The 142360-nt window shown below is 46.0% G+C and overlaps 9 protein-coding genes, 2 long non-coding RNA genes and 2 pseudogenes across 29 annotated transcripts; 8 read left to right on the top strand and 5 right to left on the bottom strand.

Annotated features, from left to right (window-relative positions):
• Positions 1 to 20935: 20935 nt before the first annotated feature.
• On the bottom strand, positions 20936 to 24625 carry LOC123145952 (uncharacterized). The gene is made up of 2 exons (XM_044565493.1): positions 23033 to 24625; positions 20936 to 22911 (listed from the first exon to the last, which is right to left on the bottom strand). The coding sequence occupies exons 1-2, from the start codon at positions 24214 to 24216 to the stop codon at positions 21471 to 21473; spliced, it is 2625 nt and encodes an 874-aa protein (XP_044421428.1). The 5' UTR covers positions 24217 to 24625; the 3' UTR covers positions 20936 to 21470.
• A 10331-nt stretch (positions 24626 to 34956) lies between these two features.
• On the top strand, positions 34957 to 42303 carry LOC123145948 (uncharacterized). Of its 6 annotated transcripts, none has more exons than XM_044565491.1 (4): positions 34957 to 35391; positions 40897 to 41026; positions 41174 to 41752; positions 41858 to 42303. In XM_044565491.1, exons 3-4 carry the CDS (start codon positions 41304 to 41306, stop codon positions 42039 to 42041), a joined length of 633 nt encoding a protein of 210 aa, XP_044421426.1. In that variant the 5' UTR covers positions 34957 to 35391; positions 40897 to 41026; positions 41174 to 41303; the 3' UTR covers positions 42042 to 42303. The 6 variants fall into 6 exon arrangements, with proteins under 6 accessions (XP_044421426.1, XP_044421421.1, XP_044421422.1 ...); XM_044565486.1 differs by having other exon boundaries at positions 40841 to 41026; XM_044565487.1 differs by having other exon boundaries at positions 40841 to 41046.
• LOC123142718 (uncharacterized) lies at positions 35610 to 41200 on the bottom strand (annotated as a pseudogene).
• Positions 42304 to 44406: 2103 nt separating the features above from the next.
• LOC123145950 (uncharacterized) lies at positions 44407 to 46783 on the bottom strand. Of its 2 annotated transcripts, XR_006472565.1 has the most exons (5): positions 46598 to 46783; positions 46441 to 46536; positions 46114 to 46334; positions 44958 to 45263; positions 44407 to 44849 (listed from the first exon to the last, which is right to left on the bottom strand). It is a non-coding gene; the product is annotated as an uncharacterized lncRNA (long non-coding RNA). The 2 variants fall into 2 exon arrangements; XR_006472564.1 differs by having other exon boundaries at positions 46441 to 46783.
• A 3348-nt stretch (positions 46784 to 50131) lies between these two features.
• Positions 50132 to 53101, top strand: LOC123145946 (uncharacterized). Its single transcript, XM_044565483.1, has 2 exons — positions 50132 to 51182; positions 51303 to 53101. The coding sequence occupies exons 1-2, from the start codon at positions 50143 to 50145 to the stop codon at positions 52795 to 52797; spliced, it is 2535 nt and encodes an 844-aa protein (XP_044421418.1). The 5' UTR covers positions 50132 to 50142; the 3' UTR covers positions 52798 to 53101.
• A 1922-nt stretch (positions 53102 to 55023) lies between these two features.
• On the top strand, positions 55024 to 58302 carry LOC123145944 (uncharacterized). Its single transcript, XM_044565480.1, has 2 exons — positions 55024 to 56321; positions 56474 to 58302. The coding sequence occupies exons 1-2, from the start codon at positions 55066 to 55068 to the stop codon at positions 57987 to 57989; spliced, it is 2772 nt and encodes a 923-aa protein (XP_044421415.1). The 5' UTR covers positions 55024 to 55065; the 3' UTR covers positions 57990 to 58302.
• Positions 58303 to 62353: 4051 nt separating this feature from the next.
• Positions 62354 to 66586, bottom strand: LOC123145951 (uncharacterized). Its single transcript, XR_006472566.1, has 2 exons — positions 66104 to 66586; positions 62354 to 62847 (listed from the first exon to the last, which is right to left on the bottom strand). It is a non-coding gene; the product is annotated as an uncharacterized lncRNA (long non-coding RNA).
• LOC778418 (uncharacterized) lies at positions 62848 to 65862 on the top strand. The gene is made up of 2 exons (XM_044565482.1): positions 62848 to 64119; positions 64220 to 65862. Exons 1-2 carry the CDS (start codon positions 62906 to 62908, stop codon positions 65673 to 65675), a joined length of 2670 nt encoding a protein of 889 aa, XP_044421417.1. The 5' UTR covers positions 62848 to 62905; the 3' UTR covers positions 65676 to 65862.
• An 8737-nt stretch (positions 66587 to 75323) lies between the features above and the next one.
• LOC123145945 (uncharacterized) lies at positions 75324 to 78981 on the top strand (annotated as a pseudogene).
• Positions 78982 to 81058: 2077 nt separating this feature from the next.
• LOC123145947 (F-box/LRR-repeat protein 14) lies at positions 81059 to 83885 on the top strand. 2 transcript variants are annotated; one of them, XM_044565484.1, is made up of 2 exons: positions 81059 to 81232; positions 81855 to 83885. In XM_044565484.1, the coding sequence occupies exon 2, from the start codon at positions 81903 to 81905 to the stop codon at positions 83352 to 83354; it is 1452 nt and encodes a 483-aa protein (XP_044421419.1). In that variant the 5' UTR covers positions 81059 to 81232; positions 81855 to 81902; the 3' UTR covers positions 83355 to 83885. The 2 variants fall into 2 exon arrangements, with proteins under 2 accessions (XP_044421419.1, XP_044421420.1); XM_044565485.1 differs by having other exon boundaries at positions 81071 to 81232; positions 81850 to 83885.
• Positions 83886 to 86129: 2244 nt separating this feature from the next.
• LOC123145943 (F-box/LRR-repeat protein 14) lies at positions 86130 to 92311 on the top strand. Of its 8 annotated transcripts, XR_006472557.1 has the most exons (4): positions 86130 to 86275; positions 86755 to 90651; positions 90732 to 90802; positions 91630 to 92311. XR_006472557.1 is itself a non-coding variant. In XM_044565479.1 (2 exons), the coding sequence occupies exon 2, from the start codon at positions 86803 to 86805 to the stop codon at positions 88264 to 88266; it is 1464 nt and encodes a 487-aa protein (XP_044421414.1). In that variant the 5' UTR covers positions 86130 to 86275; positions 86755 to 86802; the 3' UTR covers positions 88267 to 92311. The 8 variants fall into 8 exon arrangements, 1 of the variants encoding a protein (XP_044421414.1); XR_006472563.1 differs by lacking the exon at positions 90732 to 90802 and having other exon boundaries at positions 86755 to 89784; XR_006472559.1 differs by having other exon boundaries at positions 86755 to 89784; positions 89991 to 92311.
• Positions 92312 to 95428: 3117 nt separating this feature from the next.
• On the top strand, positions 95429 to 98267 carry LOC123145942 (F-box/LRR-repeat protein 14). The gene is made up of 2 exons (XM_044565478.1): positions 95429 to 95689; positions 96414 to 98267. Exon 2 carries the CDS (start codon positions 96462 to 96464, stop codon positions 97905 to 97907), a length of 1446 nt encoding a protein of 481 aa, XP_044421413.1. The 5' UTR covers positions 95429 to 95689; positions 96414 to 96461; the 3' UTR covers positions 97908 to 98267.
• Positions 98268 to 106049: 7782 nt separating this feature from the next.
• LOC123145941 (vacuolar fusion protein MON1 homolog) lies at positions 106050 to 113615 on the bottom strand. Of its 5 annotated transcripts, XR_006472556.1 has the most exons (17): positions 113198 to 113615; positions 112760 to 112839; positions 112589 to 112660; positions 112451 to 112490; positions 112159 to 112260; positions 111914 to 112035; positions 111687 to 111819; positions 110424 to 110515; positions 110267 to 110348; positions 110002 to 110066; positions 109596 to 109883; positions 109419 to 109510; positions 108936 to 109063; positions 107947 to 108011; positions 107728 to 107834; positions 107616 to 107647; positions 106050 to 106078 (listed from the first exon to the last, which is right to left on the bottom strand). XR_006472556.1 is itself a non-coding variant. In XM_044565475.1 (16 exons), the coding sequence occupies exons 1-15, from the start codon at positions 113540 to 113542 to the stop codon at positions 107617 to 107619; spliced, it is 1701 nt and encodes a 566-aa protein (XP_044421410.1). In that variant the 5' UTR covers positions 113543 to 113612; the 3' UTR covers positions 106050 to 107399; position 107616. The 5 variants fall into 5 exon arrangements, 4 of the variants coding, with proteins under 4 accessions (XP_044421410.1, XP_044421411.1, XP_044421409.1 ...); XM_044565475.1 differs by lacking the exon at positions 108936 to 109063 and having other exon boundaries at positions 106050 to 107399; positions 107743 to 107834; positions 113198 to 113612; XM_044565476.1 differs by lacking the exon at positions 108936 to 109063 and having other exon boundaries at positions 107743 to 107834; positions 113198 to 113612.
• Between the last annotated feature and the right edge of the window lie 28745 nt (positions 113616 to 142360).

Below are 142360 nucleotides of genomic sequence, written 5' to 3'. Positions count from 1 at the left end.
GCGGGAGATAAGGGTTTGTGATGGGTACTTGGTATGTTGACTTTTGCGTAGACCTCCCCGGCAACGGCGCCAGAAATCCTTCTTGCTACCTCTTGAGCACTGCGTTGGTTTTCCCTTGAAGAGGAAAGGGTGATGCAGCAAAGTAGCATAAGTATTTCCCTCAGTTTTTGAGAACCAAGGTATCAATCCAGTAGGAGGCTACGCACGAGTCCCTCGCACCTACACAAACAAATAAATCCTCGCAACCAACGCGATAAGGGGTTGTCAATCCCTACACGAACACTTACAAGAGTGAGATCTCATAGATATGATAGGATAATATTTTTGGTATTTTTATGATAAAGATGCAAAGTAAAATAAAAGCAACGGAAATAACTAAGTGTTGGAATATTAATATGATGGAAAATAGACCCGGGGGCCATAGGTTTCACTAGTGGCTTCTCTCAAGAGCATAAGTATTTTATGGTGGGTGAACAAATTACGTTGAGCAATTGACAGAATTGAGCATAGTTATGAGAATATCTAGGTATGGTCATGTATATAGGCATCACGTCCGAGACAAGTAGACCGACTCCTGCCTGCATCTACTACTATTACTCCACACATCGACCGCTATCCAGCATGCATCTAGAGTATTAAGTTCATAAGAACAGAGTAACGCTTTAAGCAAGATGACATGATGTAGAGGGATAAATTCATGCAATATGATAAAAACCCCATCTTGTTATCCTCGATGGGAACAATACAATACGTGCCTTGCTACCCCTACTGTCACTGGGAAAGGACACCGCAAGATTGAACCCAAAGCTAAGCACTTCTCCCATTGCAAGAAAGATCAATCTAGTAGGCCAAACCAAACTGATAATTCAAAGAGACTTGCAAAGATAACCAATCATACATAAAAGAATTCAGAAGATTCAAATATTGTTCATAGATAAACTTGATCATAAACCCACAATTCATCGGTCTCAACAAACACACCGCAAAAGAAGATTACATCGAATAGATCTCCACAAGAGAGGGGGAGAACATTGTATTGAGATCCAAAAAGAGAGAGGAAGCCATCTAGCTAATAACTATGGACCCGAAGGTCTGAGGTAAACTACTCACACTTCATCGGAGAGGCTATGGTGTTGATGTAGAAGCCCTCCGTGATGGATGCCCCCTCCGGCGGAGCTCCGGAACAGGCCCCAAGATGGGATCTCGTGGGTACAGAAGGTTGCGGCGGTGGAATTAGGTTTTTGGCTCCGTATCTAATCTTTGGGGGTACGTAGGTATATATAGGAGAAAGGAGTACGTCGGTGGAGCAACGTGGGGCCCACGAGGGTGGAGGGCGCGCCCAGGGGGGTAGGCGCGTCCCCTACCTCGTGGCTTCCTGGTAGCTTTCTTGACGTAGGGTCCAAGTCCTCTGGATCATGTTCGTTCCGAAAATCACGTTCCCGAAGGTTTCATTCCGTTTGGACTCCGTTTGATATTCTTTTTCTGCGAAACTCTGAAATAGGCAAAAAACAACAATTCTGGGTTGGGCCTCCGGTTAATAGGTTAGTCCCAAAAATAATATAAAAGTGGATAATAAAGCCCAATAATGTCCAAAACAGAAGATAATATAGCATGGAGCAATCAAAAATTATAGATACGTTGGAGACATATCAGTTGCATCATATACAACTCTTCTTCCAGAAATCCATTCAGGAATGCAGTTTTGAAATCCATTTGCCAAATTTCATAATCATAAAATGCAACAATTGCTAACATGATTCGGACAGGCTTAAGTATTGCTACGGGTGAGAAAGTCTCATCGTAGTCAATCCCTTGAACTTGTCGAAAACCTTTTGCAACAAGTCGAGCTTTGTAGACAGTAACATTACCGTCAGCGTCAGTCTTCTTCTTGAAGATCCATTTATTCTCAATGGCTTGCCGATCATCGGGCAAGTCAACCAAAGTCCACACTTTGTTCTCATACATGGATCCCATCTCAGGTTTCATGGCCTCAAGCCATTTTGCGGAATCTGGGCTCACCATCGCTTCTTCATAGTTTGTAGGTTCGCCTTGGTCAAGTAACATGACCTCCAGAATAGGATTACCGTACCACTCTGGTGCGGATCTTACTCTGGTTGACCTACGAGGTTCGGTAGTAACTTGATCTGAAGTTTCATGATCAACATCATTAGCTTCCTCACTAATTGGTGTAGGTGTCACAGGAACCGGTTTCTGTGATGAACTACTTTCCAATAAGGGAGTAAGTACAGTTACCTCATCAAGTTCTATTTCCCCCCAAACTTTAAGAAATGACAACTTTGGTTTCTTGCCAAACCACAGTTCATAAGGCATCGTCTCAACGGATTTCGATGGTGCCCTATTTAATGTGAATGCAGCCGTCTCTAAAGCATAACCTCAAAATGATAGCGGTAAATCAGTAAGAGACATCATAGATCGCACCATATCTAGTAAAGTACGATTACGACGTTCGGACACACCATTACGCTGTGGTGTTCCGGGTGGCATGAGTTGCGAAACTATTCCGCATTGTTTCAAATGTAGACCAAACTCGTAACTCAAATATTCTCCTCCACGATCAGATCGTAGAAACTTTATTTTCTTGTTACGATGATTTTCCACTTCACTCTGAAATTCTTTGAACTTTTCAAATGTTTCAGACTTATGTTTCATTAAGTAGATATACCCATATCTGGTCAAATCGTATGTGAAGGTGAGAAAATAACGATAGCCTCCGCGAGCCTCAATATTCATCGGACCACATACATCAGTATGTATGATTTCCAATAAATCTGTTGCTCGCTCCATTGTTCCAGAGAACGGCGTTTTAGCCATCTTGCCCATGAGGCATGGTTCGCAAGTACCAAGTGATTCATAATCAAGTGATTCTAGAAGTCCATCTGTATGGAGTTTCTTCATGCGCTTTACACCAATATGACCCAAACGGCAGTGCCACAAATAAGTTGCATTATCATTATCAACTCTGCATCTTTTGGCTTCAACATTATGAATATGTGTATCACTACTATCGAGATTCAACAAAAATAGACCACTCTTCAAGGGTGCATGACCATAAAAGATATTACTCATATAAATAGAACAACCATTATTCTCAGATTTAAATGAATAACCGTCTCGCATCAAACAAGATCCAGATATAATGTTCATGCTTAACGCTGGCACCAAATAACAATTATTCAGGTCTAAAACTAATCCCGAAGGTAGATGTAGACGTAGCGTGCCGACGGCGATCACATTGACTTTGGAACCATTTCCCACGCGCATCGTCACCTCGTCCTTAACCAGTCTTCGCTTAATCCGTAGTCCCTGTTTCCAGTTGCAAATATTAGCAACAGAACCAGTATCAAATACCCAGGTGCTACTGCGAGCTCTAGTAAGGTACACATCAATAACATGTATATCACATATACCTTTGTTCACCTTGCCATCCTTCTTATCCGCCAAATACTTGGGGCAGTTCCGCTTCCAGTGACCAGTCTGTTTGCAGTAGAAGCACTCAGTCTCAGACTTAGGTCTAGACTTAGGTTTCTTCTCTTGAGCAGCAACTTGTTTGCCGTTCTTCCTGAAGTTCCCCTTCTTCTTCCCTTTACCCTTTTTCTTGAAACTGGTGGTCTTGTTGACCATCAACACTTGATGCTCCTTTGTGATTTCTACCTCCGCAGCCTTTAGCATTGTGAAGAGCTCAGGAATTGTCTTATCCATCCCTTGGATATTATAGTTCATCACGAAGCTCTTGTAGCTTGGTGGCAGTGATTGAAGAATTCTGTCAATGACACTATCATCCGGAAGATTAACTCCCAGTTGAATCAAGTGATTGTTATACCCAGACATTTTGAGTATATGTTCACTGACAGAACTATTCTCCTCCATCTTGCAGCTGTAGAATTTATTGGAGACTTCATATCTCTCAATCCGGGCATTTTCTTGAAATATTAACTTCAACTCCTGGAACATCTCATATGCTCCATGACGTTCAAAACGTCGTTGAAGTCCCGGTTCTAAGCCGTAAAGCATGGCACACTGAACTATCGAGTAGTCATCAGCTTTGCTCTGCCAGACGTTCTTAACATCGTCAGTTCCATCTGCAGCAGGCCTGGCACCCAGCGGTGCTTCCAGGAAGTAATTCTTCTGTGCAGCAATGAGGATAATCCTCAAGTTACGGACCCAGTCCATGTAATTGCTACCATCATCTTTCAACTTTGCTTTCTCAGGAACGCATTAAAATTCAACGGAACAACAGCACGGGCCATCTATCTACAATCAACATAGACAAGCAAAATACTATCAGGTACTAAGTTCATGATAAATTTAAGTTCAATTAATCATATTACTTAAGAACTCCCACTTAGATAGACATCCCTCTAATCATCTAAGTGATCACGTGATCCATATCAACTAAACCATAACCGATCATCACGTGAGATGGAGTAGTTTTCAATGGTGAACATCACTATGTTGATCATATCTGCTATATGATTCACGCTCGACCTTTCGGTCTCAGTGTTCCGAGGCCATATCTGCATATGCTAGGCTCGTCAAGTTTAACCCGAGTATTCTGCGTGTGCCAAACTGTCTTACACCCATTGTAGATGAACATTGAGCTTATCACACCCGATCATCACGTGGTGTCTCGGCATGACGAACTTTGGCAACGGTGCATACTCAGGGAGAACACTTTTACCTTGAAATTTGGTGAGAGATCATCTTATAATGCTACCGTCAAACAAAGCAGAATAAGATGCATAAAGGATAAACATCACATGCAATCAATATAAGTGATATGATATGGCCATCATCATCTTGTTCCTTTGATCTCCATCTCCAAAGCACAGTCATGATCACCATCGTCACCGGTGCGACACCTTGATCTCCATCGTAGTATCGTTGTCGTCTCGCCAACTATTGCTTCTATGACTATCACTACCGCTTAGTGATAAAGTAAAGCAATTACAAGACAATTGCATTGCATACAATAAAGCGGCAACTGCCGGTTGCCGATAACTCCGTTACAAAATATGATCATCTCATACAATAAATATAGCATCATGCCTTGACCATATCACATCACAACATGTCATGCAAAAACAAGTTAGACGTCCTCTACTTTGTTGTTGCAAGTTTTACGTGGCTGCTACGGGCTGAGCAAGAACCATTCTTACCTACGCATCAAAACCACAACGATATTTCGTCAAGTTAGTGTTGTTTTAACCTTCACAAGGACCGGGCGTAGCCACACTCGGTTCAACTAAAGTTGGAGAAACTGACACCCGCCAGCCACCTGTGTGCAAAGCACGTCGGTAGAACTAGTCTTGCGTAAGCGTACGCGTAATGTCGGTCCGGGCCGCTTCATCCAACAATACCGCCGAACCAAAGTATGACATGCTGGTAAGCAGTATGACTTGTATCGCCCACAACTCACTTGTGTTCTACTTGTGCATATAACATCTACGCATAAACCTGGCTCGGATGCCACTGTTGGGGAAAATAGTAATTTCAAAAAATTTCCTACGCACACGCAAGATCATGGTGATGCATAGCAACAAGAGGGAGAGTGTTGTCTACGTACCCTCGTAAACCGTAAGAGGAAGCGTTATAACAACGCGGTTGATGTAGTCGTACTGAAAGAAATAGGCCCTAGAGGCAATAATAAAGTTATTATTTATTTCCTCATATCATGATAAATGTTTATTATTCATGCTAGAATTGAATTAACCGAAAACATAATACATGTGTGAATATATAGACAAACATACTGTCACTAGTATGCCTCTACTTGACTAGCTCGTTAATCGAAGATGGTTAAGTTTCCTAGCCATGGACATGAGTTGTCATTTAATTAACGGGATCACATTATTAGGAGAATAATGTGATTGACTTGACCCATTCCGTTAGCTTAGCACTTGATCGTTTAGTATGTTGCTATTGCTTTCTTCATGACTTATACATGTTCCTATGACTATGAGATTATGCAACTCCCGTTTACCGGAGGAACACTTTGCGTGCTACCAAATGTCATAACGTAACTGGGTGATTATAAAGGTGCTCTACAGGTGTCTCCGAAGGTACTTGTTGGGTTGCCGTATTTCGAGATTAGGATTTGTCACTCCGAATTGTCGGAGAGGTATCTCTGGGCCCACTCGGTAATGCACATCACTATAAGCCTTGCAAGCATTGTGACTAATGAGTTAGTTGCAAGATGATGTATTACGGAATGAGTAAAGAGACTTGCCGGTAACGATATTGAACTAGGTATTGAGATACCGACGATCGAATCTCGGGCAAGTAACATACCGTTGACAAAGGGAACAACGTATGTTGTTATGCGGTTTGACCGATAAAGATCTTCGTAGAATATGTAGGAGCCAATATGAGCATCCAGGTTCCGCTATTGGTTATTAACCGGAGACGTGTCTCGGTCATGTCTACATAGTTCTCGAACCCGTAGGGTCCGCACGCTTAAAGTTAGATGACGATCGGTATTATGAGTTTTCTGTTTTGATGTACCGAAGGTAGTTTGGAGTCCCGGATGTGATCACGCACATGACGAGGAGTCTCGAAATGGTCGAGACGTTAAGATTGATATATTGGACTGTTATATTCGGACACCGGATGAGTTCTGGGGGTTATCGGATAAATGCCGGAGAAATCGGGAGGTTACCGGAACCTCCCGGGGGGTTTTTGGGCCTCATGGGCCCAAGTGGTGGAAGAGGAGAGGTGGCTAGCTAGGGGCAGGAGGCTCCCCTAGCCCAAACCGAATTGGACTAGGGGGTCGGCCCCCCGCCCTTTCCTTCTTCTTCTCCTCCTCTTCCTTCCCCTCTCCTACTTGGACTAGGAAAGACGTGGGAATCCTACTTGGAGTAGGATTGCCCCCCTTGGGCACGCCTCCTCCCCTTGGCCGGCCCTCTCCTCCTCCCCCCTTTATATACGGAGGAGGGGGGCACCCCATAGACACAACAATTGATCTCTTGATCTCTTAGCCGTGTGCGGTGCCCCCCTCCACCATATTCCACCTTGATCATATCGTAGCGGTGCTTAGGCGAAGCCCTGCGTCGGTAGCATCATCATCACTGTCACCACGCCGTCGTGCTGACGGAACTCTCCCTCAAAGCTCGGCTGGATCGGAGTTCGAGGGACGTCATCGAGCTGAACGTGTGCTGAACTCGGAGGTGCCGTACGTTCGGTACTCGGATCGGTCGGATCGTGAAGACGTACGACTACATCAACCACGTTGTGCTAACGCTTCCGCTTTTGGTCTACGAGGGTACGTGGACACACTCTCCCCTCTCGTTGCTATGCATCACCATGATCCTGTGTGTGCGTAGGAATTTTTTTGAAATTACTACGTTCCCCAACAGTGGTATCCGAGCCTGGTTTTATGCGTAGATGTTTATGCACGAGTAGAACACAAGTGAGTTGTGGGCGATACAAGTCATACTGCTTACCAGCATGTCATACTTTGGATTGGCGGTATTGTTGGATGAAGCGGCCCGGACCGACATTACGCGTACGCTTACGCGAGACTGGTTCTACCGACGTACTTTGCACACAGGTGGCTGGCAGGTGTCAGTTTCTCCAACTTTAGTTGAACCGAGTGTGGCTACGCCCGGTCCTTGAGAAGGTTAAAACATCACTAACTTGACGAACTATCGTTGTGGTTTTGATGCGTAGGTAGGAACGGTTCTTGCTCAGCCCGTAGCGGCCACGTAAAACTTGCAACAACAAAGTAGACGACGTCTAACTTGTTTTTGCCGGGCATGTTGTGATGTGATATGGTCAAGGCATGATGCTATATTTTATTGTATGAGATGATCATGTTTTATAACCAAGTTATCGGCAACTGGCAGGAGCCATATGGTTGCCGCTTTATTGTATGCAATGCAATCGCCCTGTAATTGCTTTACTTTATCACTATGCGGTAGCGATAGTCGTAGAAGCAATAGTTGGCGAGACGACAACGATGCTACGATGGAGATCAAGGTGTCACGCCGGTGATGATGGTGATCATGACGGTGCTTCAGAGATGGAGATCACAAGCACAAGATGATGATGGCCATATCATATCACTTATATTGATTGCATGTGATGTTTATCCTTTATGCATCTTATTTTTCTTTGATTGACGGTAGCATTATAAGATGATCTCTCACTAAATTTCAAGATAAAAGTGTTCTCCCTGAGTATGCACCGACCCGAAGTTCGTCATGCCGAGACACCACGTGATGATCGGGTGTGATAAGCTCTACGTTCATCTACAACGGGTGCAAGCCAGTTTTTGCACACGCAGAATACTCGGGTTAAACATGACGAGCCTAGCATATCCAGATATGGCCTCAGAACACTGAGACCGAAAGGTCGAGCGTGAATCATATTGTAGATATGATCAACATAGTGATGTTCACCATTGAAAACTACTCCATTTCACGTGATGATCGGTTATGGTTTAGTTGACTTGGATCACGTGATCACTTAGATGATTAGAGGGATGTCTATCTAAGTCAGAGTTCTTAAGTAATATGGTTAATTGAACTTAAATTTATCATAAACTTAGTACCTGATAGTATTTTGCTTGTCTATGTTGATTGTAGATAGATGGCCCGTGCTGTTGTTCCGTTGAATTTTAATGCGTTCCTGAGAAAGCAAAGTTGAAAGATGATGGTAGCAATTACATGGACTGGGTCCGTAACTTGAGGATTATCCTCATTGCTGCACAGAAGAATTACTTCCTGGAAGCACCGCTGGGTGCCAGGCCTGCTGCAGATGGAACTGACGATGTTAAGAACGTCTGGCAGAGCAAAGCTGATGACTACTCGATAGTTCAGTGTGCCATGCTTTACGGCTTAGAACCGGGACTTCAACGACGTTTTGAACGTCATGGAGCATATGAGATGTTCCAGGAGTTGAAGTTAATATTTCAAGCAAATGCCCGGATTGAGAGATATGAAGTCTCCAATAAATTCTACAGCTGCAAGATGGAGGAGAATAGTTCTGTCAGTGAACATATACTCAAAATGTCTGGGTATAACAATCACTTGATTCAACTGGGAGTTAATCTTCCGGATGATAGTGTCATTGACAGAATTCTTCAATCACTGCCACCAAGCTACAAGAGCTTCGTGATGAACTATAATATCCAAGGGATGGATAAGACAATTCCTGAGCTCTTCACAATGCTAAAGGCTGCGGAGGTAGAAATCACAAAGGAGCATCAAGTGTTGATGGTCAACAAGACCACCAGTTTCAAGAAAAAGGGTAAAGGGAAGAAGAAGGGGAACTTCAGGAAGAACGGCAAACAAGTTGCTGCTCAAGAGAAGAAACCTAAGTCTAGACCTAAGTCTGAGACTGAGTGCTTCTACTGCAAACAGACTGGTCACTGGAAGCGGAACTGCCCCAAGTATTTGGCGGATAAGAAGGATGGCAAGGTGAACAAAGGTATATGTGATATACATGTTATTGATGTGTACCTTACTAGAGCTCGCAGTAGCACCTGGGTATTTGATACTGGTTCTGTTGCTAATATTTGCAACTCGAAACAGGGACTACGGATTAAGCGAAGACTGGCTAAGGACGAGGTGACGATGCGCGTGGGAAATGGTTCCAAAGTCGATGTGATCGCCGTCGGCACGCTACCTCTACATCTACCTTAGGGATTAGTTTTAGACCTAAATAATTGTTATTTGGTGCCAGCGTTAAGCATGAACATTATATCTGGATCTTGTTTGATGCGAGACGGTTATTCATTTAAATCTGAGAATAATGGTTGTTCTATTTATATGAGTAATATCTTTTATGGTCATGCACCCTTGAAGAGTGGTCTATTTTTGTTGAATCTCGAAAGTAGTGATACACATATTTATAATGTTGAAGCCAAAAGATACAGAGTTGATAATGATAGTGCAACTTATTTGTGGCACTGCCGTTTGGGTCATATTGGTGTAAAGCGCATGAAGAAACTCCATACTGATGGACTTTTGGAATCACTTGATTATGAATCACTTGTTACTTGCGAACCATGCCTCATGGGCAAGATGACTAAAACGCCGTTCTCCGGAACTATGGAGCGAGCAACTGATTTGTTGGAGATCATACATACTGATGTATGTGGTCCAATGAATGTTGAGGCTCGCGGTGGGTATCATTATTTTCTCACCTTCACAGATGATTTGAGCAGATATGGGTATATCTACTTAATGAAACATAAGTCTGAAACATTTGAAAAGTTCAAAGAATTTCAGAGTGAAGTGGAAAATCATCGTAACAAGAAAATAAAGTTTCTACGATCTGATTGTGGAGGAGAATATTTGAGTTACGAGTTTGGTCTACATTTTAAACAATGCGGAATAGTTTCACAACTCACGCCACCCGGAACACCACAGCGTAATGGTGTGTCCGAACGTCGTAATCGTACTTTACTAGATATGGTGCGATCTATGATGTCTCTTACTGATTTACCGCTATCGTTTTGGGGTTATGCTTTAGAGACGGCTGCATTCACGTTAAATAGGGCACCATCAAAATCCGTTGAGACGACGCCTTATGAACTGTGGTTTGGCAAGAAACCAAAGTTGTCATTTCTTAAAGTTTGGGGCTGCGATGCTTATGTGAAAAAGCTTCAACCTGATAAGCTCGAACCCAAATCGTAGAAATGTGTCTTCATAGGATACCCAAAGGAAACTGTTGGGTACACCTTCTATCACAGATCCGAAGGCAAGACATTCGTTGCCAAGAATGGATCCTTTCTATAGAAGGAGTTTCTCTCGAAAGAAGTGAGTGGGAGGAAAGTAGAACTTGATCAGGTAACTGTACCTGCTCCCTTATTGGAAAGTAGTTCATCACACAGAAACCGGTTCCTGTGACACCTACACCAATTAGTGAGGAAGCTAATGATATCGATCATGAAACTCCAGATCAAGTTACTACTGAACCTCGTAGGTCAACCAGAATAAGATCCGCACCAGAGTGGTACGGTAATCCTATTCTGGAGGTCATGTTACTTGACCAAGGTGAACCTACGAACTATGAAGAAGTGATGGTGAGCCCAGGTTCCGCAAAATAGCTTGAGGCCATGAAATCTGAGATGGGATCCATGTATGAGAACAAAGTGTGGACTTTGGTTGACTTGCCCGATGATCGGCAAGCCATTGAGAATAAATGGATCTTCAAGAAGAAGACTGACGCTGACGGTAATGTTCAGTCTATAAAGCTTGACTTGTTGCAAAAGGTTTTTGACAAGTTCAAGGGATTGACTACGATGAGGCTTTCTCACCCGTAGCGATGCTTAAGTCTGTCCGAATCATGTTAGCAATTGCTGCATTTTATGATTATGAAATTTGGCAAATGGATGTCAAAACTGCATTCCTGAATGGATTTCTGGAAGAAGAGTTGTATATGATGCAACCAGAAGGCTTTGTCGATCCAAAGGGAGCTAACAAAGTGTGCAAGCTCCAGCGATCCATTTATGGACTGGTGCAAGCCTCTCGGAGTTGGAATAAACGTTTTGATAGTGTGATCAAAGCATATGGTTTTATACAGACTTTTGGAGAAGCTTGTATTTACAAGAAAGTGAGTGGGAGCTCTGTAGCATTTCTGATATTATATGTGGATGACATATTACTGATTGGAAATGATATAGAATTTTTGGATAGCATAAAAGGATACTTGAATAAAAGTTTTTCAATGAAAGACCTCGGTGAAGCTGCTTACATATTAGGCATCAAGATCTATAGAGATAGATCAAGACGCTTGATAGGACTTTCACAAAGCACATACCTTGACAAAGTTTTGAAGAAGTTCAAAATGGATCAAGCAAAGAAAGGGTTCTTGCCTGTGTTACAAGGTGTGAAGTTGAGTCAGACTCAATGCCCGACCACTGCAGAAGATAGAGAGAAAATGAAAGATGTTCCCTATGCTTCAGCCATAGGCTCTATCATGTATGTAATGTTGTGTACCAGACCTGATGTGTGTCTTGCTATTAGCCTAACAGGGAGGTACCAAAGTAATCCAGGAGTGGATCACTGGACAGCGGTCAAGAACATCCTGAAATACCTGAAAAGGACTAAGGATATGTTTCTCGTTTATGGAGGTGACAAAGAGCTGGTCGTAAATGGTTACGTCAATGCAAGCTTTGACACTGATCTGTACGATTGTAAATCGCAAACCGGATACGTGTTTACATTGAACGGTGGAGCTGTCAGTTGGTGTAGTTCTAAACAAAGCGTCATGGCGGGATCTACGTGTGAAGCGGAGTGCATAGCTGCTTCGGAAGCAGCAAATGAAGGAGTCTGGATGAAGGAGTTCATATCCGATCTAGATTGATCTTTCTTGCAATGGGAGAAGTGCTTAGCTTTGGGTTCAATCTTGCGGTGTCCTTTCCCAGTGACAGTAGGGGCAGCAAGGCACGTATTGTATTGTTGCCATCGAGGATAACAAGATGGGGTTTTCATCATATTGCATGAATTTATCCCTCTACAATATGTCATCTTGCTTAAAGTGTTACTCTGTTCTTATGAACTTAATACTCTAGATGCATGCTGGATAGCGGTCGATGTGTGGAGTAATAGTAGTAGATGCAGGCAGGAGTCGGTTTACTTGTCTCGGACGTGATGCCTATATACATGATCATACCTAGATATTCTCATAACTATGCTCAATTCTGTCAATTGCTCAACAGTAATTTGTTCACCCACCGTAAAATACTTATGCTCCTGAGAGAAGCCACTAGTGATACCTATGGCCCCCGGGTCTATTTTCCATCATATTAATCTTCCAACACTTAGTTATTTCCGTTGCTTTTATTTTACTTTGCATCTTTATCATAAAAATACCAAAAATATTATCCTGTCATATCTATCAGATCTCACTCTCGTAAGTGACCGTGTAGGGATTGACAACCCCTTATCACGTTGGTTGCGAGGATTTATTTGTTTGTGTAGGTGCGAGGGACTCACACGTAGCCTCCTACTGGATTGATACCTTGGTTCTCAAAAACTGAGGGAAATACTTACGCTACTTTGCTGCATCACCCTTTCCTCTTCAAGGGAAAACCAACGTAGTGCTCAAGAGGTAGCAGCAACCAGAAGGTTTTGTCGATCCGAAGGGAGCTAACAAAGTGTGCAAGCTCTAGCGATCCATTTATGGACTGGTGCAAGCCTCTCGGAGTTGGAATAAACGTTTTGATAGTGTGATCAAAGCATATGGTTTTATACAGACTTTTGGAGAAGCCTGTATTTACAAGAAAGTGAGTGGGAGCTCTGTAGCATTTCTAATATTATATGTGGATGACATATTGTTGATTGGAAATGATATAGAATTTCTGGATAGCATAAAAGGATACTTGAATAAGAGTTTTTCAATGAAAGACCTCGGTGAAGCTGCTTACATATTGGGCATCAAGATCTATAGAGATAGATCAAGACGCTTAATTAGACTTTCACAAAGCACATACCTTGACAAAGTTTTGAAAAGGTTCAAAATGGATCAATCAAAGAAAGGGTTCTTGCCTGTGTTACAAGGTGTGAAGTTGAGTCAGACTCAATGCCCGACCACTGCAGAAGATAGAGAGAAAATGAAAAGTGTTCCCTATGCTTCAGCCATAGGCTCTATCATGTATGCAATGCTGTGTACCAGACCTGATGTGCGCCTTGCTATTAGTTTAGCAGGGAGGTACCAAAGTAATCCAGGAGTGGATCACTGGACAGCGATCAAGAACATCCTGAAGTACCTAAGGAGGACTAAGGATATGTTTCATGTTTATGGAGGTGACAAAGAGCTCGTCGTAAATGGTTACGTCGATGCAAGCTTTGACACTGATCCGGACAATTCTAAATCGCAAACCGGATACGTGTTTATATTGAACGGTGGAGCTGTCAGTTGGTGCAGTTCTAAACAAAGCGTCGTGGCGGGATCTACGTGTGAAGCGGAGTACATAGCTGCTTCGGAAGCAACAAATGAAGGAGTCTGGATGAAGGAGTTCATATCCGATCTAGGTGTCATACCTAGTGCATCGGGTCCAATGAAAATCTTTTGTGACAATACTGGTGCAATTGCCTTGGCAAAGGAATCCAGATTTCACAAGAGAACCAAGCACATCAAGAGACGCTTCAATTCCATCCGGGATCAAGTCCAGGTGGGAGACATAGAGATTTGCAAGATACATACGGATCTGAATGTTGCAGACCCGTTGACTAAGCCTCTTCCACGAGCAAAACATGATCAACACCAAGACTCCATGGGTGCTAGAATCATTACTATGTAATCTAGATTATTGACTCTAGTGCAAGTGGGAGACTGAAGGAAATATGCCCTAGAGGCAATAATAAAGTTATTATTTATTTCCTCATATCATGATAAATGTTTATTATTCTTGCTAGAATTGTATTAACCGGAAACATAATACATGTGTGAATACATAGACAAACATAGTGTCACTAGTATGCCTGTACTTGACTAGCTCGTTAATCAAAGATGGTTGAGTTTCCTAGCCATGGACATGAGTTGTCATTTGATTGCCGGGATCACATCATTAGGAGAATCATGTGATTGACTTGACCCATTCCGTTAGCTTAGCACTTGATCGTTTAGTTTACTGCTATTGCTTTCTCCATGACTTATACATGTTCCTGTGACTATGAGATTATGCAACTCCCGAATACCGGAAGAACACTTTGTGTGCTACCAAACATCACAACGTAACTGGGTGATTATAAAGGTGCTCTACAGGTGTCTCCGATGGTGTTTGTTGAGTTGGCATAGATCGAGATTAGGATTTGTCACTCCGATTGTCGGAGAGGTATCTCCGGGCCCTCTCGGTAATGCACATCACAATAAGCCTTGCACGCAATGTGACTAATGAGTTAGTTGCGGGATGATGCATTACGGAACGAGTAAAGAGACTTGCCGGTAACGAGATTGAGCTAGGTATTAAGATACCGACGATCGAATCTCAGGCAAGTAACATACCGATGACAAAGGGAACAACGTATGTTGTTATGCGGTTGACCGATAAAGATCTTCGTAGAATATGTAGGAACCAATATGGGCATCCAGGTTCCGCTATTGGTTATTAACCGTAGACATGTCTCGGTCATGTCTACATAGTTCTCGAACCCATAGGGTCCGCACGCTTAAAGTTCTATGACGATCGGTATTATGAGTTTTTGTGTTTTGATGTACCGAAGGTAGTTCGGAGTCCCGGATATGATCACGGACATGACAAGGAGTCTCGAAATGGTCGAGACGTAAAGATCGACATATTGGACGACTATGTTCAGACACCGGAAGTGTTTCGGGAGGTTTCAGACATATACCAGAGTAACGAGGGATTACCGGAACCCCCGAGGGAGTATAATGGGCCTATTGGGCCTTGGTGGAGAAGAGGAGGGGCGGCCAGGGCAGGCCGCGCGCCCCCTCCCCCTCTAGTCCGAATTGGACAAGGAGGGGGGGGGGCGGCGCCCCCTTTCCTGCCCCTCTCTCTCCTCCTCCCCCTTCTCCTACTCCTACTAGGAAAGGAGGAGTCCTACTCCCGGTGGGAGTAGGACTCCCCCCTTGGCGCGCCCTCCTCCTGGCCGACCGCCTCCCCCCTAGCTCCTTTATATACGGGGGCACCCCAAGACACAACAATTGATCATTGATCTCTTAGCCGTGTGTGGTGCCCCCCTCCACCATAATCCACCTCGGTCATATCGTAGCGGTGCTTAGGCGAAGCCCTGCGTCGGTAGCATCAACATCACCGTCACCATGCCGTCGTGCTGACGAAGCTCTTCCCGGAAGCTCTACTGGATCGTGAGTTCGCGGGACGTCACCGAGTTGAACGTGTGCTGAACGCGGAGGTGCCGTACGTTCGGTGCCGAGGATCGGTCGATCGTGAAGACGTACGATTACATTAACCGCGTTTATAACGCTTCCACTTACGGTCTACGAGGGTACGTAGACAACAGTCTCCCCTCTCGTTGCTATGCATCACCATGATCTTGCGTGTGCGTACGAATTTTTTTGAAATTACTACGTTCTCCAACAGTATGTAATCTATATTAAAATATTCAAAACATCTTATATTTGTGAACAAAGGAGATACTTATTACACTTATAACAAATATCTTACATATTATCATCAACAGGAAAGCATAGTAAATACATATTATCATCAACATGAAAATATCTTAATTATTACACTTATGAATGTAAAATGCTTTAGATATTTTAATATTGACTACATATAAACTGAAATGGATGTACATCCAATTCACAAAAAATATTCTACTACTTGTTCCGTTTCTTTTTAGTCTACATATAAAATTTGATCAAAGTCAAACTTTGTAAAGTTTGACTAAACTTATAAGAAAAAAGATCAACAATCACAGTATGAAATAAATTAGATGCATCATGGAATGAATTTTCATACCATATAGCTTTAGTATCATAGATATTGGTATTCTTTTATATAAATTTAGTCAAACTTTGTGTAGTTTGACTTTGACCAAATCTTATATACAGATTAAAAAGAAACAGAGGGAGTACTATTTATGAACATTATTTCTATAACTTAAGTTATTGTACATTATATATTTTTTGTGCGTGTTAGAGCAACTCCAACGGGGCGACCCATTTCGTCCGCTGGCATCCGTTTGAGTCGGCGCGGACACAAAAGGCGGCCCAACGCGCCGACCCAAACGGATGCGCGTCCGCTTTTCGTCCGCGGGTGACTCATTCCCGACCCATTTTTGAGCCGGATTTGCGTCTGCACGGACATGAGACGGACGCGCGCTCGCCTTCTCCTCCCCCGGGCCCGCTGGTCGGTGGCACATTGCCCCCCATCCGAGAGCAACCCTCGCCCGCCTCCTTCGTCGTCGACGCCGCCGCCCATTTTTTCTGGCAACTCTGCCAGCTGCCGGCGCCTCCACATCCGCCCACCAACGTCGCCAACTCCCACGTCGCCCGCCATCGCCGTCTTGCCGCCGGGGAGCCGACTACTTTCCAGCCCCGCTCCCCCACCACCACACAGCCGTGACCACGACCAAAAATCCGCATCGCCGCCCCAGCCAGATACTCACCGGTATGCTCGTCGGACGCCAGGCCACTCGTCGGACGCCGGCAGGGCAGCTAGCTGGTCCGTGCGCGCCGCGACTCCCTTCGCCGGCCGTCTCCTTCGTCGACGCCCGCAAGCTGTTCGATAGTTTGCCAAGGTACAAAATGGACTCTGCCGATGAGTTTTTTTCACAATTTCCTTTGCGACTCCGACGATTCGTCGTCCGATGACGAGGAGGAGATATTGGCTGTTGTGTTGGTCCATCATCACCTCAACAGCCAGCGGCCGTTGTTCCGTGGCTCCATTCCGGGCCACCTTCCGGCGTTGAATCGCAACCGAGAGAGCGGGCATTTCCTTCTTTGAAAGGACTACTTTGATACAACAAACCCGTTGTTCAAACATCAAAAATTCCGCCGCCGTTTCCATATGAGTAGGCATCGTTTCAACCGTATTAGAGAGGGGGTGGCCGGCTATAATGACTATTTCGAGTGCAAAGAGGATGCCGTTGGCAAGATTGGTTTCTCCTCTTATCAGAAATGCACTGCCGCCATCCGAATGCTTGCATACGGAGTGCCCGGTGATCTCATTGACGAATACGTCTGTATGAGCGAGTCTACATGCCTAGAGTCCCTGTATAAGTTCTGCAAGGCTGTTATTGCTGTGTTTGGCCCTGAGTACTTGAGAGAGGCGACTCCTGAAGATACAGCCCGTTTGTTGGCGATGAATGCTAGCAGGGGCTTCCCAGGGATGCTTGGCAGCATAGACTGCATGCACTGCGAGTGGAAGAACTGCCCTTCTGCTTGGCAAGGGCAATATAAGGGGCATGTCAGGGCTTGCACTGTCATACTAGAGGCCGTGGCGTCTCAAGATCTCCGGATCTGGCACTCTTTCTTTGGCATGGCTGGATCACACAATGATATCAACGTGCTTCAGCGGTCGCCGGTTTTTGCTAGGCTTGCCGAAGGCAACAGCCCACCGGTGAACTTTACTATCAACAGCCGCAACTACGACAAAGAATACTGCCTGTGTGATGGTATCTATCCTCAGTGGACCACTATTATCAAGACAATCCCCAACCCTGTCGGAGAGAAGACGAAAAGATTTGCCCAAGAGCAAGAGAGTGCTAGGAAGGATGTTGAGCGTGCCTTTGGTGTTTTTGCAATCTCGATGAGGCATCGTTCGGTATCCTGCTAATACCTGGAGCACGCAGAAACTGTGGGAGGTGATGACTGCTTGTGTGGTCATGCACGATATGATCGTAGAAGACGAGCGCCCGAAACGTATGTACGATCAAGGGTTTCAGTTTTAGGGTGAGAATGTTGTGCCTGAGCATGGAGGAGCGGCAACGTTTGAACAGTTCACCCAATTTCATCATGACATGCATGATTGGAAAATTCACGTGCAACTGTAAAATGATTTGGTTGAGCATACATGAGCTAATGTGGCAACCAATAAATGTATCTTCTTTTATTCGGCTTACAAAACTATGTGAGACATTTTTATTTTTATTCGGCTTGTAAAATCATGCTATTTTATTCGGTTCAAACTATGTTATTTCACTGTATCTTTAAATGCAAATTCATCAATGCAAAAATGAGCTATTTATTGAAATAGTGCGTGGCCGGCACATATGGGTCGACGCGTTGGGCGCGCTGCCGACCCATATCTAAGGCAGGCGGCCAACAGAAAAACGAACAAATAAACAGACGAAATCGCCGTCCATTTGGGTCGCCTAATTGGAGTTGCTCTTAATCAACGAATAAAGAGGTAATAACACCAGCGGTGCCTAAACTTGTTATCGATGTTCACTTTGGTGCTTAAACTTGAAAAATACACCGAACCGGTTCTATAACTTGGCGGTATAGTTCAAATACGGTTCAAATCACGTCCAGATACGTATGTTTGTTGACTAGACATGACACCGTGGCACGGGGCCCACTTGCAATGCCGAGACAGGCTGACATAGAAAGAGCGCGTCTAAATGACCATCGGGTCCCACCTATCAGTGCAGAACCGAAAAAAAATGGAACTCGGCTGGGATTTGAACAAAAGACCTGTGCGCTACGAAGGGCCTGCGCAAACCACTTCAGCAGTTGACTACTCCCTCCGTTCCTAAATATTTGTCTTTCTAGAGGTTTCAACAAGTGACTACATATGGAGCAAAATTAGTGAATCTACACTCTAAAATATGTCTATATACATCCGTATGTGGTAACCATTTCAAATCTCTAGAAAGACAAATATTTAGGAACGGAGGGAGTATTACGCATCACTAACCTGTATCTAGCTAATTAGACCGCAATCAGTGCGCCCAATTTTTCACATGCTGGTTATTTTTCGTTTTTAGAGAAAAAAATTCAAACTATATTAACAATATTAAATATATGGTTGACCCCTTGAAAAATGTTAATGAAATTGAAAATATTCAAAAATTAAAATAATACAAAATATAATATTTGTAAGGATTCACAAAATATAATAAAACAATTTCGCAATTTCTAAAAGTTATACATTTTTGAAATGTTAATCTCATTTTCAAAATCTTCATGTTTAAAAACATATCACGTGGTCCTTTTTTTAAACTATTAGTTCTTTTTCCTCTTGCACGTGACCCTTCGAGATGTGAGTTTCTTTTTTGTTTTTAGTAATTCTAAAACTTATGCGAATTATTGTATTAGTAATAAAAATAGAGCTAGAAATAATATGCATAAAATTTTTATTTTAAAAAATGTTAATGTTATTTTATAAAATAATTACGGAATAATAAAAATTCATGTAATTAAAATATTTTTATGTAGACAAATGTATGTATAGTTTGAAAATTGTTAATTTAAATTTAAGAATGTATAAAATCCTGGGGGAACACTAGGCCCTTGTTTATTTATCACACATATTTTAAAATTTATTTTTATTCGAAAATATATCTTTTTGAAAAATACATATACTTTATTAAAACACCTGAACACTTTTTACAACTAGTAATACATTTCCTAAAAGAATAATCACTTCATATACTATCTGAATATTTTGTAATTTCTACAATAAGAAAAACAACTTACATTTGGAAAATGGGTGCACTAACTGGAGCCCATCTAACTCCATGATTATGCCGGATATATAAAACCTATATAAAATGTTGCAGTGCGTGAAAGACAGCAAACATACATGGGCAATTGGTTGGCGAATGTCCTGTGTGGCGCACAGGTCGCCGGTTTGAAACTCAGCTTTACAACTATTTTTATTTATTTCAGTTGTGCACTGACAGATGGGACCCGATGGTCATTGAGACGCACACTCTTCATGTCAGTCTTTCCCGACACTACAAGTGGGCCCCGCGCCACGATACCATGTCTAGTCAGCAATACATACATATCTACACGTGATTTGAACTGTATTTGAACCATATTGCCAAGTTATAGAACCAGTTCGGCGTATTTTTCAAGTTCAGGCACCAAAGTGAACATCGATGGCAAGTTTAGGCACCACTAGTGTTATTACCTCACGAATAAAAAGGTTTGTTGCTCCGGTTGAGATTAATTAGTAAAAGAAGAACTACCCGCGTCCAGCTTGTCGACACGAGACAGAGCCGCGCGGGAGCCAGAAGCAGGAGCCAAGGCGCCGCTCCTTTTCTCCGGCGATCGTCGGCGAAGACCTTCCGCGCCTGGCCAGCGCAGCACGGCGCCTGGCCTTCCGCTTTCCGGTGTCCCTCGTGCGGAAGATCGCAAGGAGCGACCTAGCGCGGCTGGGTTCGGCTAAACCAGCTTGATTCGCGCAGCACCTGCATTCGCGCGCTCGAGCAGCTGCTTCCGATCGAGACGACCCACGCTCGAGGAATCCTCTCCATCCAAAATGGCGCCAGCTCCGATGCTAACGCGCGGCCTGCCCAGCTCAGTTGCGGGGATCGGGCGCCCTGCAGGTGTTCGGTGAATTGCCCCACCGGGGGCATTGCGGCGCTGGCGTCCGATGCTCAGGTGCTGGATTCAAGGTATGTTTTCTCTCGATCAATGATTGCTAATTATTAGGAATTGCACAATACGGTAGTTCAGACTGTACCTAATGACACAGTATGTTTCAGTAGTAATAACAAATGCTTCAGTTTCTGGAATACAAATGTAATTGTCACTCATGCACTTCCCGTTCAACTTCTTATGAGACAGAGTGCACACAGGGTCAGGAAAGCGTCACCTACCATGCGTACTCATCAGACTACGCAAACACACTTGCTCACTGAGTCTCCAATTGGATGCAGGTTCATCTGATTACATCAACTAGACTAGGAAACTAAAAACAGGGAGAGCTACCTAGAGCAGAGACATTGGACAGAGCTAAGCTGGTTACAGATCTAGAGACGGGGAGAAATAGGCAGATCATCAATCGCCCCGAATTTTGATCATGATAGTGGAGCTACACCACAAAGCACACTGATAATGAATCATACTATGATTCCCATGGCGGCTTCGGCATCACGCTTCTTACGGCGACGCTCAAGACATGTTGAAATCTTCATGTGGATTACAAAGTAGCCCAGCACGGCAATGATGAGTGCGACGACATACATGGACGTCTTCCACCCCCTGTTGGACCCGGCTGCATAGGCCCCTAGGAGAGCAAATAAATCCAGTCTGATCGTCCAGTTCATCACCCTCAGCGACCATTTCTCCCATTCTCCTTGCTGCTCCTTTCGCAGCCATTGAGGTAGCAACATGATGATGACAACGATGGAAGCCACAAAGGAGATGGAGTTGCTGTAGAAGAAGACGAGGTACCGGGGCCTCCTGTTGTCGTGCATCACCGGATTGCCTGCCTCGTACCCGCTGTCACTGCTCTGCCATGTTCCGCCAGGCGGTTTCAGGCCGGCCTGGTAGGCTACGCTCGCCACCAAGATGCCTAGCAGCATTAGGTACTTGCGCCTTGCATGCTTCTTCCTTTCTCCCTTTTGGTCCTTCTGTTTAATGGGTGCGGAGGGCGGATTTTTTTTGGAATTGCCATGTCTCTTCAGCAAAAATACTAGCAGCAGTCCGGCTGCAACAAGGAGGACCACGACTGCCAACACAATGATGTAGATGGATGTCTTGAGGTGTTGCGTGCTTCCGGTGGCGTAGGCTCCCATCAAACAAAGCAAGCCCACCGCTGTACAAACAGATAGCGCATTGCTTCGTATGGCTGGCCTGTACAGATTGGGGTTCACCAGGAGGATGATGAGGGCAATGGACAACATGAAGCTTATTGAGTTGCAGTAGAAGAAGGCATTGTAGCGGCGCGGGTAGTTGTCCAAGAGGACCGGGTCACCGGCGTGATGCCGCCCGAGCTTGTCGTCCTGCAGAAGGAAGCCGCCGGGAGGTGTGAGGCCGGCTTGGTAGGTGATGGTCGCTGCCAAGATTGCGAAGAGGAGCAACCGTTTGCGCCTCTTCTCCAGCAACAGATCTTCTCTAGCATCGTCTTTCTTGTCCTTGTGGTCCAGCGTGAAGAAGACAATATGGATCACGACATATATCAGGACAGCGCCTGCTAAAGCCATGGCGTAAATGGATTTGTTCACGTCCCGACAGCTCCCAGCTGCATACGCGCCTATGAGGCCAAACAGGACGAGTATCATGGCTGCCTCCAGCGCGTGGTGCTTGACCAGCTTCTCCTTCTGGACCAGGACGATGGCCACCAAGGAGGCCACAAACGCAACCGAGTTGCAGTAGTAGAAGGCCCTGTACCTTGCAAGGTTCGTTGTGAGGAGAATCGGGTCGCCGGCCATGTGCCCGTTGCTGTTATCCTGCCAAAGGCCACCTGGCGGGTCCAACCCCGCTGCGTAGGTGATGGCGGCGGCAAGAGTGGCCAGCAATAGAACAAGAGAGCGAGCCTTGTCCAGAGCCTCCCTAGCACTGCATTTTAGAGAAAGAAGAAACAGAGTTTAGTTTCAGAGAAAGAAGAAGCAGAGTTCAGTTGAAGAGAAAGGAGAAACAGAGTTCTGTTTCAGAGAATGAAAGAAACAGTGCTCTGTACCTGACATTATTCTCATCAGTGTCCTCATTTTCATCAGGACTGAAACAACGAGAAAATAATCTTGATGCTGAACTGCAGAAGCGATGGAGGAGGATGTATGCCACAACGGCGCCAACCAGGGAGAGCACGTAGACAGTGGTGTCGGTCTCCCTGCAGCTGCCTGCGGCGTATGCGCCGACGAGGCCGACCAGGGCGACGACGATGCACCCGTAGAGCATGCGAGACCGAGCCTTCTTCTTGTGGAGATTCTTGCCGTCGATGATGAGCAGCATGGTGATGAACAGGGACGCCACGAACGCCATGGTGTTGCAGAATAAGAACACCGTCAGGCGTATGTTGTGGTGGTCCTTCAGAATCGCGTCGCCCAGGTGGTGGCTGCCCCCGGTGCTGTCCCAGAAGCCACCCGGCGTGTTCACCCCGGCGACGTACGTGATGCTCACGGCGAAAATCGCAAGAAGCATCAGGACCTTGCAGAGCCTTTCTTCGGCTTTCTTCTCCCGGGCCTGTTTTTCTTTGGCCTCCACCTCGAGGTCAGAGTCAGGGACGGAGGAGTCGAGATTGGTGGCCGGCATCTTCCAGCACCTGTCCACCAACTTGAGAACGGTGACGTAGAGCAAGACGGCGGCCACCAGCACGGCGTAGTAGATGGTGGAGACCTTGTCCTGGCAGGTGCAGGTGCCGGCGCCGTACGCGCCCATGAGGCTGAGGAGGTCCAGCATCATGAAGAGCCGCAGGGGCACGACGACCCAGAGGGTGTCCTTCTCGTCCTTGTCGTGCCGGATGGCGAGGATGAGGATGAGGACGATGACCACGAGCGACGCGGCGAAGGCGGTGGCGTTGCAGTAGAAGAAGGCGAGGTAGCGGTGGTAGTAGGTGTAGCGGATGATGGGGTCGCCGGCGGGCTGGCCGTCGTGGGCCGCCTGCCAGACGCCTCCCGGCGGGTTGAACCCCGCGGCGTACGTGACGGTGACCACCAGGGTGGCCAGCAGCAGGAGGTACTTCCGCAGGCTGTACTCCCATCGCTGCGGAGGCCCAGGCTGGACGTCGTCGAGATCCGTTACCGGCGGCGGGGGCCCAGGCTGGACGTGGCCGGGATCCATTGCCGGCGGCGGGGGCCCAGGCTGGACGTGGCCGGGATCCATTGCCGGCGGCGGGGGCCCAGGCTGGACGTGGCCGGGATCCATTGCCGGCTACGGAGAAGCTTGCTGGGAGTGGCTGGGCTCCGTTGCCGGCTGCGGAGATGCTTGCTGGACGTGGCCCGGCTCCATTGCCGGCTGCAGGGACGCCGGCCACTCCACTTTCTCAAGTCTCAGCAGGTGTGGTTCCTCTTCTTGGCTACTGTGATCCAAAGATCAAATGGGACGACGAGAGATAAGAGGGAGCTGCGTGAATGTAGAACGAGTTGACTTGGCGGGTCGTCGCCGGGGGAAGGCGTCCTGCATATTCAAAGTCTGACAGTGCCAGTATTGTACACTTCTCTATTTGTTACAGCTAGTCCCACATGTGAAAACGGACGGAATCATGGAAGCAACCAAGTCTTCTCCGGTCAAATAAATTAATCAATTCTCGTTTTTAAGATAAACATTTGAAAACAGCATTGTTAGAACGAAAAATTGAAAAACATCATGAGGAGCACTCATTTCTTGGATGTCTTTATGTAGTTTTTCGTTGGAGAGAATTTTTTCGGTCTTGGCGAAATTATCTGCGCTTTTTACTGCTGTTTCCGCATGTGTTCGCATGTTATTTTTATAGGGTTCTTGACATATTTCGCTAGAGATTTTTACCCCAGTAGGATCTCATAATTTTCACTGATTCAGGAGGTGTTAGTACAGTTCCTTTGATGTCCTTACTCCTTAGCCATATTCGGATGAAGATATTTTCTCCATGGAAGTCGACGGTAAGGCAGTGCCTTGCTCGGCTTGGTTGGTTTGGACCAAATTATGGAATCGTGGCAGCCGGCGAGTATTTGTGGCAAAATGGCAAGCTTTATTCTAAAAAAAAATCTACTCTAAAATATAAGCCCTTTTAGATATTCCAGTATGGAGTACATACGGAGAAAATGAGTGAATCTATAGTCTACACTCTAAAATATGACTATATATATCTGTATGTAGTCTGTATTGAAGTATCTAAAATGACTTATTTTAGAAACGAGGGAGTAGTTGCTAAAAGACATAGGTGATGCATAAGGATGAACGGACGCATGTCATAGCTTTCATCGTTTTTTCATAGATAAAATGAGCTGGACTGCTGTCTCTGTGCTTCACGGCGTCGCATTCTATGAGTTGCACTTCCATTAACAAAGATTATTTCCATAGCTCATCACGGTAAACATACCTAGTACTCCCTCCGTCCTAAAATTCTTGTTTTAGATTTGTCTAAATATGAATGTATCAAGTCACGTTTTAGTATTAGATACATCCGTATCTAGACAAATCTAAGACAAGAATTTTGGGACGGAGGGAGTACTTATGAATGAATTGTAATGGGAGAGTAGTAGCTGTTAGGTACAAACAAAATAGTGGATTAACATGTTCTCAATGTTTGATTCCTGTGTTTTCATTACATTTAGCTGGTAATCAGTGTCAGTTCATTTTGTCAAGCTTTCATCTGAGCGAAATCACAGAACTCATGAGCAACATCTTTTTTTGACACAAGTTACCGATTGACCAATGGCGAAGCCACACTTGAGGTGCGTAGTCAATTGACTACACAACGTTTTGCAAAAATAACATACATCAAGTAGAAATCATGCCAAAAAAATCTTATGAATGCATACATCTGATTACACAACATTCAGTTGACCACACATATTTCGATTCCTAGCACCGCCACTGCGATTGACCGTAGTGGATTCGGCATTTTCATCTCCACTCCAACATCACCCAGTTGTGATGCGATGCCCTGATAGATCTGTGTGTTCTCTGAATCCTCAGCAAGTGTGTTTCCCATTCTTAATCATTGTGATGCAGAATGGCGAATGTCATGGCAGCGATTGGTGAAAAACCTAGAGTTGCGTGATTATATTGTGAAAAAGACTTGGCTCGGCGCGAGTCGTCGGGAGAAGCTGACGAGCCTCCAAAACATTGTGAGGGGTGCCGTAGTTGAATGCAGTTTTTTTTTATCTAGGAAAAAACCATTTGCATCCGACAGAGCCGGCTGTGACGTGATGCCTCGTCATGTTGAGTACGTCAGCGGAATTCGTCATGCAGTAGCGTCGGGTGGGAGCACCCTATGCAAACAATCCCCTCGACAGACCGATTCAATCTAAAAGAGCACAGTTTGGGCCTAGCTTTGTACGTGGTACGAAGGCCTGGTACGTGGACATTGGTAGAAATGGCCGCTTCTGGTCCAGCCCAACACAAGGAGGCGAACACACTGCTGCGATGTCTAGTGGGTCGAGTGAGAGCGAGCACACTGCCATCGCCTCCTCCCCTCCTAGCTCTAGCTAGACACCACCGGAATGTATCTGGTACACCGGTGCTTCCGGTGCAATGACGGTAGCGCATTTTAAAATGTTTGATCTTTTCCTAAAAAAACAGCACATTCAAACAACATCGGTCTATGTTCTCGTAAAATTTTAAATCAAAGTCCAAAGCATTGCCCAAGGTACAGAAATAACAAATTCAACACTAAATAGTAGTACATAACATAAGTTGGGCTTTAGATTTGGCTCATTTTCACATTGATGTCAAGATTTTCATTTTTGTATCTCATGCAGTATTTCGAATTTTGATATGAAATTTTGTGACAAGGCACGTTGATGTTGTGTCAAAGTGCAAGACTCTTTTTTCCAAGATATTTTGAAACATTTTAAGATGCGATACGTCGTCCAGTGCACCGGTAGTAGCACCACAAACACCAGTGCACCAGATACATTCCTAGAGACACCATAGCTTCAAAATGCTTCACTGTGGACTTAAGTACCTTTGTAATTTGTATATAAATATAAATATACCGATATAGTACTTTGACCTCAATAATAATTTTAGCTATTTCAGTTGTTCTCTCATAAATTCAGTTTTTTTACTCTCTTGCAGTAATGAGGTTCACTAATTATCATTTGTTTCCTTCTAATAAAGAGGTTATATACACTATAAGTGCTATGCTTAGGTTTCATTGGCACATACGTTTGAAATATGCACAAGTATGAAGGATGTGAGGATAAGTTTAATTTATAAATCATTTCCACTATAATTGTGTTTATTTTACTGTTAAAGTTGCTTTAGTTTGTTCACAAAAAAAGATACTTTAGTTATAGAAGTGCATCTAGGTCTTCCTAGCGGGTTTTGATGATCAATAGCGAACCAATTAAGATATTACTCACTTCGTCCCATAATATAAGATCACTTTGCAAGTTGTTTTAGTTTGCAAAACAGTCTTATATTACGAGATGGAGGGAGTAATGTGTTATTGAGTGTATGTAGGCATATAGTCCCTACAGTAATGGTTTTATAGCAAAATCAATTATGTAAGATATTAACTTATTTTATGTATGTTTGTCTGATGTAGAGAAGACTTTTTTTTGCGAGAATAATGTGGAGAAGTTCGGCCTAGCAAAGCTAGATTTAAATTAATCTGGAGACAAAGTAGAAGGGATAATTGGATCTTGAATATTAGTAAAAATACCCACGATCGATTGCTTAGGGGTATCACCCGCGTCGATGCTTCCATAAAGCAATGGTAGAAAGTTTGGTTGACGACCAAAAGGGATGGACGCATCCACGCTCCAGGAGCTATCCAACACCAAAGGAAGATGACACTACCCTGGCCCCCTTATATGTGCTGAGAGGGGGTGTTTCCTTTACCATGACCATGGCTGCTGAATTCGGAGAGTCTTCTCGCCAAAATTTTGGCTGAGGTTTTGATTGCCCATGTGTTGGTTAACATTGGCAAGAAAAGTAAACTAGAGTTGACTAAAGTGCATTGGCATGCCAACTAGGGCTACAGGAAAAGCTTGAGGCTTGGGAGTCGCTCAAGATTGACTCGTCGTTTTGCTCGACTCAAAAAGCAATGAGCTGAATTGGAGCACTTTATGTAGCTCGATCGAGAAACGATCTGATCTTGAGCGAACACTGGCTCTCACGATTTTAGCTCGATAGCTCGATATAATATATAGAGTTATACTAAATAATCCCGATATATATTAAAAGGAAATAGGATGATTCATTACCATATATATTGTGTACGAATTTTCTCCATTTCATCTACTAGCAAACATGGAAGTTTAATGAAGCGCGAGAAATTTAGGCCTCAATATGGTATGTGGTCAGTCGTGTGTTAAATATCCCGTTATATTTTGCTAAAATTTCAGAGCAGATGCACCTTCATTTTGTCTCTTGCTAGTTCATTCATGCTCTCTTGCTAATAATTATCTTCAATTGAGATAGAATAAGTCAAACTATCTTGAACTTTTCTTATATTATCATCGTTTTGATTGGAAGAATATGTTTTAGTTGTTTCTTATATTGTGTTGTGCCCTATCTTGTTCAAAATTGCCTCAAATTATATTTTTTATATCTTATTTAGCTTCAAACTGGCTCAAGATCGACTCAGTATCGTTATAAGCTGAGTAAGAGCCACTTTCTACAACTTGATCTCGAGCTTCACTTAGGCCTAGTTCTTTTGACCGATTCTTCCAGAATCTTGGAAATCGACCCTTCACCCAGCTTCTCCCAGAATCTTGAACCCATTCTTTTTTACAATCCTAGTTGTTTACATCCTAACTAGCTAGGATTGTAAAACAAATATGGGTAAAAGATTCTGAGAGAAGTTGGGGGGAGACCCGATTCTCAAGATTCTGGGAGAATCGGCCAAAAGAACCGGGCCTTAGTTTGAGCTTGCTTGGATTTAATAAGTTAAGCTATGTCTAGTCCAAGTCGCTCGAAATTGACTCTCTCGCAGCCCTAATGCCAACAAGTTGGCAACCATCTAAACAAAATCATTTTGGGCCATCATCAAAATTTGGGTAGGCTACACATTGGCCATAGTATCTATCGTTTCCTGCAATAATTGGTAGGGTTGCTTGGATCATAGTATGCGGCGGGAATGGAGTAGGCTCGAGGGCGGCAGAAAGAGGGTGCCACTTTTACTCAGCCGCGGCGAGAGTGGGGATATTTAGGCAGATTGGAGGGATTTTCAGTGGGGAGGATAAAATTTCCTCCTCTATTCGGTTTAGGGGATCGGCTAGGTGCGGCGTAAAGGAGAAAAACCGAATTTATCATCACTTACGGCCGGATAGAGGTTCTGTTAGAGTTGGCCTAAAGGTTCTAGCCATGACTTTGAGCATAAATGTCTCTATTCTCTCTTATTTTATCGGGTGAATTGGACCTATCCAATTAAACCAATCGTACAGCTGGTTATTAGTCTGATAAAAGCAGGTTATAAGTTGTCTGATGCCTAGTTGTTCTAAGAAAAAAAAAGGTTGCTCCAGTTGAGATTAATTAAATAGTGAAAAGTGAACTACCCGCCCAGTTTGCCGGTCTCCACGGATTGTTTTTGAATCTCACTGTCCACTCAAGCCAGAGCCAGGAGCCAAGGCGCCGCTCCTTCTCGACGGGAATCGCCGGGGACGGCCCGCCCCGACCTGCACCTGGCCAGCGCAGCACCGCGCCTGGCCTTCCGCTTCCCGGTGTGTTAAAACCGTGCCACTCCAATGCCTGACAGAGGGATTCCAAGAGTTAGTCAACTCCACGGCCAGGCCAGACGATCATGAGGAGGACAAATCAGCAGGCGAATGACGCGATGCAAGCCGGCGATTGGTCCAAATCAGCCAGCGCAACGAGACGGCCTTTATATACTAGCTAGTGGCGTGTGTGGTGGGTTATGCAATGTAATATGACTTGAACCGGAGTTGCTCTCCTGGACTCTCCTACCTAATCGATCCCCTTTTCCTCCTTCCCCTACCTGCTCTCGTCCTCCTCCTTCCTCTCTCGATCCAGGCCCGTTGCATCTGGTATCAGAGGTCGATGTCCATCGATCCTGCGACATGGAGACCGCCTACCCCAAGCCCCGCTACCAGACGAAGCAGGCAAGACAGACGGCGGAAATGGAGGAGCAGATCGCCGCGCTCGCAAAGGCCGTCAACGACGGGCGGATCGCCAACGAGGCGAGGTTGGATGCGATCCAGACGTCCTTGGAGCTGTGGCGCCCCGCCGTCACCCACATCCAGAAGTAGGTGGACGACCTGCGCGCGCAGGTGGGGCGCATCGCTCTCCACCCCGTACTGGCGGTGCCTCCGGATCCGATCCCGGAGGGCGACACGGTGGTGCGACCGGCGTCGAGCTCGAACCACGACGCCCCCGAGCACCACGGGCCGAGAGGCCACGGCAAGATCGACGACACCGGAGGGCCGGCATATGGAGTGGTCACCACCCATGTGCCTCCTCCGGTCAAGGGTACGTCCCTGACCGATTCCCCATCACAGCATCTGGTAGTTTCCGATCCGCACACACCACACATCAATTCCCATAGTTGGTCGCTGCCGAAGTTGGATTTTCCGTCGTTCGACGGCGATAATCCACAGTTCTGGAAAATGCGGTGTGAAAAGTACTTTTCGGTATATGGGGTTCAGTCTGAGCTGTGGGTCAGAGTAGCAACCCTGCATTTCACAGGCAATGCGGCGCGCTGGTTGCAATTGCATGAGACTCAGAGTGAATCCATGTCGTGGGATGAGCTGTGCGCGGCCCTGTGTGGGAAGTTTGGTCGGGAACAATATCAAACTCATCTTCGTCAGTTCCGTACTCTCCGTCAGACTAGCACTGTCCATAACTACATGTTACAATTCGAAAAGCTTATGCATCAGTTGTTAGCGCACAATCCTTCTTTCGATCCCATTTTTTCACCCACACAGTTCTTAGAAGGATTGCGGCATGAGATTCGTGCAAGTGTTGTTTTACACCCACCAAAAGACTTGGACTCCGCCTTCTCCTTGGCTTCCATGCAGGAGGAGCTCTTGGACGCGCTACCCCGGCGAGAGTATCGATGACAGGAAGCGCCTCTGCCATGAGCAGCCGCGCGGCCTTTACTGGCGGTGGGCGTGCCACCCGTTCGTGCGGCAGCCCCTGGAATTCCAGTCGTGGCTGAAGATCGGCGCGGTGTCGAGGCGGCAAATGCGCCTGAGCGACCACGAGCAGGGGATGACCGTGTCGCCGCGCTCCGAAATTACAGGCGAGCGCGAGGACTCTGCTTCAAGTGTGGGGAACGCTGGGGTCAAGGCCACCAGTGTGCTGCCACGGTCCAACTCCATGTGGTCGAGGAGCTGCTCGATCTCCTTCAAGCAGGCGATCAGCTGCAAGATCAACAGGCTGATGAGTCAGATGATGAGGTGCTCATGTCTATTTCAAAGCTAGCTACTACAGGACAAACAACGCCTCATACAGTGCGCTTGGTGGGCAAGATTGACTCTAAAGAAGTTTTAATCCTGGTGGACTCGGGCAGTTCTCACAGTTTCGTCAGTGAGGCAGTCGCAATGACAATGGCAGACAAAGTTCAGAAAACTGCGAGTTCGTCGGTGAAAATTGCTGATGGAGGAATACTGAAATGTGATAGTATGATTCCCCAATGCTTATGGCATACGCAAGAGCAAGAATTTGCAACTGACCTCCGAGTACTTCCTCTCGGCTATTATGATATGGTCGTCGGAATGGATTGGCTTCAGAGTTGTGGGCCTATGTGGGTTGACTGGGAGCATAAGCGACTCCAATTCCAGCATGATGGGCAGTGGATCGAGCTGGTCGGAGTTCAACCGGAGCTAGCTATTGTTCCGCAGATTTCAGCAGTGCAGTTGCAAGAAGTGGAGGATCAGCATGCAATAGCACACATGGTGCTCCTTTGCAGAGTCGAGACAGACCCCAAGTGTCAGGCATCAGAGGTGGAGCATCCAGAGATTGCAGCATTACTGGAAGAATTCGACATGGTATTCGCTAAACCAACTACACTGCCCAAACACAAACCGTGGGATTATAAAATTCAGTTATTGGAAGGTACGAAGCCGGTGAATATCAGGCCATACCGCTACACTCCGGAGCAGAAAACAGAGATTGAGAAGCAGGTCAAGGAGATGTTGAAACAAGGCCTGATTGTACCAAGCACCAGTCCATTCTCTTCTCCGGTGCTACTGGTCAAGAAGAAAGATCAAACTTGGCGATTTTGTGTGGACTTTTGTCATTTGAATGCCATCACAATCAAGCCAAACTTCCCTCTGCCGATTGTTGATGAGCTCCTGGACGAATTGGCAGGATACAAATGGTTCTCGAAGCTAGACCTACGTGCTGGGTATCATCAAATAAGATTAGTGGAACAAGATGAAGAAAAGACAGCCTTCACAACTCATCAGGGGCATTTTCAGTTCAGGGTGTTGCCGTATGGTGTCACCGGAGGCCCTAGCACATTTCAATCGATGGTGACGATTGTGTTGTCCCCTCTACTTCGCCACGGCGTCCTCGTCTTCATGGATGACATACTGGTGCACTCCGCGACACTAAGGAAACACATACAGCTGCTGCGCCAAGTGTTACAACTCTTGAGAGATAATGAACTAGTGGCAAAACGCTCCAAATGCTCGTTCGCACAAAAGCAAATCACCTACTTGGGCCACCAAATCAGTGAACAAGGAGTGGCCACTATGACGGAGCATGTTCAGACGGTGCAGGATTGGAAGCAGCCTGCAAATGTCAAAGAGCTACGGGGGTTCTTAGGACTGTCAGGCTATTACAGGAAGTTTGTCAGAAATTTTGGGTTGATCAGCCAACCGCTCACCGACCTGCTCAAAAAGAATTCAGTGTTCGTGTGGACTCCAACAGCCGAAGCGTCATTTCAGGCTCTCAAAAAAGCGTTGGTCACTGCGCCTGTTCTCGCGCTGCCAGATTTCTCGAAGCAATTCGTAGTGGAAACGGATGCCAGTGCAACAGGGATTGGCGCGGTGCTGATGCAGGCGGGACACCCTGTCGCTTACTTGAGCAAGAGCCTGGCTCCCCGCAACCTGGGACTGTCGGCATACGAGAAGGAGTGCTTGGCCCTGCTGCTAGCTGTCGATCATTGGCGACCGTATCTGCAACACTCGGAGTTTGTCATTAGGACGGACCAACGCAGTCTGCTCAACCTAACGGACCAGCGCCTCAATACACCTATTCAGCAGCGTGCCTTCACCAAGTTAGTCGGGCTTCGCTTCCAAATACAGTACAAGGCAGGGGTGACGAATCGAGCGGTTGATGCCCTCTCGAGACGAACGCATACAGAGACCCACGAACTGGCGGCCGTCACTCTTGCACGACCAGCTTGGATGGACGCGATTCGATCAAGTTACCAGCAAGACGCAGCGACTCAGCAACTGATGACCAGATTGGCTTTGGACAGTAAGAGTGATCCTGGCTTTGAATTGAGTGAAGGGGTCATAAAATTTCAGGGGCGCATCTGGATTGGCAAGGACACGGAAACTCAAACGGCCCTGATATCAGCACTTCATGACAGCGCAGCAGGGGGGCACTCTGGGTTTCATGCGACGTATCATCGAGTGCGACGGTTGTTTGCATGGAAAGGCCTGAAGGAGATGGTGTGTGCCTTCGTTAGAAAGTGCCAAATTTGCCAGCAAGCGAAGACAGAAAGGGTGGCTCTGGCTGGGCTATTACAACCCTTGCCAATTCCCAAACGGCCGTGGGCAGTGATTTCCTTGGACTTCATCGAAGGGTTGCCGCGATCAGGGGGCTACGATGTTATCCTAGTGGTCGTGGATAAATTCTCCAAATATGGCCACTTCTTAGCCATGAAGCACCCATACACAGCCCTCTCAGTGGCCACTACATTCATGCAAAACATCTTCGAGCTGCACGGGCTCCCAATGGCGATCATCTCTGACCGGGATCGAATCTTCACAAGTGCCTTGTGGCAAGAGCTCTTCAAGTTGGCTCAAACGCAACTCCGCATGAGCTCTTCCTACCATCCCCAGACTGACGGGCAAACGGAACGGGTCAATCAGTGTTTAGAGACGTATCTGCGTTGCTCGGTGCATGCCTGCCCCAGAAACTGGTTCAAGTGGTTATTCCTTGTTGAATATTGGTACAACACAACGTTCCATTCAGCCTTGGGAAGAACTCCATTTGAAGTGATCTATGGCACCATGCCGAGAGAGTTTGGAGTGAATCAAGTGGATGAGTGCACTATTCCAGATCTGGCATCATGGCTCAAGGAGAGAGAAGTTATGTTGGAACTACTCCAGCAACAGCTCAAACAAGCCCAGGACAGGATGAAAAAGCAAGCGGACAAGAAACGCACGGACCGCGAGTTCGTCGTGGGGGATGTTGTGTTCCTCAAACTGCAACCATTTATTCAGACCTCAGTGGCACAACGTCCATTCCAGAAGCTGGCATTCCGGTACTACGGGCCATACAAAGTTATGGAGCGAGTGGGAAAGGTTGCATACAAGCTGCAGTTGCCGTCAGAGAGCAAGATTCACCCAGTGGTTCATGTGTCACAGTTGAAGAAGGCAGTGGGCGACAACATTCTGGTCGAAGCTGAACTTCCCCCGGCTGCAGAAATCCTTCGCATGGAACAACTACCGACAACCATCCTTGCCGAGAAGACGATCAAGACAGCGCAGGGTGACAAAATGCAGGTGCTGGTGCGTTGGGGTGATTTACCAAATTCCATGGCCACTTGGGAGGAAGGTACGCAGTTCAGCAAGCGCTTTCCGTTTACACTGGCTTGGGGACAAGCCATGTCCCAAGAGGGGGAGAATGTTAGGACCGTGCCACTCCAATGCCTGACAGAGGGGTCCCAAGAGTTAGTCAACTCCACGGCCAGGCCAGACGACCATGAGGAGGACAAGTCAGCAGGCGAATGACGCGATGCAAGCCGGCGATTGGTCCAGATCAGCCAGTGCAACGAGACAGCCTTTATATACTAGCTAGTGACGTGTGTGGTGGGTTATGCAATGTAATATGACTTGAACCGGAGCTGCTATCCTGGACTCTCCTACCTAATCGATCCCCTTTTCCTCCTTCCCCTACCTGCTCTCTTCCTCCTCCTTCCTCTCTCGATCTAGGCCCGTTACACGGTGTCCCTCGTGCGGCAGATCGCAAGGAGATTCGGCCAAGCCACCTAGATTCGTGCAGGCGCAACACCTGCATTCGCGTGCTCGAGCAGCTGCTTCCGATCGAGGCGCCCCACGCTCGAGAATCCTCTCCAACTAAAATGGCGCCAGCCTCTGATCCTAGCGTACGCATCTATCGACTAACGGCGGCATGCACGACGGCGCACTGCTCAGCTCTATTGCCTTCATCCGCATGCGGGGATCAGGCGCCCTGCAGGTGTTCGGTAAATTTCCCCACTGGGAAGATTGTGCCGCTGGCGTCGGATTCAGGGTATGTTCCCTCTGTCAGTGATTATCATTTATTAGGATTAGGATAGTATGTTTCACTAGTAACAATTGCTTCAGTTTCCTAAATATGCACTTCCCATTCAAGTTCTTATGAGACACAGCATACAAATAGGATCGAAAAGAATCACTTATCATGCATAATCAGTGGATTAAGATACACAATGTCAGCATGATCCAATTGGGATGCAGCTTTATCCCATTACATCAACTAGACTAGGACTCTAAAAACAGGGACAGCTAGCTAGAGCATACCACTGAGTGCACCGGTAAAGAATCACACTCTCGTTTTTTCTTGGCTGCTCGGTGACAATCAGACCATATTGACAGCGTCATATGGATTGCAAAGTAGCCCAGAACGGCAAGTATGAGCATGCCGACATACACAGACGTCTTCCACCCCCTGCTGGAGCCGGCTGCATAGGCCACTAGGAGGGTGACCAAATCCAGTAGGATCGTCCAGTTCATCACCCTCAGCGACCATTTCCCCCAATCTTTGTCCTTCTCGTTTGGCAGCCAGTGCGGTAGCAGCATCATGATGACAACGATGGAAGCCATAAGGGAAATGGAGTTGCTGTAGAAGAAGACGAGGTACCGGGGCCTCCTGTTAACTTGCATCACAGGGTCGCCCGCCTCATACCCATTGCCACTGCTCTGCCATGCTCCGCCGGGCGGTTCCAGGCCAGCCTGGTAGGCTACGCTTGCCACCAAGATGCCTAGCAGCATCAGGTACTTGCGCCTCGCGTGTTTCTTACTTTCTTTTTCTTCTTCATCTTCCTGTTCACGGGATATTGATGTCGCAGTAGCTGTTGAATTACCATTTTTGTGTGGATCCGTCAGCAAAAATACTAGCAGCAGTACAGCCGCAACAAAGAGGACTGCACCGACCAACACGAAGATATAGATGGTTGTCCTGAGGTGTTGCGTGCTTCCGGCGGCGTAGGCCCCCGTCAAACAAAACAAGCCCACTGCCGTACAAACAGATAACGCATTGCTTCGTATGGCTGGCCTGTACAGATTGGGGTTCACCAGGAGGATGATGAGGGCGATGGACAACATGAAGCTCACCGAGTTGCAGTAGAAGAAGACCTTGTAGCGGAATGGGTAGTTGTAGAAGAGGACCGGGTCGCCAGCGTGGTGCCCGAGATTGTCATCCTGGAGAAGGACGCCACCGGGAGGGGTGAGGCCTGCTTGGTAGGTGATGGTCGCGGCCAAGATCGCAAAGAGGAGCAACCGTTTGCGCCTCTTCTCCAGCAACTGATCTGCACGGTCGTCTTGTCTGTCCTTCTGATCCAGTGTGAAGAAGACGACATGGATCACCACATAGACCAGGACGGCGCCTGCCAAAGCCATTGCGTAAATGGAGGTGTTGATGTCCCGGCAGCTCCCAGCTGCATAAGCGCCTATGAGGCCGAAAAGGTTGAGTATCATCGCTGCCTCAAGCACGTGGTGCTTGACCAGAATCTCCTTCTGCACCAGGACGATGGCCACCAAAGAGGCCACGAACGCAATGGAGTTGCAGTAGAAGAAGGCCTTATACCTCCTAGCGTTTGTGGTGAGGAGGATCGGGTCGCCGGCGATGTGCCCATCGCCGTTGTCCTGCCAAAAGCCGCCTGGCGGGTCCAGCCCTGCTGTGTAGGTGATGGTGGCGGCAAGAGTGGCGAGCAGTAGAACAAGAGAGCGAGCCTTCTCCAGAAGCTCCTTAGCACTGCATTCATGCATTGCAGAGAAAGAAAGAAACAGTTTAACTGCAAACAGAGGATGTGTATGTGCTGCGTTACCTGACATCATCATCAGGTCGTTTTGCTGGACTGAAACAAGAACACGAAATTTTTGGCGCTGGCGTATAGAAACCACCATAGAGTAGGATGTATGCCATTGCCAGAACGGCGCCGACCAGGCCGACCAATTTGGCGGTGGTGTCGGTCTTCCTGCAGCTGCCAGCGGTGTATGCACCAACGAGGCTGACAAGCGCGACGACGATGCACCCATAGAGCACGCGAGAGCGAGCCGTCTTCTCTCGGAGCTTCTTGCCGTCAATGATGAGCAGCATGGTGATGAGCAGGGACGCCAAGAACGCCGTGGTGTTGCAGAGCAGGAACACCGTCAGGCGCAGGCTGTGGTGATCCTTGAGGATTGCATCGCCTGGGCGGTAGGTGGTCCCAGTGCTGTCCCAGAAGCCACCCGGCGTGCTCAGCCCGGCGACGTCACCGCGAACGTCGCCAGGAGCATCAGGACCTTGCAGAGCCGTTCTTCGGCTTTGGGCTTCTTGAGGGGCATCGCGCCACCGGAGCTGGGGCACCAGCAATCCATCAACTTGAGAACCATGATGCAGACAAAGACGATGGCCACCAGCACCGCGGAGTAGATGATGGAGATCTTGTCCCGGCAGGTTCCTGCGCCGTAGGCACCCAGGAGGCTGAGGAGGTCCAGCACCATGAAGCCCCGCAGCGGCAGGACGACCCGGACGGCGTCCTTCTTCCCCTTGTCCTTGTCCTTGTCATGCCGGATGGCGAGGATGAGGATGAGGATGAGGACGATGACCACGAGCGAGGCGGCGAAGGCGGTGGCGTTGCAGTAGAAGAAGGCGAGGTAGCGGTGGTAGTTGGTTTGGCGGATGATAGGGTCGCCGGCGAGTTGGCCGTCGTGGGTGACCTGCCAGACGCCCCCCGGCGTGTTGCCGTACGTGACGGTGACCACCAGGGTGGCCAGCAGCAGGAGGTACTTCCGCAGGCTGTACTCCCATGGCTGCTGGCCCTGCCCGGGCGCCGTTGCCTGCTGGCCGGACTGATCCGTTGGCATTGCCGGCTGCACTGCAGGGGCGGCGGCGATTCCACTCTCTCAAATCTCAAGCTCTCAGCAAGTGTGGCTCTTTCTTAATACTGTGATGCAGAGATCATGTGGGAGTCGGACGATGGGAAAGAGAGGGAGCTGCGTGGTAGTAAGACGACTTGACTCGGCGCGTCGTCCGGAGGGAAGGTATTCAAAGCCTGACGGAGCGCCAGTATTTTACTGCCACTGCTCTATATTTTTACAGCAACTCGGGCGCGTGTAAACGACGGACTCGGGGTCCTGGGAGCAGCCAAGTCTTCTTCTAGCCGTGGCCGGGCTCCATTGCCGGCCTCACTGCAGCTGCATATTCTATCCTTTAAGACTGACATGGTGGAGTATTGTACTGCCCTCCCCGATGTGCAGGGAGTCAGATCGTCGGGGAAGGCCAGCAACAAGTCAACGAGCAAGTCTTTCTCCGGTCAAGTAAACTAGGGTACAGTAATTCTGTAACAAGTAAGCAATTCTAGTTCTTCCAAAACATCGTGAGGGAGCGCCCTAGTTGAACGCAGGTTTTTTATCCAAGAAAAAAAACAATTTGCATCTGACAGAGCCGGCTGTGACCGGAATTCGTCATGATAATGCGAGCAAATATCTCCTCGATCGACCACCCATCGATTTCAATCTAAAAGAACACACAGTTTGGGCCTATTGTGATATTTTATTATACGTTTTTTTAGCGGATTGATATTTTATACGTGGTACGAGGCCTGCTACTACGTGGACATTGGCAGAAATGGGCCCTGCTGGTCCGGCCCAACAGAAGCGGGTGTACGAGCCTTGATGTACAGTGGGTCGAGTGAGAGCGACCGAGCGAGCACCAAAAATGCTACACTTACGGGTAGCATTGCACGGTTTGCACCTACGGACTCTCTCCCCACCAATTTCTTTGCCCCCTGATTTTCACTGTGGGGTCCTCCTTATTCCAGCTTCCAACCAAATATTGACACACCTTCCCGTAACAACAACCCCGTATGAATTGAGCGTAAGTGTAGCACCGTTGGAGCGAGCACACTGCCGTCGCCTCCTCCGCCCCCTATAGACATTGGAGCTTCAAAATGCTTCACTCCGGAGTCCCGACTAAGGTACTTTTATATACCTTGTTTATAAATATACTGACATGGTACTTCAACCTCAAAAGATAATGCATTTCGCTAATTTCAACTGTTCTCTCGTAAATCCAGTTGTTTCTTTTAGCAGTCTCTTGCATTGTCGTAATGAGGTTCACTAATTATCATTTGTTTCCTTCTAAAGAGGTTATTTACTCCCTCCGTTTTTACTTACTTCGCATATTATAGATTTGTCTAAAGTCAAACTTTATATACTTTCAACAAGTTTGTAGAAAAATATATTAACATCTACACCACCAAATCAATACCCTTAGATTCATCATTGCATATATTTTCACATCATATAAATTTGTTAATATAAATGTTCATATTCTTTTCTACAAACTTGGTCGAATTTATAAAGTTTGACTTCAGTCAAATCTAATATGCGGAGTAAATAAAAACGGAGGGAGTACATTATAGGTGCTATCATTAGGTTTCATTGGCACATAAGTTTGACAGGTGCACAAGTTTGAAGTATGTTAGGATAAATTAATTTATAAATCATTTTCAGTGATTGTGTTTATTTCACAATTAAGTTTACTTTTGTTTGTTCACAAAAAAGAGTTACTTTAGTTATAAAAATCGAACCAATTAATATATTAATATGTTACTGAGTGTACATAGGCATATAGTCCCTACAATAACAGTTTAATAGCAAAAGTAATTAACATATTTTATATATGTTTGTCTAACGTAGAAAAGGCTTTTTTTTACGAGAATAATGTAGGGAAGTTTGACCTAGCAAAGCTAGATTTAAATTAATCTGGAAACGACGTACTCCCTCCGTAACCTAATATAAGAACGTTTAGAATACTAAAGTAGTGATCTAAACGCTCTTATATTAGTTTACAGAGGGAGTAGAAGAGATCATTGGACTTTCAATAGTAAAAATACCCAGTATTGATTGCTTAGGGGTATCACCCGGGCCGATGCTCCCATAAAGCAACCATAGAAAGCTGCTTGACGACGACAGAAAGAGATGGACGCCTCCAGGATCTTTCCAACCCCAGAGGAAGATGACACTACCCTGGGCCCCTTTTATGTGCTGAGCGGCAACATTTCCTATACGGTTCATGGCTGCTGATTGCACCAGTGTTTTTCTCAAGTGTTCAACATTCCAAGATAGTTCCTTCCCGTCAATTTCGCTTCATTGTCACGTTCATCATGGAGAGTGGTTTTTCAATTCCCGGTTGCCTACACCCTCAAATGAACAGTAAATTCCAAAAAAAGAAACTGAAACTTTGCGACATCAAATATGATCAAACTTTATAGATGCTTGCAAGATTTCATGCCTAAAAAACATTCGAGGAGCTCTACTAAAGAAAAAGATCTCAGTGCTCAAAGTGTTGAGCACTTACAATCACTGATTTTTGTTTCTCATGTGTACACCTATCTCTACATGATATTTCTTGATTAAAATTTGCAATCACCTAAAACGTTTGAGCATATTTGATGTCGCAATGTTTCATATTTTTCTGTTCATGCGGAGTGTAGGGACACCCAAGAGCTATCACACCTTTCTCTTCATCATGTGTGGATGTCTGCACCAGGCGGCACCTTTCTCTTCATCATGTGTGGATGTCTGCATCAGGCGGCACCTTTCTCTTCATCTATGTGTGGATGTCTGCATCGAGCAGGCACGAGACTTCTGGCTAGATTTCCTGGCCACGCCCATCTTTGGTAATGCCTAATCGCCTCTGGTAATGATTTATTAGGTGTCCTAACCTCTATAATCACTTGCATTAAGCCCTATTATTTGTGTCTAACACGCCCGTGGCTGCCGTATTATCACATACCGGCCACACTTGCACCAATGCTTTTCTGCAGTGTGACATCAGGGGCCACGATCGCCATTCTGCCGCATGTATAAATCCTGTGCGGGCGCGTGATTTCTTTCCCAAGGCTGAGCAGACACGCGCGACCAAGCTATAGGGTGATCGATCTACACGACCTGACGATGGGAGTGGTGATGGCGGCGCTCTGGGACATCCTGGCGAAGGCCGCCAATGTGGCGCAGATGTCCGGCCTGCACGCCGCCATGCTGGTCGCCGTGGGCATGAGCCTCTTGCGCATCCCGCAGAGCACGCGGGAGTGCGCCAAGCTCGAGCGGTGCAGCCGCAGGCTCCACGCGCTGCTGCAGTGGCCGACGGGCTGCGGGGCCGCGGTGCTGTGCTCGGAGATGGGAGGCCCCGTTCTAAAGTCGCTGGTCGACGCGGCCGGACTCGTCGCCTCCTACAAGAAGAGCACGCTCTGGCACCGCGTCCGGAGGGGCAAGGGCATGGCCGCCCAGCTCCGGGACATGCAGGACGTCGTCGACTCCTACTGCGGGCTCCTGCTCTACGTCAACGCGCATCTCCTGCTACAGCCGGCGACTCATCGTCCCCCGTCAGATGCTACTACGTACGGGTACGTGCATGAACTTGAGATACACATTGATTTAATTCCGACATTCTACAAAACTGATTTAATTATGCCTCTGATAGCATCATGCTAATTTAATTTGCAACGCAGGGTTAAGGAGGCGAATGAGAATGACCCATCACAGAGTCGAAGTGTGCTACAAGCAGTAACCAATAGCCCGGGAGTTAAAGAAACTCGTGGCACTCAAATGCCCAATGATGATGGCGAGGGGGGAACAGGCAGCCGGACAGACGACACCGGTCTAGCAGGACGTGAAAGAAGCGTGACTGCTTAATTAGTGATTTCCCATGAGTCCATGACCACAGGAGTAGACTGATCCCAACAGGCTAAAGTGAATTCTCAGTGCTTGCTTTTCCATTTGCTACGACAGTGAATAATGCACCGTCTGTAAATATGTGTATGTAAGCTTGGAAGATTTGTTTTTTTTAGAGCTTTCTTGGCGAGCTTTATTTATTAGCGATAACACTTACATAGTCTACTAGCTTGAAAGAACTAAATTCGGCGAGTCTACTTGCTAAAAGTTTGGCAGATTTTGATTGCCCATGAGTTGGTTAACATTGGCAAGAAAAGTAAACAAGAGTTGGCTCAGGTGCATTGCATGCCAACTATAGGGCTGCAAGAAAAATCCGAGGCTTGGGAGTCGCCTGGGATTGACTCGTCTTTTTGCTCGACTTGAAAAGAAATAAGCTGAATAGGAGCACTTTATGTAGATCAATCGAGAAATGAGATGATCTTGAGCGAACACTAGCTCGCTTGATTTTAGCTCGATTTAATATAGTTATATTGCATAATCCTGATATATATATATATATATATATATATATATATATATATATAATCAGGAAATATGATTCATTACCATATACATATTGTACGATTTTTCTCCATTTCATCTTTTCAGCCCCTCACCTACAAAACAGAAGCAGGTGTTCAATTCAAACATATATGCAGACATGCATACAGTAAGTACTACTAACAAAATAAGGCCCTTGGTAAGCTGAGATGTCAATCCATGCAAGAACTACAGCACACCAACCCGAGTATTGTTCGACAAAATATCATAACTTATAATTCAAAGATATGCGCGTGCTCTCAGTGGGCACCTCGCTGCTGCGATCAGTTACTTGAGATTGTGGAATCCGGCGCCGGCCCGGATGGAAATCTTGCTCGGCGTATAGCTCTAGTCTAGCTTGAAACCCATGTAGAGAGTAGAGTACAACAAGCACCAGGAGGGCCCCAAAAAAATTTAGAAACGAAAAAGGATCATGCATTAGAAAATTAATTAGGGCAGTGGATGAAATGGATGCCCTCAGCTCGCTAAAGTGCATTATTGGCATGCCAACTAGCTAGGGCAACCATGGAACAAGCGCCACTGTGTAGGATTAAATTCGATCAATCTGCTTGCAAATCGATCGAGTCACCTACGTATTCAAGGGAGTATTTAGCAAATAGCCAAATACTACGTACTATTCGGTACGTCTTGCATGTACAAACTGATCTGGTTTATTGAAGACTCGATGCACAGAAATTATGCCTGATTAAGCTCTTAATTAACTACTCCGTACGTAACTCTCTGGTGTATTCAAGAATCGATGAAAGGAATCACTCACCGTCCAAACAAAACTGAGTGGAAGTAGCAGCAGATCGGTGACTCGTCGTGCTTACCTGCAGCAGCAACAGCACCTTCTTCTGAAATTGGATGCTGACCAGGTGCGGCGGCAGCGCGCGCGTCCGATCGACCTGACAGAAATAAAATCCACCAACAACGTACGGCTCAGCCTGTGATTCCGCGGAGAGAATTTGAGGGGGGGCAGCGGCTGGGCCACGGAGAGAGACGCCGCGGAGGCGTCGAGGGCAGCGGAGAGAGGCATCGAGGCTAGCAGACGCCGAAGGTGCGTCCAGGATGGATCTCGGCTTGATCCGGTGACCCGGGGAGGAGGGCCACGCCGCCACGGACTCGGCTGTGCCGTCCACATCAGGGGCGTGCACGGTGATACGGCGCTGACTCAGCTGATCGTCGGTGTAGGGGAAGGAGGGAGATGACCGCTCCACCTCCTCTCCTCTGGCCAGGGAGGGACAAAAGGTTCGTTCTTTTTAGTCCCGCATCGGCTAGCGAGGTAGAGCAGGACCTGTTTATAACTCGCGAGCTGCTGCTACTATCGTTCCTTCCGGAACACCCGGTAAAGAAGCTTAGCATGGTATAAATGCAGGGTAGCTAATTTTTGACACCTTTTCTTACTACTCGAAATAGATGCAAGTTTGTTTAAGTACGTCCCAAGGTGGCCAGCCAGGCCGCTACAACAGTCAGCTACTCAATCAAAATTAATCGATTTGTGGAAATATTTCACAACTCATACGTTACGAAATCCAATAGCGAACTGCAGAGTTGTACACACAGACAAAAAAAAAACGTCTTAAGAAATCAGTGGCAACATGACATTGCAGAATTCAATAAAAACTTAGTACATGACCCTCCGAGCACACAACTAATAATGAACACCGCCCTGGGTGTCTAAATTACGTCTGTGCACTACTAGCACTGACATCATAAATTGAGTTCTTACCAAGACCTGGTAAGCTCAAGTTTTCATCAGGCAAATAACAGTATAACACATCGGCGAATTGTCCACAAGCAGCAGTTAACAATGTCGCGGGAATATGACGCAATCTCCAGATAGATATTTGTCCTCAACATTTACAATTTATAATTCTTCAAGGAAGAGAAATGTGCTGCCTGCTGCCTAAATACGGACTTACAGAGCATTGCATCTAGGGCTCGGTTCTCTCAGCTCTGAGGTCAGGCATAAAAGGTGCTAGTTTGCATATGTGATGAAGGTCATATATGTTAAAAGGACCAAAGTGGAAAGGTAACACAGAAAAGTTATCTGATTTTGAGGCACAATGGTAAAGAGCTACCAAACACAAACAAGAAGCAAACCATATCTCATATGCCTTTCAACCAGGAAGTGTCCGAAGACGGGGTCATCCATAACTGATAAATAGGAGTGGAAAATAATTTTTTTTTCCAATCCCTGGCCACTGTAGAAATTCCAATAATAGTACTCCATGTTCCACTTCCATCCTGCAGTTTTGAGATGGAATGAGAAATGTAAAATATGTTCTAACAAAGCAGGAATGGCATAAACACAAACAAATAGCACGCTTGAGCTTGAACAAGAGAAAAATGTACCACAAAGCAATAAACAAGTGGCTTCTCCAACTGCACCGAATGTGGCCATTATTGGTAATAGAAAAGCCATATAATAATCCAGCAAAAGCACTTTCCGGGATGACAAATATCGACCATAAGATAAAGATCACTGGCAGAAATAAGAAGTAGAAGCTTTACTGCAGGTCCAACCATTTTGGTTCTACCTTCGAGAAAAAGAGGATGCATAATATGAGTATTTCGACGCGTATTAATGTGCTTATTAACAGTGAAACTGCAGAATTAGTGCAGATATTCCAATTGCCATAAGAAGGCATAGCAGAACACCTGTTAGACGAAATTAAATGAAGTGAGGGGATACGATGCATATTTTAATATGTACAAGAATCAAACAAAGATGAAGTACCAACACAAATAGAAGTACTTCAGCACACAAGAACATTGCACTTCCAGATTTTACAATACATTGATCTGTATCATTCATCGCTGACTTTTCATTCACATATCAATATATAGGCGACATAATTGAACTGAAATATATCGAGAGACAATAAATCCACAAGGTGACATATGTACTGAAAACTGCATAGTTTCATTTCTAAAAAATCTCAATGAAAAGGTTCTACAAATAACTGAAGAGCTAAAATAGAATGGGGACTTCGAATGTTTAAGCTATAAAAGTCCAGTTCTAACTGGCCTTCGTGAGTCGGCTTCCGCAGGTACCTAAACTTTTTTTTGCTAACCATGGATCATCAGTGTATAATAGTATGTGCATTAGTACACTACCATAGAACCAGAATGCTCATTGAAAGAATAGAAACCTGTTGTAGACAATACAACTGCATTTACGAAGTGGAGCCGCCAAAATGAGCTATCACAAGCAGGTGTTCCACGGCTGCCTTCATATCAATTAAGTTGTCAAATGGATTGGAGCTAGCCTATTAGCTCATTAAATCTGGGCCTTCAGTGAGGTGTTGCAGTGATTTATACTGGAACGTTTTCGTAACAACGACCGAAGACTGAATGTTTCATCACCAGCAAGTACCAATTTCCCTTCACAGAGGCTAGCCCGTACGAACACTGGCAACTAATCCATTTCCATAGAGACATTCTAGCCTCTTTTCGTAACAAAACAGAGATACACAATAGCTTATTTGTCTCCGGTACCGGTACGCACCTCTTTGCCCAACCAGGGGGCCGTGGGTTCATCTTGCCGGTCTAATGCTCGGATTCCTGCTGTGATGTTTCCCGTCTGATCTCCCTGGCCCTTACCCCCGCGCAGATTTCAGCGTCCACTTTTACCGCCGGTGCTGCGACCTCGGCCGCAGCCGCCCGGTGTGTGTGTACACCAGATCCATTTGGGTTGTGCTCTCGTCAACTTCCTCAACGAATTGGAATCTGGATCCCGGCATATACGCACAGAAGAGCGGGGAGAAAATCAACGAATCGCAAAAAATATTAACCTGAAACTCCACCCCTAACCCACACAGATCAAGATGTTTACCTGCTGGCTGCATTAGAAACTCCAATGCGCCAGGAAATCAAGTCGCCCCACTGTGCACGAATTCTTCTCCGCAGGCAGTCGCTCACCCCTTCACCCCTGAGACGAAGTGGAATCATACATCAAGACCACCGTGCGCATAATAAATCTCCATACCAACCTGCGGTGGAAAGCAAACTTCATGGTCCACGGACAAACTTTCTGGAGAACGATCTGATCCACGGATCAGGAAGACTCAGCGACCGCCGTCCCTGTCGCCGGCACACACAACCGACGGAGGCCGCTTTCCTGGCCCACAGATCAGGTCCTGCCGCGTACGTATCTGACACGCCAACGCATTTTTTATCTCCCGTATTCCCACGAAAAACATCTCGGCTCAGATCCCTACGTGATTCTCTTTTACGATGGCATTTCTTGTATGAAATACTGCCTTCGCTTCGTTTTACTTCGCGTATTAGATTTGCATGAAATCAAATTTGCAAAGTTATACTCCCTCCGTTCCTTGATATGAGGTGTATAGATTTTTGAGAAAAAATCCAAAATATAAGGTATATTGTGTTGCACCACTCGTTTGGATATTTTTTTTAAGGATTTGATTACATTTCCCTATATTAGGCAAGTCCTCTATTTTCTCATGTCAATTAGTCAGGTGTAATCTCGCCCAAAACTTGTGAAATTTTCCCTTCATGTGCGTTTTTTAATTTCCGTGCCAAAAACTATACACCCTATATTTAGGAACGGAGGGAGTATTACATAATATCAACATCTACAATACCTAATAAATATGATGAAATTATATTTTATGATGGATCTAATGATGTCGTTGTTGTATTCTGAACGTTAATATTTTTTGGTATAAACTTTGGACAAACCTGGAAGGGGAGCCTTGGGCAGCGGTAAAGTTGTTGCCTTGTCACCATGAGGTCACGGGTTCAAGTCCTGCAAACAGCCTCTTGCAGAAATGCAGGAAAAGGCTGCGTACAATAGACTCGAAGTGGTCGGACCCATTTCCCATGAGTCCATGACCATAAGAATAGACTTATCCCAATAGGCTAAAGTGAATTCGCAGTGCTTGGTTTTTCATTTGTGCATTTCGTGTTCAAATTAGAACACACTTGCACTCCTCGATCTTCAATGTAATAAGTTGGGGCAAGTAGCTCATCTGGAAAACCTGGGCCCCCTCCAACGCAAAGATATTCCTCTGGCTTGCCTCCCTCACCCGCTGCTGGACCGCCGAGCACGGCACGACCTGCTGCACGACCCCGTCTGCATGCTATGTGGTCAGGACGATGAGACCCTTCACCACCTCCTTGTTCGATGCGTCTTCTCGTGCATTGCTTGGCACGACATCTTGGCTTGGTGCCGCACGCCAGCATCCCCCCCCCCCCCGACGGCACCACCGGCTTCTTTGAGTGGTGAACAACTACCAATGTCGCGACATGCCTACGCAAGGACATCAACTCCCTGGTTGTCCTCACCTCCTGGGCCATATGGAAGCATCGCAACGCCGTCCTCTTTGACAACGCATCACCCAACCTCCACACCCTCCTCGACGACATCAAGCAGGAGGCGAAATTATGGGCTAGAGCCGGCGCCAAAGGGCTCGATCGGATTATTCCTGTAACATAAACTTTTAATTAGCGAGGCTGAGCATCCTCATCCCCCCTGCTCACCCTGCGCGTCTTCCGTATTGCCAAATCCGGTGTATCCAGAGTGATACATTTGACATATGTTCAAGATGTCCACGGATTCGTTCTTCCGTATTGCCAACTACGTGAAGGAGCATGATCGATTCATCATGCAGAGAGGATTTGTACTAGAGATCTTGGTCACAGCACTAAACAGAAGGTGATTTCAGCATTGCGCATGATGGCGCCGATTTGGTTGGTGATCTCTTGGCAATGGGAGAGAGCACTTCCATCAAGTGTGTGGAGAAATTTGCAAAGATAGTGGTTGAAGTGTTCGAGCCAGAGCATTTGAGAGCACCCAATGCTTAGGAGACTCGGCGACATCAATGTGCTAATGGATTGTCACTTGGAAATGGGAGAAAGCACTTCCATCAAGTGTGTGGAGCAATTTGCAAAGATATTTTGGCATGCCTATTTTAGGATGCATGCCTGAATCTTGCAACGATACCAATGTGCTCCATCGATCACCATTCTTTGCATGGTTAGCCAATGGGAAGGACCAATGGTGGAATTTCCTCAATACTGGCCAATACTGGCCTGGAATGAATCCTCAATGGCGCAACAACGAGGAAACAATAGGGAAGGAGAGGTTGAGAGCAGAATCGGAACGATAGGCGGCAGAGGGGAAGGACCCCGACGAGAACGAAGGAGGCGATGGCTTTTTTTGGTTGTGTGCCGTGTGCTCACTCTCACTCGAGCAACGCTACACGCACGGGCTTTTTTTTACGGGATCAACGGACTAGCTTGATTGGCATGGTTTGATTGGATAGAATTATGCCGAGGGGCCCACCCCACTGAAAATGGGGGGGGGGGGGTTTAGTTTGGAATATGCCCGTAAAACCCAGTCCAGTCCGTGCGTTTAGAATTTTCGCTCTCACTCGACCCTCTATGCCACTAGACAGCACAACACGCACGCGGCCGGGACCAGAAGCAGCCATTTCTGCCGATGTCGACGTAGCGGGCCTCGTGCCACATGAAAACATCACAACAGGCCCAAACAATGTTGTTTTAGATTGAGAATCGATCGGTCCAGGACATTGTTTGCAGAGGGCGCTCACCCGACGCAATTTCATGACGAATTTCACTGACGTATGCAACATGAGCAAACATCACGTCACAGCTGGGGCTGATCTTTCCTAAGAGTCCACATCGACGGGAAGGTTTGGCACCTCGATGTCGGCTCTTCGCCACCTGGAGCTGTAGGTGGTTCCAAGGGTTGGGATGTTCGCCTCTGTCCGTTGCAAATACAGTAGTTTTTCCTAGTCCTGGTAGATAAAAAAAAAAACTGCATTTAACTACGGCGCCCCTCACGATGTTTTGGAAGAACTAAAACTGCTTCACTAGTTTACTTGACCGGAGGAAGACTTGCTCGTTGGCTTGTTGCTGCTTCCCTTCTCCGATGACCTGACTCTGATCACCTGGACATCGGGGAGAGCAAGCAGTACAATACTCCACTCTGTCAGACCTTAAAGATAGGATATGCAGGGTGCAGAGAGACTCGGCAGCTTCCTCCAGACAACGACTCACGCCAAGTTAAGTCTTTCCATAACATAATACTAGTAATCACTCTCCCTTCCTAACCTGTCGCTGCCATGACATTCGCCATTCTGCACCATCACAATAGCCAGAAAAGAAGAGGGAAATGCACTTGCCGAGTGTCCGGCGATGGCGCTCGGACTACATCGGCCAGCCGGCAACGCTGCAGCCCGGCGACGGCCAGAAGAAGACCTGGCTGCTTCCCTTCACCGACGACCCTGACTGCGCACGTTCACACGCGTCGGAGTTGCTGTTAAAAATAGAACAGTGGTAGTAAAATACTGGCGCTCCGTCAGGCTTTGAGTATGCAGGGCGCACAGGCTGGCACCTCCTCCCCCGACGACGCGCGCCGAGTCAAGTAAGTCGTCTTATTACCCCCACATGATCTCTGCATCACAGTATTAAGAAAGAGCAAGCTCACTTGTTGAGACTTGAGAGTTGAGAGATCGGAATGGCCGACGTCCCTCCAGTGCAGACGGCGATGCCAACGGATACAGAGGCAAACGCGCCGCTCGTGCAGCCATGGGAGTACAGCCTGCGGAAGTACCTCCTGCTGCTGGCCACCCTGGTGATCACCGTCACGTACGCCGCCGGCTTCAACCCGCCCGGAGGCGTCTGGCAGGTCATCCATGAGGGCAAACTCGCCGGCGATCCTATCATCCGCCAAATCCACTACCGCCGCTACCTCGCCTTCTTCTACTGCAACGCCGCGGCATTTGCCGCGTCCCTCGTGGTCATCGTCCTCATCCTCATCCTCGCCGTCCAGCACGACAAGGAGAAGGAGAAGAAGAAGAAGGACGCCGTCCAGGTCGTCCTGCCGCTGCGGGGCTTCATGATTCTGGACGTGCTCAGCCTCATGGGCGCCTACGGCGCCGGCACCTGCCGGGACAAGAGCTCCACTGTCTACTTCGCGGTGCTGGTGGCCGCCGTCTTCCTCTACATCGTCGTCGTCAAGTTGCTGGACTCGTGGCTTACCGGCAAGCACTCCGACTCGTCCGGCTCCAGCGTGGAGTCCCAGAACGAGATGGCCCTCAAGGAACTGAAAGAGAAAGATCAAGAACGGCTCCGCAAGATCCTGATGCTCCTGGCGACTTTCGCTGCGAGCATCACCTACGTCGCTGGGCTGAACGCTCCGGGTGGCTTCTGGGACAGCACCGGCGGCAACCACCGCCCGGGCGATGCAATTCTCAACGACCACCACAACCTGCGCATGAGGGTGTTTTTACACTGCAATACCACGGCGTTCGTGGCGTCCCTGCTCATCACCATGCTGCTCATTGTCGACAGCAAGAAGCTCCCTGCTCGATCTTTCGTGCTCTACGTGTGCATCGTCGTCGCGCTTGTCGGCCTCGTCGGCGCATATGCGGCTGGCAGCTGCAGGGACACTGGTACCACCGCCATAGTGGTCAGCCTGGCCGGCGCCGTGCTGGCATTGGCATGCATCCTACTCCGCACTTTACCGTCAGAATCCTTGTCTTGTTGTTCCTGTAGAACAAGAAAAACTGATGCAACTCAGCACAGGTACGAAACTGAACTGAAAATCCTCGTCTTCCTTTCCCCTGTTAGCAGATACACTGTTTCTTTCTTTCTCTGCAACTCAACTGAGCTCTGTTTCTTTTTCTCTGCAATGTATGAATGCAGTTCTAAGGAGCTTCTGGACAAAGCTCGCTCTCTTGTTCTACTCCTCGCGACTCTTGCCGCCACCATCACCTACACGGCAGGGTTGGACCCGCCAGGTGGCCTTTGGCAGGAAAACGGCGATGGGCACATGGCCGGCGACCCCATCCTCCTCACGACCAACGCTAGGAGGTACAAGGCCTTCTTCTACTGCAACTCGGTTGCGTTCGTGACCTCCTTGGTGGCCATCATCCTGGTCCAGGAGGAGAATCTGGTCAAGCACCACGTGCTAGAGGCAGCCATGATACTCGACCTATTTGGCCTCATTGGCGCGTATGCTGCCGGGAGCTGCCGGGACGTGAGCACCTCCATCTATGCCATGGCCTTGGCAGGTGCTGTCCTGGTCTATGTGGTGATCCATGTCGTCTTCTTCACGCTAGACTACAAGGTTACGGAAAACAACGACCAAAAAGATCGTTTGCTAGAGAAGAGGCGCAAACGGTTGCTCCTCTTCGCGATTTTGACCGCAACCATCACCTACCAAGCCGGCCTCACCCCTCCTGGCGGCTTCTTGCTCCAGGACGACGAGCTCGGGCACCGCGCTGGTGACCCGGTCCTCTTGTACAACTACCCAGGCCGCTACAACGCCTTTTTCTACTCCAACTCGGTGAGCTTTATGCTGTCCATCGCCCTCATCATCCTCCTGGTGAACCCTAATCTGTACAGGCCAGCCATACGGAGCAATGCGCTATCTGTTTGTACGGCTGTGGGGTTGTTTTGTTTGATGGGAGCCTACGCCGCGGGAAGCACGCAACACCTCAAGACATCCATCTACATCTTCGCGTTGGTGGTCGTGGTCCTCTTCGTTGCAGTCGTAGTGCTGCTAGTATTTTTACTGAAGGGGCCGAACATAAATAGCAACAATTCGGCGCCCAAAACAAAGGACGAAGAAGGGAAGGAAGATGGCAACAATTCGGCACCCAAAGAACAGGACGAGGAAGAAGGGAAGAAGGAAGAAAAAGGGAAGAAGGTAGAAGAAAGGAAGAAGCACGAGATGCGCAAGTACCTGATGCTGCTAGGCATTCTGGTGGCGAGCGTAGCATACCAGGCCGGCCTGAAACCGCCAGGTGGAGCATGGCAGAGCAGTGGCAACGGGTACGAAGCAGGCGACCCAGTGATGCGCAACAACAGGAGGCCCCGGTACCTCGCATTCTTCTACAGCAACTCCATTTCCTTCATGTCTTCCATAGTTGTCATCATCATTTTGCTATGGCAATGGCTGCAAAAGAAGGCGAAAGGAGAATGGGAGGAACAGTCGCTCAGGGTGATGAACTGGACGATCCGACTGGATTTGATTGCTCTCCTAGTAGCCTATGCAGCCGGCTCCAACAGGGGGTGGAAGACGTCTGTTTATGTCGCCATGCTCATCATTGCTGTGCTGGGCTACTTTGCAATCCATATGACGCTGGCACGTATTGTTTGTCAGCTTAAGAAATCCAAAGAGAGACCTGCAGTGTGAAGCCCCAAGGCATATCTGCAGCGTCGCTATAGTGCTATACTATGTGAGAGCGATTGCTCATCTGAGCTGTGACCTATTTTTCATCCTGTCTTTAGATCTCTAATCAGCTTACCCTAGCTAGCTCTGCTTCCTTGCCAAGGGCTTCACAAAAAGCTTCCCTCTTTTTAGATTCCTACTCTAGTTGATGTAATTGGATGAATAACCTGCGTCCACTCTGAGCATGCTTGCATTGTTTGTCGACTTACTGAGGAAGTGTGTGCATCTTAATCGAATGAATATGCATGACAGGTGACGTTTTCCTGACCCTATGTGCGCCTCTCTGTCTCATAAGAACTTGAATGGGGCGTGCATGAATTGCAATAACATTTGTATTCCGGAAACTGAATCATTTGTTACTACTTATGAAACATATGTCACTTGGTATAGTCAGAAGTTGTGTGCAATCCTGCTAGCTTTGTCTAGCTAGTATGTCACTAGGTATAGTCTGGAGTACTGTGGAATCCTGATAATTTATAATCACTGATCGAGAGGAAACATACCTTGAAGCAAGGGGGCCATCGGACGCCAGCGGCGTGATCTCCCTAGTGGGGCACTTCACCGAGCACCTGCAGGGCCCCCGATCCACGCATGCAGATGGCAACTGAGACGACCAAGCCGCCATTACCGTGGGTCGATAGATACGTACGCTAGCATAGCATCAGAGGCTGGAGCCATTCTGCTCGGAGAGGATTCCTCGAGCGTGGGTCGCCTCGATCCGAAGCAGTTGCTCGAGGCGTGAATGCAGGTGAGGCTCGAATCCAGCTGGTTTAGCATCAGTCGCTCCTTGCGATCTTCTGCACTATGGGCGGACTGCCCAGGTGCAGGTCGGGGCGGGCGGTCGCCGGCGATCCCCTGAGAGAAGGAGCGGCGCCTTGGCTCCTGGCTCGCCTCCCGCGCTGCTGCCGTCTCGTGGCATTCAGAAACAAACCGTGGAAACCGGCAACCTGGTCGGTAGTTTTTTTTTGTGTGTACTATAATAGGCGGGGTTCATCGAATTTGAAAGATCGTTCATCTAATATGAAAAAAATCATCGAATCTGAAAAAAGTTTATCGGTTTTTAAAAACACAAAATTCTTTTAAAAAATCATGCATTAAAAAAAGGAAAAACCGAATAAAACCATCTGTAAACTAAGCTTTTGCGAACCAGAAGAAAAGAAATAAGATTAAGGAGCGAATGAACTTAGCACACAAGAAGGGCGATGGTTTAGAGCTCAGAGACATAGAGAATGGGCCGACCCAGCTTGGAGTGCTGCAGGCGCCCGTTTGCAAAAGTTTCATAACATTATACTTTCACACGTTGTGTAAAAAAAAGACAGATATGTGTTTCAAAAATGGGCCGACTTTTTCTTGGTTGGGCCAGAATTTTGTCTTTTTTGTACAGCAACAAATCATAATATTTTCAACGACTCTTTACATGTTCATGCAGAATGCACATAAATTTTCATGAAATTTTTCGAATTTGTGTGAAACTTTTAAATATGATTTTCAATTTTTTGAAAAAAAGGGGTCCATGGAGCTCGGCCTCCAAAGATTCTCACTCGGTAGTTTGTCTTCTTTCTTCATCAATTAATTATCCAAACAGTTTTTTTAAGATAAGAACGGACTCTACATCGATCAGTGGCACAAAAATACAATGTACACTATTACTCCCTCCGTCTCAAAAATAAATGTCTCAACTTTATATTAACTTGACAAATTCTCTACCGCACAAAAAAAATTGTAATTTTTTGAATTTTTCTAGTATTTGTTTTGATTTTTTTTTTCATCAGCGCGGGTGCAGATGAGCTCGGACGCAGAGATGGATTTTTGACTAAAATGTGTCCATCTATATTATTCGAATTAAACAAAGTTAGAACGTTTTATATTTGTTTAGGTACGGAGTACATGAACAAAGAGAATCATGACCAGGCCGAAAAGCACCTGCCCAACCATATTCTACAGTAAGATATCCAAAAACGCAAACGCGTGCTCATCAGGATGTTTCCGATCTAAAAAGCTAGGCTTTATTTGACCGGAGAAGACTTGGTTGTTTTGCTTCACTTTCTCGGAGGAGCCTGACGCCCGTCCGTCCGCATGTGGAAATTGCTGTGCAGGGCGCAGAGACTGGGCACCTTCGTCCCGCCGAGTCAAGTCGTTTTAAAATGACGACGAAACCATCTCTCTCTTCTATAATAAACACAAGAGGAAGGGAATCACAGCTGTGGAGAGCAGGTGCAGCCGTCAGTGCCAATGGATCAGCCCGTGCAGCCATGGGAGTACAGCCTGCGGAAGTACCTGCTGCTGCTGGCCACCCTGGTGGTCACCGTCACGTACGCCGCCGGCTTCAACCCGCCGGGGGGAGTCTGGCAGAACGCCCTCGGCGGCCGACTCGCCGGCGACCCCATCATCCGCGACACCAACTACCACCGCTACCTCGCCTTTTTCTACTGCAACGCCACAGCCTTCGCCGCGTCGCTCGTGGTCATCGTCCTCATCCTCGTCCTCGCCATCCGCCACGACAAGAAGGGGAAGGACAGCCGCTGGGTCGTCGTGCCCCTGCGGCTCGTCATGGTGCTGGACCTGCTCAGCCTCATGGGCGCGTACGGCGCCGGCACCTGCCGGGACAAGATTTCAACCGTCTATTCCGCGGTGCTGGTGGCCATCGTCTTCCTCTACATCCTCGTTCTCAAGTCGATGGACTGCTGGGACAAGAACTCCGACCCCGGCGCCGGCTCCGGCCGCGGGATGCCTGTCGCCAATGGCAACACCGGCTCCGGCTCTGGCAGCGCGAGGCCCAATCCTGACTCTGGCACCGGCACGATTTCCACCTCCATCGCCGGCTCCGACGGCGGGATGCCCATCTCCAACGGCAACACCAGCTCTGGCGGCGTCATGTGCACTCCTGATCCCGACTCCGACGCCGGCACGATTCCACCCCCCATCCTCGGCTCTGACCCCACGGTCGGAGAAGACAAGGAGCGGCTCCGCCACCACAAGGCCCACAAAAAGCTGAAAGCCGAAGAACGGCTCCGCAAGGTCCTGATGCTCCTGGCTACGTTTGCGGTGAGCATCACGTACGTCGCCGGGCTGAGCACGCCGGGCGGCTTCTGGGACAGCACCCAGGGCAGCCACCACCCGGGTGACGCGGTTCTCAAGGACAACCATGGCCCGCGCCTGACGGTGTTCCTGCTCTGCAACACCACGGCATTCGTGGCGTCCCTGCTCATTACCATGCTGCTCATCATCGACGGCAAGAAGCTCCGCAAGAAGAAGACGGCTCGGTCTCGCATGCTCTACGGGTGCATCGTCGTTGCCCTGGTCGGTCTCGTTGCGGCGTACATCGCCGGCAGCTGCAGGGAGATCGATACCACCGCCTACGTGTTCAGCCTAGTTGGCGCCGTTCTGGCAATGGCACACATCATCCTACTCTATGGTATCTACGCTTCTTCTCGTTCCAGTCCAGTGCAACAAACTGGAGAAGTTCAGCAGACTGTTGATAATGTCAGGTAAGGATCACATACATAACATCTTCTTCCTTTCCTCTGTTTGCAACTGAAATCTCTGTTTCTTTCTCTGCTGCTGAAGTTTGTTTCCTCTGTTTGCAGTTTCACTGTTCACTCTGCAAACTGAACTAAACTCTGTTTCTTCTTCTCTGCAGTGGTAGGAAGGCTCTGGACAAGGCTCGCTCTCTTGTTCTACTGCTCGCTACTCTTGCCGCCGCCATCACCTACACAGCGGGGTTGGACCCGCCGGGTGGCCTTTGGCAGGACAATAGCAACGGGCACATGGCCGGTGACCCAATCCTTCTCACGACCAATGCTAGGCGATACAAGGCCTTCTTCTACTGCAACTCGGTTGCCTTTGTGGCCTCCTTGGTAGCCATCGTCCTAGTCCAGACAGATATTCTGGTCAGGCACCACGTGCTGGAGGCAGCCATGATACTCGATCTGTTTGGCCTCATCGGCGCCTATGCCGCCGGGAGCTGCCGGGATGTGAAAACCTCCATTTATGCCATAGCTTTGGCAGGCGCCGTCCTGGTCTATGTGGTGATCCATATTGTCTTCTTCACGCTGGACCACGAGGACAAAAAGGACGACGACAAGGCAAATCAGTTGTTGGAGAAGAGGCGCAAACGGTTGCTCCTCTTTGCGATCTTGGCCGCGACCATTACCTACCAAGCCGGCCTCACCCCTCCTGGCGGCTTCCTGCTCCAGGATGACAAGCTCGGACACCACGCTGGCGACCCGGTCCTCTTGTTCAACTACCCACTCCGTTACAAGGTCTTCTTCTACTGCAACTCGGTGAGCTTCATGCTGTCCATCTCCCTCACCATCCTCCTTGTGAACCACAATCTGTACAGGCCAGCCATACGAAGCAATGCGCTATTTGTTTGTATGGTCGTGGGCTTGTTGTGTTTGATGGTGGCCTACGCCGCCGGAAGCACCCAACACCTCAAGACATCCATCTACATCTTTCTGTTGGTCGGTGCGGCCCTTCTCGTTGCAGCCGGACTCCTGCTAGTATTTTTGCTGAAGAAAAATGACAGCGATTCAGCAGCGCAACACACTGAACAGAACCAAGAAATGAAGGAGTTAGAAGTGAGGAATGGGGATAAAGAGGAAAGAGAGGAGGCAGAAGAAAAGAATGGGGATAAAGAACTAAGGAAGAAGGAGGTAGAAGAAAATAAAGAAGAAAGGAAGAAGCACGAGAGGCGGAAGTACCTGATGCTGCTAGGCATCTTGGTGGCAAGCGTAGCCTACCAGGCCGGCCTGAAACCGCCCGGCGGAGCGTGGCAGAGCAGTGAGAATGGGTATGAGGCGGGCGACCCGGTGATGCATGATAACAGGAGACCCCGGTACCTCATCTTCTTCTACAGCAACTCCTTTTCCTTCATGGCTTCCATTGTTGTCATCATGATGTTGCTGCCGCACTGGCTGCCAAACAAGAATAAAGAAGAATGGGAAAAATGGTCGCTGAGGGTGATGAACTGGACGATCCTACTGGATTTGTTCACTCTCCTGGTGTCCTATGCAGCCGGCTCCAACAGGCAGTGGAAGACGTCGGTTTATGTCATCGCACTCATCTTTGCTGTGCTGGTCTACTTTGCAATCCATATGACGCTGTCATGTACTGTGTGTCGCCCCAAGAGCCCCCAAAGCAGCTCTGAAGTGTAGCTCTACTATGTGAGGGCGTCTGATCCGCGATCTATCTATTTCTCCGTCTCTAGATTTCTAGTCAGCTTAATTAGCTCTGTTCAATCTCTCTGCTCTAGATAGCTCTCTCTGTTTTTAGATTCCTAGTCTAGCTGATGTAATCTGATAAACCTGTATCCCGAGTGGAGGTTGGAGCAAGCTGACATTGTTTGTCGATTCACCGGGGAAGTGCGTGTACCTTAACCCAAATACGCATTGTAGGTGAAATTTCCTGGTCCTATGTGCAATCTCTGTCTCACAAAAACTTGAATGGGAAGTGCACGAATTGCAGTTCCAGTGTATTCAGGAAACTGAAGCATTTGTTGCTACTGAAACATGCCAGTATGTCACCAGGTGCGGTCTGAAGTAATGATTGTGTAATTCTAATAGGATCCACTGGTCTTGTCGAGAGGAAACATACCTTGAATCCGTGACCCGACTTCAGCGGCGCAGTCTCCCCTGTGGGGCAATTCGCCGAACAACTGCAGGGTGCAGGCACCTGAGCTGAGCTGGGCGGGGCCGCAGGCCACTGTCGTGTGTAACGTCGTCGTCCTGCATCAATACGAACTGATATCATCAGAGGTTGGCGCCTCGATCGGAATCAGTTGCTGGAGCCGACGAGCAGAGGGTGCGCGAGTGCAGGCGCTGTGATTCAGAAGAGTGCGCGAATCCTGCAGGTTTAGCCGAACCAGCCCCGCCTCAGTCGCTCCCTGCGATCTTCCACACGAGGGACACGGTAAAGCGGAAGGCCAAGAGCAGCACCGCGCTGCCCCGGTGCAGGTCGGGGCATGGGCTATCGCCGGCGATCGCCGGGGAAAAGGAACAGCCCCAAAGCCCCTGCCTCCCGCGCGGTTGCGTCTCGTGTGGACGAGCGGTAGGATGGGCTGAGCGAGCAGGCTCTGGGCTGGCTTAACCTGATCCATACGGTGCGGGTCATAACATGCGGCCCGTCCTGTCAGACCGGCGACCCAGAGGACATGCCGGGCTACATGACGGCTATCCGAGTTGAATGAAATGAACAAGTTTAATGTTTAAACTTTGTTTTGAATGAAATTCGGTAAATTTGTGTTTAATGTTTTTGAAAAAAGAACAACAGGAAATTAAAGAAGGAAAACAAGTATGAATTTAAAAATTGTTAAAGTAAAGAAAAAATCCGGAAGAAAATGAAATAAAGAAGAAAAGGTAAAAAAGAAAAAGAAAAAAGTTCGACAAATAAAATATTTTTTGTAAACAAATGTATAGAATTATTATGAATTTAAATAATTAATATAAAATAAATAGGATACACATTTTTATATTGGATAAACGTAATTATCCAAATTTGGATATTACAAATGAAATATGAAATAAATGAAATGAAAATCATCATAGAAACAAAAAATGAAAGAAGAGGTAAAATTAAAAGAAAAAACCGGCCGCTGAGCCGAGGAGGGCGTACTAGGCCCATCCCGATCAAGCCCAACGGCGAAAGAGAGAGAGCTTTTCGGCCAAACACGACCCAGAAGCCCATCAGGGCGGCGACGATAGGATATTTAGAGGTGTTCGGCAAGGTAGGCGGACAGAGCTATTTAAGCTGGTGCGGGCACCCCTCGCTAGGCGATGTGGGACTAAATTTGCAGTGCCGCTTCTGCCGTGGGCGCTGTGCGGACCCGTAGGCGCAACTGGGCCAATTCGGGCGAGCCCACGAAGGCGCCAGATGTCGCCGTTGCACTAATATAACATCTATTTCCAAGTGATAAACACGGCCTGACGTCGCCGTCGTACTGGGCCAGTTGGGCCGCCGTATCCCCTCCTGAGGCCTTTGCCATGGAGCTTAGGTGTCCTAGGGCATCTCGTGGTGTTGTAATCTAGCCGTCCTATGTTTTCTGTTGGCATCATAGTGGCATGCGTTTGTGTTGTCCGGTTATCTCGAATTCTACTTTGTAAGAGGGCTAGCTAACTTGGTTGTGGTGCTTTATATATAAAGCAGGGCAAAAGCCTGTTTAGAGATGAAATGGTGTGACTTAGGCTCTAAACTCCTGCATTCAATCCCCTCACAAATTATCATTTCCTGCATTCTCTTTCCCTCTCTATAGTTAGGGAGTTGTTCGCCCGAAAGTGCTTGGACTGTCCGGTCCAAAACATTTGCGAGTATTTTGATGATCCGTGTTGGAGATGCCCTGTATTTGTGGTGCGTTATATGAACTACTAGCTGACATGATCTGTTAAACCATCCCCTGTGCTGAGAGGTAAAAAAACTCACCTTAGTGGCCGCCAGTTTGTCCCACCTGCTCCACCGCACGCAAGTCCCCAACTGTGCCGCCACACCAAAAGGACATCAACACCACTCCTCAATGCGAGCACATATTTCCCCTCCTCATCGCCAGTGGCCGACGATACTCAGACTCCGACCTCTCTCATGTGCCAATATTGTCCAGGAATGAATCCTCATTGACGCAACAACGAGAAAACAACCGGGATGGAGAGGTTAAGAAGAATCGGAATGTAAGCGGCGGAGGAGAAGGATGCCGACCAGTGGGTGGGATTTAATTGCCACTCTTGTTTTTTTAGTAGAAGAACGCTCACTCACTTGACCCACTAGACTGCCCAGCACGCATGCTTTGCTTTTGTTGGGCCGGACAAGAAGCGACCATTTCTGTGGATGTCAACGTAGTGGGCCTCGTGGCATGTGAAGTACAACAACAGGGCCACGAAGCCCCCCGCCTATTGCCTATGCCAAGATACATGTGGATGCTGGTGTGCGAAAGGGGGTTGGAGGAACGGCTGCTACTGTGTGCAGAGACATGAATGGAATTTTTCTAGGTAGCAGGTCACTTGTAATTGGCGGGGTGGACGATGTAGTGGTCTTGGAGACTATTGCATGCATGGAGGCATTGGCTCTGGCAGAAGGTCTTCAACTCCATCGTTTTACCATTGCTACTGACGCCAAACAGGTGGTACGAGACATTCATAGCGGGAGCCGAGGAAGCAATGGAGCCATAATTAGCGAGATTAAGTTACAAGCGTCCTTATTTAATTGAAAATTTTCTTTTGAAAGTCGTGCTATCAATGTTGAAGCACATAGTCTAGCCCGGTTCTCACTTTTGTTAGGTTTGGGACATCATGCCTTGTTTGGCCAGTCTCATGAACCAAACTTTATTCCATACTCTGTGGTGTTTGACGAATAAAACCTGGTTTTACCCCTCAAAAGATCACAACAGGGCCAGACTGTGCGAATATCCATTTCCGAGCCCAGTCTCATCTGCACCTGCGCTGAAGAAAAAAAAAATACTATAAATATTTTAAAAATTCCAAGTTGTTTTTCATGGTAGAGATTTTGATGCGTGAGGCCCGCTCCAATTTTCAGATCATTTTGACATCTGAGCAACTCTTGGCAAGAAAAAAGAAATTTGGGGTTTATAAAAAAGTTTATTGTTCATGTAATGTTCTGACCCGATTTGTCTTTTTTGCATAGAGCAACTCAGAAACCTCACGCAATAAATTATCTACCATGCATCCGAATTATTTTCTGACTGTGTGCAGGTGAGTCTGCGCACACCGTGTTCTTTTCTAACCGGTTACAAGGACCGGTTAGAAATGCCCTTAGGTCCTAGTGCCACATGATAGTATGACAAGTGGGCCAAACCGTGTTCTTTTAGATTGATCGAGTGGTCGAGGAAGATTGTGTGCATAGGATGCTCAGTCCGACGCAATTTCATGACGAATTGCACTGACGTACTCACCATGACCACACACCACGTCACAGCCGGCTCTGTCGGATGCAAATGGTTTTTTTTCCTGGATATAAAACCTGGAGCATTCAACTGCGGCGCCCCTAGTTGACCGGAGGAAGACTTGCTCGTTGACCGGAGGAAGACTTGCTCGTTGGCTTGTTGCTTCTTCCCTTCCTCGACGACTCTGTCAGACTTTGATGATAGAACATGCAGCCCCCATAGGCTTCGGCAGCTTGTCCCGACGACTCGCGCCAAGTCTTTTTCATATACTACCTCCGTCTAGGTGAATAAGTCATTCACGTAGTTTTAGATCGACAATTTAACAATCTTAATATGTATTATATGTGATAAAAAATATATTTAGAAACTACATCCGTTTAGAAATCTAGTGATATATTTTTCATGACATATAACACATATTTAATTTCTCAAATCGATGACCTAGAACTACGCGAATGACTTGTTCACCGAGACGGAGGTAGTACTGTACTTCGTACTCCCTCCGTTCGAAAATACTTGTCCTCAGAATGGTTGTAAATAAATGTATCTATAACTAAAATAACTCTAGATACAACCATTTCAAGAACAAGTATTTCCGGACGGAGGAGTAGTATACAATCGCACCACTCTAGATTTTTCACCTGTCGCTGCCATGGCATTCGCCATTCTGCATCACAATGATTAAGAAAAAAAGACCTGGTTTGTATATATATATATATATACCTATAATAAGGAGAAAGGAGATGGAGGATCCAAAGAACACACGTACGGAGAAAATATCCAAGTAACACCTAGGACGGAAGGAAGGCTGTCGTAGTAGTAAAGACAACAGAAGAGAATCATGACCGGGCCGAACAGCATGTCTCCAAGTCCAACGATGATCTACACGAAGACGCGTGCTCCTCACGATGTTTCCGATCGGCTTCATCTTAAAAAGCAAGGCTAGAATAGCTTAGTTTATTGACCGGGGAAGACTTGGTTCCTTGCTTCACTTTCGTTCTCCGATGACCGCTGACGTACGTCGGTCCGCAGAGGCTCAGGCTAGGCACCTTCGTCCCGACGACGCCCACGCGCCGAGTCAAGTCGTCGTTATATAATCACCACGAAACCATTCGCCAGTCGGCAGTCTGCATCACAATAATTAGAGTAAGAACAGGAAGCGTACCACAGCCGTTGAGTGAGAGAATGGAGTGTGGTGGCGTCTCCGCCGTGCAGGTGCAGCCGGCAGTGCACATGGGTCAGCCCGGCCAGCCGGCAAAGCCGCCGGTGCAGCCATGGGAGTACAGCCTGCGGAAGTACCTCCTGCTGCTGGCCGCCCTGGTGGTCACCGTCACGTACGCCGCCGGCTTCAGCCCGCCGGGGGGCGTCTGGCAGGCCGCCCACGACGGCCAGCCCGCCGGCGACCCCATCATCCGCGGAACCCACTACCGCCGCTACCTCGCCTTCTTCTACTGCAACGCCACCGCCTTCGCCGCGTCGCTCGTGGTCATCGTCCTCATCCTCATCCTCGCCGTCCGCCACGACAAGAAGGGGAAGGACAGCCGCTGGGTCGTCGTGCCCCTGCGGCTGGTCATGGTGCTGGACCTGCTCAGCCTCATGGGCGCGTACGGCGCCGGCACCTGCCAGGACAAGATCTCCATCGTCTACTCCGCGGTGCTGGTGGCCGCCGTCTTCCTCTACGTCGCCGTTCTCAAGATGATGGACTGGTGGTGCCCAGACAACAAAACCGGCCCCGGTTGCGACGGCACAATGTCATCCGCCCCCAACAGCAACTCCAACTCCGGCGACGTGATGTCCACTCCTGATCCCGACTCCGACGCCGTCACGATTCCATCCCCCCTCCGCGACTCTGACCCCAATGTCAAAGAAGAAGAGGACCGCAAACGCGAGGCCCTGAAGAAGCTGAAAGCCAACGAACGGCTCCGCAAAGTCCTGATGCTCCTGGCGACGTTCGCGGTGAGCATCACGTACGTCGCCGGGCTGAGCATGCCGGGTGGCTTCTGGGACAGCACCGGGACCAGCTACCGCCCGGGCGATGCAATCCTCAAGGACCGCCACCGCCCGCGCCTGACGGCGTTCCTGCTCTGCAACACCACATCGTTCGTGGCGTCCCTGCTCATCATCATGCTGCTTATCATTGACGGCAAGAAGCTCCGCGACAAGAAGGCTCGGTCGCTCGTGCTCTACGGGTTCATCGTCGTCGCGCTGGTCAGCCTCGTCGGCGCTTACACCGCTGGCAGCTGCAGGGAGACAAAAACCACCATCTACGTGGTCTCCCTGACCGGCGGCATTCTGGCAATGGCATACATCCTGCTCTATGCTTTCTATACTTTAAAGTCTTCTCGTTCCAGTCCAACGCAACCAACGGATGCACTTCAGCAGACTACTGATAATGTCAGGTACTGTTTGCAACTGAACTGAACTCTGTTTCTTCATTCTCTGCCTCTGTTTCTTCATTCTTCGGGACTGAACTGAACTTTGTTTCTTCTTTCGCCGCAGTGCTAGAAAGGGTCTGGACAAGGCTCGCTCTCTTGTTCTACTGCTTGCCACTCTTGCCGCCACCATCACCTACACAGCGGGTTTGGACCCGCCAGGTGGCCTTTGGCAGGACAAGGGCGATGGGTACATCGCCGGCGACCCGATTCTAATCACAACCAACATTAGGAGGTACAGGGCCTTCTACTACTGCAACTCGGTTGCGTTCGTGGCGTCCTTGCTGGTCATCGTCCTGGTCCAGACGGAGAGGCTGATCAAGCACCACGTGCTGGAGGCAGCCATGATACTCGACCTGTTTGGCCTCATCGGTGCGTATGCCGCTGGGAGCTGTCGGAACGTGAATTCCTCCGTTTACGTCATGGCTTTGGCAGGCGCCGCCCTGATCTATGTGGTGATCCATATTGTCTTTTTCACGCTGGAGCTGGACCAGAAGGACAAGAAAGACGACGATCAAGAAGATGAGTTGCTGGAGAAGAGGCGCAAAAGGTTGCTCCTCTTCGCGATCTTGGCCGCAACCATCACCTATCAAGCCGGCCTCACCCCTCCTGGCGGGTTCCTTCTCCAGGATGACACGCTCGGGCACCATGCCGGTGACCCGATCCTCTTGCACAACTACCCAGTCCGCTACCATGCCTTCTTCTACTGCAACTCAGTGAGCTTCATGCTGTCCATCGCCCTCATCATCCTCCTGGTGAACCCCAATCTGTACAGGCCAGCCATACAAAGCAATGCACTATCCGTTTGCACGGCCGTGGGCTTGTTTTGTTTGATGGGGGCCTACGCCGCCGGAAGCACGCAACACCGCAAGACATCCATCTACATCTTCGTGTTGGTGGCTGTGGTCCTGCTCGTTGCAGCCGGACTGCTGCTGGTATTTTTGCTGAAGAGAAAGCTCAGCAATGCCGTAGTCTCACCACCCAGAGAACAGAACGAAGAAGAAAGGAAGGAGGTAGAAGAAAAGAATGAGGATGAAGAAGAAGCGAAGAAGCATGCGAGGCGCAAGTATCTGATGCTGCTAGGAATCTTGGTGGCGAGCGTAGCCTACCAGGCCGGCCTGGAACCGCCCGGCGGGGCGTGGCAGAACAACGACAACGGGTACGAGGCGGGCAACCCGGTGATGAACGACAACAGGAGGCCCCGGTACCTCACCTTCTTCTACAGCAACTCCGTTTCCTTTGTGGCTTCCATCGTTGTCATCATCATGTTGCTACCGCAATGGCTGCCAAAGAAGAAAGAAGGAGAATGGGAGAAATGGTCGCTGAGGGTGATGAACTGGATGATCCGACTGGATCTGTTTGCTCTCCTAGTGGCCTATGCAGCCGGCTCCAACAGGGGGTTGAAGACATCCCTTTATGTCGTCGCACTCATCTTTGCTGTGCTGGGCTACTTTGCAATCCATACGGTGCTGGCATGTACCGTTTGTCGCCATGAGAGGCGCCAAAGCAGCTCTGTAGTGTAGTTCTACTATGTAGTGTAGCTCTACTATGGCCCTCGTCTGAGCTCTGTACTGTAGATCTCTAATCAGCACGCCCTACTCTAGCTAGCTCTGTCCCTACGATCGAAAAGCTTCTCTGTTTTTAGATTCCTAGTCTAGTTGATGTAATCGGATAATCGGATTAACCTGAATCCCAATTGGAGCATGCTAACATTGTTTGTCGACTCACTGGGCCGGTCTTTCTGTATCTTAACCCAATGGATATGTATGGTAGGTGACATTTTCCTGACTGTATGTGTACTTTCTATCTCATAAGAACTTGAATGGGAAGTGCATGAACTGCAATTGCATTTGTATTCAGGAAAGTGAATCATTTGTTGCAACTGAAACATGCTTTAGAAGTATGGTGTAATCCTAATAGTAATCACTGGTCAGGTCGAGAGGAAACATACCCTGGATCCGTGACCCAACTCTTAACGGCGCAACCTCCCTAGCGTGGCAATTCACCGAACACCTGCAGGGCGCCCGACCCCGAATGCAGATGCAGTCAACTGAGCTGAGCTGAGCAGGCCGCCGTCGCGAGTAGCGTGGTTACTGTGGAGCATCCGAGCCTGGAGCCATTTTGGCTGGAGAGGATTCCACGGGCGTGGGTCGCCTCGATCGGAAGCAGTTGTTGGAGCCGACGAGTGGATGGTGCGCGAATGCAGGCGCTGAGTTCAGACGAGCGCGCGAATCCAGCTCCGAACCAGCCCCGCTCGGCCGCTCTGTCCCTACGATCTTCCACGCCAAGGACACACAGCCGCGCTGCCCGGGTCAGGTCGGGACGGGCCGTCGCCGGCGATCGCCGGGAAAGGAACAGCGCCTAAGGCCTCCTGCGCGGCTTTGTCTCGTGTGGCCGAGCGGTAGGATGGGCCAAGCGAGCAGACTCGGGTTGGCTTAACCGGATCGATACGGTGCGGGTACACGCGGCCGGTTGGTTTTCTATAAATAGTAAAAAAAAACTTGTTTCTGCCGTCAAATCAAATCATGTACATACATAGTTTAAAAAATATCATGTACATATATTTTGTATTTTTTTTAACACAGTACAGCCGCAAACGCTCATATATAATTATATATACACGCATACACTCATTCCTATTAACACACACATGCACAGCATACCCGTATGAGCACCTCTGGTAGACTGAGCCGACATAGCATCTTGAGATCTTACGAACTCACCACAGACGCCTCGCAATCGACAGGATCATTTCTTCCCACTGAACGAACATCGCCAGAAATAATGCAAGCACCAATATCAAGTTTAGAACTTGAACCCTGATGGGCTGAAAATACCACTGTCCTCCTAACTCAACCACATGTTGGTTCGCCTCTCTGTCCTATATTAATTAAAACTGAAATGGATGTATCTAGACGGATTTTAATACTGGATACACTCATTTTAACATCAATTAATATGGGACGGATGGAGTACCTTTTTGACAAAGATGACGACGCTCATGAACGCACACACGCACATCCTAGCTCTATGAGCAACTTCGAGAGACTGAACCGGCACAACATCTTGACATTGACGAAGTCGCCGCAGCCTTGGTAGTCGACGGGAACATCTCCTTCCACCGAACACACATTGCTGTTAAATTCAAAAAATGCAACCACCAATGCTAAGTTTAGGACTTGAACCTAGTGGGTTGGTTCCACCACAAGAAACCTAATCATCTGAGCTTCTCCTTGCGACGATCGTCTCCTTACAAAAACCCCTGGGGAAAATTGAGGAGAAATATATATACATCATGCCATGAAAAACTCTTACAAATCCAATGTGAAAATAAGGAGAAAATGCCATGAAAACTCACACAAGCCCAATGTGAAAATAAAGAGAAAATGACGTATGCAGTTCATGCTTGGTTTGATATTGCCTCATAAAAAACCTTACGTGAGAAATTATTAGGAAAAACTCACAAAGGAAAAGAGTGCAATACTAAAAATCTAATGATCTTAACAGGTTATAGTCTAGGAGACCCCCCCCCCCCACCCCCCCACCTCGAATTTTGCAAGTCACCAAGTCGCCTCACACTAGTTCCATTTACATATTTATGAAACTAAGAACCTGGTAAGCGATTGATAAATAAATCAGCAAGACTATAACATGACTTTGTTTGCAAAATATTTATTTTCCCATTCTTTTTGAGCTTTAGGCAACATTGCTGACCTTTGTTGATCATAACGCTCATTTAAGGAGTTTCAGAGTGATACATGGCTTTTCCCCATTATGTACACTCTCAGAGCACGATCAAGGTGGCGTCAAATGAAGTGCAAAGCAGCATACTTTGCCATATCTGTGATAGAAGGAGCTCTCTGAGCAGTTGTGTTTGTATTGCTAATCAGATTCCTGACAGCAAGTTAATTTTGACATCTATGGCCCTGATTAGGTAGTTTCTGCCATCAATGGCAAGCTCAACAAATTTCTTCTTGGATATGTCAGCCATACCCTGCATGAAGGTATCATGCACATTAATTTACTCTCATGTAAATTAATTGTGTGTAAAATAAGATGCTTGATTCAAATATAGAAGTGTAGGAAATCCTACACGACCCAAAATATGTCTTTCTACAAGAAGAGAATCACCATAACATGGCGTAAATCTTTATTTTGTAGAACACATAAAGGTAATCACCACCTAGTGGCATATACCTTATTATTATGGTTATTTTCATGCTAAAGTCTTTGTGCCTTCATTTTTTCTTTAATCACATGTAGGCAATCAATCCTAAGTAGTGTAGACCTTATTTTTATGGTACTTCTCACAATCTTGTGTTAACTAAAACACTTTGAAGGTAATTACTATATGGTGGTGCAGACCTCACAATTGTGAACAAAATTATACGTTGCGATAAATGCAATCCATAAGTTGTGTGCATTTTTTTCCTGAAAGTAGTCGTATCATTTTTCAAGCATAATCAACACGTAGCAATATAAATTGCGTAACATATGTTGACATAAAATGTGCAGACATCACATAGTAATATGGTACAAATTACTAACAACACATATGTACAAAAACTGAAAAAACTAGAAGCTAAGCAGGAAAGAAATATGGAAAAAAATGGCAATAGGCCAAAACTTGGCAGCCTACTACCGTGGCTCATGCCTCCTTTTTTTCTCTTTATGATTCTTTTTTGCTGCTCGTATAGAGCATCAGCAAGTGCCCAACCGCCCTTTTGGCTGAACATGGGTGGCTTTTCACCAGTCGAACTGCACGATCAGGTGAGGGGGGCGACATGACGGTTTCTGTCCCCATCGATTAACCGTCCCCAATCCTGATCCAAGCGGCGGCAACAACCACCTCTCAGACATCCACCGTCGTCACCTCAATGACAAGGGATAGAGAGCCACGGTGTTGCCGTCCTCGTCCTCTAAAGAAGAATCACCATGGAGCCTTGAATCCAAGACCTCCTGGGTTCTGACTCCCCCGGTCGGCGAGCAGCACCAGCCCTTGCCAGCACGATGAAGCGGTCACGACATGGCGACTGCAATGGGGCGGCAAAGCTGTTTCTCCATTGTTGAAGACATCCCCACATGCAATAACCGACATAGGGAGGCGCCATCCAGGGTCGACGCTTGACGAAGTAGTCGCGGAGTCCACCTCCTCATGCTCGGGAGTTAGAGATGACATGTCCAAGGATCTCGGTGGTACTGGTGCTGCGGGCTTGGCCTCCTCAGCATCATAGTCTGGTGGTGGAAACGACGACGAAGTTGGGCACATACCCCAACTGTGCAGCGGGCACGGTCACAATGAAGGAGGAGTTGCGAGTTCCGATTTGATGTTGACGTCCATCGTCTCGTTCATAGGCTCCATCACTTAATCTGTGTGAAGCATTGGAGCGGTTGGCCCTGCCAGAATCCTGGCCGGCAGTGGTGCTGCCACTAGGATGGTCGGTCCAGGCTAAGCACCGGAGAGTTTGGCATGGTGGCGCCCGTTGATTCCTCGGACACCATATCCTCAATGAAAGATACAACGACGCTCTCTGAAATGATGGAAACCATGCCGACAACCTCCGAATGACAAAGATCGTGTGCATTGCCGTGGTGGCAATGAAGCCCGCCAATACCACGACAACAACGTTCAATTAGGCGACTTCAACGACCATCTCCCAGAAGCAAATGAAGGAAGAATGCCATTAATCCTCTAGGCATTGTTGCCTGCCTTTTCTTTCTTCCCTTTGTTGTTGTTTTTCCAGCGTCTCTCGGTTTGAGACAAAGTGTTGTTAACGTGTTGTGGTGAAAACTGAATGAATGAATCAATCAAACCAACTGTTTTCCATCAATGATCATAGAATATAATTATTTAATTTTGTAATTAAAGGATAATCCTTCGTAAAGTGCCTCATGCGGTTTATCATATGGCAAGCGTCCCGACGCTCTCCACGTCCCACGAACCGACGAATCTCTTCATCGCATGTGTTCCCCTTGTATATATTCTATGATCATCGATGTAATACAACTGATTGGATTGTTTCATACAGTTTTCACAACAACACATTATCAGCACTTTGTCTCGAACTAAGAAAGAGAAATTGGCAGAACTCACCATCGAACTTGCTGGAAAAACAACAACAAAGGGAAGATAGATGCCCAGATGATTACTAGATTCTTCCTTCGTCTACTTCGGGAAGATGGTCATCGACATTGCCTGATTGCACGTCACCATCGTTGTATTGGCAAGCTTCATCACCACCACCGCAATGCAGGCGACCTTCGTCCGTTCAGAGGCCATCAACATGGTTTTCGTCATTTGTAAAGCGTCCCTGCAGCCTTCATTGAGGACATGGTGCCCGAGGAATGAGCGCTCACCACCATGTCAGACCTTCTGATGCTCAACCCGATACGGCCATGCTGGTGGCAACACCACTTCCAACATGGATTCTGGCAGGACCAGCCGCTCCAATGCTTCATAGGGACGAAGTGATGGAGCCCAGATGACACGATGGACATCGACGTCGCCGACATCGAGCCAAAACTCGTAGCTCCTTTACTGCGATGGCACCGACTGCACGACTAGGGCCCGTGTCCAACTCCACTACCATCTCCACCACAAGCCTACGGCGCCGAGGAGGAGGCTGAGCCCATGGCACTAGGACCATCGGAATCCCGGACATGCCGTCTCCAACTTCAGCACATGAGGAGGTGGACACCAGACTGATCAAGTGTTAGCCCCGGGCTGTTGTGCGTGGGACGCCTTCAACAATGGAGCAAGCAGCTCGGCTACCCCATCGTAGTTGCCACACCACGACTGCTTAATCGTGTCACACGTCGTGTAGGCGGTTGGCGACGGTCGTTAGCCAGGGGAGTGGAGGCTAGCGAGTCTTGGACTCATGAATGGGCACTTTGATGGAGTCTCACGCGGGACGCGCTCCCTGGTGGTTCTTCGGAGGAGGAGTAGGGCGAGCCAGTGCTCTTTGTCCCTCGTTGTTGGGGCGACGACGGCAGATGGCCGAGAGGTGGCCACTATCGTCCCTCGAACCGGGATTGGGAGCGGTTAGTCGATGGGGGTGAAAAAATTATCTCGCCACCTCCGTTATCCGATCGTGCGGTTGGGCTAAAGTTAGCCACACTTGGACAAAAGGCTGGTTGGGCACTAGCCCATGCTCTGTACGAGCATCCGATTTTTTTTTTATCAAAACAAAAATAAGGGTTGCCTGAGCCACGGTACTAGGCTACCTGTTTTAGACTATTGCTATTTTCGTATTTCTTTTCTAATTAGATTCTAGGTTTTTCAGTTTTTATAGCATATCACTGTGTGATGTCTGCACATTTTATATCAACATATGTATGGATGCAATTTTAGTTGCTATATGTTGATTATGCTTGAAAACATGATATGACTACTTTAAAAAAATTACACGCAACTTATGGATTGCATTTATCACAATGTATAACTTTGTTCACAAGTGCGAGGTCTACATCACCATGTAGTGATTATCTTCAAAAATGTTTAAAATTGACACAAGATTGTGCGAAGTAACATAAAAGTAAGGTCTACACTACTTAGAAGTGATTACCTACATGTGATTAATGCAAAAATGAATGCACGCAAATTATGGCATTAAGAGCATCTCCAATAGATGGTCCAAATTTTGGCGGTCCAAAACCGAAGATGTAAAATATGGACCGCCAAAAAATGCGTTTTGGAGCTTCAAAAAATGCTCAACTCCAACAGATGGTCCAAATCAGAGATGTAAAAGAGCAACTCCAACAAATGGTCCAAAACGAAGATGTAAAATCGCCTTGATCGTCTTCTTCAACCTCAGGAGGTCGGCCACCTTCGTCAAATCCGTCGCCATCAAGCTCTCCCCGACCTCCCCGAGCGCACCATCCTCCCCGTGATGAGCTCCTCTCCCACTCCCCCTATTTTCCCCCTTCGATCGGTGTCCTTTGCCACCGCTTCTGTGCTCGTCCATGGTCGCCATGGTCGGAGCCCGACCTCCCCTGTATGTGCTCCTTTGCCGGCCAGCAGCGACGGAGGCGGGCAGCAGCCGAGGCGAACACCACGAGCAGCAGCACAGGCACGCTGCACGGGCCAGCAGCGACGGCAGCTCGGCTGGACAGGGTTAGTGCGGGGCGGCGGGGGGGGGGGGGGGGGGGCGGGAGGCGGTGGCAACGGGGCGGGCCAGCAAGCAGCGGTGGGCGGCGGAGGCGGGCGGCGGCCTAAGGACCCGGCGGAGGCCTACATGGGCAGCCAGACCGCCGGAGGCGCCGATTCCCACTGCGGCTGCCTGCCGATTTGGCGGCACCCGGGCGGCTGCGAGACGGCTTCTGGCGAGGGAGGCGACGGGGGCGAGGGCGGCGGAGGGCGGCGCTGGCGATTTGGGGCGGTGGCGGCGACGGCGACGGGGATTTGGGCGGCGGCGGCGGCGGATTCCGGCCGATTGGTGTTCGGGCGGGCGGACGGGCGCGACTGTGAAATGAAATGAAGGGTGGTTGGGCGTTGGCGGGCGGTCGCCGAAGTTGGACCAGTTGTATCTCGTGATGTAAATTTGCACCGCGAGGTGTTGTATTTTACATCACCGGGAGGCCATGGTCTAATTTTTTTTACATATGGACCGTCTGTTGGAGCAGCGTTTTGTGCCCCAGACGGTCCAAAAGTTAGGTATTTTTACATTTGGACTGTCTATTGGAGATGCTCTAAGATAGCCATAAGAATAAGGTCTAGGCCACTTGGTGGTGATTACAAACGACCTCTATGTGTTCTACAAAACAAAAATCTATGTCATCTTACGCTGATTATCTTTTTGTGTGTGTGCAGAAAGTCACTTTTTGGGACGTTTAGGCTTTTTCTAGACCTTTATATTTGAATCAAGCATCTTATTTTACACACAATTAATTTACATGAGGGTAAATTAATGCACATGATATCTTCATGTAGGGTATGGTTGACATATCCTCAAGGAATTTGTTGAGTTTGCCATTGATGACAGAAACTATTTGACCTGGCCCATGGATGTCTAGATTAACATGGCGACCAATTTTTTTATCTGATCTGCACTATAACCACGCCTGCTCGGGGAGCTCCTGCTATCACATATATGGCAAAGTATGCTGCTTTGCACTTCATTTGACACTACCTTGATCCTGCTCTGAAAGAAGAAGACGTGATGGACGAAAGTCCTCTATCACTCTAGAACTTGTTAAAGGAGCGCTAGGATCAATAGAGGTCGGTGATGTTGTCCAAAGCGCAAAGAGATCGAGCACTTGTCCGCTTTGGGGATTTAGGTATGTTATAGCATACAGTTCTATTGTGCATCAAATCAACTATAAGTTGATATTCCGCAACAGTGTAGTTTCGGATGCAGATCTCATGAAAAGACGATCTCCGCTTTTCATCCTGATATGAGGATACTTGTTGAACAACATCATCATCGGAAATACAAGCATTTTGAGTTGGTATATGCACTTCTTCACGCGGAAAAGCACAGTCAAATTCTTGACAGGAATAATCTATCTTGTCCAATGGGAACGTTGCCATTGACTGAAGCGCATTTCAATTCTCAGAATACTCAAAAGTTTCATGGTTCTAAAAAGAACCATAGGAAGCCTAAAGAAAAGTGGATACATAATGAGAACCGGAATAACAATGGAGTTCAAAAGGGCAAGGATCATTTTAAGGAAAATGATCAGGGTAGCACCTCTCAAATTTGCTACAAGTGCGGTTGTACTACTCATCATGCAAGGAAGTGTACAACTCCTAAGCATTTGGTGACAAATATTTCCCATGTGAAGAATATTTCTCATATATGTTCCGAGCACCAATGATATTGGTTTCTTCTATTGAAAAAAACAAGAGAGAGCCATGGTATGTTAATACGATGTTGGATACTTATCAGATCCCCATAATGCTAGATCGCAAACTGGTTGTGTCTTCTTACATGGAGGTACAACCTTCTCTTGAAAGTCAACAAAGCAAACCTTAGTGGCTACCTCCACCAATCACTCTGAGATAATTGCTTTATACAAACCAACTCGGGAATGTGTACAACTTCGCACAATGATGAACTGTGTCCAAGGTTCAAATGGGATTGGTTCACGCTGCAATCGCCAGCTATTATCTATGAAGATAATCCTACTTATATTTTACAAATGCACACACTTTATATTAAAAGCTATATCACAAAGCATATTGCTCCTAAGCTGTTTTCTCCCCATGAATTGCAAAAGAATGGGGAAATAAATAGTTTGCTAACGAAGACACTGATTTATTTACCCAAGTCTTTACCAAGTTCTTTGTTTCATAAATATGTAAATGAAATTGGTATGATGTGACTTTGTGACTTCCAAAATTCAGGGGGGGAGGGGGGATCCTCTAACCTGTTAAGATCATCAATATTGCACTCTTTTCTTTTGTGAGTTTTTTCTAATGATTTCTCATGTAAAGTTTTTACGAGACAATATCAGTGCAAGCATGGACGACGTATGCATTTTCTCCTTATTTTCCCACTGGATTTTTAGAAGTTTTTCATGGCAATACCGTATATTCCTCCTTAATTTCTCCCACAAGGTTTTTAAAGATGATTCAAGTATGATCGGTCGCAAGGACAGTTAATGATTAGGGGGTGTTTAGGATTTGTTTAATCTTATAATTAAAGGATAATCCTTCCTTGTAAAGCGCCACGGTCCTAACGCTTTCCACGCCCCCATGATCGGATGCATCTTTTCATCACCTCTATTCCCCTTTATGATCATTGATGGAATGCAGTTGGTTGGATTGATTCATTTAGTTTCCACAACAAGTCTTCAAAAGAACAATTCAAAGTTGTAAAACGATTTGGCACTGTTTACCAAATAAAGTGGTGAAAACGCAAGAATCAAACACTAATAATTTGTTAATTCTCTGTTTTGCTTTCCCTAACAGCTACTACTCTCCCACTACAATTCATCCATGTGTCTATTAGCAGCTACTTGTACTTTTTTTATAGTGAGGCTTGGCCCAGCTCTATAATTTGGCAGTAAAGAACAAAGAAAAACATGCCACGGCCGAAAAAACACACATATACATCCAAAAATGTGTGCCCCTCACGATGTTTCCAAATGCTTTTCTTTTTTAAACTAGAATTGCTTTCCTAGTTTATGTGACCAAACAAGAGTTGATTGCTGCTTCCATTCTCCGACGACTGACTTCCGTCTATCGAACTTTGAATATGCAGAGCACCTTCCTCCCTCCTGACAACGACGCGCCAGGCAAGTCGTTTTATAACCACGCAGCTTACCTTGCTGACTCTTCTATGGCTGCCATTCTCCATTCTACAGCATCACAATAATTTAAGAGGAAGCACACCTGCTCTGAGAGTGCAGCCGTCAATGGCTCAGCCGGAGCAGAGCAAGCAGCCATGGGAGTACACCCTGCGGAAGTACCTCCTGCTGCTGGCCACCCTGGTGGTCAACGTGACGTACGCCGCGGGCTTCAACCCGCCGGGGGGCGTCTGGCAGGAGGACCCCCACAACGACGGCCAACGACTCGCTGGCGACCCCATCATCCGCGACATCCACTACCGCCGCTACCTCGCCTTCTTCTACTGCAACGCCACCGCCTTCGCCGCCTCACTCGTGGTCATCATGCTCATCCTCATCCTCGCCGTTCGGCACGACAAGGAGAAGGAGAAGGAGAAGAAGGACGCCGTTCAGGTCATCAAGCCGCTGCGGGCCTTCATGGTGCTGGACCTGCTCAGCCTCGTGGGTGCCTACGCCGCCGGAACCTGCCGGGATAGGACTTCCATCGTCTACACCGCGGTTCTGGTGGCCGCTGTCTTCGCCTACATCGTGGTTCTCAAGTTGCTGGACCGGTGTTTTCCAGAGAAGAACTCCGGCTCTAGCTCCAGCGTCGGCATGCCAACTCTGAAACTGACAACGGCGGCATGCCCAACTCTGAAACCAACAACGGCACCGTACCCGCCGCCAGCGTAATTCCCGCCGCTGACCCTGAATCTGACCGCAAGGTCGAAGAAAAGGAGTCCCGGAAGAGGCTGAAAACCGAAGAAAGGCTCTGCAAGGTCCTGATGCTTCTCGCGACGTTCGCCGTGAGCATCACATACGTCGCCGGACTGAGCACGCCTGGTGGCTTCTGGGACAGCACCGGGGGCAGCCACCGCCCAGGCGACGTGATTCTCAGGGACCACCACAGCACGCGCCTGACGGTGTTTTTACTCTTTAACACCACGGCGTTCGTGGCGTCCCTGCTAATCGCCGTGCTGCTCATCATCGACGGCAAGAAGCTCCGCGACAAGACGGCTCGGTTTCACGTGCTCTACGTGTGCATCTTCGTAGCGCTTGTCGGCCTCATTGGCGCATACGCCGCTGGCAGCTGCAGGAAGACCGACACCACCGCCTACGTGGTCAGCCTGGTTGGTGCTGTTCTGGCATACATCCTGCTCCACGGCTTCTACACTTGGTATTACTCCAATTCAGCCCTACAAACTGATGAAAATCAGCAGACTGGTGACAGGTACTGATGAAAAACAACACATACGACTGCAGTTACACTGCTTTCTTCTTTATTTCTCTGCAACTAAACTGAACTATGTTTCTTCTTTCTCTGCAATGTATTAATGCAGTGGTAGGGAGGCTCTGGACAAGGCTCGCTCTCTTGTTCTACTGCTCGCCACTCTTGCCGCCACCATCACCTACACAGCGGGGTTGGACCCGCCGGGTGGCGTTTGGCAGGACAACGGTGACGGGCACATGGCTGGTGACCCCATCCTCCTCGCGACAAACGCTAGGAGGTACAAGGCCTTCTACTACTGCAACTCGGTTGCGTTTGTGGCCTCATTGGTGGCCATCGTCTTGGTCCAGATGGAGAAGCTAGTCAAGCACCATGTGCTGGAGGCAGCCATGATACTTGACCTGTTTGGCCTCATCGGTGCATATGCCGCTGGGAGCTGCCAAAACGTGAACACCTCCATTTACGCCATGGCTTTGGCAGGGGCTGTCTTGATCTATGTGGTGATCCATGTTGTCTTCTTCACACTGGACCAGAACAACAACGACCAAGAAGATCAGTTGCTGGAGAAGAAGCGCAAACGGTTGCTCCTCTTCGCGATCTTGACCGTGACCATCACCTACCAAGCCGGCCTTACCCCTCCTGGTGGCTTCCTGCTCCAGGACGACAAGCTCGGCCACCATGCCGGTGACCCGGTCCTCTTGTACAACTACCCACGCCGCTACCATGCCTTCTTCTATTGCAACTCGGTGAGCTTCATGTTGTCCATCGCCCTCATCATCCTCCTGGTGAACCCCAATTTGTACAGGCCAGCAATACGAAGCAATGCGCTATCTGTTTGTACGGCGGTGGGTTTGCTTTGTTTGATGGGGGCGTATGCCGCCGGAAGCACGCAACACATCAAGACATCCATCTACATTTTCGTGTTGGTGGTCGTGGTCCTCCTCGTTGCAGCCGGACTGCTGCTAGTATTTTTGTTGAGGGAACTGACTGGACAGGGGGACGACGGAGGAGAAAACAAAAATGGCATCTCGGCAGCTGCTGAGCCATCCATACCCATTGAACAGGAGAAAGAAGAAGAAAAGGCAAAGAAGGAACAAGAAGAAAAAGCAAAGAAGAAAGAAGAAGAAAAGGTAAAGAAGGAAGAAGAAGAAGAAGAAAAAGCAAAGAAGGAAAAAAGGAAGAACCACGCGAGGCGCAAATACCTGATGCTGCTAGGTATCTTGGTGGCGAGCATAGCCTACCAGGCCGGCCTGGAACCACCCGGCGGAGCGTGGCAGAGCAGTGGGAACGGGTACGAGGCGAGTGACCCGGTGATGCACAACAACATGAGGCCCCGGTACCTTGTTTTCTTCTACAGCAACTCCATTTCCTTTGTGGCTTCCATCGTTGTCATCATCATGTTGCTGCCGCATTGGCTGCCAGACGAGAGGGAAGAAGAATGGAAGGAATGGTCGCTGAAGGTGATGAACCGGACGATCAGACTGGATCTGTTTGCTCTCCTGGTGGCCTATGCAGCCGGCTCCAACAGGGGGTGGAAGACGTCTGTGATTGTGGTCGTGCTCATCATTGCCGTGCTGAGCTACTTTGCAATCCATATGATACTATCATGTACCGTTTGTCAAGGTAAGAAGACCCGAGGCACATCTGCAAGCTTACAGCATGTTGCCATGACGCAACAGAGCGGCAACCAGAATCCTCCAGCACAGTGTGATTCATTATCAGTGTGATCAGTGGTGTAGCTCCACAAACGTGAGGGCAGTCCACAAAGTAATCCCAAATTCAGCGCGATTGGTCATCTACCTATTTCTCCCTGGCTCTAGATCTGTAATCAGCTTAGCTCTGTCCAATCTCCCTGCTCTCTCCCTGCTCTAGCTAGCTCGCCCTGTTTTTAGGTTCCTGGTCTAGTTGATGTAATCTGATGAATAAGCTGCATCCCAATTGGAGCATGCTGGCATTGTCTCTCGACTCACTGGGCGTGCGGGCGTGTGTCTTAATCCAATGAACATGCGTGGTAGGTGACGTTTTCCAGATCCTATATGCACTCTGACTCATAAGAACTTGAATGGGAAGTGCATGAATTGCAACTAACATTTGCATTCCGGATACTGAGCATTTTGTTACTACTGAAACATACTGTGTCACTAGGTACAATCTCAAGTATTGTGCAATCCTGACAATTAGTAATCACTGATCGAGAGGAAGCATACCTTGAACGCGGGGCCCGACCATCGGACGCCAGCAACTCGATCTCCCCAGCGGGGCAATTCACCGAACACCTGCAGGGCGCCCGATCCCCGCGTGCAGATGGAGGCAACCGAGCCGAGCAGGCCGCCGTCGTGAGTGCCCTCGTTGCCGTGGATCCATAGAGACGTGCGCTGGCGTCAGAGGTTGGCACGATTTTTGGTCGGAGAGGATTCCACGAGCGTCAGCCGCGTCCATCGGAAGCAGTTGCTCGAGGCGTGAATGCAGGTGCTGCGCGTATCCAGGTGGTTTAAGAGGTCGCTCCGCGCGATCTTCCGCAGGAGGGAGAATGGCCACGCGCAGCGCCGCGCTTCCCAGGTACAGGTCGGGGCGGGGCGAGGCGTCGCCGACGATCGCCGGAGAGAAGGAGCGGCGCCTTGGCTCCTGGCTCCCGCGCGGCTCTGTATCGTGAGGGGTGGACGGGCGGTAGTTGGGGTTTTCAAAAAACAAACCGTGCAAACCGGCTAGAGCAACAAACTTCCTGATTCCTAAGTTCAAAAAAGAAAAAATCTGACTTCATAGTTTTTCTTTCTTTTTTGAGGGGTCTGATTTCCTAGTTCAGAAAAGTGAGCTACAGGCGCGTTGGCAAACTTCAGAGAATTGTGAAAGGAGGAGGAGGAGCAGTGCTTAGAGACCACAATGGTGCTTTTCTGGCAGCAACCTGTCATTACTTCCTAAACATGTGAATCCGGAAGCTACAGAGGTCTTGGCTTGCAGACGTGCTTTGCATCTGGCTGCAGATATTAACGCAACAAGGGTTTCAGTGGCGTAGCTAGGGGGTGGCCAGGGTGGTCCATGGACCACCCTGGAATTTCCTATAGCTTGTATATAATGTAGTAAAAAAATATTTCTTTGAAAATAAATAAACTTATGTAAATATTTCTTTTTGATGGACCACCCTGGCTTATTGGGCTGGCTACGTCACTGCAAGGGTTCACTTGAAACTGGATGCTCAAGCATGGTGAATATGTTGCAACAATCAGCGAGGAATCTATCTGCTAATGGTCCTTGGATTGAGGAGGTTAAAGTTCTTCTTGGGTCCTTCGTCGAGTACAAAATCTCTTGGGTTCGTCGTTCTGCTAATATTGCCGCGCATAAATTAGCTAGAGTTGGTGTTGGTGATGAACTGTGTAAGGTGTGGTTGGGGGCCCTCCAGACTTCGTTCTTTCTGTAATCGCGGATGACATTCCGGTGTTTGAATTTTAAATAAATGCGGCAATATTTACCCTCAAAAAAAACTTCAGAGAATTGTTTTTTTTAAGGAAGGGAATTGTGGAAGATTAGATGTACCATACACTCCCTTCGTTTCAAATTTTTTGAACTTCTAGATTTGTTGTAAGTCAAACTTCCGCACATTTGACCAAGTCTATGTAAAAATATACCAACATCTATAACACCAAACGGGTTTCACTAGATTCATCGTAACATCAAAATTTAAAGTTTCAAAATATTCTTTAAAAAACACATGTACTACATTGGGATGTACAATACAAGTGTGAAAAAACTATTTCTATTTGCGTAGCTCACATCATAACGCATTTCATCATGAAAACTACACACTTGTAGCCAACATCCCTATGTACATGTGTATTTTTTTCAAAAAAAATGACACTCATGAGAAGAAGCCACCAAAATTCATGAAAAACTACACACTTGTAGCCAACATACCTGTTATGCCAAATCCTCCAAAGAGTCATCAAAATCATACACCGCTCAATTTCTTTCAAGGGATCTAATGGGTGAAGCAGTCAAATCTTTCAACAATGTGCGGCTAATCTGCTACCTAGGAGACACATCTAATGTATAAACTCAACATGTGGTGCTCCTATCAGATTTCCTATTATTCGCAAAAAAAAAAAAGAATCTTGATATCATTATTTTTTATCATGAGTGTTGAGATCTTAAAAGTGATCATGCTCGACACAAAAAATATATTTATTTCCGGCAAATAATAATAATAATTATACTGTGTTCTTTAAGTCAATAAATTCATAACATTTATCATGAACTTTTTATAAGGTCATTTATTCATATATTTTTCTCGAGAAGAGGCAATTTGTGCATAAACGAGGTTAATTATTAACATTAGGCCTGGTCGGTAGTGGGCCCCGGCCCTTCGGTCAAATATGGGCCGCATCATCGAGTCAGGCCCAAAGCCCAAACCAGCTTTGCTGCTGCTGCGCATTACTGCGAAGCCACGAAGGAGGCGAGGGTTTCGCCGTCGACCTCGCCGCGGTGGTTTCTCCGCCCAATCCACCCCCTCAATCACCGCCGTTTCCTCCCAGCTCTCCCATCCCCGGCCGCCGCCGCCCTTCCTGGGTAGTCGGATCCTCCGAGCCCGAGGTACGGATTTGGGTCCATTCCTTTCCCTTCTCGAGCGACCTTGGTCGAGCCAGCCGATGCGATGTCGATTCTTCCATCTGAACTTGGTCGATTCGGCTCTGTAATGTCCGCATGGCCTGGGTTTTGCACCTGGGTCGACTAAGGGAATTAGGCCGCTGTTGTCTATGGACCTGGAAGGCTGGAACCTCTGTGAAATGCTAGAGGAAATAGCTTGGTCTAGTCAGTAAAACCTGCTCTGGAGTGTGCAGAAATTGTTATATTCGTCTGATTTGTTGGGCTGTATTTCCATATACGAGTTCAGTTCAGAAGGGGAATGTTCAGATATCATGTGGGCTTATTGTTCAAATTGGTATATTTATAGATTATCCCCCCACCCAGCAGAAATTTATACAGTTAGGGTGTTATTTTAATTTGAAATTCTTTATATCACTTCTTTGTTCTACGGAATGGATGCAAATAGGATGCTGCTGCACTAATTTACCGTTTATTGTGAAGATAAGCACATAAAACCTTCGAAATGTATAAAAACCTTCAAAGTTTCATCACTGTTTCCTTCTATATTATTTCGTTACAGATGTTATCTGCTTATCTTGTACCCTGATCATAATTTTTTTTAGTCCAGTGCCTGCCGAGCCTTGAGGTTGCCCAAGTTGTGCAGCTGCGGTACTCGATGGAGGATCTCCCGGAGCCACTGCTTGCAGATATCATCAAGAGGATTACCGTGTCGAGTGATCTCAATTCTCTTTGCCTCGTGTCAAAGCAGTTGTGCGCTGTCGAGGCGGAGCATAGGGGTACTATCCGTGTTGGCTGTGGCGTTGACCCTACAACGGAAGCCTTGACATCACTGTTCTCCCGGTTCTCCAATTTATGGAAAGTGGAGATCAATTACTCTGGTTGGACGCCCAGTCATGGGGACCAGGTGAACAACCAAGGAATCCTTGTTCTATCGCATCATTGCCCCTTGCTGTCTGATCTCACCTTAAGCTTCTGTGCACACATTGATGATGCTGGTCTTAGTTATCTAGCTTACTGCAGAAAGTTGAGGTCCCTCGAGCTGAGCTTTGCACCAGCAATAACTTCAACTGGGATTTTCCGGGTGGCCGTTAGTTGCTGCTATCTCTCTGTTCTCCACCTTGTTGACTGTATAGCAATAGAGAGCGTGGAGTGGCTGGAGTACCTTGGGAGGTATGGATCATTAGGGGAACTTGTTCTAAAGGATTGTGATGGAATCAGTCAGTATGACCTCCTAAAGTTTGGTCCAGGATGGAGGAAGCTCCAAAGGTTTGAGTTTGAGATTAATGGAACTTACTGGCTGAGTGAGCGCCCTGATCCCTCATACGTGGTTGGCTACCCATCTAGCTATGACATTTGTTGTGATAATTTGAAGGATCTTAGGTTGGCTCATATTGTAACTAAGCCGGAAATTGGACTCCGTTTTCTCCTGGGGAAGTGCAAAGCATTGGAGACACTTTACCTGGAGTATGTTATTGGTCTAAATGAGGATGAAGTGATTTCACTATTCCAGAGGTGCTGCAACCTTAAAACCATCTCACTTCGGCTCATGCCTCTGCGCTGTGAAGATCATTGGTTTAGGACGGCATTGACTGATGACAGCCTAGAGGCCCTAGCTCTAAGCTGCCCTATGCTTCAGGTTGTTGAGCTCACTTTCACATTTTGTGAACCCTCTTATCCTACTGAAATAGGCTTCACACAGAAGGGTATTCTGACGCTTATCCAATCATGTCCGATTCGTGCTCTTGTGCTAAATGGTGCCAGCATATTTGATGATGAGGGGATGAAGGGCCTGTCATCCACACAGTTCCTGGAGAAGCTCGATCTCGTGGATTGCTGCTCTGTATCTGATGCTGGGATGTACCTCATTGCTCAGGCTCCTTGTTTGAGTCACCTCACACTCCGGAAATGTAGTAGCGTGACAGATGATGGGTTGGCTGCATTGGCACGTTCACAGAAGTTGGAGTCACTGACCGTTATAGGCTGCCGCCGGATCTCTCAGGAGGGTGTGCAGGGTGCTGCCAAATCAGTTTGCTACTCATCGGAGACTGAAAGCCACAACAGCCTAAAAGGAATGAACGTGTACAGGAAAATACGCCAGTCACCCTGAATTCAGTCTTTGGCTGTTAATTTGTGTTGCTATATGTTGGCAGAACTTCGAAACCACAACAGTATGAAAGTAACTCGGAGGACAGTTGCACCTGCCATTTCCTTCTGGCAAGTTCCAATTGGCTTCAGATGTTCTAGACTTGTTTTGGCAGTGTGAGATTCGTTTTAGAAATTTGCCAGAATTCGCGTGTATTATGGCTTGACAGTCATTTGTGCTGGTTCTGGTCTTTCGTGTGTTCGTTGTGCGGCATCTTCTCCATTGATTCTCCATGTGCAGCGCCTGAGCATATCATGTTGTTTTTCTAAGTACACCTCAGCTCAATCCTGGTATGATGCATTGTTCATCACGTCCACCAAGGAAGAGTTTTTTAATCCTTTTATTGTAGCTATCTGAAAGGTGTCCTTCATCTGTTTGAGATCTCCAAACATGGTACCCTTTTATTTTTATATTCTCGGTGTTCTAAATTCCAAAATAATTATCAGCTTCTTTTGGCTGCTTGTGCAATATTTAAGGTTCAGGCGTAATTGAGCACATTAAACCTGGAGATGAGATCTACTAACCGTTGTTTTAAAGCAGTTTATGCTACAGATAGGAATTTTCTGAACTTATCAACTCAACACATGTGCACACATGAAACAAATGCCCTTTTACTACACTGAACATTCATGGTAATATTCCGTCGTTACACTAAAGAAGGCAAGATCTATGTAAAATGGCAGAGAAAACATATACAGTACATTGTTGCATCTCAGCCAAGACGATGCTGCTGTCGACATCGATCTGTCATCGGATGGCTGAAACTGCTCAACGGGTCGCTATTTGAATTTCCTTTACAGCTAGCTTTCTGCTTTATTAGTGATGTAGTGGCTACAAGAGCCAAGACTTCAGGTTGCTAGATGCATCCGGTCTTGTACTGGGTTAAAACTCTAGAGGCCATGTTCCGGCTGGCCCTCTTATGCGTGTCTGAAAGCCGAAAAACCCCTAGCTAGAGTCACAATTTTCCTGTCCAAAAATCACTAGCGAACAGGTGTGAGATGGTCAGTTAACTCCGAACCTGACACATCAGGCGTTAAACAGAACCAGTGAGCTGCCGGCTAGGTGTGAATGGCCGTGCAGGGAAAGGTATACTGAAATGTATGAATATTTTTTTCTTAAATACATGCCGACTTTTTATATTGAATACATGTTGAACATTTTTGTATATAGGTTGAACATTTTTTGATACACATTGAACATTTTTTAAATACATGTTGAATATTTATCTGAATACGTGTTAAACATTTGTAAAATGCACATTGACCAGTTTTTTAAATAAATGTACAAAGTGATCATTTTGAAACCCGTTGAAACTTTTTCAACAATTTCATGAACAATTTTGGAAACGTGCAAACATTTGTTAAGTGTTAGAACATTTCTTTCCTAAATGGAAGGACCATTTTTATATGTTATGGACATTTTTCTAAAATTGTGAGCATATTTTTTTCATTTCATGTTTTTTTAAATTTTGTGAAACACATTTCTACATGTGCCAACATTTTTTGAATGTCATGAACACTACAAAGTGATCATTTTGGAACACCTGTTGAACATTTTTCAATTCAAAAATCTGTGACGTGTTAGAACATTTCTTTCTTAAATGGAAGGAACATTTTTATATGTTATGAATATTTTCTAAAATTGCGAGATTTTTTTTTCATTTCATGTTTTTTTATTTCATGAAACATATTTTTTAACGTGACAACATTTTTTGAATGTCATGAACACATTTTGAATGGTATGTATTTTCAAAAATTATTCCATTTTAAAACATTTTCATTACAAATTTTTAAACAAGTGAAAATTTGTAAACGACAAAACATTTTTTCTATGGTATGAAGAGTTTTTAAAATCACACAAAATTCTTTTAATGTGCGGTGATTTTATAAAAATCTAAGTAATTCATTTTTATAATATATATATATATATATAATATTTCAAAACATAAAAAGGTGAAATTAAATGGAAAAACCAAAATGGTCTGACCTGCAATAGTGTCATCTGAGGCTAGTCGTCCATCTATTTTGTTAGATGCGGGACATACAGGCTCCCAACAAATTGACTTACCGGCACACATTCCGATTACTAACTCCCCAATTGAATATGGGCCTCATCATCAAGTCAGGTCAAGCTCAAGCTAGCGTTGTTGCTGCTACGAATTACTCACGCCGCAAGGAAGGCGAGGGTTTTGTTGTCGACCACTTGACCTCGACGCGGAGGTTTCCCCAACCATTCCTTCCAACCCTTGGTCATCGTCGTTGACGCCCAACCTTCGGGGCGGCGCCTCCTCTCCTGGTTCGTTAGCTCCTCCGAGGTACGGGTTTGGGTCTATTACCTTTCCTTCTCGAGCAACATTGGTTGAGCCAGCCGTCGCGATGTCGATTCTTCCACTTGAGCTTTGTCGATTCTTAAAAGTTAAAATAAGGCAACAACAAATTCACTTAGGCACACATTCCGATCACACGTACTACATGTGATGCTTCTCTTTCCTTGTTCATTAGAGTAGGTTAGTTTTTTTAGTCCAAAAATAAAAAAAATTGGGGGAAAACAGTTTGTCTTTTTTTTAGGGGGAGGGGAAAAATAGTTTGTCTTTTAAGAACACGAGATTCAGTTAGTTTGGGTCGAATATGGGCCGCATCATCAAGTCGGGCCGAAGCCCAAGCCACCTTCGTTGCTGCTGCGTACGAGTACTACTAATCCATTCGAGCTCCTACTGCTGAAAAAAACAAATCCATCCGAGCTCCCGAAGCCAGCCGACGCTCTCGCCGCGAGGGTTTTGCCGTCGACCTCGCCGCCCAATCCTCCCCCCTTGGTCACCGTCGTTCCCGCCCAGCTTCCCCCCTTCCGGCTGGCGCCGCCCTTCCTGGTTCGTCGGCTCCTCCGAGGTACGGATTTGGGTCCGTTCCCTTCCCTTCTCAAGCAACATTGGTTGAGCCAGCCGCGGCGATGTCGATTCTTGCACCATGTACCTAGATCTGTTGATGCACTTGGCCCACTATGTAATAACTGAAATTCCAGAGGAAATGTCCTGGTTTAATTCTAGTAAAACATGTTCTTTAGTGCCTAGAATTTGTCCTTCCAGATCCGAGTTCAGTTCAGCAGGTGGATGTTTAATTGGTATATTTGTACACTGTGATTAGGGCTTTTACATTAGGTGATTGCTCCAAGATAAGCATGTAATTAAGTGACTGTTCCCCTAAAAAATGTAATTAAGTGACTGTTCCAAGATTAGCACATAAATCTTTCAACAGATATAAAAATGTTCAATGTTTCACTGATGTTTCCTTTTACATTAGTTCTTGAGGACAGCTATTATTTGGTTATCTTGTTATGTTCCATTCTGATAATAGAATCTTTACTGCAGCGCCTGCCGGGTCTTGAGACTGCCCAAGTTGTGCAGCTGAGATAGTGAATGGAGGATCTCCCAGAGCCACTGCTTGCAGAGATCGTCAAGAGGATTACCAAGACAAGTGATCTTAATTCTCTTTCCCTCGTGTCGAAGCAGCTCTGCACCGTTGAGGCGGAGCACAGGGATGCTATCCGTGTTGGCTGTGGACTCAACCCTTCTACAGAAGCCTTGGTATCGTTGTTCTCCCGGTTCCCCAATTTGGCGAAAGTAGAGATAAACTATTCCGGATGGTGGCCCAGTAACGGGAACCAGTTGAACAACCAAGGCCTCTGTGTTCTATCATCTCACTGCCCCTCACTGTCCGATCTTTCTTTAAGCTTCTGCTCTTACATTGGTGACTCTGGTCTTGGTTATCTAGCTGATTGCAAAAAATTGAGTTCGCTCAGGCTGAACTGTGCACCAGCAGTAACTTCTACTGGGATTTTTCGTGTGGCGGTTGGTTGCAGGCATCTTTCGGTTCTTCACCTTGTTGACTGTATGGCAGTAGACAGCAGGGAGTGGCTGGAGTACCTTGGGAGATATGGATCATTGGTAGAACTTGTTGTAAAGGATTGCGATGGAATCAGCCAGTATGACCTCTTAAAGTTTGGCCCAGGCTGGGAGAATCTCCAAAAATTTGTGTTTGAGATTAATGGAAACTACTGGATGTCAGGGGCGTCTGACCCCTCCTACGTGTCTGGCTACCCATATAGGTATGACATCTGCTGTGATAGCTTGAAGGATCTTAGGTTAGCTCATATTATAACCAAGCCAGAAACTGGACTTCGTTTTCTCCTGGGGAAGTGCAAAGCATTGGAGACGCTTTACCTAGAGTATGTGATTGGTCTAAAAGAGAATGAGATGATTGCGCTATTCCAGAGGTGCAGCAACCTTAAAACCATCTCACTTCGGTTCATGCCTCTGCGGTGTGAAGATTATGAGTTTAGGACGCCATTGACTGATGTTAGCCTTAAGGCTCTAGCTCTCAGCTGCCCTATGCTTCAGGTTGTAGAGCTCACATTCACATTTTGCGAACCCATGTATCCAACAGAAATAGGTTTCACACAAGAGGGTATTGTGTCGCTCGTCCAATCTTGTCCAGTCCGCACTCTTTTGCTAAATGGTGCCAGCATTTTGTATGACGAGGGGTTGAAGTGCCTCTCATCCTCACAGTTCCTGGAGAAGCTTGAGCTCGTGGATTGCAGGTCTATAACCGATGCTGGTATGAGTTTCATTATACTGGCTCCTTGCTTCAGCAATCTCACCCTCCGCAAATGCAAGAAAGTGACAGACAATGGGATGGCTGAGCTGGCACGTTCACAGAAGTTGGAGTCACTGACCGTTATAGGCTGCTGCCAGATCTCTCAGGAGGGTGTGCAAGGGGCTGCCAAATCAGTTCACTACTCTGCAGAGACTGAAAGCCACGGCAGTCTAAAAGGAATGAACACGGACAGGGACATGAACAGGAAAAGACGCCGGTCGCCCTGAATCCAATCTTTGGCTATTAATTTGTGTTTGCTATATATCAGCAGAAGCTTGAAACCGCAAAACTATGAAAGTAAATTCGGAGGACAGGTCCACCTGCCATTTCCATGCAATAAGTTTTAATTGGCTTTGGATGTTCTAGACTTGTTTTGGTAATGCGAGCTCTGTTTTAGGAATTTGCCATAATTCTTGCGTATGTTATGACAGTAGCTTCGATTTGTAATCTCTTTGCAGTCCTCATATCTGTAAAGTCTACTTCCTTTCACTGACTGCTCCAAACATCAACCTATTATTCTTATACCTTTTGCCTGCTTGTGCAACATTTAAGTTTCAGGCGTCATTGAGTGCATTAAACCTGAAGATTGCATCTGCTAACCATTTCTTTACAGTGGTTTCTGCATTAGACAGGAAATTTCATTACTTATCGACACAACACATGTGCACGTATGAAACAAAGCAAAGAGATTACGAACAAGGAACACATGCTTTTTTTCTTAGACTGAACATACATGGTAATAGTTCTGCGCAAAATGGCAGAGAAAACAGATATGGTATTGCATCTCAGCCTATCACTTGATGTAATCTAGTTCTCTCGTTTAAGGTTGTAAGGGCATCATGTGAGCTGCTGGCTACAATGGCGGCAGCGCCCCGCATGAGATTAAACTTGGTGCGTGGGGATAATTGCCCTTTGGGTTCTCATCTGCAGGATTTCATTCACAGCAGAGAACCCTTTGGTAGAGAAGATCTGCGAGACATCAGACAGATACATGCTGATGCATGACATTTGTAACACTGGAATCGGAAAGATGCTGATGCTTATAGCCTGCAATCCGTACAAAAGGAAAGTTAGATGATGATGTTTCAGATCACGCACACCAAATCGGTGTCGTGTTTTCTTCTTCTTCATTTGTATAAGATCAACAGGTTACTGTGTTTACCTGATGCAATGATATCTTCACAGATAGCCACCATCAAGCAAACACATTGGGAATTACTCAATAACAAGAGAAGCAAATTCAAGCAGCTACATCTCTACTCCTATAAAAAGCTGAGTTGGTGATGATGGTGTGTCTGCCGTCTATCAATCTCGACCGTTCGATCCGCATCTAACGCATCTGATACGAGCTCTGGCACTTTTGCACAAAGACCCCCGCCACTCTCTTCATATTCTTTCCAGAAAACCCCTTCATCTCTCTATTCCAGACCAATCCAGATCCATCCCGTGCGACTTTCCTCCAACCAGCAATGGAGTTCCGATCTCATGCGCTGGCCGCTGCCGGCGCCGTCCGCCCCCAATGCTTCGGGTGCCTTCTGCCGCCGCAGCCACCACCACCACGACCTCGTCTCCTCTGCCCCCTTTCCCGTCTCTCCCCGCCGTCTTCTCCGGCCACCTCCCGCATCTCCTTGGATGCCGTCCGCTGCAAGTACGCCGCAGGGTACGCGCTGCACATCCTCGCCGGCGGCGGCGCCACATGCTACTCACTCTTCTCCATCGACACGCTCCACGACCACCCCCTTCAGGTACGCGCTGCTCCCTGAGGACATCCACACCGTCTGCACGAAGCTGGGGTTCAGATCGCCGTCATCGTCGCCGCCGGCCATTAATCAGTTCGCTAGGATGTATTTCACGCCCGTCGTTCCTCGCACTTACTTAGCCTGATCTATCAAATCGCAGTATTAGCGCTTTCTGTGGTCTCACATCGCAGTTTTCTCTGCCCAAACTGCAGGAGGCATGAAGAGATTGGCTATAGACCAGGCAGGAGAATAGGGGATAGGAAAATGCAGAAAATTGCCAGGCAATATATGTTCTCTTGCACGTTTGAATCCTGATTTGGATTATCCTACAGATTTGAATATTTTTATCATACCAATTAGCTTTTTATTTTTCGTGAGTATAATGATATGCCTGATGCCCAAGGCTGTGCTTTTCCTCCTAATAGTCCAAGTTACTCGAAAATAGATATCATAGCCCTGGATTTAATTGCACTAGAAGTATCATAGATTCATCTCCACATATACCCCATCTGTGGGTGTCAAGCCAATCACCCTCATTCCTATATGCTAGCCTGAGTTGTGAATCGTTGTCTCCTTAGGACTGTTAACCTAGAAATTCTCAAAATAAAGCAAAACATCAAGCCCTTGATCATGTGGACCCTTACTTCAAAAAGCATGGATGTGATCTAATATAAGCTTATTCTTTGATTTTCCACCGAGATTCCTCACGCTGTGCACAGATGAAGGATGTTGGGCCATTTAGATGCCTTCTTCAGCGCGCCGTCATCCTCTCCTCCTCTAGCCAACATCGATGGCATTTCGGTGTTGAGGAGAAAGTATCGTGTCACATATATGCTGCTTGATTCCCTGGATTCTGGATCTCCTTGGGAAAAAGTAGGTGAATGATTTTCAAAGGTGCAGATTAATAGGGCATGATAACCCTGTTCTTATTCTTTGGTTTATTTTGATCCCAGGCATTAGAAGGATTTTCTTTTTGACTGTTACGCTGCTCTGCTAGGCATTAGAAGAATTTCATTTTTTACTGGTACGCCTGCTCTGCACCATTAAGAGTATGTCTGTAGCTAGCTTTCACTTGCTTCTGTTTTGGGAAATGTAGCAACAATACAGCATGTACTCCTATGTCCTGCATATGAACGTGTGAAGAAACTGAGGCACGCCCTACTGTATTAATACCGGTGACCCATGTTCAGCTAATTGTTTTACACACTTTTGTATGGGCACTGTTTAATATCGTACTAGATTTATCATTCCCCGCAAAAATAATAATATAGGGTATATGATTGTCCAGTAAAATAGAGTAGGCCAATCTATAGGCTGAAGTAAGTTAGTTTTGTTTTATTCACAGGAGTGCATGTGTTTTATCACTCACTAATTATATGGGGTTTTCACACATACAAGTGATGCATTTAACAGATTTTGAGAGGAAATAGGTTGTTTTTTTATTGTGTTTCTTTTCATAGAAATAAAAGTCGGTTTTCAGAGGGACGTTGGTTTCAGCCTTGGCCTTCTAAAGTTGAAAGATCACGCTGTTTTAATTACTTCTGGAGGATTCCTTCATTTTGAGAAAGTCAATATCTCAGCAGCAAGCTGGCAACTTGGCCAATGATGTTGGACGAACCAATTCTTTTAGACTCAAATTCTTGGATTGGTGCTGTATATTCTGAATTTCTTTTGTGAACAAAAGTGAGGAGTGGGAGAGGATCTGCAATTGTGAAATTTACTTGTTTTCATTGGAATTGTCTACTAATTATGAAATGATTTTTATTTCTTCTGGATTCGGTATACTATTCTTGGACTCATGAGATTGTTGTTTTATTTCAATGTTGGACGTGGTTCTGACAAAAAATGCAGGCTGTAGCTAATGGAGACTGTAGCACGCTGGTATAGTGTCAGGTCCTGACGATCATGAGTGTGTTGCATGCCTGGGGCCTGGCTCGTTGCGTGCAGTGACCCAGTGGCCGACGTGGGTGAGGACCTGTAGACCGGGCACAACGGTGAGGATGAACGAGAACGTGCTGACGCCTGTGCGCGCCACCACGCCCACCGCCAGCTCCAGCTGCGGGCTTCAGCAGCACATCATCCCGCTGCTTGAGGTCAGAATTCTCGTCTGCGGTGGCGAGGCAGAGACGGCGCTCGAGGGTAGGGGCTTGGACGCCGAGGCCGAGCGAGGGGATGGCGAGGAGCTTGGAGACGAGTTGGTTGACGTGCTGGCCTGGGAGCTCTGGTCGGCGGCGTCAAAGGCGCTGATGTCGCCGATGGGGATGGACGGTGGGCCTGGTCATACGGCCGATTACGTTATTACAGTTCATTAGAGTAACCAAACAAATTCTGTTTTTTCTCCATTCCCTTTACAGTAACTGTATAACTCGATTGTGTTTGCGTTTGCGTTAAGTTCCTTGCACCGAACACCTCCTAGGTGTATACGCGAGCAGCAATTACGAAAACAGTAGATGATGTGCAATTAGCAGTTTATTATGCCTTAAAAGACAACATATTTGTGTTCCATGATACAAGTATTTGTTTGTGCTTCTTCCATAGCAGACTTCTCAAGCCAATCTGATTGCATTTGTTTGTGTATGGAAGTGCCAGTTAGTGCAAATGTTTACTAATTATACAGTTCAAAATTAGGATTTGCACATGCTTTACTAGCAAGCTGGTAAGAAATATGATTTATTCGACTTATTGCACCTAGAACTCTTGCTACATAAAGCTTATTTCGATGGTCATTGGCTGTGGATTGTGGTTACTACTCAGGTCATGGGTCGTGGAGTGTGACAAATTGAGTTATTTTTTTCTAAGTGTTTATTCAAACTATTAATTGTTAAAGTTCAAAAATAGACAAGCATTCTGTAGCATGATGCAACATTTGATATGGTGGTAAAATTACTAATGGTTGCAATAGCGAAGAGCTGCAGAAGACAGACTGATTTGGAGTGTCATTGCAATTGCAAAATGCGTGGGCGGAAGGATTTTCTATTATCGCATTATGGGATAGAGTGAGGAATAATAAAGTACAAGAAGTCCTCCTGCAAGGTGAATATGGAGAAGAAATCTTTTGGCTCGGTACATTATTTATTGTTTTGTAGCAATGTACTTGCTCTTACTATAATTTTTTAAGTAAATAATGTTCCATGTGGTCTTTTATGATTCCGTTGCGTAGCACCGGCATCTTACTAGTAAGTCTGGAATTGCCATGACCACGGTTCAGAAACAAGTGCTGGGTTTCAGAAATCAAAATTGAGATCCATACATGATCTGACATGTTTTTTTTAAGATGGTGCTGGTTTATGACACCATTTGATCCTCATCGTTTGCAATGATGTGTATTTGTACTAGTTAGACATCGAAATTAAACTTGAACAGCTCATGTGTAAAAATTTAAAAAATGAAAAATAAATAGACCGACCCAGTAATTCCTCAAGTATGCGGCCTGATTCTAGTTACATTGTCAAGTACAGTACAGTTACAATGTTAAGTATACAATACATAACCGATGTGTACTTTGACAAGTATGCACGGCCGAGGAGCTCCGGCAACGCCTGCTGCTGACAGCTACTCCGGCGCGAGCCTCCTGTCTTTCTCCCCGCCGTCTGTCCATCACCACGCCTTGCTCTCCCCGCCAGCCGTCGATGGCCCTGCCTTGCTCGAAGCTAAAAAAAAAGAGTGCTCTAAAATGCATCTTTTTGAATCCTGAATTTTATTTTTTTAATGCCCAGGCCTGCAAGGACGTCTTTTAAAGGTGAAATTTTGCACGATGTCAGAACATTTGTTGGTGTTCAGCAAAAAATAATCAGGTTTTTATATATTTTCACTTTTTTCTATTAATGTACTGTTCATGTGAGTGTATTTGAGCTCGGGAGCAGATAATCCATGTCCGGAATGAAGACGCTTTTGTTTTTATTTATCATAAACTGTGAACCTACGCGGTAATATATCTACGAAAAAATTTCAATCTCTCGCTTAATGCACAAACTTAAACTTACTCTAATTTTAAAGTTAAACAAAGTCGTATTATTTGTGAACAATGAGTTTAGTTCTTCAATGTTACAATAAGTTAAACCGTTCGAGTGTTAAATTAATACGAAACCCAAATGACCTTTTTCTGGAACGAGGCACAAATTACATCAGTGTTATATCTCGCTTACTGCGAGACACACGGTAGCCTCACCTACAGGCAGTGGCGAATCTAGGAAGAAAATGAAGGGTAGGCTGAAGTCAACAGCGAGAAAATTAAGCTCTCTTTTGAGAAAAAAAACATGACGTCCTAACCTTGTTGTCAAAATAAGCTCAGTATTTTCCAAATTATTACTTAAAACATGTAGTACTAACTAGATTTTTTCTAGGATTTTTGAAAAAATATATGAAATTTTGAACCAAAATTTGAATTTATCTTGCAAAATAATCATTATCTCCCCATCTTGTTGTCCATATAAGTTGGAGGAGGGATTACAATCACAATAGTTAAGGGAAGGGTATCTGGGTTCAGATTAGCTGGGATAGGTTGTGCGAGAGTACATGCATGCATACTCATTTTTGTAGACTTCTTTTTTGCAAGTAAGTTGCATTGGACACTAATTTAGTTAACTGTACATGAACTAGTGATTACTAGATAGAGGCTGGGCAGTCATGTGTGGTGCCTGTTCGCTGGGCGTGTGCGGCGTTGTGTGTTTGCTACTCGATAGTAGATGTACTGTTGAGCTGGGATGAAAGTACTAGTAGTAGTAAAAAAATATTGTTATTTGGAGGGTAGGCTTAAGCCTGTTAAAGCCCTCCTAGTAGACTCGCCTCTGCCTATAGGGATTGCTGAAGTTGGCCGACCCAAGAAGCAGTTTTGGGAAGCATGTAAAGACCAATTGGCTGAACCTTCTGACCAGTTTCGGCTGGTTTTTGGGAAGGTTCTGTGCATGTTTTTTATTCTTCCTGTTTGTGGGTTTTCCATCCGGAATTTTTTGGTTTTCTTGCTTTCTTTTTTCCTACTGGTTTTTTCTTTTTCATATGAAAGTACATGTCGACTTTTTATTGATTACACGTTGACCATTTTTGTATATATGTTGAACATTTTTTAGATACACATTGGACATTTTCTTAAATTCATGTTGACTATTTATCAGAATAAGTGTTAACCACTTTTAAAATGCACACTGCATTTTTTAAATACACAGAAAACCGTTTTAAGTGTTAGAACATTTCTAATTGCATAAGTTTTCTTATATATTATGAATTTTTTAAATGGCGATAATTTTTAATTTGTTGATTAAAAAAAACTGTTATGAAACATGTTTTCAAATGTGCAAACATTTTTAGAATTTCCTTAATTTTTTTAATGGTACATTGTTTTTTACAAATTATGCAAACAAGTTTTACATTTCCATAATATTTTAAAAAATGTCGTGAACAAATTTTACAGTACATGATTATTCTTTTGAATGGTACGAGTAACTTTTAAAATTCTGAAAACAAACTTTTACATTGCATGGATATTTTTATTGTGCGGTAGTTTTTTTTTTAAATAAATTGACTTTTATGATATATATATAATAGTTTTAAATATGAAGCAGTGATAAAAATGAAATAGGCCGGTCGTCCATCGGATTACGATTTGTTTCTCTCTAGAAGATGCTCCCAACAAGCACACACACATTCCGACCAGTAAAGTCCCCAGTCGAATATGGGCCTCATCATCATCAAGTCGGCCAAAGCCCAAGTCACCTAACAGGAAAAAGATTGTCTCAAAAAAAAAAAAACCTAACAGGAAAAAGCGACTACACGCCGCGAGGAAGGCGAGGGTTTCGAGTGACCTCGCCGCGGAGGTTTCCCCACCCATTCCAACCCTTGGTCGCCGCCGTTTCCGCCCAGCTCTTCCCTCCCTGCCGGCGCTGCCCTTTCTCTCTTGGTCGCTGCTTCCTCCGAGGTAAGGATTTGGCTCCATTCCCTTCCCTTTCCGAGCAACATTGGCTGCGCCAGCCGCGGCGATGTCGATTATTCCACTCCACCTGAGTTCTGTTGATCCCGTGCCGCGATGTCTGCGTGCGATCCGTTCTTCCACCGTGTACTTGGCTCCGCTGATGCAGTTGGCCAACCGCGTATGGGCCTGGAATATCTGTGAAATTCTAGAGGAAATAACCCTTTTTTTTAATAAAGAAAACCTGTCCTGGAGTGTCTAGAAATCGCTATCTTCATCTGACTGGCTAGGTCCTTCCAGATGTGTGTTCAGTTCAGCAGGTGGATGCTTGATTATCTCGTGGACTTGCTGTTCTAATGGGTGTGTTTTTAGACTATCCCCTCCCCCCAGCCCCCACCCAGCAGCAATTTCATATGTTAGGCCATTTGATTAATTTTTCCTTGTAGTATCTTTTGTTCCATGATTTGGATGCAAATATTAGCTTGCAGTTGGTTACCATTCGCTGTGAAGATAAGCGCATGAATCTTTCAAACTAGAATTAAAAAGTTTGATATTTCACTGATGTTTCCTTTTATAGTACTCCCTCCGTCCCATAATATAAGAGCGTTTTTTACTGAGGTAAAAAACGAGGTAAAAAACGCTCTTATATTATGGGACGGAGGGAGTAGCTCTTACAGCTGTCATATGGTTATATCTTGCTGTGTTCCATTCTGACAATGAATCTTTACTTCAGTCCCTGCAGAGCCTTGAGATTGCCCAAGTTGTGCAGCTGAGATACTCAATGGAGGATCTCCCAGAGCCACTGCTTGCAGAGATCGTCAAGAGGATTACCAGGACAAGTCATCTTAATTCTCTTTGCCTTGTGTCGAAGCAGCTCTACACTGTCGAGGCGGAGCACAGGGATGCTATCCTCGTTGGCTGTGGACTCGACCCTTCTACAGAAGCCTTGGTGTCGCTCTTCTCCCGGTTCCTCAATTTGGCGAAAGTAGAGATCAACTATTCTGGATGGAAGCCCAGCAACGGGGACCAGTTGAACAACCAAGGCCTCCGTGTTCTATCTTCTCACTGCCCCTTGCTGTCCGATCTTGCTTTAAGCTTCTGCTCATACATTGGTGACTCTGGTCTTGGCTATCTAGCTGATTGCAAAAAATTGAGGTCGCTCAGGCTGGACTGTGCACCAGCAGTCACTTCTACTGGGATTTTTCGTGTGGCGGTTGGTTGCAGGCACCTTTCGGTTCTCCACCTTGTTGACTGTATGGAAGTAGACAATGTGGAGTGGCTGGAGTACCTTGGGAGGTATGGATCACTAGGGGAACTTGTTGTAAAGGATTGTGATGAAATCAACCAGTATGACCTCTTAAAGTTTGGTCCAGGATGGGCAAATCTCCAAAAGTTTGATTTTGGGATCATTGGAAATTACTCCTATGACCCCTCCTACGTGCTTGGCTACCCATATAGTTATGAAATCTGCTGTGATAGCTTAAAGGATCTTAGGTTGGCTCATATTATAACCGATCAAGAAATTGGACTTCGTTTTCTCCTGGGGAAGTGCAAAGCATTGGAGACGCTTTACCTGGAGTATGTTATTGGTCTAAAAGAGAATGAGATGATTGCACTATTTCAGAGGTGCAGCAACCTTAATACCATCTCACTTCGGCTCATGCCTCTGCATTGTGAAGATGATCAGTTCAGGACAGTGTTGACTGATGTTAGCCTTAAGGCTCTAGCTCTCAGTTGCCCTATGCTTCAGGTTGTTGAGCTCACATTCACATTGTGCGGACCCAATTGGCCTACTGAGATAGGTTTCACACAAGAGGGCATTATGACGCTAATCCAATCTTGTCCAATTCGTGCCCTTTTGCTAAATGGTGCCAGTATTTTGTATGACGAGGGGATGAAGTGCCTCTCATCCTCACAGTTCCTGGAGACACTTGAGCTCGTGGATTGCTGCTCTATAACTGATGCTGGTATGAATTTCATTATTCAGGCTCCTTGCTTGAGGAGTCTCACACTCCGCCGATGCAAGAAAGTGACAGACAATGGGATGGCTGAGCTGGCACGTAGACAGAAGTTGGAGTCACTGACCGTTATAGGCTGCTGTAATATCTCTGAGGAGGGTGTGCATGGGGCTGCCAAAACAGTCCGTTACTCTGCCGAGGTTGAAACCTGGTTCAATTTAAAAGGATTGAACATGAAAAGGAACAGGAAAAGACGCCGGTCGCCCTGAATCCAGTCTTTGGCTATTAATTCGTGTTGTTATATGTCAGCAGAAGTTTGAAACCCCAAAACTGTGAATGTAAATTTGGAGGACAGGTGCACCTGCCATTTCCTTGCCACAATGTTCCAATATGCTTCAGATGTTGTAGACTTGTTTTGGTAATGCGAGATCTGTTTTAGGAATTTGCCAGAATTCTCTTTTATGTTATGACAGTAGCTTCGATTCGTAATCTATTTGCATTGCTCCTGTCTGTGAGGTCTACCTCATTTGATTGAGATCGCCGAACATTGCACAATTTTATTCTTGTAGCTTCAGTGTTTGGATTTCAGAGTAATATCAGGTTCTTTTGGCTGCTTGTGCAACATTTAAGGTTCAGGCGTCATCAAGCGCATTAAGCCTGGGGATTAGATCTGCTAACCATTTCTTTACAGCGGTTTTTGTGCTAGATAGGATTTTTCTTAACTTATCAACACATGTGCACATATGAAACAAAGCAAACATAATACGAACACGGAACAAATGCATTTTTCTTACACTGAACATACATGTGGTACATACATGGTAATAGTTCAGAAACAAGTGTTGGGTTTCAGAACTCAAAATATAAAATTCTAAGATGTGTACTTTGACAAGTATGCACATGCAAACAGTGGGAAGTAAAAGTAATTCCAGTTACCATGTTATAAGTAGAGTACATTTACAATGTTAGCTAATGTGTACTTTAACAAGTATGCACAGCCGATGAGCTCCGGCAAAACCTGCTGCTGACCCGCCAGCTGCCGGCCACAGTGACATCGAGCAGCAGCAACTCGGGCGCGAGCCTCCCGTTCTTCTCCCCGCCGGCCGTCGATCACCCCCATCTTTGCAGCCATCGCCATCGCGAGGCGGCGCTCAAGCAGCTGGCGGCCAAGGCGCCGCTGCCGCAGTGGCATCGGCTACTGCAGGCAGTGATGGACGCGCGGCCTTTGCTGGAGAACCTGATGGTGAGTGGTGGCAGGGCCGGTGCCGCGGTGGTGTGCAACCCACATTTTCTACTCATCGGAGCTACTTGAAACTGGTGTATTTTCATTTTTCAGACTTGTCTCAGGCGCCAGTCATACACTATTACAAAAGAAACCAAGGTGCCAGCTACTATGAAAAAGTTTTGTGCGTACTACTGTTTTTAGACTAAACTTTTCTGAATTGATTGAATATACAGAAAGGAAGAAAAACAGTTACTCCAAACCTATATGTATGACGTAATTTGGATTCCATAGAGAACTAAAAGGTTACAGGCCAAGTACATGGAAAAAAGAAATGGCGCCCGACCGCATCGACAAAAGATACACATAGAAACCAATTATTGGCCTTAACTTGTCCCGAATAACGATCATCATTAATAGGGCCACATTTACATTTGTGATAATTTTACCGAGAGAGACGAACCTCACACATCTCCCCAGCAGTGGTGGTATTGCCTGTGTGGCTGTGTCAGTATGATAAGTACATGATGAATCATGAGAAATTTCGACTAAAGAAACAAAACAAAACAAATACGAATTTACATACAAGACAAAATATCACCAAGCAATGGTGCTTTCTCCGTTTATCAACACTCTGTCTTGTACTAGATCCCTAATCCATTGGCATACTTTGTTGCATATCTTGATCCCAAAACCTTTGATTCATAAATTTTCCAAATAAACTTCTGAAAATCCATTTTGGTTTCAAAATGATTCCAGACTAGTTTCATATTTTTTTTCTCAGAATTCTACATGCATTTTCTCACATACAGTTCCAAATTATTTCAAAAGGGTTTCATAATTTTCTCAATTTCTCACATAGAAACTTCAAAGGTTTCACCAATTTTTAGTAATTCCGTTGTAGTATCAGTATGTTCTCTGAAAAGTTTCAGAACGATTGCAGTTAGTTCATCCGTATTCACTTTTTCCCACATTGTTTCAGCACCATTCCAGAATTGTTCACACAATTTCACAACTTGAACCTTGTTTCAACATAAAACTGAATAAGTTTCACCGATTCTTCATACAGGTTTAGGCTGGTTTGACATTGGGGTTCATACATCATTGTAGTTGACAGTTGACTCAAATGTCGGGTGGGATTTCAATCTAGTTTCATACGGATTTGACAAGGTTTTTGTATGTTTGTTGTTGTCCTGTTCCATAATTCAGCTAGCCCCGACAAAGTTTCAGAAAGTTTACCCAAAACGTTCAAGACAAGTTTTTAGAAGTTTTAGTTTCCGTTGATAGTTGATCTATTTTCCAATTTATTTATATTATAGATAATTGATGCAAGTTCCATATATAAATTGAAAAACAAGTCATGGAAAGGATGAGGTGACCAAAAAAACTTGATGTTGCTATCCCAATCATACAACATGGGTACCGCGCCTTAAGTATGAAACATGCAACACATTGTGTTTACTTTCTCACAATTACACAACCAATAGCAAAGTGTCGAGGTTGATGACGGAATTTATCGTGCACATCCCTATCTGGTGCGCCAGTCGTTGGTGTTTGATTCCGGCAACAATAGTTTGGGCAAGAGTACGGAACACAAATTGTGATGGTAGCACATTTGACACATAAATTATACACTCCTGTTGTTGCCGATGATGCTGAGTGTGATACCGAGTCTTGGTCTTGACGCACGGGAGTTGTTCTCGAGGTCACAAGGGTTTGTGTGTATGGAATAGTGCGTCTATGGTTGAACCTACCAACCAGGAGGTCCCTACCCTACCTTATATAGGTAGATATGTAAGGTTAGAGTTACATGATTCGAGATCCTTTTATGGATAGAAACCTGATCGTTTACAACTAAGCCAGCATATATATAGATCTTTGTCTTGCACTCTAATCCGATGGGGCGCCCCGTGTAGTAGTTGAACTCCGAATTGTGCCCGGCCCACCAGGTGCATAGTAGGCCGGCTTCCCCTCCTTGGCGGCACTTAAGTGCCCATTTGTCTAAAAAAAGTACTCAAGTGCCATGTTCTTGTCAGGCGGCCTTGATATCAAGTGACTCGCGTTCCTAGTTTGTTTGAGATTGGCGCTTTCTTGGTGGTGATGCTGCATCTCCCTTGTTCAAAAAAAGATTCGATTGAGATATATTGATCCATTGAGATATGCTGCACCTCCCTTGTTTGGTGGCCCAGAGAACTAGTATACAATGAAGATCGGCAACAAGGCAGTTGGTGCGGTGGGCGGTGGCCTTGGTGGCTACAATGGCCGTTCTGCAGCTTGGGGTAGCTCCGACGGCATGGCTCGCTTGCCCCGGCCTTCAGTCGAGAGTCAGACCACCATCATGGTGAGCCAGGAGGGAGTACAAATGGAGAAGATACCCTGTGGGGAAACCTGCAACTGGATTCCCGTTTAACCGCTGGTTGCAGCTGTGTTGCAGGGGAGTGCAATCAATAAGTTCGTCTTGTTTTCGGGATCAGCTAGAGGGAAAAAGCTCCTTCCCGCGCGATTAATCAACAAGCATGTGTTGCATGAGAAAAAATATATTTTATTAGCTTGAAAAACGATCTTATATTATGGGACAAGAGGAGTATCATAGGATAAGTTGCATCGAACGGTCATGGATGGACAAAACGCGAGATCGGACGTTCCACCAGAGTGGATAGGATACACCAGAGCTGAGATGCTTCCTGAAGTGCGTAGCTAGTGTCAATAAATATCCCTCTGCCTTTTAAACACCATTGTCCGACGTCTTGTTTGCATCTCATCAGTCTAGTCTCCCTATAGTACTGTTTACCCTTCTTCAACCTAGCTCCATCCATCCATGGCTTCTTCTGTGACGGCCTCATCCGTGCTTAAGCTGGGCGCCATCGTGCTCTGCGTGGTGCTCGCCGCGTCGTCCGTGCGGCGAACGGCGCCACGGGACTGTGACTCGCTCTGCGAGACCGCGTGCTCCTACCTCGAGTCGGCGGCGTGCAATGGTCTCTGCGGCGTCCCCGCGGCCGTCTCCTCCGAGAAACCGACATGCCAGTCATGCAAGGAGGCTACCAAGAAGTCGTGCAACACCGAGTGCGTCAGCAGGTGCAACACCACGCCGGATTCGCCGTCTAGCTGTAGTGCCAGTGGGAGCAAGTAGATTGATGCAGCCGGGCAAGGTCAGACGGCCCTATGGATGGATGATGTGCTAGCTAGCCGGCCGGGGAGGAAGCTAGCTACCGCCTGCAGGATGCATCCGTGTTGTGTTGTACTCCTAATTTTGTTTGTTTCAATATAATTTCCGTGTTGCTATGGCTTCCGGCTCGATTCATATGCTAGATTGGGCCTACGCAATCTACTAACCGCACTGTTATTTCGGCTTGTTTGTAATAAGATGAACATCACTAACCGGCCAAACTATTGTCCATGCTCCACCCAATTACTTCAAAAGTCCGAACTGATGGAGAGAAACAGACAATATATTTCAACACAAACTACTGGTTGTCGCTTGTTTGGCACCGGTCAGTGACTAGAGTACTTGTTTAGCATCTGCAGTACTAAGTTTACTCGTAATCAATCTATACCCTCGAATTCATTTGGATTTAGTTTACAGTTCAGAATTCGGATTTAGGTGTTTACACTTTGTTTTGAACATGTTTTTAGGTTTATAGAGTTTTCGTTGTGTCACGTATGTGAACATAAGTAGGCTAACCAGGGTCCTCGCATATACACATGCATGTCTGAACTTTGAGTAGGTATTTTACTCATTCAAATAATATGATATAATTATGGTAGTTTTGTAATATTATTGGAAGCATATAAAGGATTTCATGATATTCTAACACAATTTTAAATATCTCATATTAATAAAATGTAATTTATAGCTCATTTAAATACATGACTCAAACTATGTCTTTGTTCATCCAATAGTTCTAAGATGATTTAGATAACTTTGAAATGTTATTCAAATAATAGTTTTATTTCTTCATGAACTTTACACTATTATGTTACCACATCTAAATAGATGCTTCATTTAATTAACTTTAAGGTTAAATATAATTTTCTATGTGTAAACAATCTTGAAAAGTCACAAGGAAATATCCATATAAAGGACATGGCATGTTAGTTTTTTTGTCCCTTTTAAGAACATGTGAAAAATAATATATAAATTATAAGGACCAGCTAGTAGTGTCCCACACAAGGTTCTGTCAGTAGTGCTTTATATCATCGGCAGGTTCAACTTTAGGATTGGTCTACTAATAGGCACACAACTAATAAATTGGATCTACCGCTGATATCGAGTAATTTGCAAAAATGGGCTGTCTCGACAAAATGGCCGTAACTTTTGCATATGAACTTGGATTGAGCTGAGATCTATATCGAAAAGTATCTACACAAAAAGTTACATCCAATTTCAATGGCCTTTGGCGGTTTTCAATTTTTTTGAATTGTCAAATTCGGCTAGGAATGTAGAGTTCCAGGTGTTTTAAATTTGAGGGGAACATCACTGGTAATTAGAATACTAGTGGTGTGCCAATTTGAGGGCACACAACTGCTATCTGGAATATTAGTGGTTTGTTGGTTTAGGCACGGCACTAGTAACTGTTACCATTGGCGTGGGGCTGGCACGTCAGTGGTAACCTGTTATCAGTGGCACCAAACCAGTGGGCATGCCCCGCGCCACTCATGCTATTAATCGGCTTTTCTGTACTAGTGGTACTAGTGGGTCACACTGCTGACTGTGATGGTGTGTGATGAATTTTTGTTGTAATATAATTGTCTGTTGACATTACCCCAAATGAGCGACTTAGGCCAAATTGCCTGACAGTGAAGTGAAGTGGAGTCAGTAGTTAATCTGTTAGTCTAGCTCATTTGAAGTGAAGTGGAGTCAGTTTCTTACTAGTGCCCATTGAGATTCGTTAAACTGTTAGCCGGTTTAGGCCACAAGATCCGCGTCTTGCGGCGCATCGTTGGTGGCGCTGCCTCTTGCAGGTCACAACGTGCTTGTAACAATGCATGTAACCCTTCCCAATGATACCAAGAGTCAAAAGGCAAAAGAAAATCACATGGCAATCACACCCATCATCCCATACTCCCATGTTTTGTATCCGTTGGTACTGCCATCAATCTCCAAGATGTATTTAACACCGGTTCACATAATTTTAGTTTGAGAGCAGGCTCCGATCTTATCTCGCCGCTGCTGCCTATAAAAGGGCAGAGGACGATAGGAGCTGAGCAGATCAGACACACGAACAAACCTACCAAATCACAACTCGCTAGTCAAGCTCGCAGTATGAAGATTGGCAACAAGGCAGTCGGCATGGTGGCCCTGGTGGCTGCAATGGTGCTTTTGCAGCTCGCGGTGGCTCCAACGGCCATGGCTCGCCTGCCGCGGGTTTCAAACGAGACCATCGTCATGGTGACTGAGGAGGGAGTGCAACAGCGGCGGTACTACTGTATGCAATCATGCCAGTGGACTGCATGCACGAATCCTAACTGCAACTGCATTTCTAACTCGTGCTTCATGATTCGCTGAAGTCGGTTCCCTGATGAAGTACGCCTTTGAAAGTACTGTTAGTCATGATGTTGCGCATCGATCTCCTCATTGTAGTTCTTCTTTTCAAATTCAGTTGTGTACTGTTGTTGTTTGAGATCAGTGCCGTTCACGATCGTTCCCGTGGACGTGGGGTTGCTCTGTATTTATTATTGAATAAAAGATGTTGTTAAGGCATAAAAAACCCTCCCGCGTCCATATATATATATATATATATATATATATATATATATATATATATATATATATATATATACGGAACACAATAAAGCTTACCTGCCTGTTGGAAGAACTTTCTTCGTTTCTAAATATAAGCTTTTTCAGAGATTTCAACTACATACAAATGTATATAGACATATTCTAGAGTGTAGATTCACTCATTTTACTTCATATATAGTTCATATTAAAATTCCTAAAAAGATTTATATTTAGAAACGGAGGGAGCACATGCTTTCCAAGACCCGCAGCAGGTGCTTCACCGAAAATGATGCTACTTACACGTATACTGCTGCCCTTCACACAAAAAATTGACACTCCTTTTTTTATTGAACAAAAAATGTTGCTACTCGAGTTAACAGTAGAGCTTTGAAGCGCGTGATGGCACCACCTGCCTCTGCGCGTCAAGATGCCTCCCAACTCCCAAGACGTTTCTAGCGTGCACGATCCGCGTTGGGTGCTGGAATCAACTTCTGTGTTGTGCTTTGAACCTGTCTAATTAAAGATGCATCTCCAAAACTGCAACTGGGCATAGTTTAGGCCGGCTCGTACGTACGTACAAGTATTGCACAGGGACAGACCTGTTGTGCTATGTAAAGGATATACATTAACAAGCTGCGATTAAGATTGGACACTCATGCATGCCTACATTATTATTTCGCATAATTTTACTAGCTTAACTAATCAGCAAGGTTTCATGAGGCTTTTCCGATAACGAGCGCCTTATTACTCAATAGATTCGAGCATTACACCGGATCTCTGCATAAGTAAGATGCACACAGCCGCAACAGGTTCGCAAAAGAAAAAAACATAAAAAATGCGAAAAGTAGTAATCATAAAGAGATTATAGATCGCTTATGGTGACGGAGGACCAATCCGTAGATCATGCTGCCAACCATGTTGGATAAAATAACCCTTGCCTTATCCTCCAACTATGATGTGTACTTTGACAAGTATGCACAGACCAACACAGAGAAGTAATTCCTCAAGTACGCCTAATTCCAGACAATGTTAAGTACAATACAATACTTTCTCTGTCCCACAATATAAGACGTTTTTCCAAGCTCTGTTGGCTCGCAAAAACGTCTTACATTATGGGACGGACGGAGTACATAGCAGGGGCAGCTACTGCAGGCAGTGATGGAGGTGTGGCGTCTGCTGGAGAACCTGCTGGTGGCAGGGCAGGCGCGGTGGCGCAAACCGCAGCAGGTGCAGCCGGTCCCCAAGCCTGTCATATCGGCGCCTTCAGGCTCTCGATGGGTTGGGGGGCCATGGTAGCACCTCTTCTCTCCCTCGCCAACATTTTCTACTCGTCGAAGCTACTTGAAACTAGTGTATTTTCAGACTTATCTCAGGCATCAATCATGTACTATCGCCAAACCGGGGAATTAGAAAGTTACAGAAATAAGGAATGGCGCCCGATGGATCGCAGCATCGACAAGATACAAATAAAAACCAATTATTGGCCTTAACTTGTCCTGAACAATGATCATGAATAAAGAAGTGAATTTCAGTTTTTACCCCCTATCTTGACATTTGTGTCACTAATTACCCTATTTAGCCAGATTTCATCCGTTTTACCCCATTTAGCAAAAATTTCCCATAATTTACCCTGTTTAAAATTTTGTATCCGTTCTGACTGGCTGGTCCCAATTATCAGGTCTAGCTGGCATGGCACATGGACGATTTTTTTCTGTCTATTTTTCTCCCTATTGAACCGGTCCTCCTAGCTTCTCCCGACAGGCCAGGCCCGACATGATCGCACCGTCATCACAGACACGCCATCAACTGAGCACAGCCTGATGATTATTGGAATAAACCACGATGTCCACGTCCGACTAGGGCAGGAGGCAGTCCTCACATAGGATACCTATAGGCTTCGTTTGGCTAGGGTTAGGTGCTATATACATGTTACTAGTCTATGTTACTACCTCTATAGTGGGGAGTAACATATGTGTGGTAACATGAAGCACTTTATTTATTAGGCTATAGACACATCTTGCCTTGATATGTGTGATGTTACTCATATTAGTAGTAACTAACTATGTTATCACTTTCATCTCTCTCTTTATTTATTGCATGCCACATCATCTATTTAATCTAGATATGTGTGATGTTACTATCTATGTTACTCCCACTGTGGAAAGTCTAAGCAGTTGTTCTTCGACCGATCGGATGTAGCGCTAGTGCAAAGCCCAGGTTCACGTACGCGTGCATGTGCATGTGGCACTGTTCATCAATCCACCTGTGCTAGCTTCCTTGTCTAGCTAGCTTGCAGGTTTGGTCCTGGTGAATCGATCTAGCTAGCGTTTCAAAACCAATAATGAGGTCCCTCGCCAAAGTAAGAAGAAGAACTGAGTGCAGCGGGTCACGTACATGCACGTGCCCAGCCCGCTTTCGGCGAGCTTGATGGAGCCATAGGAATCCACGGGGTCATTTCCTACCTTCATGTCACGGCCCATACGGCCCTGCTCGTGGAGGTAAGAAATCGCCGGCCCCTCAACACCCATCGCTGCCGCTGTCTGACAATTCCTAACCCTAGGTTCAAGCGAGCCTGACGAGTGCGTTCGGTCGGAAGCCTAGACAGGCGATGCAATCGATTGGGGGCAGGAAACTCAAGCTAGAAGTGACTGGAGGCGAGCGTGGCGCGCGGCTGACTCGGGCGTTGTGCGTTTGATGTGATGTGAGTGATCTTCATCGTGTCGAGCCGGTTGGGAGAAGATGTGTCCTGCGCGGCCCGGTTCAGCAGTGAGAAAAATAAGCAGGAAAAACCAACGACGTGGCATGCCAGCGCTAGACCTGACAATTATGACCCACCGGTCAGAATGCTCAGAAAATTTTAAACAAGGTAAATTGTGGTAACACTTTTGCTAAATGGGGTAAAATGGATGAAATCTCGCTAAATGGGGTAATTAGTGTCAAAAATGTCAAAATAAAGGGTAAAAACCGGAATTCACTCAATAAAGAAAGGGCCACATTTACATTTGTAATGGTGTTAAAGAGAGAGAGACAAACCTCATACATCTCCCCAACAGTGATGGTATTGCCTGTGTCAGCATGTTAAGCACATGAATCATGAAAATTTTCGACGAAAGAAGCAAAAACAAAAGTACACGAGTTTACATACAAGACAAAATATCACCAGGCAATGGTGCTTTCTCCGTGTATGAACACTCTGTCTTGTAGATCCATGATCCACTGGCATACTCTGTTGCATACCTTGATCGCTTGGGTCTGCAAGCAAAATGTGTGTACCCAAAGTAAGATTACATACATCAGGACAGTATTACTATAAATGATGCATTGATCGCATCGCTGAACTGTATGTAGGCAGATAGATGCCAACCTTGTCAGCCAGTGGACTGAAGGCTGCATACAGCTCAAAATCCTGGGTTATCCAGCTAAACATAACTGCAACAAAAGGGAAATTGGTTGTGTAACAAAATAACTTGAAACGCTTAGGCAAACAGGAAACAGCATGCTTGAGCTAGTAACTTCGACAGTGCAGGTATTCCTGGGACATCAATGCCACAGAACCACAACTGCAGCAAGCAATGAGATATCTGCCGGCTCGTAACAGCTACCAGTTATGCTCCCTACAGCTACAGGCATGCGCCTATGTGAACAGAATGGATTATTCTACTGATCCTCTGACGGTTCTAGGTCTTTGCATTAAGTGGTTTCAATTCAACGTAAAATAGAACAGCATACTGCACCTTTGGCTGTGTTTGCAAACGTTCAAAACCGATCTTAAAGTAAAGATGTACTCCCACAAGCTATTATTTCCCTGCATACTGCATGCCCCTGCTGGTTTCAGAGTAGTGTTTGCTTAAATAGCTAAGACTGCAGAAGTTTTTTTTTTTTCACAGCGCTATGCTTGCAGAAGTTCAGATCGCACAACTGTGTTATGTGAATAGATCTGTGTGGGTATTAGAATCACATAGCAACTAGAATATAAAGGTAATAGTTTCATATCTCTCGAAGGTAGAACATGTCATTAAATGGCCACGACTTTCGTCCCTATAACTGGCTCCAGGTACAACAATAGTCGAACTAAAATCTTATATACTCCCTCCGTTCCTAAATATTTGTCTTTCTAGGCATTTCAAATGGACACAATATGCGGATGTATGTAGACATATTTTAGAGTGTAGATTCACTCATTTTACTCCGTATGTAGTCACTTGTTGAAATCTCTAGAAAGACAAATATTTGGGAACGGAGGGAGTAGTTTCTAGTTCAACTATGCTCCCAGACACTGACATAGAGTTATGGACATGAGTGGAGCTTGATCAAATCTGTCTTTATTATTCTGCAAATTCAATTTATACATACCTTTGTTTCCAGATAAATGATTTGATGTGATGATATCTAGATCCCAACGGGCATCTTAGTAGTGGCTAATTGGCTATCGGAGCAGAAAAATACACTAAGAACGAATTGCATATTTCTATAGTTGCTACCTACACATCATATAAGGATTTCGTTAGAAATCAAACGTCAGATTTTTAGCATGGCAAAATGAACGCCCAAGATGGCAAATTATGTTGTCGCGAGGATGACAATTTCCTTTAACAAGCATGGCGAATCCTTGCATCTTCAGTTTTTTTCCAGGAATTGCCATGCTAGCTAAATTTGCCATCCTCGTGACAACATAGTTTACCATAAAAATGTTCAATTTGCCATGCTTAAAAATCTGAAGTCAGAATTTGCCATCTCAATTTTTAACTTGGAGGAATCAACTAACTGAAACAATCAGATCTGTCAAAAAATTCCAAACACACGAAGTAAGATGTGGAGTGTGCCTGGGCAACTCACCATAATCCTCATCTTTTCTGAATTGAGTTCTGTGTGGACCAGTTGCTTTATCATGCATGGAAGCATAAACCTTTTGATAAGCCTTGTACAATCTGCACACACCAGGTTTTCTCTCAAAAGACGGTTCAGTAATACGGAAGTAAATAATGTAGTAGTACTGTCATCAATATTCAATACCTCTTCTGTTGCTTTGGATTTCTTATGGGCAAGGGGAACTCAGACGATACATACTGGTCAAGATAAACACTTCTGTATATAAAATGCCACAGTCCAGCTGGTCCACCAATTACCTCATCAGAAGACAACGGTTGAGAATTTAGGCCTTGAGAAGACTGTGCAGGAGCTGATGTAGATTGAGAAGAAAGATCAATAGGGACATCTTCAACACGCAGTACATTTTCATGTAAAGACCTTTGTACTTCAAGAAGGACATTCGATTTCAATATAACATCCTGAATACGGGCCCTAGACATTGTTCAGAAAAGAATAGTTGCCTCAGTTCCATAGTACATGTTAGGCAGCGTGCACTCAGTATCTTGTGAATATTTTAACCGAGTATTCGACATTTTATTGTGCAGCTCACCTTGAATCTTTCAAATCAAAAAAGGCATCTGATCTCGGAGTAAGAAGAGTCAAGTAAGTATTTTCCTGCCATGGAGAAGAGATTAGTTAATATAATAAAATGACTTTCTCAAACCTAAACTAAAAATAAAATATGATCGGCACTGCATATAAACTTCTACAAGTTTCCATCTGTGTCGTAAGACATGCATCATGATTCTCATAACGAAGATATTGCCGGCACACTGACGTGAACATGCATATTCAGATGCACCTGTTTTACTCACATCAAAAAAATGAACATAAGCGTATAGGTAGGCCATAGGACTGTATCTTGGCAAGCATATGGGTGAAAAAGACTCCGAAGTCCTGCATTAAACAGACCAAACTTGTAAGATGGTTGCAGGTCAAGGTTTTTCATTTGAGATAGTATGTGAAGATTACCTAAAAGATTCGGAGGATAATATGAAATTTGCAAGTAGTAATATATCATCAGGATGCAAAGTTGCCTTTTGTGCTCCCACAAGACTAATAACCTGAAAATTAACCAAGATGTAGCTCTCAGAAATATGAATGCAGAGGACTAAGGAAAATAAATGATTTACGTTATCCATCTCCATAGACTAGCAAAGTTGCAATCATAAGTGCAATATTTGGCATGGCAAAGTTCTGTGTCTCGTGATGGGATCGCAGATGCAATTGGCTAGAATTACATAATAACTACCATTAGCATGAGCAAGGAGCAATCTAAATTGGTACTGGTACCGTTTGCCAAGCTACAGAGCACGGACGTCATTGACTCTGCTGGAGAAATTGAAAACATCTGATACCAAAGAACAAAAGTGGCAGGCTTTGTACAGAATTTCTCAGAAATGTGGTATATCAGCTTGGATACGGTGAAAGACGTAACTGATTAACTGGCGATAAATTAAGATTAATGATACTGTTGTATGAACCTTTAGAAATGTCAAGTGGCATTTTAGCACATAAGCCGGATGAGCACAGTATGATTAAAGAGTCAAGTGAACTAAGTAGCACAATGGAAGTTCTGACAGGAAATTGGACAAACCTGAAATTAAAAATGAATGTAGCTCTCACAAAAACGGACACATAGGACTAAGGAAAATAAATGATTTACGTTAAATGTCTCCAAACAGTAGCAATAAAGTTTGGTGCCTTCTGATCGGATGCCAGAAGCACACAATAACAAATAATAGCACTAGAAGGAGCAATCTATAATGGTACTGGCACCCTTTGTCAAGCTACAAGCTCAAAAGCCGTATACTACTGGAGAAAAGCCATCAACTCTACTGGAGAGATCGAAGATTCTAATATGGGGATACCAAAGAACACAAATGGCAAGCTTTCTACGGAAGTTCTCAGAAATGTGGAATATCATTTTGGATATGGTACAAGACGTAACTGACTGACGATAAAATAAGTTTTATGCTCATGTTATATAAAGCTGTAGAAAGTTCGAGTGGCACCTAAAGAGTGTTCAGAAGTAACTATAATAAGAAAAGTGTTACTCCCTCCGTCCCATAATATAAGAGCGTTTTTTACACTACACTAGGGTAAAAAACTCTCTTATATTATGGAACAGAGGGAGTACATCTTACCAAATAAGCATAGCCTCAGCACAGTAAGATGAATACGTCAAATGGGGTTAGTATCAAAATGAAAGTCATGGCAGGAAATTGGACAAACCTTGTGATCACACATCAACAGTCCAAATAGAACTCCTGAATCAGCAATGTCCTGCAAAGCTGCACTAGCAGCCTGTCTTGTTGCTTGGGCGAGGGGAAGGCATGTGTATGCATGAAGAAATGTAGCAGGATTCCTGTGTAATGGTTCAGTAAGATATCAATTTTAAGCACTAAAGTCCAAAATGAATTAAGATGAGATAAGTGGAAAGGAAAAGGAAACAAGCTGACCAGCTGAACGCATGTATAAGAGATCGGAAAACCGCATCTGTGCCACCTAAAAGTGGTGCCATATCGAATTTGGGATTCTTCTCAAAGCACCTGTTGACCGACTTTGTCAAAATAAGCAACATCTGCAAGTTTGTGATTTCAGACAGAGAAATCAGGATAGGTATGGAAACACATGGCTGTACAACAATCATAATAAAAATAGAAGAAATTCAGATGTGTTAAGATGAATGCAGCAGTGGAAGCACCTGACCATACATGAGCTCTAGTTGTCCCCTCAATCCTTCAAATGACTCTTCGGTGCAGCTTATACAAACTAAATATATAGGACCTTTGACAAGGAAAACTATCTGTAAGGAAGGAGAGTGTACAATCAATTTAGTAGTATAATACAGTTAGTACATAAAAGGGTTTGCAAGTGAAATGTCCATCTTAAGTGGTGTCTGATTGTTCAGGCCTCGATCGAAGAACGCATGCATTGTCCTTCTGAACTAATATTAAATGAACAGAGTAAATTTTGGACAAGGAAGGCCACTTGACCTGATGTTTTCCAGCTCTCACAAATTTGATATGGTCAGCGCTGGATAAAAACAAAAGAATATCACCAAGAGGAACAAATCAGCACAGCCGACACCCCACAGGAAAAGGTTAAGGCAGTCAAATCTAATCATTGCATACCTGTTCTCAACAAAAGAAACAATCGCCTGCAATGTAGCAGAAAACCCAGCTAACTTGTGCTCATCTCCATACCTAGGAAGTCAAATAAGATGAGGGAAATGGCATGTTATCGTTTTGAGTTCCTGGTAAACTCTATCATGAATCATTTTTGCATAAGTGATCTTACCTTACCTAGAGTATATTGGCTTGCCGGAATTGCTCAAGATGAAGAAATGCTTTTTCCTCTTCCTCCATGAAGCTGAACCATCATCCTGGAACATCGAGTAAAGGAACACACTCAGGGTACAACTCCAGCAGTAGCAACTAGGGTAAAACATTTACGAGTTTGGTAGTTTTTAGATGAGTAAATACATTTACGAAATTACGGATGAGCATGGATACGCATCATCACTAAAGGTACATAATTACCAATGAAGCTACTTAACTAGTGTCATCGCTGGGCATCCAAATTACCAATGAAGAATGAATTGAGGGGTAAATAATTCATAATTAGACGATTGATGTAGCTCAAGAGACAAACAAGACTCCATGTGTAGGTGAATCACAATGGTGCGTGACTGCGTGTAGTGTAAGGAGATCAATCATAGAATGATTTAAGCTGAGGAACACCTCGTCAGCGTGCTTCTTGCCCTGCGCCCAGTCCTCGGCGCCGGGGCAGAGGGGTGGAGCGGCGTCGGGCTCCTCGATGCCGCCGGCGCCCGTGCTGGAGGCGAAGCTGCTGCCCCGTTCGCCGGCGTAGCCGCTGCTGCTGGGGCTGGGAGGGCCGGCGCCCCCTTCCTCTTCATCGTGCCCCTTCGTCCACGCGGCGGCCGCGCTGCTCCCGCCCCTGGACGCGGCCGTCGCATATCCATCGTCCTCGTCGATCTCGTGGCCGGCAGCGAAGTGCGCGGGCAGGTCGGAGCCGCGGAGAGAGAGGGCGGCGAGGGGGTTCTCGTCGTCGGGGGCTGGATCCATGGACACGGGGGGGAGGCCGGGGGGAAGGGACCGGAGCTTCTCCGCTGCGGCGGCCGTCCTTCTCCTCTGCGGCGGGCACGGGAGAGAAACGACTCGGCCAGCTCGCTGAGAAATGAGAGAAATGGCCAAGTACTGAGGTGATTTTGCTTAGATTCACGGTCGGCCGTTCGATTAGGATTGGAGGGCAGATACGGATGGGTTAAGTTGATTTTTTCTTTTTGAGAAATGGATGGGCTAAGTTGCATGGTGCCTCAACCCGGCAATCTGACCCATGGTCCAGGTGCCCATGGGCATGGGCACCCGACCCGAATGGGTAGGGTATGGGTCGCTAAATTCGCCCATGGGTCTTATCCATGGTAACCCGATTAGCCGTGGGTAAGGAATGGGTACAAGTTCATGCGCATGGGCACCCGATGGATCGCCTGATAAATATTAGTAAATTGATGAATAAACATATTATCCTGTATTTACATCTTTCTTGGTGATGCATGCGATTTCTACAACTTGTATTCGTGGGACCAAATCTTTGGTTAGGTATGGATGAGCAGCTGAACATCGAGAGGACCAAATCAATGCAGGAGAACACCGAGATGGTTTGCAGATGCTCAGTGCGTACTGAAAAAAATGCTTAATTGTTCTTTGAGGCAGGGCATTCAATACAACATACAACTGTTAATAAATTTGGGGCGTAGAGCGCTGACATTTTAGATTGATTAATTTGCAGGGGAGGCCAGAAGCAGAGGCAGTGATAAGGTCTCTACCGGTTTACCTACTGACCACACATCGGCCACCCATGTGGTTCGACCAGCGCACAAGAGCTTGGTTCTGGTGTGGTGAGAATAAATGCAATGGAGGAAATTGTAGAGTTCGATGGGATGTGGTCTGCCGTCCGAAACTCCTAGGTGGTCTTGGCCTTCAGGATATGAACACATTAAGTGGAGCTCTCCATCTACGTAGGTTGTGGCTAAGATGGACACCCTCGCATTTGCCTACCCTGGGTCTGCTGGACCCATGTGATGACGATGACTTCGCCATGTTTGCAACAACATCAAGGGTGACCACTGACAAATGGTAAAACAACCCTGTTTTCGAAGGATTCATGGCTAAACGGATTGGTGACGACAAGTGTAGCCCCTGCCCTTTTCATTGATTCTGCTCTTGCTCTTGCTCGTAAGAGCAGAATGGTGGCTGATGCGCTGAAACTTGATAATTGGGTTCACAATCTGGAACGCGTCTGGACGGATGACATGACGGAAGAGCTGCTTATTTTTGCAAATCTTCTTCAGCACATCACCCTAGCTCCAGCGGTGAATGATCAAATTATTTGGAAGCTTACGGCTGATAGGGTTTATTCTGCAAGTTTGGCATACCACTTCCAGCTTGAGAATTACTAGATCCAAGCTATACAACTCTGTTTGGATAGTTTGGACGCCTGCCAAATGCAAGATCTTCCTCTGGATGGCTATGGAATGAAAGATCCTTACTGCGGACATGCGACTGTTAAGAGGCTGGGAAAATAACTATTTTTGCCCTCTATGCATGTGATGCCTTGAGACTACCTTGCATTTGCTCTCTGAATGCAAATGGTCAAAGCGGATTTGGGAAACCTTCTCCAACACGGCTAGTCTGCCATCGTTCTCCCCGGAAGTCGGGAACATTGAGGTCTCTATCTCATGATTTAGGTGACAGAACAGAGATGGCAAGCTGTAAAGGTGCAAGGGGTTTGACGACCCTAAACTGTTAGGAAATCTGGCTTGAGCAAAATAGAAGAATTTTCCACCTAAAGGAACTCCCGATGCCGGCTTTGATCGTAAGGATCAGAGATGAGGTAGTAGCCTGGAAACTTGCAGGTTGTCCCATTCCCTTGGACCCAGGTTGAGCTGGACTAGTGTGCTGCTGGTCGTAGTGGAAGCTTTGAGCAAAGCTCAGCTCCTGATGTATTTTTCTTGTGCCCTTCTTTTTGGTTCTTTTGGTTCAGGTTAACACTTGTACCAGGCCATCGGCCTCTCTTCTTCTTCAATGGAATTATTACAGTAGCTCTCCTGCAGTCTTTCGGAAAACAAAAAACAGAGCAAAGAACAGTAGATTGTGTCTGTGCCGTTGACGAATCAGCCTGGCTCAGAAACGAGTATCCCTATTTCATATACTTTCTCTAGGGTAGGAGGGGGCCATAGCCCCCCTTGGCCCTAGTGAAGCTCGGCCACTGCCTGCACGAGCATATGGGCCCATGGATCCTTGGCGGGCAACGCAAATTTTGCACCCGAGCCAGCCCAAGGCACGAGCATATGGGCCCATGGATGAACTGTTTTATATGGGCCTATGGTTGGGAGGGCCGTTTTGGCTCTGGGGTGCATATGCTCCCTGATGAACAGTAAATTCAGTAGTAAATAAAATTTAAAAATTCTGATTTTTTTTGTAGATGTTTTTGTTAGTGTAATGAGTGTGCTTGATAATTTTCATGCGAAACGGGATGACGGTGCTTCGTCGGTGCAAAAAAAGTGTAATATTTGGAGGTAACATTGTCATTCGACTTGTTTTTTTTGCACAGATCAAAATACTTAATCTTTCCTCCTAAAAATTTGCAGGTAGAATCTTAGTGTGACAATGAATACATCTATTTTTTTCCAACTTTTTTGGACGTCTGCAAAAAATATTTTTGATGGGCAGGAGCATATGCTTCCAAGAGCCGAATTGGATTTCCTATATCTTAGTGTTGTATCTAATACAACCCTCATTTAATGTCTTCTGTGAGAGAATTTTGTTGAAATGTCTTGGATTTTCTACCAAGATCTATATGTAGATTAAGGTAAGGTTGCTCTCTCTTTCCTCATAGGGTACCACATTAGATTTTTGCTTAGTTGCATGGCTAAGATATAGTACACAATGTAGCATTGTAATTGCCCTCATTTGTACAAACTAGTTCTCTTTTTATGACTGTATCCATTTAATGTGGTTATATTGGTCTATATCTATGCCGATGTAAATTTGGGACCTACTCAAAATTAATTGTGCACATTGAATATATGTGATCTGATCTAACCTATTAAATATCCTATCATTTGAGTTAATTTTTCATGTCCTATTCAATTACCAGGCGGGCAGCCCCACCAACAACTCACTTGTATAGAACCATGTGCGGTCTAGAACATCACACTCGCTTAATTGTTGTTACGATGTGACACTACTGTAGAATACCCCTTTTGAAGATCCGATTGCAGAGAAGGGCTCAGTAAAACATCACTAAAGAAGGGCTCAGTAAACATGGTCCTCATTCGATGTGTGTGACGTGAAACGACATTATCTAACTTCCCTTTTGTACTGGTTGCAGGTTATAGGCGTTGGGCTGATCGATTCCCGAGTGTTAGAAATGTTGTGCATCAGCATGTATCTGTCTGACCTTCTCTGCCCAAAGGTCTGTTGGAATAAAGCCCTACAGATGGGGAACCCAAAGTGCAAGCATCCTGTCGCATCAAGGTGTAATCTCATGCACATGTGTTGTGTGTATAAGTTTTAACCCAAAATTGTCGTTGTTGGACACGCCGATCCATAGGGAACGTCCAGCGAGCCACCGAATCCGGCAAGAAGCACGAGTACGTGAGTTACATCCTGGGCATGCTGATAGAGGAGAAGCCTCCTACCTCTCCGGTGAAGACTGCAAGTACAATAAGCTTGGTTCATGTTGTATATGGTTATTTCCAAACTTACTAACAGCAAGTCCAAGCAAACACAAAACCAATAAATCTAAGATTATGCACGGCAAAATCAAATCAAACAGAACAACCAAAAATTGCCGACCAATGTCCTCACATGCATGTCGCACGAGATTTTATTACTGCACATCAATGTCCATTGCTTGACATGATGCTAGAGTGCAACTCTAGTCACAAACGACGCAAACGCAGTGACTGTGAAGAAGAGACTTGCCGATGCAGTAGGCTTTCTTGACGTGCCTCCGAGTGCTCTCGCACCAGTACCGACAAACCATTCCGCAAAGAGGGACATCCGGTACATCGAGTGTTCCGCAATGCTCTGCAGACAACATACATACATCAGCGAAACAATTCCAGACTGAAAGGGTCCAAAGAAATTCTGCGGTTGAATTGACAAAATTCCTGATAACTTGTTCCACTCCCGTTGGAAGTTAAAAGGAAACGCATACATAGGTATAGGGAGATCAATTTCATACCAGCGTGAATGCAATTTCCTAGCAGCATAAGTACCATAAGGCAAAGCAGAAATGTTCTCCTTTCTAGTATTTGGGCTTCAAGAAGCATACATGACATACTATATTTATAGACTTATTATAGAGAACATTTACTGCTAGTTCACTCAAATAAGATCAACAAGATCTCTGACCGTATCATTGTCAGGGCAGTCCTAGTGCACTATGGCTTAAGCTATATCGTCTACCACTAAATATATATATATTTTTTGATATAGCAGCCCCAATGCACTAAGATCTATATAAGAGGGGGCCTAATAAACCCAGACGAAGGGAATATATCTTAGTGTTGTCTCTAAAACAACTCTCATTTAATATCTTTTGTGAGAGAATTTTTTGAGATGCCTTGAATTTTGTGCTAAGATCTACATCTATATTAAGATAATGTTGCTCTCTCTTTCCTCTCAATGGTGTGCCACATTAGATTTTTACGTAGGTGGCATGGCTAATATGTAGGAGTATTACACAGTACACTAGCATTGTGACTGCCCTCGTTTGTACAAACTACTCATTTTTATGATTGTATCCATTTAATGTGATTATATTTGTCTATGTCTATGTCGATATAAATTTGGGAGATATTCTAAAATAATTATGCACATTGAATATATGTGATCTGATCAAACTATTAATAGCCTATCATTCGAGTTCATTTTTCATGCGATGTTCAACTGCTAGGCGGTCACCCCCACCAACAACTCACTTGCATAGAACCATGTGCGGTCTAGACATCACACTCACCTAAATTCTCGTTACAATGTGACACTTATGTAGAATACCAATTTGGAGATCCAGTTCCAGAGAAGGGCTCGATAAACCATCACTAGTACTATCCCTGCCACATACCCCTTTGCTCGGTCATACCCAAGGCACGCAGCCGCCTGGGGTCTCTCGTGCCTCCCGCTGGCGCCGCTGCCGGTCTACCTCGTCTCCTGTGGTCTTAGGGCCATGAAGGCGTGGTGGATCTCTGTCCTTGCCGGCGGGAGGGCTCCGTTTTTGCTATTTTTAAAAGTTTTGTTAGGGTTTGTGTCCTGCTTAGAGAGGTGAGATGGTGTGACTCTCTGAAGATGGAATAGGGTTCTCCCCACCTAGCCCCTGCCCTGGTGGTGTTTCTAGCGTCATCGAAGGCGTGTGTAGGCTTTTCTCCAGCGGATCTCATGGGATTCGGTTGGTGTTTGCCTTCGGTAGATCCGCGGGGATCCGTTCTTCGTTTGTCTACAAGTTGGACACTTCTGATCTACACGTCTCTTCATCGGCGGCAGTTGCTGTTCCGGCGCACTGGTCCTATGGGGCCTTAGCATGATGACTTCCCGACTGTCTACTAAAACAAGGTTTGCCCGGCTCCAATGAGGGAGGGGCAACGATGGCGGCACGCCTTCAGCTCACTCCAATGCTTGTATTCGTCGCTAGGTGGTCTGTGGACCTCGATGTGATTTTTTACTTCTAGTGTTCTTTGTACTACCTTGACAATTGATGAATAGATCGGAAGTTTTCCTCGCAAAGAAAAACTATCACTACTACTTCTCTTGCTTGACTGGGAAGTCCATCACGTGTCAGTGGACATCGTAAATGCCAAAGTTTTTTAGTGTGCGGGCATTACAAATGTTGCGAAAGTTTCCTACATTTTATCTCAAAAAGCGAAGATTGCAACAATGGTGCAAAAACACCACACACATGTTACATGTGTGTGGTTTTTCTGTTACATGGATTAGGCGGCTGAAGATCATGATTTAGTTCAGGCCATCTAGATGACAAGGAAGCAGGAAATTTTGGAGGGTTTTTAGCGCGCCACCCTTCAAAACAGTTGTACGAGAAATAGGAGAAGAGAAATTATGAGGAAGACAGACTAATAACAGGAAAATGGGCCATGATGGCTTATTTAAATGAGATGACTACTCCCACCGACATGTTTGACACCTCTGTTCGAACAATGAAACATAGTAGAAATCGCAAAAAACCAACAACATGTTGCTTTTGTTTTGGAATGTTCACGAAGCAATTAAGCACAAATTTTGATGGCGGCTAACAGTGGAAAGATTTTTTAGGGAGGAAGAAGGAGAGGTGGGATAGCTAGCCCAATTGGAGCCTAGTGCGGCCTGTAATGGAGTTTGTTTACCTACCTCTCTCTCTCTCTCTCCCTCTCCCCCCTCTCTGTAAGAGTATGTAGGTCAAGAACGAGGTTAACTCCGCTCTAATGTCCATACGAACGTCCTCCAAATTCAACAATAAGTAATTTACAACTTCCGGATGAGTATGTGAGTTAAACCGTAGCATGCATGCCCCCACAACCTAAGATGCCCTCCTACCTCCGACGCGACTATGCGGCGGAGATCCTGGGCGTCATCGAGGAATGGCTCAAGGATCAAAGGCGGCCATACAGATAAAACACCCTCCTTAACAAGAGGATTCACCATCACTTCCCGTCGTACCATGCCAAGGTCCACGAATACAAGACATAACTGTTATGTGGGCTATTGAAAGAACATGCGGTGCCCCCATGTTTGGTTTTGGTAATTGGTGACAATCTCTATGGACTAATGGTTGCCTTGAGTTATATTTGAAGGTTTTGTCCATAGGCTTTTCTTGGAGTACATTTGTTGGTTTCAAGGAGAGTTTGTGATGACCAAGGTGCTATTCAAGGAATTATCTAAAGATTGGTCTTGTGAGAGGTTGATCAAGACTAAGTAAAAGAGTGAATCAAGTTGATCAACACACAAAGCGTAGAAGATGTACCGAGAGGGATCAAGCGATCCCATGGTATGGTAAGCATTGTCAATTATGCTTTGTGTACTAACCCATGATCTTCGTGAGAGTTCTTTGTGGGGTTAGGTTGCGGTGTGCAAGTTCAAGGAAGCATCACGAAGAGATCAAATGCTTGAAGCTTGTCGTCCATTGTGGTGACAATGGACTTGTGAAGATGTGCGGAAGAGTGGCTCACCCATAGTGGAGTATGGGGGAGCAATCAACTAGTCTTCATCGAGCCAACGCAATCAAGAAAGGTGGTCCAACTTGAGGGAGTCAAGATCGTCTTCATCTAGCTCAAGTGGACCATGTGCAAGGCAAAGGTTTGCCCTTGATAGGTTTTCTATTTTACCGGTCTCATGATGGTAGTTGGGAGACCGGGTTATAGGATCGATTGCCGTACTATCAAGGGGGGCTCTCGATGAGTAGCTTGATCGTATCATTCGTAGAGAGCTCAAACCATTGCATCCTTGCATCATCTTTCTTGGTTCTTGTTTGCTTCTCTTTGTGAGTTTTGGAGCTTTTGGTCATCTTGTTGACAAGCTCGAGTTCATCGAAAACGGAGTTCACTTGCATCTTCTATGATGTTTTCGATGTTGGAGGTTATGCCGGTTCTTCTCTGTTGGAGGTTTCACTCCTCTATGTGTTAGGCATACCTCCCCTGCCTCTTCTTACTATAACCACTCGTTGTCTTGTATCCAACAAGCTTGAGTTTGCTCAATTCGGAGCTCATTTGCAGAAGTTATGGCAGTTCTGGTTTTATTGGATCCATCTGTTGTCTTTAGCTGCGTTTTGAAGGCATCCAAGTGCTAAAGCCTCTGTGGCGTGCGGTAGTACTGCTCAAGGGAGCGGTAGTACCGCTCCTGTGAGCGGTAGTACCGCTGCCTCTAGCCCAGAACGCTGGCGCGCACGGAAGTAGGCGCGGAAGTAATTTTTTACTTCCGCATCCTACACGGTAGTACCGCTCCTGGTGAGCGGTAGTACCGCTGCTCGCATCCTGTCGCTGATTGCGTGCGGATGTAATTTTTTACATCCGCCCTTGCGCGGTAGTACCGCTCCCTGTGAGCGGTAGTACCGTGCCGCCTTTTTCTCATAGCTAGCTCCAGCGGTTGTAGGCGCGGCAGTTATTTTTACTTCCGTGGTCGCGCGGTAGTTCCGCAAGGGCAGGCGGTAGTACCGCTCCTGCAGTAGTACCGCCATGTTGCCCGTTTGCAGTGTTGTTTCATTGGGCTTCTGCCGCCCTAGCGGTAGTACCGCTCGGTGCGGGCTGTGAGCATAACGGTTGGATTTTCCCCCTCCAATAAAAGGGGGTCTTCTTCCCCAATGAACCTTATCCTTTGAGCTCGTGTTCTTCCCCCATTGTTGACCTTCTTCGAGCTTGCTAACTCTCAATCTCTCCATGGATTCTTGCTAGTTTTTGAGGGAAAAGAGAGAGGAGATCTAGATCCACATTTCCACCAATCACTTTCTCCTCTATGTGAGGGGAACCCCTTGGATCTAGATCTTGGAGTTCTTGGTGTTCTCCTTTTTGTTCTTCCTCTCATTTTCCTCCCTAGCATTAGTTGCTTCGGTGGGATTTGAGAGAGAAGGACTTGGGCACTCTGTGTGCCCTTGCCATTGCATTTGGTGCATCGGTTTGAGTTCTCCACGGTGATACGTGGAAGTTACAAGTTCAGAAGCTTATTACTCTTGGGTGCTTGGTACCCTTGAGCTTGTTCCTCTTGGGTGCTTGGGCGCCCTAGACGGTTGGTGGTGTTCGGAGCTCAATCATTGTGGTGTAAAGCTCCGGGCAAGCGTCGAGGTCTCTAATTAGGTTGTGGAGATCGCCCCGAGCAATTTGACGGGTTCCGGTGACCGCCCCCAAGGGTTGCCAAAGTGTACGGGTTCGGTGACTGCCCCCAAGGGTTGCCATTTGTACGGGTTCGGTGACCGCCTTCAAGGGTCCCTTAGTGGAATCACGGCATCTTGCATTGTGCGAGGGCGTGAGGAGATTACGGTGGCCCTAGTGGCTTCTTGGGGAGCATTGTGCCTCCACACCGCTCCAAACGGAGATTAGCATCCGCAAGGGTGTGAACTTCGGGATACATCGTCGTCTCCGCGTGCCTCGGTTATCTCTTACCCGAGCCCTTTACTTATGCACTTTACTTTGTGATAGCCATATTGTTTCTTGTCATATATCTTGCTATCACCTAAGTAGTTTTTCTTGCTTAGCATAAGTTGTTGGTGCACATAGGTGAGCCTAGTTGTTGTAGGTTTTGTGCTTGACAAATTAACCGCTAGGTTTATTCCGCATTTGTTCAAGCCTCAACCGTAATTATTTTAAAGCGCCTATTCACCCCCCCCCTCTCTAGGCGACATCCACGATCTTTCAGCTATTTACAACAGTTTATTCACATCATGCATATGAGGATTTGCACCAGTAACCACATGAGTTCGCCTCTGTATTTACTCCTTGTAAAAAAAAATCTTTCTCCGTGGAATGCATGAAAACAAGTGGTGGCGTCGGCTACCAGACAACCATGTCCTTGGACCTCCACGGTGAAGATTGCAGGTACAATGAGCTTTGTTTATGTTTTATATGGTTATTTCCGAACTTACTAACCGCTAGGACTGTCAAACACAAAACCACTAAATCTAAGATTATGTACGGCAAAATCAAATCAAACAGAACACCTAAAATTGGCGATCAAGGTTTTTTCACACATGTCACAAGAAGATTTTATTACTGGACATCATTGTCCATTATTTGACATGATGTTAGAGTGCAACTCTAGTCACAAACAACGCATATGCAATGCCGGCGAAAAATAGACTTGTGGGTGCAGTAGGCTTTCTTGACATGGTTCCACTCATTCTGGCAGTAATTCCGGCAATAAAAATTAGTGCACAGGGGGGCTGGTTCATCGTGCGTTTGGCAATGCTCTGTAGACAACATACATACATCAGTGAAACAATACCAAATTGAAAGGGTCCAAAGAAACTCCTGAAGTTGAGTTTACAATGTTCATGAAGATTTGTTCTACTCCGGTTGGGAGGAAAAAGGAAACACATATATAGGAACATGGAGATCGACTTCTTACCAGCGCGAATGGGATTTCCTAGCAACACAAGCACCATAAGGCAAAGCAGAATAATTTTCCCCTCCATACTCAGGCACAAACTTTTTCTTATTCTCGTTTCTTGTATTTGAGCTTTAAGAAGCATACATGACATGCCATATTTATAAACTTTTCATGGAGTACATTCACTCATTGTTCACTCAAAATATGAAAATAAAGAAGATCTTTGACCGTGTGTCACTGTCAGAACAGTCCTTTGTGCCCCAGTGTATCTTAAGCTATATCTAAACTCACTAAATATATATCTAGATATATATATAGCAGTCCCGGGTTTAAAGGGCTTGAGGGCATCTAAACCACGCCCGTCAGCAAAATGCATGCATAGCGTTTTCTACCACAATTAATTGCAAGCTGAAACTGCATGACGGGATATGCGCCATGCATCCGTAATATGCGCGTCTGTGAGCAGGCGTCCATGCGCGTGATTGGGGAGCGCTAGCGGGTCGGTGGCTGCATGTAATAAAGGGTAGTATAATTTGTTCCGCATATAATTTTTTGTCAAAGTCAAACTATGCAAAGTTTCACCAAATTTATATCAAAAGATATCAACATTTATAGTACTAAAGCTACTCCCTCTATCCATCTATATACTCCCTCATTTCCGGTTTATAGGGCTTATCTCAGAATCTTAATTTTTCCATTTTATAAGGCTCAATTTGGTTGTTCCCCATCACATGTTCAGATTCCAAGGTGCATTAAATCTTTGCATGCAAGTATTAAGAGAAAATTGAGCAATGCATGTACTTTATGCATGCATGCATGCATTGCAATTAATACATTGATAAACATAAATTTTTGAGGAAAACAAGAGCATTAATTGGGTGCTTTTGCAAATTACAAAAAGTATTCCACCACTCACCATCTACCTTGGTTGGTGAGATTTTTGAATTGAGCCCTATAAACCGGAAAGGAAGGAATAGGGCCTAATGCCTTTTTCAAGACTAACTTTGACCAAATGTTTTCTAGGGAAGAATGAAACCCTTTAAGAAGAAAGAAAATAAAAAACAAAATAATCACTAGTAGAAAAAGAGGCTTCCATACGCCCCCATTAGTCCCTAAAATAATCGAACCGCGACCAAAGGGTCTTTAGTCGCGGTTCGGGAGGAGACCCGCGACCAACTATCTGGGCCCAGCGCGCTCGGTCGACAGCTGGCGGACGGGAGGGGCTTTAGTCCCGGTTGGCCTGGCCAACCGGGACTAAAGGTCCTCAGGCTGGCCCGAAGGCCTTTAGTCGCGGTTGGCCAGGCCAACCGGGACTAAAGGCCCATCCCTATATATAGGACTCAGCTCACTTCACTTAGCCACAATTGGTGCCACTTCTATTCACAATATTCAGAAGAGGGGTGGTGGGTTTGCTTTTGGTTCCTCCTATGCACACAAGGTGTTCGATGAAATGCCCGAGAGCATGAAACAAACATGATATGAAGTGTCCGAGCCACACTTGAGCTTTCTCATTTATTTTTCCTCCGCGATCGCGGTTAGCAACTTGAACCTTTCATGTGTCATTGATAAAATATGCATGTGTGTAGTTCATTGTTTAATTTGTATTATTTCTAGCTAGTTAGTTTAACAAATGCATGATGGTTAATTATATACTTTATATAATAATAATGCAGATGAATCGGCAATGGATGTACGGTCCCCGACTCTCCGGCGAGTTCACTACGGGTTTGAAAGATTTCCTCGTAGTGGCAAATGCGAACAAGCAGCGAGGTTTTATTATCTGTCCATGTGCTGTCTGTAAGAATCAGAAGGGTTACTCCTCCTCAAGAGACGTTCACATGCACCTGCTTCGGCACGGTTTCATGCGAAGCTATAATTGTTGGACCAAGCATGGAGAAAGAGGGGTTAGAATGGAAGAAGATGAAGAAGGGGATGATATCGATGACAACTATCATGATCATTTCGGTGATACTTTCATGGAGGATGATGCTGAAGGTGGGGAAGGGTTAGGTGAAGGTGAAGAAGAGGCACATGATGAGCCCGCTGATGATCTTGGTCGGACCATTGCTGATGCACGGAGATGCTGCGAAACTGACAAGGAGAGGGAGAATTTGGATCGCATGTTAGAGGATCACAAAAAGTCGCTGTACCCAGGATGCGATAATAGTCTGAAAAAGCTGGGCTGCACACTGGATTTGCTAAAATGGAAGGCACGGGAAGGTGTAGCTGACTCATCATTTGAAAATTTGCTGAAAATGTTGAAGAATATGTTTCCGAAGAATAACGAGTTGCCCGCCAGTACGTACGAAGCAAAGAAGGTTGTCTGCCCTCTAGGTTTAGAGGTTCTGAAGATACATGCATGCATTAACGACTGCATCCTCTACCGCAGTGAATACGAGAATTTGAATGAATGCCCTGTATGCACTGCATTGCGTTATAAGATCAGAGGCGATGACCCTGGTGACGATGTTGAGGGCGAGAAACCCAGGAAGAGGGTTCCCGCCAAGGTGATGTGGTATGCTCCTATAATACCACGGTTGAAACGTCTATTCAGGAACAAAAAGCATGCCAAGTCGTTGCGATGGCACAAAGAGGACCGTAAGTCCGACGGGGAGTTGAGACACCCCGCTGCTGGAACGCAATGGAGAAAGATCGACAGAGTGTTCAAAGATTTTGCAGCTGACGCAAGGAACATAAGATTTGGTCTAAGTACTGATGGCATGAATCCTTTTGGCGAGCAGAGCTCCAGCCATAGCACCTGGCCCGTGACTCTATGCATCTACAACCTTCCTCCTTGGTTGTGCATGAAGCGGAAGTTCATTATGATGCCAGTGCTCATCCAAGGTCCAAAGCAACCCGGCAACGACATCGATGTGTACCTAAGGCCATTAGTTGATGAACTTTTACAGTTGTGGGGCAGACCTGGTGTACGTGTCTGGGATGAGCACAAAGAAGAGGAATTTGACCTACGAGCGTTGCTTTTTGTAACCATCAACGATTGGCCTGCTCTCAGTAACCTTTCGGGACAGACAAATAAGGGATACAATGCATGCACGCACTGCTTACATGAGACTGAAAGTGTACGTTTGGGTAACTGTAAGAAGAACGTGTACCTGGGTCATCGTCGATTTCTTCCCCGAAATCATAACGTAAGAAAGAAAGGCAAGCATTTCAACGGCAAGGCAGATCACCGGCCGAAGCCTGCGGAACGTACTGGTGCTGAGATATTTGATATGGTCAAGGATTTGAAAGTCATCTTTGGAAAGGGTCCTGGCGGACAATCAGTTCCGCGGGGAGTTGACGGGCACGCACCCATGTGGAAGAAGAAATCTATATTTTGGGAGCTACAATATTGGAAAGTCCTAGATGTCCGCTCTGCAATCGACGTGATGCATGTTACGAAGAATATTTGCGTGAACCTGCTAAGCTTCTTGGGCGTGTACGGGAAGACAAATGATACAAAGGAAGCACGGCAGGACCAGCAACTTTTGGAAGACCCAGATGACCGGCATCCGGAATGGTTTCAAGGTCGTGCCAGCTACGCTCTTACCAAAGAAGAGAAGGTGTTTTTTTTGAATGCCTGAGCAGTATGAAGGTCTCGTCTGGCTTCTCATCGAATATAAAGGGAATAATAAACATGGCGGACAAAAAGTTCTTAAACCTGAAGTCTCACGACTGCCACGTGATTATGATGCAATTGCTTCCGATTGCTTTGAGGGGGCTCCTACCGGAAAATGTTCGAGTAGCCATTGTGAAGCTATGTGCATTCCTCAATGCAATCTCTCAGAAGGTAATCAATCCAGAAGATCTACCACGGTTACAGAACGATGTGGTCCAATGCCTTGTCAGTTTCGAGTTGGTGTTCCCACCATCCTTCTTCGATATTATGACGCACCTCCTGCTCCACCTAGTCGAAGAGATTTCCATTCTCGGTCCTGTATTTCTACACAATATGTTCCCCTTTGAGAGGTTCATGGGAGTATTAAAGAAATATGTTCGTAACCGTGCTAGGCCAGAAGGAAGCATCATCAAGGGCTATGGAAATGAGGAGGTAATTGAGTTCTGTATTGACTATGTTCTGACCTTAAGCCGATTGGTATTCCTCAATCGCGGCATGAGGGGAGACTAAGTGGAAAAGGCACGATCGGAAGGAAATCAACGATATGTATGGACGGTCATTCTATGACTGAAGCACACCACACAGTTCTGCAAAATTCCAGCTTGGTGGCTCCGTACTTCGAGCAACACAAGAATATTTTACGCTCGGACAACCCGGGGAAGCCTGAATCCTGGATTAGAAAGGCCCACATGGAGACTTTCGGCAGTTGGTTGCGAAAACATTTAATGAATGACAATGATGTTGGAGATCAGCTGTACATGTTGGCCAAGACACCATCTTCGACTATAACGACTTTCCAAGGATACGAGATAAATGGGAATACATTTTACACCATCGCCCAAGATAAAAAGAGCACCAACCAAAACAGTGGTGTCCGCTTTGATGCAGCAACCGAGAATGGGCAAAAGGTCACATATTATGGTTACATAGAGGAGATATGGGAACTTGACTATGGACCCTCCTTTAAGGTCCCTTTGTTCCGGTGCAAATGGTTCAAGCTAACAGGAGGTGGGGTAAAGGTGGACGAGCAATACGGAATGACAATGGTGGATTTCAACAATCTTGGTTACCTTGACGAACCATTCGTCCTTGCCAAAGATGTCGCTCAGGTTTTTTATTTGAAGGACATGAGTAGCAAACCGAGGAAACGGAAAGATAAGAAAACGATCAGTACATCATGCGATGATCCAAAGCGCCACATTGTTCTTTCAGGGAAAAGAAACATCGTGGGAGTGGAGGACAAGACAGACATGTCAGAAGATTATAATATGTTTGGTGAAATTCCTCCCTTCAAAGTGAACACTGACCCAAGCATTAAGTTAAATGATGAGGATGCTCCATGGATACGGCACAATCGTAAGCAAGCAGGGACACAAGGGAAGAATTGATGTGTAATAATTTATTGTACCAAACTTTGTTGAATGGATCATGTGAATTAAAACGTACGATGGCGAATCCGGATGATTTGTATTTGGTCGATGAACTGAATGATGTATCAAACTTTTTGTCAAACCTTCAAGGGATCGAGGATGTAGAACAAAACAATCGGTATCGCCATCATACAGCCCTGCCGTGGCTACTGAGTGCATATATGCATACCAAATGCACGGCAGGACGTATGATGGCGAATCCGGATGATTTGTATTTGGTCGAAGAACTGAATGATGTATCAAACCTTTTGTCAAACCTTCAAGGGATCGAGGATATAGAACAAAACAATCGGTCTGAATTTTTAAAATGAATTAGTTTTATTTTTCTGGATTTTCTGATATATTATTTGTATTTTTAAGATTTTAAAATGAATTAGTTTTATTTTTTTGAATTTTTTGATATATTATTTGTATTTTTAAGATTTTCAAATGAATTAGTTTTATTTTTTTGAATTTTTTGATATATTATTTCTATTTTTAAGATTTTAAAATGAATTAGTTTTTTTTCTGAATTTTTTGATATATTATTTGTATTTTTAAGATTTTAAAATGAATTAGTTTTATTTTTTGAATTTTTTGATATATTATTTGTATTTTTAAGATTTTAAAATGAAAAGTATTTGAAAAATGACCTTTAGTCGCGGTTCGTGACACGAACCGCGACTAAAGGCTCTTTCCGCGCGGGAACGAAAACGGCGCGAAAGAACCTTTAGTCGCGGGTCGTGACACCAACCGCGACTAAAGGTACCCCTTTAGTCCCGGTTGGGGACACCAACCGCGACTAAAGGGTACCTTTAGTCGCGGTTGGTCTCCCCAACCGGGACTAAAGGCTTGCCCTATATATTCTCCGCGGCCCTCGTCTTCTCCGCGCTAAGGACCAAACGCATCCAGGACCTCGTCTTCTCCGCGACGCCGCCCTCGTCTTCTCCGCGCCGCCGCCCTCGTCTTCTCCGCGCCGCCCTCGTCTCCGGTAGGTGCCCGCCGCCGCCTGCCGTCCTCCTCGCGTGCCTAGAAGAAGAGGGGACCGCCGCCCTCGTCTTCTCGCCCTCGTCTTCTCGCCTGCCTTCTCGCCCGCCGCCGCCTGCCGTCCTCCTCGCGTGCCTAGAAGAAGAGGGGACCGCCGCCGTCGTCTTCTCGCCCGCCGCCGCCTGCCGTCCTCCTCGTCGCCGCGTACTGGATGCGCGCCTTGCCAGCCTCGCGCGCGTGCGGAAACGGCGCCGCCGTGCGTGCCCGTGCTGGTGGTCACCGCCGCGTGGGCAAACTAAAAATTGAGCAAGAGAGCAGAGAGAGAGAAGGAGAGCGCTCGGGGTCGTGGGGCCCACCCGTCAGCGAGCGAGAGAGAGCAGAGAGAGAAAGGGACTTGAGCAGTTTCTGTTTATAGATTCATAAATCCATAACTAATTCATAAATTCTCCAATTTGAGTGATTCAAATTTCTATACATTCAAGAACTTGAGCAGTTTCTGTTTATAGAAAAAGTTCAACATGCTTCTGCAATAATGTTTGCACTAAATAATTAAATACAGAAAAGGGAACTAAAAATGGAAACTTGCAAAATTCATAACTTGAATTCTATTAACTCAAATTGAGCAAACTTGAGCTCTAAAATTTTGTCTTAACAAAATATACACAATGGTAGTTTATTTGGGAATAATTGTATAAATTTGACCAAAAAAACATCAATTTTCTGTTCTGGTCATAAAAGAAAAGGAAAAAGAAAATGGCATAACTAATTAAATAATTATCCAAAAATTATGTTTAATACCTCAAAATGTCCAGTGAAACATTTGGCACATGTTTTCAACCTTATACATGCAGTTTGACATCTAAAGTATTTCTGTTTTTGTTGTTTTCCAAAAATGGCTGAAATGAAAGCAAAAATTAATAGCTCTTAATCATTCAACCGTCGCTGCTCCTCCTCTATGTCCCCTTAATCTTATTTTTTAATTCCTTTATACTTAATTAATTTTTACTACATGCAGGAGTGACATATGGCGGACGATAGAGCCGAGCCGCTTAGGGATCCGGAGGCTGAACGTTATTTAATGGGCATCATAAACAACGAGATTCCTTATGTGCCGGGCTCAGAAGATGAGCAAGAAGAGGATGTAGTCTCTTCTTTTCTGAACCTTGACGGTGGAACAGACATTGTCGATGATCAAGAAGGTGAAGGAACGGACATTGTCGACGGAGGTCAACCGTCAACAAACGACGATCTCGAATTGCAAGTAGCAACCACCTCCGGCGAGGTATATATATACATTGAGCCTCTCGTGATACAAACTTACTGAAATGTGAATACATATGTATTAACGCGCGCGACTCTCTTTCTTTTTTTAGCCCTTGGCCGGATCGAGTACGAAAAAGCGTGGCAAATCCAAGGCGATGAAAACAGGAGAAACATATACCATTGATTTTGTCAGTGAAACCGGCAAGCCCCTACAGCACACCTCAAAGTTTATCAACCAATGCGGAGTCGTTGTTAGAGACAACGTCCCGATCACCGTCCAGGAATGGAAGGAGCCAAAGAAGGCACGTCTTGGTTTCAGTTTTGTCGACAAGAGAACGAAAAAGGATTGCTGGAGAAAGCTTATGGAACATTTCATTCTACCTCCGGAATACAATAAAGTCGATGAATTCGGTAACGAGGTTCCGGGTGGACGTGAGAGGAGGAGGCTAGATAAAGAGTTCGCTCTTCAGAAGATGGCCGAAGCATTCCGGAACTTCAAGAAAAATTTAACCCGTGACTATGTCAACAAGGGCAAGACTCCGGATTTCAATGGACAACATGAGAAACTGAAAGATGATTGGCCAGAATTTGTGAGGCAAAAGAAATCGGAGCATTTCAAGGAAATATCGAAAAAAATAAGGATAATGCGAGTAAGAAAAAGTACCATCATATTATGGGGCCAGGAGGATACCGCCTTTCGGAGCCTAAGTGGCAGAAGATGGAGGAGGACCTGAGGGTGCGAGGAATCCCTCTAGGTACAGAGGGATGGGACCCAAGGGCCAAAAGCTGGTGGTACGGGCATGGGGGATCGCTAGACCCGGAGACAGGGGTGTGTGTTCACCGGAAGAAAAAGTTTGCTCCCACCCAAGCCCTTATTGACGCAATGACCCAAGCTCAAGAGGGCTTGATCAAGTTCAACAGAGAGAAAGACGCACTGACAACAGCCCTCGGGAATGATGAACACGGAGGACATGTACGAGGCAAAGGCAGAATTTCGTGGAAAGTAGGGTTTTCCCAGGACAATGACCCGTACTGTTACAGAAGCCGTAAGAGAAAGACGGACCGGGATGCAGATCTTTTGGCGAAGTTTGCATCGGAACTCCATGAGTTGAAGCAGACCGTGCATGAACTAGTAAAAGAAAAATCGGCTGCAGGGCCGCATGAAGATCATGAAGCGGATCGCGGAAGCCAGCAGCGGAGAAGCAGCATGGCTTCCACGGATGCCCCGCCTGGTGCTAATGCACCGACGATCGAGATTCGTGCACCGGAGCCTCACTACCCCGTGGATGATGTAAAGGAGATGAAATAATGTGATCTGCATTATCCCGTGGGGAACGTTTCCGCGAAGGTAGCTACCGGCAGTGCTTTACCCTGTACACCTGGAGCACTCCACCACAACAACCCCATTGCATATGGCTATGCTCGTGTCACGGTGGAAGACATAGTCCAAGAGTTTGAGGACCTGGAGATTGACAAAGCTACACCCGAAGGGGAGAGAAGACTTGGAGATGTCAAGCGCCAGATCATTCTATGGACAAAGAAGTACATAGTGCCAGGCGAGGCGCCAAGGCTAACAAGTCCACCCCCCTCCGATGGTGGTGGTGGTGGCGGTGGCGGTGGTGGTGGTGGTCGTGGTGGTTCACCTACACCTCCTTCACGCCATTCGACACCGTCCCCCGATCCACAACCTCCGGCGGGTAAGCAGCCGCCGCCCCCCAATCCTCCTCTGGCGGGTACGACACCCCCCAATCCTCCTCCGGCGGGTACGACGCCCCCCAATCCACCTCCGGCGAAGAAGCAGAAGCAGGCGGACAGCAAGGAAACCCGCTCCTGGACTATTAACCCGGACCCTTATGTACCTAAGACCACAAGGGTACCGGAGCCATCACTGAAGCCTCTCCTCCCAAGGCCTTGGGAACTTAGTGAAGCTGAAACCAAATTGGCCGCGTCTGCTCATTATGAGAAATGGAAGGCGGATACGAAGGCGATAAAAGAGCCTGAGCCCAAGCAAGTATTCACTGAGAAGCAAAAGAAGTGGGCTAAGGATTTTTTGACGACACCGTCCCAAGCCGAGCTGAATATGCCTGACGACTATGGACATGAACTTCGTAGGCAAGCAAAAATATTGAAGGAGGAGAAAGAACAAAGTAAAAAAAGCGGGAAACAAGTTGACCAGCTCGGGATGCAGAATAAACAATCGATCCCCCGCTCATAGTGAAAGCCGGTCCGGAAGAGGACCCCGAGATCATAGCAGCTGCGGCAGCACTTGGATTGACTGTAGCGAGTGCCATGAAACAAGCGTCCGAGATGGGTTTGACTCTTCGTGCCTCGTTAGGCCTTGAGGATGCGCCAGTATGTGAGATAGCATTACAATATGTGCGGAATGGGCCTCTCGTCGAGCCTGCGCGGGAAAAGAGTCTACCACCACAAATGCGAAATCTGCTACATTGGTACAAGCATTTCATAACATGGGCCGGCAAAGAATATGTTTATGCGGATGTTACAGAGGAGCATCACACCAAACGGTACTCTGTACAAGTTCATATGAGTGAATTGTTCCAGCTGTTCAATCTGCGCGAGCTCGACAAATCTATCCTGAGTTGCTACGTTCTGTAAGTGATTTATTTCTACCTCATCTCGTTCTTCATTGCCTGCACTATATATATATATATATTGTCCTAACTATATTGTTGCGTACGCTATTATGCAGATTGAAGATTTGGGAATGCAAAATAAGAAACATCCATGATGTTGGGTTCATTGACCCACATATCGTTAATGGACATGTGTTACAAAATCACGCCGAAGACGTGGAGAAAGACTTGTACAAGTTTCTTAGAAAGCATCAACTCAAAAGTCATATTCTATTTCCTTACCATTTTGGGTGAGTGTTTCTCTCTTGTGCCCATTCTCTTTTGTTTACTCCATGCATGGTATGTCTAATTGATGAGTTATGCATGACTGTGCATGTAACGTGTCCGCAGGTTCCACTGGATTCTGCTAAATATTGAACTTCACACCTCCAGAGTTCTAATCATGGACTCTATGGATTCGGATTCAAAGCGTTGGGCCGACATGAGAAAAATGCTGCAAAAGTAATTATTTTCAATCATTTGAGCTCTATATCGATCGGTCTCTTTCCTTCATTTCCTAATATCAAGTAACTAATAACTCTCTTGTTCATTTAATTTTCTTTGCCCTGTAGGGTTTGGAGACGGTTCTCAGAAGAAATTGTCGGTGAATTCAAACATGAGCTAGATTTTAGAAGGTTAGTTAATGTGGATAAGCAGCCACCGGGGACCAATCTATGTGGATACTATGTTTGTGAGAACATCCGGAGACACACCTCTGAGCGGAAGGCATCGGATAGCATGCGGAAGGCGACGGATAACTTGCGGAGGAGGCTTAGTCCAGAAGCTCGCTTCCGACCAATTCAAGATGAATTAGCAGGATTTTTCATGAGGGAAGTCATCAATCCTAAAGGAGAACACTATACCGAGGACGAAGAAATTTATATGCATACCCGAGATTGAAACTTGTTCGAAGTTGTATATGGTCATCCATCCTAATTGTGTATGGAAACTTGTTCGAAGTTGTATATGGTCACCCGAGATTGAATATATATTATATATTCCTCTTGAATTCTTCTTGTTTGAAATTTCATATGCATGTATATAGTAGCGTAGAATATGTGTACTGAAACTTCATCAAAATTAAAATAAAACACAAAATAAAATATAAAAGAAACAAAACACTACAAATTAAAAAGAACCAGGTTTAGGGGGGCTAAAACCCTAAACCTGCGGAGGAGGCCTTTAGTCCCGGTTAGCCACGAGAACCGGGACTAAAGGTCCTCCGCCCCGACGGACTCCTGGCGCCCACGTGGACGGGCCTTTAGTCGCGGTTCGTAAGAGGCGCGACTAAAGGGGGGGGCCTTTAGTCGCGCATATTTAGTCCCGGTTGCACAGCCGGGATTAATGGCCTTTGCGAACCGGGACTAAAGGCCTATTTTCTACTAGTGAATGGAGTTTACTATGGAAGAATGTAACCCTTTAAGAAAAAAATACAAAAACTATAACTAAAACTAAATAATGAAGTTTTATAGGGAAAAATGGAACCCTTTAAGAAGAAAAAATTTAAAAATAACTTGCACACAAGTATGCCCTGAAGTTGCACTTTTGTAATATACAAAAAATAAGCATATACAGTGCAATTTTCCTCTCTACTATAATTTACACACATGATGTACTCCCTCCATTTTTATATACGAGGCCACGAACTCAAATTACAGGTATCAAGGTAAAATTTAATACATACTTTGCAAGCTAGCTTTTCTTTTCGTTTACTGAGATCATTAATACAACGAATGCATGCAAGAAAACTGAGTGGAGGAAGTAACTGAGTGTCATTATGACTGCATGCATGCAAGTATTAAATAGGTTACTAGTAGGAGAAAATACCATTAATATTTGACTCAGATTACTATTGGTGGCCTTGTACAGATGCAAAATGTACATTCCATAGTGGCCTTGTATAAGTAAATGGAGGGAGTATCATACTTGTGTGTATACTTAATAAACATAATAAAACAAAAAAAGTTTTATAAGAGAAAATAGATTAGTAACATTGGTATTACTCTTAAGAAAAAAGAAAATAAATAAAAACTTGTACAAAACTTTGCAGTGAAAATTGCACTTTTTATAATATGCAGCGAATACACATATAATAATGCAACTTTAGCAATCTAGTATAATTTACACACATATTGTATAGTACTTTCGTGAATACATACACATAATAATAGAAAAATGTATTTAATTAGGAAAAAATAGCACAAAACAATTAGCATTTGTATTACCCTTAAAGAATATAGAAAATGAAAAACAAAATTTTCCACACAATTAGCACAAAAAATGCACTTTTAATAATATGTAGAATAAATATATAAGAGTGAAGTTTTCGTACTCTAATGTAAAAAATTCATGAAAAAACTGCTCGGGCAACTTGTCGAACACATAATGGGCAAGCAGTCTGAGAATAGCCGCACGTACCGCCACGGCGTCCGGGGACGGAATGGTGCCCGGAGTGGCGAAACGGCCAAGGAGGAGGTTTGTGGTGGTCCTGGCGACGTTGAGGACTCTGGACGGCAGTGGAGCTAGGGCGGTGGCGGAGCTAGTGGGGGACCGGAGTGGAAGAAGAGAGGAGAGGCAAATGGCTCATCTAGCACGGTCGGGGGGGGGGGGGATGTCTGGTGCAAATTATGGTGGTTCCTGCCTGTCGAATTTGACGTGGCGGACACGCTCAGGCCTCCCCATATCCACCCTAGATTTAGGCAGTGCCGGTCATCCCAAACGTAAAGGGTCAGTTTGAGGAGCTTGGCTGGGTCATGTTTTTGCGACTGGTCGGTCACCGGACCGTCCGCCCGGACGTGTAGGGGGGTTTGAGGAGCCCAACTGTAGATGCTCTTATTTCCAAACTTGCTACCCGCTGGGCCAGGCAAACAGAAGACCTCTAAATCTAAGATTAAGCAGACAAAATCAAATCAAACAAAACACCCAAAATTGGCGATCAATGTTCTTGCATGCATGTCACAAGAAGATTTTATTACTAGACGTCATTGTCCATTGTTGACATGATACTAGAGTGCAACTCTAGCTACAAACGATGCGGACGCATTGACGTTGAAAATAAGATGTGCCGCCGACGCAGTAGGACCCCTTGACATGACCCCACTCATCGATGCACATACTCCGGCAATAGTAAGGCATGCACATAAAGTCCGGTGTACTGTGCGTTTCGCAATGCTATGTAGACAACATACATACATCAGGAAAAGAATTTCAAATTGAAAGCATCCAAAAAAAATTCATGCAGTTGGGTTGACAATATTCATACAACTTGTTCTACTCCAATTAGAAGGAGAAAAAATAGGAACCACAAATATAGGAACATAGATTCCATACCTGCGTGAGTGGAATTTCCAAGCAGCACAAGGACCATAAGACAAAGAAGAAGAATTTTCCCTTCCTTAAAAATAAAATTAGACTATCAAGGCTGAATGTTTTTCTCTACTTGAAAATGGCTTGGCTTTACAACGAAGGGGTCAACTTTTTTTATAGGAGATCAAACCGACTTTGGGTACATGCCACGATTTTATCACTAATGTCATGTCCTAGGATGACATCATGGCTGACCGCATGGTAGCTGATGACATCACTGCTTACCTATGTACTGAGAAAAAACCAAAGACTTGTCCAACTGTCATTTTGACAGGATTTGACTCCACGGAGAACGAGGTCAACTCTGCCATGCCGGGCCAAAATCACTATTTTGACTTTAGTGAGTGTTTAACATAATTTGACCTCTGTCTAAAACTTTAGCAGGATCTGATCTTGTTTCCCGCCATACACGACGGCGATAGAGCGTATGGGCTACTGTCAGAATCAACCATGATACACCCTGGTCCACGCTTGTGAACAGCCGCTGACATCACAGAGGTCTACTGCCTGCCGAAGAGCATTAATAGAAAACAGGGCTTTGGTTTGGGCCTGGCCAGCCCATTAGTCCCGGTTCCTTAACCGGGACAAATGGACCTTACGAACCGGGACAAAAATCCTTTTTCTACTAGTGGAGGGTGGCGGTAGCCTTGCATGTTGCATGTACAATACACCAGACGTGCTTGTTCTTCTTAACACGAACGTCTGCAAAAACAAAATAATTAGCCAAGTATGAAGAGTATGTATGTGTGTGGCAGCCGATGCACGGATACTCATATATGTACATACATGTGCGTACGCAGCCATGCTGGCCGTCTCGACATCTGGGTATTTGAGCATGTATGTGTACATAGTGGGGGTAGTCGGATGTTTATGTATGCGTGCTGGTTGAGGTTTGTAACCGTGTTAGTGTGTAGGCATTCAAGTACGTACATATACGAAGCCGCGGGCAACACAAGTCCTGATGCAGGCATGCAATAGGCAACCCTGCCATGCCATGCGCGTACAAAGTCGACCTAGCACAATGCATGCACTAGTGCGTGCGTATGTGAATTTTCCTCCCTTTTTATCTGTACACGTGTTGAAATATATTGTCCATCTTCTTCCATAAGTTTTGACTTTTGGATGAGTTGGCTCGAGCATGAATTCAATATGGTATCCGAGCCAAGAGGTCTTGAGCTCAAGACCCTGCCAATGCAATATTAAATAAAACGATTCTGCGGCCTACATCGATCCCACGTCTAAGGACTAAAATAGTATAGATGTGATGGGGAGTGTTGAAATATATTGTCCACCTCCCTCCATAAGTTGGGACTATTGGATAAGTTGGCTCGATCCCTATTCATGCTATCCTTGCTCTGGCCCTCCCCATGAAGACCATACATGCCATGAACAAAATCGTCCGAGGCTTCTCGTGGTGTGGCAAGGCACAGGCGAATGATGGGAACTGTTCTGTGGCCTGGGATACAGTGTGCATGCCCAAATGGGCAGGCGGCTTGGGCGTTCCTAACCTGGCATGACTCAACATGGACTTGCAAGCTAGATGGCCATGGTTACAGTGAGTGAATCAGCAAAGACCTTGGCAAGAGTTCAACATCGTGGTTCCTAAAGCGTCGTTGGCCATCTTTGCCGCTGCAACGAAGGCCACAATTGAGGACGGTAATCTCATCCTATTCTGGGAGGATCGCTGGTTGAATGGCTCTCGCCTGGAGGAGATCGTGTTGGGGGAACGCAGTAATTTCAAAATTTTCCTACGCACACGCAAGATCATGGTGATGCATAGCAACGAGGGGGAGAGTGTTGTCCACGTACCCTCGTAGACCGTAAGCGGAAGCGTTATTATGACAACGCGGTTGATGTAGTCGTACGTCTTCACGATCCGACCGATCCAAGTACCGAACGCACGGTACCTCCGAGTTCAGCACACGTTCAGCTCGATAACGTCCCTCGTACTCCTGATCCAGTTGAGGCCGAGGAAGAGTTCCGTCAGCACGACGGCGTGGTGACGGTGATGATAAAGTTACCGACGCAGGGCTTCGCCTAAGCACTACGACGATATGACCGAGGTGTGTAACTATGGAGGGGGGCACCGCACACGGCTAACTTGTGTGTCTATGGGGTGCCCCCTGGCCACGTATATAAAGGATGGAGGGAGGAGGAGGCCGACCCTCATAGGGCACGCCCAAAGTGTGGAGTCCTACTAGGACTCCCTAGTCCTATTAGGATTCCACCTCCCACATGGAATAGGAAAAGGGGAAGGGAGAAGGAGAAGGAAGGAAGGGGGCGCCCCATTTCCCTAGTCCAATTCGGACCAGTCCATGGGGAAGGGGCGCGGCCACCCTTAGGCCTTTCTCTCCTTTCTCGTATGGCCCATTAAGGCCCAATACGAATTCTCGTAACTCTCCGGTACTCCGAAAAATACCCGAATCACTCGAAACCTTTCCGATGTCCGAATATAGCCTTTCAATATATCGATATTCACGTCTCGACCATTTCGAGACTCCTCGTCATGTCCATGATCTCATCCGAGACTCCGAACTATCTTCGGTCATCAAATCACATAACTCTTTAATACAAATCGTGATCAAACGTTAAGCCTGCGGACCCTACGGGTTCGAGAATTATGTAGACATGACCGAGACACATCTCGAGTCAATAACCAATAGTGGAACCTGGATGCTCATATTGGCTCCTACATATTCTACGAAGATCTTTATCGGTCAAACCGCATAACAACATACGTTGTTCCCTTTGTCATCGGTATGTTACTTGCCCGAGATTCGATCGTCGGTATCTAAATACCTAGCTCGTTACCGGCAAGTCTCTTTACTCGTTCCGTAATACATCATCCCGCAACCAACTCATTAGTAACATTGCTTGCAAGGCTTATAGTGATGTGCATTACCGAGAGGGCCCAGAGATACCTCTCCGATACACGAAGTGACAAATCATAATCTCGATCTATGCCAACCCAACAAACACCTTCGGAGACACCTGTAGAGCATCTTTATAATCACCCAGTTACGTTGTGACGTTTGATAGCACACAAGGTGTTCCTTCGGTATTCGGGAGTTGCATAATCTCATAGTCTGAGGAACATGTATAAGACATGAAGAGAGCAATAGCAATATACTAAACGATCAAGTGCTAAAGCTAACGGAATGGGTCAAGTCAATCACATCATTCTCTAATGATGTGATCCCGTTAATCAAATGACAACTCATGTGTATGACTAGGAAACTTAACCATCTTCGATTCAACGAGCTAGTCAAGTAGAGGCATACTAGTGACACTTTGTTTTGTCTATGTATTCACACATGTACTAAGTTTCCGGTTAATACAATTCTAGCATGAATAATAAACATTTATCATGAAATAAGGAAATAAATAATAACTTTATTATTGCCTCTAGGGCACATTTCCTTCAGATCGTGCCCATGATTTATGCTACTATTCCTCCAGGCGCGAAGGCCTCTCGGTTACTCAAGGATGCTCTCTCCTCCGAAGCTTGGGTCACTGACATCAGGCCAGAATTGAGCTTCGAGGCTCTCATGCAGTACCTCACCCTGTGGCATAGGATACAAGGAACCACACTTCGAGATGGTGCGGAGGATGTCTTATCTTGGTCATGGGAGGATGATGGACAATTTTCGGTTAGATCAGCTTATGCATCCAAATTTGCTAGAAGAGAAGTGGCGGGCACGACGCAATTCACATGGAAGTCAAAGGCTCCCTTGAGCTGCCGGTCCTTTGTGTGGTTAGCCATGAAGAACCGATGTTGGACGGCGGATCTTCTAGCTCGCAAAGGTCTACCACATAATGACACCTGCCCGTTTTGCGATCAAGAGGAAGAAACACTGAAACACATCCAGCTCACATGCGTGTTTGCACGGACGGTGTGGAGAACGATTTGCATGGTAATCGGGAAACCACTATGGACACCAATGGCTCATGACTCTCTGGCTAGTTGGTGTGGGGAAAAACCTAAGAGCGTGCGGGCCTTGATGATCCAAGTGTTGTGGGAGCTGTGGAAGTATCGGAACTCTATTGTCTTCGATGGAGCCTCGCCCTCGCTTGACGGAGTCATTAGGAGGATCGTGGCAGAGGGGAATGCTTGGCATCAGGCGGGATTGCTCAAGGGCGATTGGAGTGTCATCACTGCAGAGCTCCTACGGTGGGCGAGACGCGAGTAGTTGTAGTAGGTTTTTGCTAGTGGTAGTCGGAGCTACGGCTCATGATGTTATTAGTTCCATTGTAACATCAAGTGTGGACTTTGGGTTCTTCACCCACCCCTTTCTATAAAGTATGATATGCACACTCATGCGTATTAAAAAAAGAAAAATCAGTCATGAAAAAACTAAATAAATAAAGTATATGGTATAATCACGCAGAAGAAAAAGGAGGAAAAAGATATCTCCTCAAACACTTCCAAGCTGAGAAAAATCTCTGCTTTAAATTATCAAATCATGACATCTGTTAATTTTCTTAAAGATTACGAGTTAGGTCCTTCTTGATGCTTCACCTTGTACAGGTGTTAAGACTGCCAAGTAGACATAAAATCAACATGACAAGTTAATTAGGAGGAGAGATAGGGTGGTTTGATGACCTTACAAAGAAACAATGTTAAGCCAATGTACCCACATGGAAACATAATTTACAGTCCACAAAAAATTAAATTAAGAAAGCTTAGTAACAAAAAAAAACTAAGCAACTATACAGTAGGGACTTTAGCTACTAAGCACTTTCATGCAATTAGCACCTCATCTAAGCACCTAAGTATTGGAAGAGGCTTTCGATAGAGCGGTTATCATTCTTTGCCATCCATTGAGGATGATGATCCTGGTAGTTTGTGCATATTCTCGTTGCAAGGTTTTATGTGAAGACCGTACCCAAAGATTGCAAGCCATGGTCGTGCTCACTTCCGCCCTCCTCCTGCATGAGATCTGGCCACGTGATGCCCTCCCTTACCAGATTTGGCGAGAGCAACTCCAGTAACCTCCGTCTCCATGGATCTCGTGTTGCAGCTCCCATCGGCGACCTCAAGACCATCCAGGCGGTGGCTTCCATGTGTTAGCGTGGTGCACTTTATCCCCATGGATCTGGTGTTGCGGCTCTCCCTGGCGGCCTAAGACCATCTAGGCGGTGGCTCCCATGCGTCAGCGTGATGGACTCGTGATCCTGTGCGTCGAGGCCTCGAGCTTCGGGGGCCGTCACCAGTCCCGTTGCGTACTGGTTTTATTTCTTTTTGTAAAACAGATACTATTTTGTATAGAATCGATGTGTTGTATGCACTATGTGTACATTTTGTACATATACGAACAAATATTGTCTGCACAGAATGAGAAATTTGATGAAATTTGCTATTGTACTCCGAGGAAATTCTGATATGTGTATCTTTGCCGGGCTCCAGGCTCCGGGCTTTTTGCTTGGGCCAGGCTTGGGCTTGATTGCAGCAGAAGTTTTGGGCTTTGGACCGGGCTCGGGTTGAAGTTTACAGGATCGGGATTTGACAAGCCCG

Source organism: Triticum aestivum, chromosome 6D, assembly GCF_018294505.1.
Source record: "Triticum aestivum cultivar Chinese Spring chromosome 6D, IWGSC CS RefSeq v2.1, whole genome shotgun sequence".
Taxonomy (NCBI): Eukaryota; Viridiplantae; Streptophyta; class Magnoliopsida; order Poales; family Poaceae; genus Triticum; species Triticum aestivum.
This window is presented reverse-complemented; position numbering and strand designations above follow the sequence as displayed.

Bases quoted from the DNA above. Each gene is read 5' to 3' on its own strand.
- LOC123145948 (XM_044565491.1), top strand. From the start codon at position 41,304: ATGGGAGTGGTGATGGCGGCGCTCTGGGACATCCTGGCGAAGGCCGCC. The intron at 41,753-41,857 runs GTACGTGCATGA...TTTGCAACGCAG, and splicing joins TCAGATGCTACTACGTACGG to GGTTAAGGAGGCGAATGAGA.
- LOC123145943 (XM_044565479.1), top strand. From the start codon at position 86,803: ATGGAGGATCTCCCAGAGCCACTGCTTGCAGAGATCGTCAAGAGGATT.
- LOC123145952 (XM_044565493.1), bottom strand. From the start codon at position 24,216: ATGGATCCCGGCCACGTCCAGCCTGGGCCCCCGCCGCCGGCAATGGAT. The intron at 22,912-23,032 runs GTACAGAGCACT...TCTAAAATGCAG, and splicing joins ACTGATGAGAATAATGTCAG to TGCTAGGGAGGCTCTGGACA.
- LOC123145942 (XM_044565478.1), top strand. From the start codon at position 96,462: ATGGAGGATCTCCCAGAGCCACTGCTTGCAGAGATCGTCAAGAGGATT.
- LOC123145946 (XM_044565483.1), top strand. From the start codon at position 50,143: ATGCCAACGGATACAGAGGCAAACGCGCCGCTCGTGCAGCCATGGGAG. The intron at 51,183-51,302 runs GTACGAAACTGA...GTATGAATGCAG, and splicing joins ACTGATGCAACTCAGCACAG to TTCTAAGGAGCTTCTGGACA.
- LOC123145941 (XM_044565474.1), bottom strand. From the start codon at position 113,542: ATGGATCCAGCCCCCGACGACGAGAACCCCCTCGCCGCCCTCTCTCTC. The intron at 112,261-112,450 runs GTCAAGTGGCCT...CCTTCCTTACAG, and splicing joins TGAGAGCTGGAAAACATCAG to ATAGTTTTCCTTGTCAAAGG. The intron at 107,835-107,946 runs GTTGGCATCTAT...TTTTGCTTGCAG, and splicing joins TCAGTCCACTGGCTGACAAG to ACCCAAGCGATCAAGGTATG.
- LOC123145944 (XM_044565480.1), top strand. From the start codon at position 55,066: ATGGATCAGCCCGTGCAGCCATGGGAGTACAGCCTGCGGAAGTACCTG. The intron at 56,322-56,473 runs GTAAGGATCACA...TCTTCTCTGCAG, and splicing joins CAGACTGTTGATAATGTCAG to TGGTAGGAAGGCTCTGGACA.
- LOC123145947 (XM_044565484.1), top strand. From the start codon at position 81,903: ATGGAGGATCTCCCGGAGCCACTGCTTGCAGATATCATCAAGAGGATT.
- LOC778418 (XM_044565482.1), top strand. From the start codon at position 62,906: ATGGAGTGTGGTGGCGTCTCCGCCGTGCAGGTGCAGCCGGCAGTGCAC. The intron at 64,120-64,219 runs GTACTGTTTGCA...CTTTCGCCGCAG, and splicing joins CAGACTACTGATAATGTCAG to TGCTAGAAAGGGTCTGGACA.